The sequence below is a fragment of the Arvicanthis niloticus genome, chromosome 11 (genome assembly GCF_011762505.2).
Source record: "Arvicanthis niloticus isolate mArvNil1 chromosome 11, mArvNil1.pat.X, whole genome shotgun sequence".
Classification (NCBI taxonomy): Eukaryota; Metazoa; Chordata; class Mammalia; order Rodentia; family Muridae; genus Arvicanthis; species Arvicanthis niloticus.
This window is the reverse complement of record NC_047668.1, coordinates 1,111,754-1,228,119: the sequence shown is the minus strand read 5'-3', so window position 1 is coordinate 1,228,119 and position 116,366 is coordinate 1,111,754. Positions and strand designations below refer to the sequence as shown.

The following is a 116,366-nucleotide window of genomic DNA, read 5'->3' as shown; positions in this document are numbered from 1 at the left end:
GATAGTGGACTAAACCTCTGAACTGTAAGCCAGCCCCAGTTAAATAAATGTTTTCCTTTGTAAGAGCTACTATGGTCATGGTGTCTCTTCACAGCAACAAAACCCTAACTGAGACAATGAGGAAAATCTTTTTTTTTTTTTTTTACACTTATTTATTTATTGAAGTGGGGATAAGGGTAGCAGGCACAACACCAAATAAATACAATTTTCAATTTTAAATAATAGTCAATTGAAAGTTAGCATTAATCTAAACTTCTCATTTAATCTATTGGAACACAACAGAACCAAGCTATGTATTAACGTAAGACTTCTTTTTTACTTATTTTTTGTTTTTGAGGCAGGCTGTCTACATACATAACCCTGACTGGCCTTGAACTCACTATGTAGATCAGGTAGGGCTCAAATTCTGCCTCCCTAGTACTGGGATTCAAGAAGTACAAAGACTTTTTTTTTTAAATGAAAAATAACCTTGTTTCCAAAGTCAGAATTCAGAACAGCAATGACACTGTTTTGCATTTTTTGTGACTATACTTAATAAAAACCAGATAGGTTCTTTAGCTTGCTCTGCATTCAATACATTTTTAGAGTACATTATTGCACATGCTTGTGTGTGTGTGTGTGTGTGTGTGTGTGTGTGTGTGTGCCCTAGTTCTCTCCTTCTACCATATGGGTCCCAGTGATCAAACTCAGGTTGTCAGGGCTGGTAGTTTTCCATAATGGTCTCTGTATGCTGCAAAGATAAGCCTTTTTGATAAGGGGGGAGCTATGCTTGCCTTTGGGTATAAGGGTAAGTATTTAGAATGTGGTTAGGAATGACTCTTGTTTAGAAACATGGTCATGGTGGGTTTCTTCTAATATACTAAGCTTACTAGCCACAAGAAGTTGGCTAGGTTTCCAGTACCAAGCACAATTTTCCTCCTATTAACTTGGCCTTAAATCCCATTAAACAGCTGTTGGCTACCAATAAGATATGAATGTCACTACTGTGCTTTAAGGATATCTTGTCATCCCTGTCTTTGATGTGGTCTGTAGTCAGCATGGCTGAGCAGGACTCCCGAGTGCTTCCCTCCCTTAGTAGCTTGCCCAGCACCTTCTGGTACCATGAAGGCTTGTCCTTGGGGTTGGGGATTTAGCTCAGCAGTAGAGCTCTGAAAAAAAATAAATTAAGAAAGGAAGGAAGGAAGGAAGAAAGAAAGAAAGAAAGAAAGAAAGAAAGAAAGAAAGGAAGGAAGGAAGGGCGGGCCGGGCGGTGGTGGCGCACGCCTTTAATCCCAGCACTTGGGAGGCAGAGGCAGGTGGATTTCTGAGTTTGATGCCAGCCTGGTCTACAGAGTGAGTTCCAGGACAGCCAGGGCTACACAGAGAAACCCTGTCTCGGAAAAAGAAAAAAGAAAAAAGAAAAAAAGAAAAAAAAGAAAGGAAGGAAGGAAGGAAGGAAGGAAGGAAGGAAGGAAGGAGCTTGTCTTCAAGGAGGAGTCTTTGAGTCAGATCCAGCTTGAATCCTCTCAGTCCTGAAGGGCATAGAAAAAAATAGGCAGTACACTCCTGTAGGAACAGGACAGAAGACGTGGGTGAGAGGTGACAGACTCACACAATGAATCCCGAGAATCAGACTCAGGAGATCAGCATCAGGGTGCAGATCTGAGTTTATTGCCCATAAGCTTATAAATGTTCAAGCCAATCCCAAGGCCCTAAATCCTTGGCCAATCATATCTCACTACACCATCACTGTGCTCCAGTGAAAGCCCTGCCTAACGAGGTAACAGAGGTAACTCAGAAGTGGGGGCATGTTACCTGTTAGGGCTTCTGTGAAGATGGGGGAGGGTGGAGGAGAGAAGCCACTGCCCTGGCCTCAGTTCCTTTTTGCTGTCTCACCAGTGTTCTGCCATCTTAGATCTAACATCATGTACAGCATGATCAGGACTCTTCAAGCTGACGCAGGAACCTTGCTCTCCATCCCAGTTTTTCCTTCACAAGGTTGACTTCCACATCCCACACCCTCCCAGAGAGAGGTGTGGGAAAGGACTTTCTGACTAGGACTCAGGGATTTAGGCTACAAGCAGGTCCTCATAAGACTCATTTATTTATTTAATGTATGAGGTTTCAGATAAGCCAGAAGAGGGCATTGGATCCCATTATAGCTGATTGTTACCCACCATGTGCTTTCTGGGCGTCGAACTCAGGACCTCTGGAAGAGAAGTCAGTAGTCTTAACCACTGAGCCATCTCTCCCAGCAGGTCCTCATAAAACTAAAATGCTTCTGAACAGCTAAGGAAATAAAGAAGTGAAAGGGAGCCCAGAGGGAGGGACAGAGACATGCCAACTGTTTATCTGTCACTAGCATTCCTTCCTAGAGAGAGATGCAAAGCAATGTCTACGTTCCCAAGGTCCTAACCACAAATCAAGGCATGATTCTAACAAACATCCCTCTAGAGAACCGATGAGTTTTCTGGGTTTCATTACAGGGTCTAGTCGAGGGGTTACTGATGAGTGAACATTTGTCCCCCCAACCAGCCACACCTGAAAAGCCTACCGAGGAGGAATGAGGATTTCTGATCCCCCTTGGGAACCACAGACAGAGCCCCTGAAGTGTTCCCTAGTTTATTACACTGTAGCCCCTGCCCCAGGCCATGTGCAGAGTTGGCAGGTGGTAAGATGTATCTCATGCCTGGCTCCTCAGGGGGTGTAAACCATCAGTCAAGCAGCCCAAGTGGGATCATCTTTCATAAGGTAGGGTACAGTCGAACTCCCCCCAGGTGGCAGCTGCTTGGCTCTGAGGACTGTCACTCACATCTGACAGAGGGTTAATAGTCAGAATATATAAACTAGAGTAGCAAAGAATAAAGAAAACATCCCAATTAAGATGGGCTATAGATCTGAACAGAGAGTTTTCTTTATTTTTTTCTTTTATTAAGATTTATTCATTTTATTTATATGAGTACACTATAGCTGTCTTCAGATACACCGGAAGAGGGCATCGGATCCCATTACAGATGGTTGTGAGCCATCATGTGGTTGCTGGGAATTGAACTCGGGACCTCTGAATCAGAGCTCTTAACCACTGAGCTAATTCTCCAGCTCCAGAAATTTATTTATTTTTCTTCCTTCCTTCCTTCCTTCCTTTCTTTCTTTTTTTCTTTATTTCCTTTGGTTTTTCAAGACAGGGTTTCTCTGTGTAGCCCTGGCTGTCCTGGAACTCTGTAGACCAGGCTGGCCTCAAACTCAGAAATCCATCTGCCTCTGCCTCCCAAGTGCTGGGATTAAAGATGTGTGCCACCACTGCCTGGCACAGAGTTTTCAAAGAAGAAATAAAATACCCAAGAAATATCTCAAAAAGTGTTCATCATCCTTAGCAATGAGGGAAATGCAAATTAGAACAACTTTGAGATTTGATCTTTTAATCCAGACAGAGTGACTAAGATCAAGAAAATAATTGACAACAAAAATCGGTGAGGATGTGGGGGAGGGGAACCCATTCACTGTAGGTGGGAGTGCAAGTTGGTGCAGCTACTATGCAAATCACAGAGAATTCTTGAGAAGCTAAAAATGAATCTACCATACAAGCCAGCTAATAGCAGTGTGGTATACGCCCGAAGGACTTGGTATCCTATTCCACAGATGCTGGCTTGAATCGTTCATCCTCTGCTCTAATCACAAGAGCTGGGGAATGGGAACAGCTGAAATGCATTCATCTGCCAGGTGGATAATGAAATACACTATGGACCACTACTCAGCTGCAAAGAAAAAGGAAATCATCAACTTTGTAGGTGAATGGAGGGACCTAGAGAACAGTAGAACAAATGAAGGAACCCAGACCCAGAAAGCCAAATAACACATTTTCTTTCTCATTGTGGTGCCTAGCTCCGAACCTACAGGTGTGGGTGTATAACCTGGTGTAACCTGGTGAGACCATGGGAGAGCAGGGGGAAGAGCAGGACATGGGTGGTGTGAAGGGAGAAATGGGGAAATGGGAAGGGTGCGTTTGGAGGACAGTAAGGAGAGGGATGTTCTGAAACACCACAAGGATCATACATGCACCTAAATTTACATATAATACGTATATGCGTAGTTGAAGTTATTAAATCTAATTTAAAAAGTTATTTTGTATAGACCTAAAATTATACGTAACAAATATGTTTGTGTGTGTGTCTGTGTGAAGTAATGATGTTATAGTTATATCACTTGGGTGATAATGTCCCCCCAAGAATTATAAACAAAGCCCCCAGTGCCAGGCATGAAAAATCTTTTTTGAGTTGTTGCTTAGGAAACTTCAAAACATTCCCCAAACAATATAGGCTGTTGCTGTTGCCCTTGGTTGCCTTCAAGAACTCCTTATTGTGACATTATTTTACATTTTTTGTTTTTGTGTACCGTGTGTGGGTGCCACTGAGGCCAGAAGATATCAGGTCCCCTGGAACTGGTGTTACAGGAGATTGTGAGTCACCTGATGTAGGTGCTGGGAACAACTTAGGTCCCCTGGAAGAGCAGTAAAAGCTCTTAACCTCTGAGTCATCTCTCCCACCCCATTGAGCCTATTTTTGATGTTCTTTCTTTTGATAACATTTTCTCACACTAAACAATATGCTATATTATCTAATGACTCATTGTACAAGTTCACAAATGCTACTTTCATTTTGAAGGAGAAAAGTCCTTGTTTATAATAGACGTAATTGCAATGCACTTCAGAATGCTAACATTATATAAATACGTTGTTCCGGCAGCAACGTTGAATTGAAAATCTTCAGTATTCTACTTAAATTATCTTGATTTTTATTCTAAGCTCAAAAGCATATTGTTATAAACAGATTTGGCTCTGACATGAGGCAACTTCTCAGAATCTGAAAATATTCTTGAACATTGTCTTTGAGAAGAAATAAAATGTAAACACGAAGAAAGGAAACTTTATCTTCTTGGTTCTTATGGAGGGACAAAGAACTTTCCCCACTCGTGAGTGTGTGTGTGTGTGTGTTTGGTATACATATGCAGATGGGTGCACTTTTGTACACGTATGGGATGTGTACACCAGATGATATACGCATTTGCCTCAGTTGTTCTTCATTTATTTTTGAGACTGGGTCTCTCCTTGGAGTTCAGCAGCTCAGCCATGCTCTGAGGTTCTAAGGACCCGCCCGTCTTTTCCTCCTCAGTGCAGGGAGCGCAGGCATTCAGTCTTACAGGTCTTAGGGTCCAAATTCAACTTCCAAATTCAAGTCTAAGCACTTCTTTATGCTTGATCAACACTTCACCAACTAAACTTTCTCCTTGAGAGGTTTTTGTTTGTTTGTTTGTTTGTTTGTTTGTTTTTAATATATAATTCATAAGGTCACTCTGTAGTCCAGGCTGGCTTCAAACTCATGGCAGTCCTCCTGCCTCAACCTCTGGAGTGCTGGGGTTGAAAAGAATTATTTCTTCATTTGGAAATTTGATTTCTGTTTAGATAAATTTCAGTGACTTAGTTATACTTTCTTCATTTCTTCCAAAATTATGTCAGGTTACAAAAACTCATGTTAAAAATCTCTTAAATTTTATTTTTTAAACAAACGTTATTATTTAAAAAATCTTGCAAATAAATACATCACACACTGAAATTAACCAGACCGAAAGTCTGGGAAACTAAATGGACTTATACAGTTCAAATTGGCAGTCAAAATGGACTCTCCGAAGCTTTACACCAAACTTCACGCTTTCAGTCTTAAGTTTATTGTGTGCATTCCCCGTCCACCCAAACCAAGAAATCCGTGACAGAATGAGAACTGGCAAAGTCGCTTAATGTCTTCTTTCCTAACACATGTCCATTGCCTGCACTCAGCTTTCTTCCTCTGGGCAGTTCTTTTCTCTTTTCTTCCCTGAAAAAAAAAAAAGTTTATCTTCATTTTTCTTTAGAGCTAAGAAGTGTAAACAAAACAAAAACTGAGGTAGAGAGACAGATAGACTGTGTCTCAGCAGGCTGAGACTGCTTTGTTGGAACTTTGAGAGCCTTTCTGCAGGATGAAAGCTGAGAACATTCAGAGAGGCCGGGACACACACACAGATACACCGACAAACACATATAAACACACACGCACACACACACACACACACACACACACTGATAGCAGGAAGCTACAGCTTAATTTTGGTAGTTTGGCTGGGAGCAGGGTGGGTTCTATTTAGTTCCCCAGGCATGTTGCTTCTGAGATGGAGTGGAACAGTCAAGACTGGCTATTCTCTCTGGCTAGGGGCTGTTGCCCAGTACAGCCTGACTCCGTTCCTCATGACCTGAGACTGTCATCCAACAAAATAATATTCCACTTCTTATGTATACCAAATTTTCATTTTTCATTCATCTATCGATAGACAACTGGATTGATTCCAATTCTTTGCTGTAACGATTAACGCATAAATAGATATGGGGTGCAAACACAACTATGGTAAGATACAGCATTCTCTGGGTATATGCCCAGGAGGGAAATTGGTGGGTTATACAGTAATTCTATTTTTAAATTTTTTTTTTTTTGAGAAATATCCAAGCTGACTTCTACGATGGCTGTCTTAATTTGCATCTCCACCAACAGTGAACACAGGTTCCTTTCTCTCTACAGCCTCTCCAAAGTTTGTTATCAGATTGGCTGATGGTGGCCATTCTGGGTTGAGGCATCATCTCAAAGTAGTTTTCATTTGCATTTCCCTGATTCCTAGGTCAATGGAACACTTTTAAAAATAGTTACTGGCTGAGTGTATTTCTTTTTATTTTTAACTTGTCTATTTGTTGACTAGCAGTTTTGTTTCTGGTATTTAATTTCTGCCTTGTCCGTAAATTCTGGGTGAAGCGTAGCTGGTACAGACATTCCCCGTGCTGTGGGCTGTCTCTGCTCTGCTGACCGTTTTCTTTTCTGAGCAGAAACTTGATTTTCATGTAGACCCATGTGCGGACTCTTGGAGCTAGCTCCTGTGCTCTTGGTCCTCCATTTTAAAAAGGTTCTATATTCCCACTATCTTGAAGGGTGTCCCCTGTGTTTTCTTCTACAAGTTTCAGTGTTTCGGGTTTTAAATTAGGCCTTTGATCCATTTTGAATTGGTTTTTGTACAGGTGAAAGATAATGTTTACGGAGAAGCCCAGCTTTGACTGCACCGTTTGTTGAACAGGCTATCTTCTATCCAGGGCACATTGCTGCCTTCTCTGTCAGAAATTAAGTAGGCTTTGAAGTCTTATTTCCAGGGCCTCTATTCTGTCCCATTGTTCTGTCTGTCTGTCTTACATCAGTACCAGTCTGTCTCTGTCACTATAGTTCTACAGTATAATTTGAGGCTCAGTATTGTGACACTTCTAGTATTGTTCTTATACCTCAATATTTCTTTGGTTATTTGTGGTCTTTTGTGATTCCATATGAACTCTTGCATTAATTTTTCTAAATCCATGGGAAAAATATGGGAATTAAAGAGCTTTTACAATGTAATCTATTTTTTTTCCTATTTTACCTTTTATTGCTCTCAAAACCTGTAATCCATAAACACTATAACTAAACTTTGAAAACATTTTAAAACCATTTTATCCATTCAGCTATTTGTCTGAATGTACAGCAAGCAAATGAATGCTTTGTGTCCCTGGAGCTTAGAAGAGGGCAATGGTCCATGTAGAACTGGTGCTACAGCTGGTTGTAAACTGCTATGTGGGTGCTGGGAATTGAACTAGGGTCCTCTGGAAGAGCAGCCAGTGCTCTTAACCTCTGAGCCATCTCTCCAGCCCATTAATTAACGTTACTTTTTGTTTTGTAGCCAGCTTTACAGAAGACAACTTTTTAGTTTTACCTTTTACTGCTGGGGGTGTAGCAATCTCCAAACAGTTGGAAGAATGTGTTGCATGTTCAAGGCTCCAAGTTTTATCCTTGGCACTGGATAAAACAAGGGTGATGGCACACACTTGCAATCCTAACACTTGTGAGGTAGACGCAGGAGGATCAGAGGCTCAATGTCACCCTCAACTACATTGTTGGTTTGAAGCCAGCCTGGACTTATTTTCCTTTAAGTCTTTTCTCTCTTTCTCTCTTTCTCTCTTCCTCTCTTTCTTTCTTCCTTCCTTCCTTTCTTTCTTTCTTTTTTCTTTCTTTCTTTTTTAAATCACATGAGCCAGCCCGCATTAACCCTGTGTCTAACTTTCCTCTACCCCACCCACTCCTATCTGAAAGAGGAGGCACCCTGGGGCTGTTCTGGATGGGACTGACAAGGCTACAGAGCACCAAGGAAGTGCTCTATCTTCCTGACCAGCTTTTACAGTCTCCTGAGAAGAGGTTTGCATTCTTTGTACACAGGCCCTTCCTGAGCTTGCTGTAGCAGCTGTTCAGACTCTCCACTGATGCGTACGTCAGTTCCTTGGCCTGCACAGGTTGAGCCCTCCATCTCCAGTCTTCTGCCTGGACTGCAGCAGAAAGTCTCACTAGCTGCAACCTTGTGCTGGGTTTCCAGACTCTTATGTTTTATACTCTCCAAAATGGATTAAATGTAACAGCATCTTTTATTCGCCTGATGTAATTGTTGTCTACTTCCTTCTGCTAACCTAAGCCTAGTCCTGGAAGCTTCTAGCCTCCCTACAATCTAATCTAGGCCTAGAATGTCTTCAGGCTCTGAAATTCCTCTCTAAGCTAATTCAAACTCATTTCTCTTGGCTTCTCCTGATTGCTCTGCTTGGCCTCATAACTAACTTCGGCAATATGTTCTAATCTTCTGGCTCCTTCTCATTCTATGGCTTTCTGTCTTCACCTGTGCCTAACATGCTCTCTCTCTGCCACTTGTCTCTGTAAACTCTCCAGGTAAAGCTGCCTCCTCTCTCTCTGCACTGGCCCTTACATAGCTTCTGTTTCCTCTCCTTGTTGGGCACATCCTATTCTATCAAATCTTTCTCTGATCTGTCACTATGCCTGCTATTAAATTAGACATCACTTTCAAACATGGGTGCTTCCTTCAACTAACTTTACCTTCATCGTTTGGGATTAAAGTATGTGTGCTAAGGGCACAGCTGTATTCCAATCAGAGTAGCCATGTTGCTGGATTAAAATTCCTCTACAATGACCCAGGACTGTTTGTCACTATTGATAGTCTCAGGGAGGGACAGAATCTAGCCTCTTGTGGACCAGGGGCAGCAATGCCTCTGTGATGTAGGTCACCTTCATCCTGGCTTCTGTGGCAAGATCATCTGGGATGCTGACTGTTCTTGTTAACCGAAGTGTATCAATCAAGAACATGGATTCTGTGCTTAAAAGCTCATTCTGAAAAAGGCTCATTGTTACACTGGGGTCCCAAATTAATAAAGACTTTCTGCTGGCTTAAGTTCATGTCTGAGCAGTCCTCTCTAGTGGCTACCCCCACACCACCACCAAAATTATCTTGCAAACAATAATCATGGGGCAGTAAGATGTGTCTACTTGCAGCTCATCTGGGATAAGGGTGATTCTGTGGAGGAATATCCACTTGCATGCTCCCCACCCTAGGGCAAGGTGATCCCCACTGCTGGAAGATCAGTTGCTCACCACAAACCTCAGCTTCAGTGCAAAAAATTCAGTGCACATTACAGACAGATTTGCAGTGTGTGAGGTTGTGGCCAGCGATGAGAGATGTCTTCTGCCCGCCAGACATGAAACTGATGCTAGATTTTAATCTCCAGTGTCATCCAATACAATGTGTTTGGTAGAAACGCTGCTAGTCTCTTTTTGACAGTGTATACCCCGGGCAGCAGCAGGAAGGCTATTTTTTATCTGACTGTCTCTTGTAATGGCAAAAGAGAAAAGCTTTTTTTTTTTTTTTTTTTTTTCGTTTTTGTTCAGTGCATATTTTGCTCAGTGTATATTTAGCAGTCCCAAAACAAAGAGAGAAAGAATAGGTAAGATGAGCAGCACTGAGAGCCACCATTTAGATGAGGAACCTGAAGTGTTTTCCAGTCCAGCCTTATTTTACGGGCGAGGAATTGGGTTTAAATAACTCATAATTTTCATTTGGCCCAAATTGTGAGCCTGGGCTTTGTATTCCTTCCCCAAAGGTGGGTTGTTATGGCTTAGGAACTGTCCAGGCCTGGAGCACCCGGAGGCGGGAGGACGGAAGTGGGGAGGACTCAGAGGCGAGAGGGCCGGATTGGGAGGACTGCACAGCAGGAGGACAGCACAGCGGAGGGGCCGGACGACCGGAGGCTCGGCAGTGCAGGGGGCAGGAGCGCTTCCGGAGCGTGCGGACAGTGTCCGCTGCGGACGACTTCCGGCGGCGGCGTAAACAAGGCCCGGGCGGCCGGAGGCGGGGCGGGCTGCGAGTGCGAGCCGCCTCGGCCGCTCTCCCGCTCCGAGCCAGGTCCCGGCCGCAGCGCGGTCCCCGCGAGACCCGCAGCCGCCGTCGGCGCGCGCCCCAGCGCTCGGCCCGGAGGCGGAGGCGCAGCGCAGGAGAGGCGGGTCGTCAGCGCTGGCTGCGCGCCGCGGTCCACCGCTCCGCTTTCCTTTGTCTCCTGCCTGCGGGGCCGGAGCGGTCTCGGTGCCCAGCGGTGCAGCCTCAAGATGGCTGATGGCAACGAGGATGCTCGAGCGGAGGACCTGCCAGGCCCGGCCTTCGAGAACTACGAGGCCATGGAGCTGGCCTGCCCGGCGGAGCGCAGCGGCCACGTCGCCGTCAGCGATGGACGCCACATGTTCGTCTGGGGCGGGTACAAGGTCAGTAGGGCCGAGTGGGCTCGATCGCCGCCGCAGCTCTTGCTCATTCTGGAGAGCATCTTTCCGCCCTGCCTGGTGGACTCAGGGCTCCTGAGCTATTGTCACCGCTCTCTTGAATGTATGAGTCAGCCTGTCCCACGCACCCCCTCCGCGTTGTTGTCTTTGGAGTGATCAGAGCGAGGTTCTGTTAATGTGGGTTGGGTAGCGGGTGACTATGGTACGGAAAAGGGTGGAGGCGAGGGTGTGCTAGAATCACTCATACCTTTGGGCCAGGTCATCCGGAGCTGGGGCCAGTTAGCCGACAGACACTCTATTGTTTGTCCACTGTGTGAACCAAGGCCACAGGGGTCGCTTACTCAACCTCCTCGAAGGTGTAGCGGTGTCGTCAACACCCGTGCAGATGCCCACCAACCTATTGTTTGAACGCAGGGCCATTTTTCCTTAACTGGTTTCAGCTGAGAAAGGATTGCTCCTCAATAGGCCTTACTACGAATATTAAAGGAAAAAAATAACCAACGAATCCCCAGCAACGGATGTAATTGGAGTGCAGGTCTTTGGACTTTGTGACCAAGTATCTGTTTAGTCATTTGCACTGCTTGTTATACCGGGAGCTGGGGAATGCTGCTGTTATCTCCTTAAACCGCTGCTCACTGGTTCTCCTGTACTGGTTTTAGAATTCCACGATACATTGTAGTTCTTGGATTTCATTTGGTGCACTCATTTGATCCATTTGACCTAAAACTCTGAATACAATTTTAATGTTAAAATGACGCCTCCACCCCCCCCCCCGGGGAAATCCAGTTCTCTGCGCCTGTGCTGGGTTTGCTTATAGTACTGACAACCTGAGGATCATAGTTGGCCATTTTGAGACAACTGCCCCCTATACCTTCATTGGCTTAACCATTATTTTGCCAGCATGAATTAATGCATTCTGTTGTCCCTAGCTTCCAGGGACTAGATCTTTAGAGGTCGACGTTGAGAATTCTAGAGAGGTGGAGAGCAGGTGTGTAGTGATCATTATTAAAACGTTAATTCCAGGGTTGGAGCTATGACTCAGTGCTTAATAGCATTGGCTACATTTCTGAGTTGGGTTCTTAGCACCCACATGGCTGCTCACAACTGTAATTCCAGTCCCAGGAGATCTGATACCCCTCCTCTGGCCTTTCTGGGCATCGTACCCAGGGGGTGCACAGACAGGCATGCCGGCAAAACTTACATACTTAAAATAAACCTTTTCAAAATGTCAGTCCCCTTTGAGGAAGGTAGACCCCTTGGTCAATCACACTTTGGTCTAAAGTATGTTATTCATAATTCTGTTTGTGAAAGCTATCATTGAGCCATAGTGTCATGGAGTTTGGCCTTGGGTTCGTTCCTGATCCTGCTGTTTCCACACCCAAGTGTTGATGTGGGGATGAGACCCTTCTGTAGTGTACGGAGAAATTGTCAGAGTGGAGAATTCTGATGGTGGACTTATAAGGTCCTTCCAGCAGGAAGAGAAGGGAGAGCTACATGGACAGCTGCTCCATTACCAATCGATAGTCACCCATTTTCAGTGAAGACCAGTTTTTATTGTATTTGGTCAACGTGAGAAGTGGCCAGGAATGAAATAAGGCAGTCCTCACAGGAAAGGGAGATTCCTGGTCCCACCACTGCTTGCTGTATAACCCGAGGGAAATTATTTTTTCTTTACAATCTTGTAATAACTATTTTTTAGGATTAAATAAGGGAATTTGAGGATATCTGATAAACTTGGTCTTTGTTAGAGTTAATGCCTGAAGGAAATCACAGCTGCCACTGAAGACTCAATATTTGCGTTTGCAGCTCAGAATGAGTGGCTAAAAGGGCAGCTTGGGTAGAACACCATGTTAGCATGGGTGGGGCTGCAAGTCAGAGTCAGGGGACTGAGATCAGGGCCATGGTCTGCTCTGTTCAGGAATGAACAGAATATGGCATGATTTTAGGGCAGCAGCTCAAAACCAGTAGTTGTGACTCCTTTGGGGGAGGGGGCTGAATGACCCTTGCCTACGGGGCACTAGGGTGCCTAAGACCATTGGGAAGTAGTAATTTACAGTACACAACAGTAATAAGCATACTGTTTTCATAACAGTAGCAAAATTACGGTTACAAAGTAGCAACAAAAATAATTTTATGGTTAGGGGGCCACCACAACTTGAGGAACTGTGCTAAACAAAGGTGGCAGGGTTAGGAAGGCTGAGACCACTAAGTCCCCAGGGGGCCCTTGCACTATTTGCAGGGATGGTATCAAAAGTGGACTGCAGATCTGTCTGTACTAAGCTTGTTTTGTATGTGCCTAGGTCCTGGAGACTGCATTTAATATTAATAAGTATACAAAACTTAATTTTATATGACCAATATCATGAATAGTATCTCAAATAAGGTAGAAAAAGAACCCAGGCAATGCCTCTTTAAAAATCTCAGTTACTGGACAAGGAACAGGCAAGCCTGAGGAGCTGAGTGTGATCTTCACCACTGTAAAGGAGGAGGAGAGAAGTGGCTCCACAGAGCACCATGGCACATGTGCCATTCCGTGTCACATACACACCCCAACACACTAGTGCAAAATACAAAGAAAATGTCAGTTGTTTACATTTGTAATCTTTCTTATTCTTCGTAGAGTAACCAAGTGAGAGGCTTGTATGACTTTTATCTGCCCAGAGAAGAGCTATGGATCTACAACATGGAGACTGGCAGATGGTAACTGGACATTAACCTTCAAATAAGGTTGCAAAGGAAGTGGGAGGTGTCTTCTTTTCTGTATAGCTTTGACTGTCCTAGAACCTACTATGTAGTCCAGTCTGGCCTTGAACTCATAGAGATCCTCCTGCCTCTGTGTCTGCCTCCAGAGCACTGAGACTAAGCGTGTGCACCACAATGCCTGACTGAAAACCCATTCTAAGTAATTAAGGATGTTGTAGTTAAGGATACAAAGGTCGCTTTTCTGGAAACAGTGGTCTGGTTTAGATTAGCTGCTGAGCTTAGTACACACCAGATACTGTCATGATCCTAGAAGCCTCTAGTCAAGACCTGGTCAAAGTACCACAAGGTAGACGATATAGGGACTGATTTGGGAAGGTGCTACAGGTCTGGTTGGTATTTTATAAAAACAAGGTTTTTAGTTTGCCAAAATTGTTAGGTTTTGCGTGGTTTATTTTATCTGCTTAAAAGAAGTTTTGAGAAAAGTCTCTTTTAAAGTACTGTTTTCTGGATTGCATTAATAGGTGAGTGGCAAAAAGCTTGCACACCTGGTATGAGGCCCTAGGTTTGGTTTTTCAACAGGGGGAAAAAAAGATCTGTTTAAAAATAAAAATGAGGGGGGCTGGAGAGATGGCTCAGAGGTTAAGAGCACTGACTGCTCTTCCAGAGGTCCTGAGTTCAATTCCCAGCAACCACATGGTGACTCACAACCCTGTGTAATTGGATTTGATGCCCTCTTCTGGTGTGTCTGAAGACAGACAATAAATACAATAAGTGCCACCATAAATACAATAAACAAATTTAAAAAAAATAAAAATGAGGGAATGAAGAGATGGCTCAGTGTTTAAGAGGACTGACTGCTCTTCCAGAGGACCCAGGTTCTCAGTCTCCAGCACATACATGGTGGTTCATAACCATCTGTAACTCTAGTCACAGAGATCTGATGCCCTCTTCTGGCCTACAAGGGCAGCAGGTATGCATATATGCATATATATGCATATATATATATATATATATATATACACACACACACACAGAAAAAAATACCCATACCCATAAAATAAATAATAAAAAAATGAGCCTGGTGTAGTGGCATGTGCCTTTAATCCAAGCACTCGTATAGGCAGAGACAGATGGATCTGAGTTCTAAGCCAGCCTGGACTACATAGTGAGTTCCAGGACAGTCAGGGCTACAGAGAGAAACCCTGTCTTGGAAAATAACAAAACAAAAAGGAACTGGTACTATCTGAGAGGGTCTTCTGAGTCTTCTGCCTGTCTAGCAGTACAAGTTGAGGATATGTTACTAGATTCCGGGTTTTTCAAAATTTGGGCTAGCCGTTTGGGGTTGTATAAATGTGTTTCCCTGTTCATGAAAACTTTGCCCTGTAAAAGACTAGTCTTTACTGTCTTACTGTTGATCTTAAAGCCAGGATGGTTTACAGAAGGTCACAACGATTTTTGTAAACAGTAAATTAGTTAATATGGGCTATTTGCTAATCGGTTTTTAAAGGACTGGAAAATTCCCCAAAGAAGAATTTAACACATTTCTTAAGATTAAGAATTTACAAGTAAGCCTACTTCAAGCTAAGTAAAGATGAAAACGGTAGAACCTGATGATGTAGTCAGGACACTTGAGTGAACTATTAATACTGTAAATCTCTAAAACTGAGCATGAGGCACATTTGCTTAATTCTAGCACTTGAGGAGGAATCAGGCCGATCTCTGCGAGCTCTGGTGATGTAATAAAAATGTCTGTTGAGTTAATGAGCACCAGGGAGGGGAAGGCTCCGTTTGGCTCCTTGGCCAACTTAAAAACAGACGGGGCTGTGGAGCTGTGTGCGCGGGTAGAAGTGCTGTCCGTCAAGCCCAGGTTTGCAGGCCTCCAAATGTGTGCTGTGACACGCCTGTGCCCAAGCCACACAGAAACAAGTAAAACAAAGCCCTCCCTGCCGGTTAAGGACGCAAAGCAAAGCAAACAGTGAGAAAAGGCTTGTGGAGCCCGAGGGGCTTTCAGAGGCTTTCATTCCACCTGTAAGGCCGTCTTCCACGTCTGCACAGGTTAATAGGGAGGAAACTGATTCCTTGGGTTACCTTAGCACTAGGAGAGACCCTGGATATCATGAACCACCTCTTCCTTTCATCGTGGGCATATAAGTTAATAAATGTTGTATTTCCTGCCTCTGGGAAGCGTTGTCATCTAACCCTCCTCCTTGTAGGAAGAAAATCAACACTGAAGGTGATGTTCCCCCGTCTATGTCTGGGAGCTGTGCTGTGTGCGTGGACAGGGTGCTGTACTTGTTTGGAGGGCACCATTCCAGAGGCAATACAAACAAGGTCAGTGTGCTGAGGAGTGTGCTTCCAAGCAGCTCCTTCCTCATGTTCAACCCCAGATGTATAAAGTTGGCTCCTACTGTGTACGCTAGTTAAGAATGTACTTGATTGTGGTGTAAATGTGTGTTGTAGCAGCTTCTCTACTATTCTGTTTACTAGGCCTTTGTAAAAAATCAATGCCAGCAGCCTTTGTGTAATAACTTCCTAGGTGTATTTACTTGATGCTCTCAATTACTTGATCTCCTAACAACCCTGGGTGTTAGGTGAGTGTTAACTAGAAAGCATTTTCAAAGAATATTACAGACAAACAATTTGGAGTGAAGGGTAAAGGTAACCGTCACAGGGATAAATTAATATTGAATGAAGAAGGTAAATAGTAATACTCCTCTAATGTTGCCCCAAGGCACATGCTGCTTTGATTTGTCCTTGTTTTTTTTCCAAATAGGAAAAAAGATGTCAGTTCTTTTTGGGCCAGTAAAAGACAGATGAAACTTCAGAAAGGTCCATAGTCTACAGGTAGACTTCCATCTAACTCACTAGTTTTGCAACTTAGTGAACACTTTGTATGCAGAGGACAGAGTTGGGAAGGGACCCTAGGGATGAGTGGTGCAGGAGCTCACATTCTGGAAGAGACACCTCATGGAGCCTAAGTGACTGCAGGTTAACCTCCCTGTGCTGACATTGGATCTGCCTTTGAAAGTGTTTGTCCTTGGGTGTGGGAAGGGGTAGAACAGGTGCTTACTCAGTAAACAGAGCTCGAATTGAATAGGAGGTCAGTGTGGAGACCTGCAGGAACGATTATTTAAAATGTCAGGTGGCTTTGTGGTTTTGAGATCCACAGAAGGAGGAGCATTGTAGTGTCACTTGAGCTGCAGACCATCCTGTCTTCCTTAGACAAACAAATACAGATCCAAGAGGGGAGTAAGTGGATATACCCTGAAAAGGCTTAGGAGGAGTGAGGCTGGATTCCAAGGGTAGGTAACAGAATGATTACTAGTTACTGACTTGGCTAAAGTTTGGTTTGACCAGAAGGGAAGCAGGTGTCTCAAAAAGATGAGGGGTGTGTTCTGTTACCTGGATTCAAGTCCTTAAACCAGGATTTAACCTTTTTTTGTTTTTTTTTTTTTTTAATTTATTTTTATGTATATGAGTATTTTGCTTGTATGTGTCTTTTTGCACCATGTGTGTGCCTAGTGCCTGAGGGGCCAGAAGAAGGTATTAGGCCCCCTGGAACTGTAGTTACAGATTGCTGTGAGCTCCCATGTGGGTGCTGGGAATCAAACCCAGATCCTCTGGAAGAGCAGCCAAAGTATTGACTGATCTTTTAGCCTTTAGAATTAATTAGGCAGGAAGACGTGTTAAGTTGAATTTGAAGAGCCTAGGTTTTGGGGGGTTTTCTTTGGAACATGGTTCATTAATCAATTAAAACGCAGTAAAATTCAAAGCACTTATCTAACGTCAGGGCAGGATAGGGAGCTTGTGCCATGGTACATGTGAACACAGAAGTGTAGTTAATTAAGACAAAAGTAGCTGTACATTTTTAGTGTTGCTGATTTAAGAAATTTACATTCTGTTGTAAATTCATGATCCTACCCAGACCAGTGTGGCAGCCAGACAGCATCAGATTCAGCACCTTTATGATAAAATACAGTAAAATCAAATGCCAATACTGAGCTTTCTATGTAACAAAACTAACTGAAATCATTGCTTCTGACAGTTCTACATGCTGGATTCAAGGTCTGCAGACAGAGGGTTACAGTGGGAAAGAATCGATTGCCAAGGAATTCCTCCATCATCAAAGGACAAACTTGGTGTCTGGGTATATAAAAACAAGTACGTTCAAGCTATAGGTTTGGCTTTTGTGCAGAACGTAGCGACCCTGTAAGTTCCCTAGTCAGCATTATAAAAAAGCATGGAGCACATCACATACAGTCAGTTAATACTTGAGTCCATTTAACTTAGTAACAAAGCTAATTGTCATGTTAAGTATTATTATTTGAATAATTTCGTATACTCTACCCAACTCATTCCATGTATCAAGATTCAAAAAAATCTTGTTTCTAGTTTATAGATTCTTAAATCTTTAACTTTTTTGTTTTATATAAAACAGGTTAATATTTTTTGGAGGCTATGGATATTTACCTGAAGATAAAGTATTGGGAACTTTTGAATTTGATGAAACATCTTTTTGGGTAAGGAAAGTTTCAGAATTCCACGTGGCCTACTTGATATGTTGAAAAATGTGCTCTATTTTGTTTTTATCTGCTTTCTGAAATTTTTATTACATTTTGAAATTTTAATTTTGTATGTATGTATGAGTGCATACCTAGGTGCAGGTGACACAGTGTGCGTGCATGTCAGTCAGAGGACCACTTGGGGAAATTGGTTCTCTCCTTCCATTGATGTGGAGTCTAGGGATTCAGCTTAGGCCATGAGGCTTGGCAGCAAGTGTCTTACACCAGCTGAGTCATCTTGCCAGCCCAGAGAGAACTTTATATTCACTGGTAGTTTGTTCATTTTTTTGTTGATAAACTGGGCAAGTAAGGGTTGCATGATTTATTTGTATTTGCAAAATAACGTAGATTCTTTTCTGCAGAATTCAAGTCATCCAAGAGGCTGGAATGATCACGTCCATATTTTAGACACTGAGACGTTTGCCTGGAGCCAGCCCATCACCACTGTGAGTCACTGCAGAACGACGGCGGGTACTTAGACAAGGGCGTTCACCAGGGCAGGGAGGGTCTGAAACTGACAGTCCAGTCTTGTTTTCTGAAATGAGGCTGTCTGTAGCTTTGCTTTCCAAGGAGTACGAACCTCAGAAGTTTAACAGATACATAGTTTGCGTTGTACTTTGCTTTGCTAGTAATTAAATTGAGCTTTAAATGAAAAATTAAAGATGAGATTTTTTTCTTTTAAAGATACTATACAATGTGCCAGTCATTGTTTTGTTTGTTTTGTTTTTTTGTTTTTCGAGACAGGGTTTCTCTGTGTAGCCTTGGCTGTCCTGGAACTCACTCTGTAGACCAGGCTGGCCTCGAACTCAGAAATCTGCCTGCCTCTGCCTCCCAAGTGCTGAGATTAAAGGCGTGCGCCACCACCACCTATCGTGCCAGTCATTTTTAAACAACTTTCCTTACACACTGACTGGCTTGCTTGTTCAGTAAGAGTCTCAGAAATCTTAAAATACCCGTTGTGTTATGTGTAAATTGAGTTATTTCTAGCCCCATTAGCTTCCAAATGAATGAGACTCAAACTATGATTTATTTATTTAGCTTTGGCACAATTACTGGGGGAATACCCCTAATGTATTTTTTTCTAACATTAGACTGTTAATTCCCTAGCCGAGCTTCTGTGTCCTCAGGGTTCACTTCAGCCATATGCTCCTGGCCCATCATGTCTAATGGAGACCTTCTGTCTTCTTCCTCCCCCCCTCCCCTCCTCCTCTCCCCTCCCCTCCTCCTCTCCCCTCCCCTCCCTTCCCCTCCCCTTCCCCCTCCCCTCCCCTTCCTCCTCCCCTCCCCTTCCCCCTCCCCCCTCCATCTCGCTCCTTCTCTTTCTCTTTCTTTATGGTTCCTACCTACGACCCCAGCCCAGTGACTGAAACTGCCTCTCTTCTGTCCTCCCCAGTAATTAACTGCAGCCACTTTATTTTAACCAATAGTGGTAAATTGGGAACAAGGGTTATATAGCAGTACTGGGCATATGTAAGGATCTGCTTCTCAAGGGCAGCCAGATCTCTGGCCAGTCTTTAGCACTTGAATACATAGCAGCCCAGCCCAGCTCCAACTGGCCTTCATACTGTTGCTCTCTAGTGCCTGGCATATTCTTACTCTGTGATACTCAGAAAGCACTGCTATTTCCTCTCTTTTTAATGTTCACATTTGTGAAGCTGTTTCCCTTGTTAACAGGGTAAGGCTCCTTCACCTCGTGCTGCCCATGCGTGTGCAACTGTTGGAAACAAAGGCTTTGTGTTTGGTGGCAGATACCGGGTGAGTATAGAAACAGGTTTGGTGGCTCGATTTTGGGTGCTCCACATGGTAACTCTTACTCTCTCTTTTTCAGGATGCTAGAATGAATGATCTTCACTATCTTAATCTGGATACATGGGAGTGGAATGAATTGTAGGTATTACCTTAGCTATCTAAGACACACTGCAGATTCCCAACCCCGTTCTCTATTAGTATGTAAGTTTCTGTAGCTTTGGATTTAAGTAAACATGATTACTACGTCCTTAAGGAGGCATTTTATTTTTATTTCCAGTTTCCCTAACTACCTGGTACAGCATGTGTTCAGTGTTTGCTCAGAATATCTAAAGTTGATTCTGCCTTCAAAGAACATAGTTAAGTATAAAGTATGTAGTTAGTACTGAGAGAGGCTTCTCTTCCTGCCATGTGTCTGGATGTAAGATGTGTGTGGGTCCAAAGCTAACGTTGGGTCTTCAGACATTGTCTATTGTATCACTGAGAAGAATTCTCTCAACTGAACGGCAGCGCTCTCCACTATGGTTGCTCCTTGCTTGCTTGGAGGAGCTCATGTGGCTTTCTAAGAGCCACTGGGTGCCACTGCAGGTGGGCTCCATGTCCTCTTGTTACCTTAGTAGGTTCTGAGGATCTAAATGGCCCGCATGCTTTTATGGCAAACACTTTCCCTGCTGAGCCACCCCAGAGACTCTGGGAAGCCTTGTCACGTGTTCTTTGTCTGATAACCCATATATATTTTTAAAGAAGTCCTCAGCATTTCTCTCTGGTGTCTACTTTAAACAGATCTCATGTATAAGGTTGATTATGGTGCATGTGGAGGCTTAGTATAGTCTCAGGTATACTCAGTGCTGTCCACCTGTTTTATTTTAGGGTGCTTTTTTTTGTTCTTGTGATAGGATCTTACAACGCAGTACAAGTTAACACGGAACTTAGTATCTAGTGCTTTCCTCAAACCTATGGAAATCTACCTCAGTAACTTCCCAAGTACTGGGGGTTCTGAGTGTGGGTCTCTTTGTCCTTTTCCTTTTGAGACATGGTCTCTCCTGGCCTGTTATTTATTTGCCTAGTAGGCTAGGCCCGCACACTGTAGGGGCTCACCTCCCAGCGGTGAGACCAAACATGCGTCACACCTACCCCCAGCCCCTTTTAAATAATGTGTGGGTTCTGGGGGTAGAACTGGGTTCTCAAGTACTTTGTGGACTGAGTTATCCTCCAGACTCTAAACAGATACTATAACTCAGCTATTTATTATTTTTAGAATTCCACAAGGTGTATGCCCCGTTGGCAGATCCTGGCATTCACTGACACCAGTCTCTTCAGACCATCTTTTTCTCTTTGGAGGATTTACCACTGAAAAACAGCCACTAAGTAAGTCCTTTAAATATGTATACTACTCACTGAAATTCAATCCTAGCTGTATCCTTTCAGGATGATTTATTAATTTTGATCTGTAACACCTTATAATTGTACATATTATGTCCTAAATACACTTTACCTGAAAAAAAAAAAAAAAAAAAAAAAAAAAAAAAAAAAAAAAAAAAAAAAAAAAAAAAAAGACTTGGAGCAGGTAACCTCCCTGCTGAGACCTGCATGTGCAGTGCCTAACTTCTTAGTCACAGGGACTGGGAATAGGATGACTCACTGCAGTTCCTGCTAGCGTGTGTCCTTAAGTGCCACATACTTCATGGCCTTTTCTTTGGTTTAATCAGGTGATGCCTGGACTTACTGCATCAGTAAAAATGAATGGATTCAGTTTAATCATCCGTATGTTGAAAAACCAAGGTATGAGCTACATGGAAGGTATAATTTCTTGGGCTGGTAAGAACTGAGGATGCTTTGGCTGGATTTTATCTAACATTCTTAGAAAAGTCTTGGTGTTTATTAAGGTTTAACATCATACTCCAAAAAAGAAACCAACTAGCATTAACCAAGTATCTGAAGCTTGCTTTCCCATTATTTATATGGATAACACTGGTAATGCTTTAAAATTTTAACAATGTAGGGGGGGTGACAAACCAAGAATTGCTCATTATTTTGTAGCATTATTCAAGGAAGAATATGTCAAACTTCTCAAAGGCATGTAGGAGTAGGGGGCCAGGTAAGGAGGTGCATACCTGTAATCCCAGCCCTTAGAAGCTAGAAGCAGGAGGATCAGATCAAGGCCAGTTCTGGGCTACACAAGACACTAAAAAGTTGGTTTGGTTTTGTTTCTTCCTTTTTAAACAGATAAAGTCTCCTTAATCTTAAAAGAAATTGCTACAGGCAGGCACATTCTTAACGTTGGTATTTAAAGTGAATTTAAATATTCCAGCCTTAGTTTTTTTATCCAGGTCTCTAGCCCAAGTACACTCATGCTAAGACACTGGCAGAAACGACCTTTCCATACAACTTCCCAGCTTAGAGCACTTTGGAATTTTCAGTGTTTTCAGACACTGTGTAAGGCCAACTCACCTTGCCACTCTTTAGCCCCCATAAAATTTTTTTAATTGTTAACAAAGACCTAGATCGTTTGGTTAAAAGTACCTTACTATGGGGGCTTACAACCATCTGTAATTGAATCTGATTCCCTCTTCTGGTATGTCCGAAGACAGAGCACTCATATACATAAAATAAATCTTTAAAAAAAGAAAAAGAAAAAAAAAACTGCATTATGTTAGCCCTCACTGGCCTGGAACATATGTCAACCAGGTTGGCCTGGGATTCCCTGAGATCCTCCTGCCTTTGCCTCCAGAGTGCTGGGATTGAAGGTGTGCACCACCAAGGCCGGCCTTTTAAAAAAGCTGCTTTGCCATGTAATTGGATTTCTTACCATATTTGGTCTGAATTTCCTTGAAGTCTCTAGTCTGTCACCATCTCTAATGTGTTTAAAGCGATCGGTTACACTGAGCTCAGGATTTTGTTTTCCATGCAGATTATGGCATACAGCTTGTGCAAGCGATGAAGGAGAAGTAATTGTTTTTGGTGGTTGTGCCAACAATCTGCTGGTTCATCATAGAGCTGTAAGTACATCTTCAGTATTACTGAACATATTTTTTGAAAAATAACATTTTGTGTGTATAGGCATACATGAATGTGCCACAGGATGAAGACAATATAGTTAATTCTGTCCATTATGTGGGTCTTGGGGAATCTAATCCTTGGTAATGAGAAACATTTATCCAGTGATGTGAATGTTGCTGACCTATTGTATTTTTGCTTTTCTTTTTTGGCTTTTTCAGAGAGAGTTTCTCTCTGTAGCCCTGGCTCGCTTAGAACTCACTCTGTAGACCAGGCTGGCTTTGAACTCAGAGATCTGCCTGCCTCTGCCTCCTTTAGGCATGCATTCCCACCACTTGGCTTTTTTTTAAGATTGATTGATTGATTGATTAAATGTGAGTATGCTGTGGTTTTCTTCAGACACACCAGAAGAGGGCATCAGATCAAATTATAGATAGTTGTGAGCCACCATGTGGTTGCTGGGAACTGAACTCTGGAAGAGCAGTCAGTGCTCTTTAACCTCTGAGCCATCTCTCCAACTCAGCTTGTTTTAAAATTAAAAACAAAGAAAAAGCCTAAACCCCTTCATGTGATAGGTCTTTTGCTTTCATGTATGTCTCTGTACCATATGCATACAGTTCTCATGGAGACCAAAAGAGGGTATCAGATCCCCTAGAGTGAGGTTACAGGAGATTGTGAACAGCCCCAGCTGGGGCTGGAACTGAGCTCAGGTCCTTTGGAAGAGTGGCCCCTGCTCTTAACAGCTGAGCCATCTCTCTCCTGACCCTCTTTTCTGCATAACTTAGTCCTAAGCAGAAGACCCATGCGTGCTAGGGTAGCACTGCACTACTGAGCTGTAGTCCCAGCTCTTGCCGTTCTGCCGTTGCTTCCTGGAGCTGTAGTTACAGGAGTATACCACCAGCCTGCTTTCAGCACTTGCATTTTACCTGTTCCTTCATTTTTTTCAGGCACACAGTAATGAAGTACTTATATTTTCAGTTCAACCAAAATCTCTTGTACGGTAAGTTCTTACCAGGTATTTGGCACCAGGTATATGATTAAAGGCAATAATGAGTCTTCATTCAAGTTAATGTATTTAGTAAAATTATTTTCACTTTCCTTGTCTACTTTTAGGCTAAGCTTAGAAGCAGTCATTTGCTTTAAAGAGATGCTAGCCAACTCGTGGAGCTGCCTTCCAAAACACTTACTTCACAGTGTTAATCAGAGGTTTGGTAGTAACAACACTTCTGGATCATAAGGCTTTGTAGATAACACTTCTGGTCTACTTGCATGGAAAACAACCCTGTATTTGTCACACAGTGTCATCCTTTGTATAATTATATGCATTGTTGTAGTTTGCAGCTTTCTGGGTTTTATGTGCATGTGAATGGCCTAGAGAACCTATTTTTGTGTCTGAAGTTTACAATAAATGTATTTAACATCATTACCTGTCTAAAGTTAAAAAAAAATTACTGTGTTGGCTTTTTTAAAACGATTCATTTATTTCATGTATATGGAATGGTTTTTCCTGCATGCATGAGGGTGTTGGATTCCCTGGAACTGGAGTTACAGACAGTTGTAAGCTGCAAAGTGGGTGCTGGCAACTGAACCTGGGTCCTGTGGAAGAACAGCCAGTGCTCTTAACCGCTGAGCCATCTCTCCGGCCCCTGCATTGACCAAGAATGGGCATAACATTTCTTACATTTATCTTTTGATAATTTGGATGTAATGTATCTGTAGAAATGTGAAGATGCTCCATCTTTAGCCTTTAAGCTTATGTGTCCAAGGCTGAACTTGAATCAGTGTCCTCTAGCTTCCGCCTCTCAAGCACTAGGACTGAAAGTGAGCTGGCCCAGCTGGGTGTGTGTGCTGGCCCGGGCAGTGAGACTTAATGTACTGCTTCAACCTTAATGTCCTGGTGTTGTCCTGGGACATGTGGTCATGGTTACTAGCCAGTTAATTAAAAAGTGGCAGTTTATACCCCACGAAGGGGGAGATAATGTATGGCTTCATTCTCTATTCTAATAGGAGCCAGAATAATACTGGTCTAGCATTCTTTAGTGATAAGCCTAAAAAAAAAAAATATGTACTTTTGATTTTTCCCATCCAAGACAGGGTTTCTCTCTGTAGCCGTGGCTGTCCTGAGCTCAAACTCAGAGACATACCTGCCTCTGCCTCCACCTCCGCAATGCTGCCACCACCGCCCAGCAAGAAAATGCACTTCTGTTATTACAAGCCAGGACACTTGAGCCTGGTGGTGGTGATGGGTGCCTTTAATTCCAGCACTAGGGAGGCAGAAGCAGGCGTATCTCTTGAATTCAAGGCCAGTCTGGTCTACAGAGTGAGTTTCAGGACAACCAGAACTACAGAGAAACCCTGACTTGGGAACATCAAAACCACCATAGGATAGTTTTAACTATTTGAATAGCTGCTGGGGGAAAGGGGGTTGCGGGGAGAAAATGGCAAACAACTGAGAGACGTTACAAGGAAGAAATTAGGGAGGAAGGTGATATATATGAATGCACAGAAACTATTGTCATTTTCTCGTGGTTTTTTTTTTTTTTTTTTTTTTTTGCATTTGATGTAAAATTTGGCAAAGTGTTCAAGACACAAACCTTAAATGTTTAATTGCTCCACTAACCAAACAAAACCTCTTGTGACTGACTGTATTATGTATTAGATGTTATATACAGTAGACCACTACGTCAGTAGTTTATGCACTTGAGCTATTTCAGGGTCTTTACATCATGAAATGAAACCTCAAGAATTTCAATAAAATGTAGAACAATACAATTACAGATGTGTATCATTAAGTTTTCACAAATATTTTAGGAAATACTATCATAATATTTTATATATATAAAACTTGGGGGAAAAAAATCTTAAGTCCTTTTGGTGATATAGCAAGGCAGTATGTTCATTTGTAAAGTGGAAGTTCTATTAACATGTTGTCTGCATCTTTGAACTTCCAAAGGCTACAAAACTGGCTGTTGAGTATTGAGGATTTCATTCCAGCTATTTTCTTTTTACATGCAGAAGATTGGGTGCAGACACTTTCACTTTTCCAGGAATGTTTCTTGATAGATCTGTGTCCTAAAATAAACAAACAAACAAAAAAGTACTTAATATGATCATACCCTATTTAGGGTAATACGTGCACTCTACTGTCAGAAGAAAGGCACTTTCAACTTTTGCCAAGTGCACTACTTAGGTTCCCAGTGAGAGCACTTATCAAGAAAAGAGCTTGAAAAGAAAAGAGTCACAGAGCTGAAGGGAACTTTACCTTCACACTGCGGAATAAGTCTTTTTCTCTTGCTGTTGCTTCTTTGGAGTGCATGAAACTATTCAAGGCTGTCTTTGCAGCTGTAAGTAGAGCACAGAAGAATGTACTTCTGGTTCAGTCACTGAACTATTTAAATATGACAAAAACAAAAACCCTTAATTACCTTTTCCCTTTTTCTGAACTCCAGGAGTAAGTTTCACTTTGTATCTTAAAAAAAAAAAAAAAAAAAAAAAAGATATCATTACAAGTTACATGGAGACCAAAGATTCCTAAAGCTACTTGGCAGTGATTATGAATTCGACAATAGTGACTTACTTATAGTTTGTCATGATGGTGTAAGGGGCACATATTGGAATAGCAAACATTAGTACATCTTCTGGATGTGGCTGCCCTGTCAAAGAGTCAAATAGATTTTCCTAGAGAAAAATAAAAAAAGTTATAAAAGTAATTTATGCCAAACTTTAAAAGTGCAGTAGATGCTGGGGGAGGGGTGTTATTGAGTAGCAGAGCCCTTCCCTAACTGCAAATTCTGTTCAGCTCACACCATCATAAAGGCAAGATCTGAAACAACAAATTAGTATCTGAATACATGTTTAGCCTTTTCTGACAGACATACGATCTGACAAAAGTACTCAAATTCTACTTACAGTTCCAGAGAACTGAAGAGTAATGTTTCAATACATATTCTTTACAACTTATAACAATGGGGATAGTTTTCAACATACCATTTAATTTGCTTTAGAGAGGGAGGAAGACAAGTTGGACTTGCAACTAAGCTGCGCAGGAGAGCTACTGTGGATTAAAATGACACACAGAACTAATAACTACGAGGAGCTTAAGTCCATTGTAAGGAAACAACAGCTCACACTTGGGCCAGACCAGTGATTTTTCTTTTTGGTGTGTGGAAGCCTCTATTAACCTCTAACTAATTTAACAGTCTTTCACTGAACCTAGAGCTCAGGGACTGGGCAGCAAGCTCCAGAGCGCTTGTTTCCACTTCCTCCATGCCAGGACTGCAGGTACATGCTGTCCTGCTTGGTTTTTCATGTGGGTGCTGGGGACTGAGTTCAGGTCCTTATGCGTCCAAGGGGAGCACATTATAGGCTGGGCTATCTTGTAAGACAAGATAGAATCGCATTGTGTAGCTCTTGATGTCCTTGGAATGATTCTGTAGACCAAGCTGGCATTAATTCAGAGATCCATCTGCCTCTGCCTCCCATGTATGGGGATTAAAGGCGTGCACTACCAACTTTGGCTAAATCAGGGATTTTGCATTCTCCTATATGAGACTGGTGCATAAAAGTTTTGGCTTTCAGAAAGAAAGGAGTGACGTCTAGTGGGTTAGGCAGCAGGTATTGTCAGTCAGTTCACAGTAGGTTAGACAGGCCTTGCAATAAAAGATCACACTTTCCAAAATGTTAGCAGTGCCAAAGTCGACAAGTCTACTTCTTCTACTTGGGGTGTGTGTGTGTGTACACAAGCACATGCATACCAGAAGAGGATACCAAGTCTAAAGCTACAGCTACTACTGGGTTTGAGTGGCCTGGCATAGAGAGCAGGAGGTGCTCTGTTCTTAAGGAAACATTTCCTTAAGAACTCCTTAGACTAGTTCTCATTTGTAGGCTATCTATCTACAGGGGCAGAATGCTGATGACAGAGTGTCAGAACTGTCCTGATGGTGCTAATTATCCCCATGATAATAAGAGTATTGAAGCACAGAGGAAGGGGAGGGATAAAGAGTATTTTCAGGCTAGGTATGCTGGGGCACACCTTTAAACCCAGCTCTCAGGAGACAAATGGAGGCAAGTTCCAGGCTGGCCAAGGCTACACACTGAGACCCTAGCAAAACACCAGAACAACAGAACCAAAACAATATCTAGCACAGATGACACCCCATCCCAGACAGTGGCTGCAGAGCCTGCAGTTGTCTTTTCAGTTTTGAGTAGTATTAGATATATTGGGCAAAAATTACAATGAAATGTGATAGAAACCTTACTCAAATCCTACCTCATTCCCCTGCTGGTCCAGATCATGTTCTTCCTAGTTTCAAACACAAAAATTAAAGTCAGCTATAAAAGTCTTATCAATAAGCCACAAGCAGAAAAAAAAAGATATAAGGCTGTTGAATAACATAAACATTGAAGACTACAACTTAGGTCCCTCAAGACTCCAAAGTCGATTAGAGTATATGCATTTAATATTTTAGAAAGTATTGCCAATGAAAGAGAAAAATAGTGTTTAGCCAGTGACAAAGCCTTTTACTTAAGGTATATGCTGAAATAGTGTGAGTTGTAAAGACAACCTGAAATGACAACTAAGCTAAATGTTTGCAAAGAAAAAAGTAAATTCTTATAAAAAGGACTTCCAAAAGAGTTTTACCAGCAACTTTAAGATAACCTTCAAATATTGAGATAAACTTAATTCTGTGAATTTATGTTACATGCACAATACCTATTTGGAGACAAACTAGTCTCAACCTGTTTAAGCTTTAGGCTCTTTAGACTTTTAAGCTCTTTTAGGACTTTAGAGTGCACAATTTTTTAAATAATACATGTATATCTAGTAGTTCTGCAGGATAAAAGTCCAAGATCAGGACAGCAGTAGGTTTTGCCAAGATGTGCCTTGAAATGATCTTATGTGATAGCCACTGTAATCCAAGCACCTCAGAGGTAGAGGCAGGAGGACCTTACTCTACAAAGGCAAGTCTGTGCTACACAAGACTCTAAATAAAAACTGTCTTTGATGCCAGGCTTTCATCTGAGAGACTCCTTTAATCTCTTATAAGAGCATTAATTCCCTTCCTAAAAGTTCCAGTTCTTAATAGTATCACACTGGGATAGACCATAATCCATACCCACAAAACATTAATAATTCCTCTTAGGAATCTTCCCCCTCCACGACTTGCTACGTATCATAAGCTGGTTTTAAACGTGTATTCCTTCTGCTTTGGCCTTCCAAGTGCTGGAATTCTGGCTATATGCCACCATACCTGGTATGGGTATTTTTGAGCCTAAAGTTTATAGATAAAACTACAGATATGGCAATAGTATATATATAAAAACTTGAGAACCAAAATGAAATTTAGAACCATTAACACTGTTCAGCAGAGGGGGAAATAGTGACAAGAAATCCCTGTAAATACCTCATTAAACTGAACTTATAATTCAACTAAAAGCAAAGTCACATAGCTGACTGTGCTGGGATTCCAGCGATAACCACACCTGTCAGTCTCATTTGTTCCTTTGTTAGCTGTCCGTGCACAAAGACATACTTAACTGGCTTTTAAACAATGTGATAAAGCAATTAAATAACTACCTCAGCTGGAGAAAATTAACTTCTATAACTGAGACCTAACCCCTGACAAGTTATTTTTTAATATTATGTAACACAAAAAAGTTTATAATCCTATAGAAAAGCTTACAGAAATAAAAATTTATTTTCTACTCAAAATAAGCCTAATTCTTTCTTATTAAACTGAGTTTACACAGGAATCATGTAAATTCTCTTCTATACAACTTTTATTTCATGTGTACATATACTCTGCCCGTATACCTGTGGAGGTCAGAGGGCAATTGTGGATGTCATCTCCAGGAACACCATCCACTTTAAGAAAAGAACTCTTATTGGCTTGGAGCTTGCTGAGTGAGGTCTGCTCCAGGTGCCTCAGGCCCAGGATCACAAGCACATAAATTACACCAGTTCTAGGGCTAGAACTCAGGCTCTCTGGAGCACTTTATAGAAAGCCATCTCTTTAGACCCACACTAATTTTCCAAAAGCTTCTAAGAATTTTATTACTCCACATTTTTATGAAATGAATTGTAGTCTTTGAGGCTATGTTTCTACGATGAGAACTGTGGCATACATGGACCAGCCTTGTCAGCTCCAGGCCCTGGTCACCCCAGCTGGGGACACTTACCTTGTCATCATGTGGATCATCTACAGCTAAGTCTTGTAAGTCATGAGCTAAAACCTGAAGGGCTGGAGTTTCTTTAACAACATCTAGAACCCGATGTCCACCTCTGGGTTTCTGTGGGGGTTTTTTCACAGGTTCATCTTTTGCTTTTCCTTTCCTTCCTTTCTTCCCTTTTTCTTCTTTGTTTGAACCTGCAGACTTTCAATTCATCAGGGGAGAAAAAGTCAATGTGATTATTATTAGTACTAAGGTCTTTAAATAATTTTACTTTTATGTTGTGAATCTAAGCTTTTATTCTACTTATATTTGTGTATATGTTTCTGAGTGCAGGGGTACACATGCCGTAGCATACACGTGGAGCTGACATGCAGGAGTTAGGAACTGAGTTCAGGCTTGGTGAGAGTGTCTTTACCCACAGAGGCATCTCAGTAGCCCAAACACTGCTAAGGCTTTCCATGTTTCTCATAGCCTAGAAGCCACTAAAAGGTCAGAGAAATGATTTTAGATGTTACTCACTGCCAACAATTTCATAATAAGTTCACGATCTTCATCATCCTGGTCTTTGTATTTTTCCTTCATTTTTTTCATTTTACTCTGAAATCAGAAGATTTGAAAAGAAAATCAGCAGTAAAGACTATTTTTAAAATAAATGCCTCTTTCATTCTATCAAATGTGCTTTTGAACAAGGTGCCAAGCATTGTAAAGAACAATATGGAACACAGGAAGATGGGTATGCCATAGCCCTCATCCTTAAGGAATTTGCCACAATGGGACAGAAGACATAAATACAAGTAAGAGGAAAGCAACACAACCTTTTTTCTTAGAGAGTCTTTAAATAAAAGTCTGGCTCACTACCCTTCTCCTGCTGTCCATGAGCCTTCCCTTCTTGGGCCCCTGTGCAAGAATGGTAACAGGTATAGTAAATCCCTGAGCGGGTGAAGGGCTGGGACTGAGCAGGCTTGTCTAAGTGACTTCACAGGTGACCTGGGTTGTTGATGACACTGGCAGCCCTCTTGTCAGTCATGGCTCTCCTGTCTCCTGCTTCCCCCTGTCTGAAGCAAATGGTCCTGCCACAATGAGACATGAAAGCCACTTCACAACGACTGCCTTGTCCTTTTTTTTTTTTTTTTTTTTGGGGGGGGGGGGTGGTGTGTGTGTTCCAAAACGGGTTTATTGGCATGATGGATGGTGGATGGATCTGGATGCACAACCCCTTGTCCAACTTTCAAATCCCAGTCTAGCATCAGCAAAGAAGATGTGCTCTACCACTTCAGTGCTGTGGTACTTACGATCTCAGCTGTGGTTAGCATCAGCAAGTCTGTGGTATAGATGGAAGCCCTTTCCAGATGAACACCATCTGGAACACTCTGACCTTTCCAACTATTTTTCAGTCACAGAATTAAAAAAAAAATTCCTTGTACATATTCTATTTTACTTAAAAATTATTTTCTGTATATGGTGTTTCGCCTGCGTGTGTATCTGTGTACCACTTACATGCCTGGTGCCACACAGAGACCAGAAAAGCATACTGGATTTCCTGGAACTAAGGTAAGAGTTGTTAGCTGTGATGTAAGTGCTAGGACTGAAGCTGGGTCCTCTGAAGAGCAGTCAGCCCTTTCTATTTCACCTTTAAACTTTACAAAACCAAAAGGAGCCCCTCAGCTTCGCTTGTGAGCTATACTGAACTAACAGATCATGTAGACACAGGTTTCTTACCTTCTGCCCTCTTTTCATTGGCTGTCCAGCTGCCACGGGTTTGCCTGTGTTCTGGTAAGCTTCAGTGTGCACAGCACTTTCTTTTTCTTTGTCCTTTTCTTCCATCACTTCTAAATCCCCTGAATCACATGGAAGCTTTTTCTTTTTCATTTCTCTACATACAAATCAAGCAGAAATATCAAATTTTAAGAATGTCAAATGTGCCCTAAAGACTGTAAAAGGAAAAGGGAAGATGTATAGTGTGTGGCAGCCTCTCCTTAGCTTGATAATCACCAAAGCACTGTATATAGAGGCTCAAATAACCAGGGGAGAAAGACCTGAAAATCTTTCAAAGATGTTTCATTCTGTCATCCAGACCTTAGCTTATCCTTCCTCAGCCCCACATTCATTTAGTCAACTAACAACCCTGATGTGCAAGCGCTGGGATTTGCAGTATTCAATCAGCATGGCTTTGCCACATCTTGGACACTGGTTAGTGGAATAGATGTTCCAAATACAAACTAAGGAAGAAGAGTGTGTTCTGCTGCTCCGGCATCTTTCTATGTAAGTGCTACTGTCTTAGTCCAGGTCCTCACTGCCTCTCAGACTTCCTCTGCATCCTTTATAACCTGCCTGTCCCAGATTCCTCTGTTAATCAGCCCTGTTTCCTTATCTAAGCTGAGTTATGCAGCCTTACAGACAGCTCTGTACAAGGTCACTTTCAGACAAGGCCACCCACCTGTTTAGAGACAATCTCCAGACAAAGAGGCAGAGACAGGACGCCCCACTGAGAAATCGAGTCCCTCATTTTGTGCAGAGTTCAGACAGCCATCCTGTCATGGGGGACTAGGACCTTCATTGTAAAGTTCCCCAACACTCAGTCATTCCAGGTTCACTTATTTTTATTTTAAATTTCCTTCTAATCTAAACATCTATGATCGGATAACATATACATAAACTTTCTTTTTCTTTCACCTCAAGTCTACTTGTTATTTCTCCAAAGCATCATACATACATTTTACATCCAAACTCTTTGTCATCATTGTAATGTTAATTCTCCTTGGAGTCTTTCTTTTGCTCTCATGTACCTAACTGCTAAAATATCTAAGGTATATTTCTTTATGTGTGTGCATGCAGAGCCCAGAGGAAGATGTTGTGTGCTCTGTTGTATTAAACTCTATCTTATCCTCTTGAGAGAGGATCTCTCACTGAACAAAGAGTTTGCTGTGCCTTTTTGGTTTCTGTCCAGGCTGCCTGGCCAGCAAAAACCAAGTGCTGAGATGACAGCCATGTTCACTGCTGTGCTTCACTTTCTACATGGGTACTAGGAGTCTGGACTCAGGTCCCCATACTTAAACAACAAATACTTTATTTACCTGAGCTATCGTCCCAGTCTCTAGCCTTTTGTTTTATACAAAAATTTCCTAATTAATTTTAATTTATTTATTCTTATTACTATCTTAGAATTAAAGAGGGAGAAAAGGGCAAAAGCATGTAGAAGGGAAAAGGGAGATAAGATCAAGGGGGCTGGAGAGATGGCTCAGCAGTTAAGAACACTGACTAGTCTTCCAGAGGATCCAGGTTCAATTCCCAGCACCCATATGACAGTTCCCAACTGTCTATAATGCCAATCCAAGAGATGTGACACCCTCACACAGACAAACATGCAGGTAAAACACCAATGCACATAAAATAAAACTCATTAATTTTTACAACTACTGTAAATGAAGAATTAAAATTTTTTTTACAAGATCAGTGTTATTATCAGTCCTTTAATAATCATGTGGCAGGACTAGAGTGATAGCTCGGAGGTAAAGAGCACTGGCTGCCCTTCCAGAAAATCCATGTTCAATTCCTGGCATCGCCACAGTGGCTCAGAACCACCTATAACTCGAGTTCCAAAAGAGGTGATGCCTTCTTCTGGCCTCTGAGAACATCAAATACAAATGTGGTGTGTGTGTGTGTGTGTGTATATATATATATACATATATATATATGTGTGTATACACACACACACACAAATGTGGTATATATATATTCAGGATCTTGCCTGAATATCTATCTATCTATCTATCTATCCATCCATCCTATTCGTGGATACATAAAAATAAGACAAATCTTTTAATTCCTTTTTTTTTTTAATAAAAAAGAATATTTATTTTATGTGAATACACTGTAGCTGTCTTCAGACAGAGCAGAAGAGGACACTGGAACCCATTACAGATAGTTATAAGCTACCATGTGGTTGTGGGAACTGAACTCAGGACCTCTGGAAGAACAGTCAGTGCTCTTAACCACTGAGCCCATCTCTCCAGCCCCACAAAACAAATCTTTAGAAATTTTTTTTTTAAATAATCAAGTACTTTATGTGCTCTACAGTCATACTGTCCTTTAATTACTTTACATGTTTACGTAATAAAAGGTCTATCTTACTACTTATCTATCTCACCAATCACAAATGAGCCTTAAATAAAATAAATAAATAAATAAAACCCCCAACATTTTAGAGTTGGACATAAAGAATTTTGGTGGGGACTGAAGAAATGGCTCAGTGGTTAAGAGCACTGGCTGCTCTTCCAGAGGTCCTGACTTGAATTGCCAGCAACCATACGGTGGCTCACAACCATCTGTAATGGGATCTGATGCCCTCTTTTGGCATGCAGGTGTACAAGCAGAAAGAGTACTCACATATATTAAATAAATAAATCTTTAAAAAAAAAAATCTTGCCGGGCGGTGGTGGCCCACGCCTTTAATCCCAGCACTTGGGAGGCAGAGGCAGGCAGATTTCTGAGTTCCAGGCCAGCCTGGTCTACAGAGTGAGTTCCAGGACAGCCAGGGCTACACAGAGAAACCCTGTCTTGAAAAACCAAAAAAAAAATAAATAAATCTTGGTGATAGACAGGTGGTGGTGGCACACTCCTTTAATGAGTTTGAGGCCAGTCTGGTCTACAAAGCATGTTCCAGAACAGTCAGGGACATCACAGAGAACCTGTCTCAAAAAAAATTAAAAGTAAAAAACAGACAAACAAATAATCTTGGTGATTAAAGGGATATTCAAAATAGTCAAATATGTGTTAGCTAAGTGATTTTAAAGCTTAGATTTATTATCTCTTATTCTGTGTTTATGATGTGTAAACATATGCTATATGGCACACATGTGAGGTCAGGAGCTCTTCTGACTGTTACAGGAGCTGGGGAGTGAGCCTGGGTTACCAGCTCCTACAGCAAGCAATTTTACCACTGAGTCATCTCACCACCAGCTGTCAATTTTTAAACCATGTCTAGGTTATGTAACACCTTTACCTTCTTTCCTTGGCTGACAAATGTCTTCGGCTCTGTGATTTGCTGTCATTCTATTAAAACAAAAAGAAGGAACCATGAGAATACTATTTAAAAGAAAACTATTCAGAAAAACACTTTTTTTTTTTCAAAGCATAACTTCAAAAATAGCTTACTGAATTCAAAGATTCTTCTCTTGGAGCCAGTTTCTGTAGGGGCCTATGAAAACAAAAGACTTTACTAGCCTATAACAGCTGTTCAGTTGCCAAGTCTTAATACACCCTCCATCTTACTTATATCCTAGAAATCTTCAAATTTGGCAAAATACAACCAAAGCATCTTCCCATACTTGTATACACACTCTTCATAGGAGTTTTGGAGACCAGCTGTCCTTAACCCCCCTATGTAGCTGGGGTGAAATCTCTGTTGCTAGATGCTAGGCACTAATATCTCCACCATATTCCTGTGAAGGGAAATACATTTTCTAAGATAGAAATCAATGCTTAAACACAGAGTAGCTTGGCTAGGGAGATACCCTAAGACTTATTTTTGATCTGTCTGACATCTAAGCCAAGTTTTAGAACTGTAGTAATAGTCCATAAACAAACAAACCAACAAAAACAGAAAAGGGGATCTGAGTTCCAGACCAGCCTGGTCTACATACCAAGTTCCAGGCTAGCCAGAGCTAGAAATTGAAATACTGTCTCAAATAACAACAAAACCAAACAAGGACAATGCTCTATTTACTTGGTGGTAAGACAAGAAAGGCTAAAACATCAAATTTTTTTTTTTTGTTTAAAATGAGACTGTTGTTAAAACTATTTTCTTTTTGTTTAATTCTGATTTTTTTTTTCCCCTTTTATTTTTTGAGACAGGGTTTTCTTGGCTGTCCTCGAACTCTGTAGACCAGACTAGCCTCAAACTCAGAGATCCACCTTCCTCTACTGGAATTAAAGGTATGAGCCACTACGCCCAGCTTTAAAACTGATGTTTATGTATATATGTCTTACGTGGACATGTGCACTTAAGTGAAGGTAGGCCAGAAGTCGGCACTGGTTTCTTGGACATTGCACGTGGCACACGATGCTGCTGGGAGCCAGACTCAGGCTCCCTATGAGAGCACGATGCTTTCTTTTGAGCCTTCTCAGCCCCATTGCAGTGTTTTCAAATAAAGTGTATTTCAGCGGAGTCTTCTTTCCCATTATTTCCTGAGTTCCCCTGGTAACCCTCACTGTAGTCTCCTTCCTTTTCACGTTTGTGTGTCCGTCCATCTGCACCATCTATTTTTACCCTCTCTTGGTTGGTCTCCTTTCTAGAGTTGTAGGCTTTGCTCCACACCCATTTCTATACACGTTAGAGGTTAGGTTTTTGTTTTCCTGAGTTTGGAGCACTTTCCTTAATATTTTATTTTCCTGACAAGTTCGTAATTTCTTTCTGCAATGCTGAGGTTTAAACCTGGCTTTTAAGCACGTAAAACAAATTCTACCACTGAACCACATCCCTAGAACTGCTGTTTCTAGTTTGACCTACTTTTGGCTACTTTATGTACTTTTCTCCTTTGGTCCTAGGAATTTCTAGCAGGAGACCAATTAAATGCTGAAAAACCAAGACCACAAAGAAGGGAGAAGTCCCTGACTAACCCTGAGGGATACATGAAGAGTGAGTGAATGTACTGAGAGCAATCTCAGCACACTGTTTTATAAGGATTGCCTCAATATCATCTGCAGTCTATAAATAAAACCAAAAATTCCCTTTAAGTTTACCTTTGGGACTGAAGATGGGACAAGTCAATGGTAGTATCAGGATATTCGAAGGTCTCTTCCTCCTCTTCCTTCATTTCACCAACGGGCTCTTGATCTTTTCTAACTGCTTTGGCTTCTCCATCATCAGAGCTTAATTCATCTCTCCCACTGTGAACAGCAGTGTCCTCTTGATCAACCTGAGTCATGAGTTCTACTTCTCCAGGAGTTCCATGTAATTCCTCAGTCTCTTCTTCACTGCTGTCGCCCCCTTCTGTAGAATTCCCATAAGGAAAGTCAGTGTGCAACTCCCAATAGGGCTCTGTGATTCCAGTCATTCCTAGGTTCCCCAAAGGGGCATCAAAGAATCCCTGAGCGTTTCCACAATGCACTGAATCTATCCTGACAAAGGATAGCCCTTACATGACCTCCAAGATCATTTTATCACAAAATTTTTGGACATTGCAACTATTTCTGTAACAAACCTAAGCTGTCTGTCACTACTACTCCCAAAAGGCAAGACAATAAAAGTAGTTGTATAAGCTCTGCAACTTTATTAATTTGTAAATGTAAACCAATATACATTATACAACTAGCTTTATACTTAGGCAAAAGGAATACTAATATTAATAACTAGGTCCAATTGCCACTTTCAAGAACTGTCATGAAATTAAATAATATATATCACTTTATGACAGGGACATGGCATGCATCAATCAATAGACGCTAACAACACAGCAGTTTTAAATTATGTAACACAACATAGTTCCAAAAAGAAATGACCCTAGAAGAAAGAAAGAATGAACTTTAGCAATCATAGTATCTCTGTACTTAAATACATTACAAAAATCAACCAAGACTGGGCACACTGGCTTATACTTGTAATATCAGTATTTGAAAACTGAGTCAGGATGAATCAAAAGCCTGGCCTGAACCAAAATTTTCATGTGAGAAATTATACTTCATATGAAATCATCTTCCTATCATTGCTAACTCCTAAATCCAAATGGAGATGTTAATTCATATGTACCCAAGTTTACTTGTTACATATATTTATAAGCTACCCATTTAATGCTCAAATTTTACCAAAAGTACTTTGATAATAAATTTAAGTATTTTTAATTCATTAAAAATTTTTTCAACCCTTAGTATTAAAAAAAAAAAAGCATATTTCATATTTCCAGATATTGGTAGTACTTTGGGCTATGTTAAATTATGGATATCACAGAAGAGACTTAAGATTTAAAAATAAAACTAGTGAGTAAAAACCAAAAGCCATGGCTAGATATGATGGTGAATTTCTGTAATACTAGCTAGCCCCCAAGAGACAAAGACAGAAGGATTGATGCAAGTTCAATGGCAGCCTGATCCATAAGACAAGTCCCAGGCAGGCCAGAGTTACATAGTGGTATCTAGCTTGCCTCAAGAGAAAAACAGTCTTAAGCCTGGCTGGGAAGATAAAAATTTAATTAGTAAAGTGCTTGCCTTTCAGGCACAAGGATCTGAGCTGAATCCACAGAAAGCCTGTGGGGAGAAGTCAACAACACTCCAGGTGTGGTGGTGTGCACCTGTAATCCTAATACATCGGGGAGGAGAGAGGCTCCTCTGGCCAGCCAGCCTGGCCTAATCAGCAAACTCCAGACCAGTGAGTATCAAACCCAATCTCCAGAGGGAAGCAGACAGTGCCTGAGAACACCTGTTACCATCCTCTGGCTTCCATACACATGAGCACATGAACACACACAAATCACAAGCCAATTTATTATAACACATCAACTACCTAGTTGTTCCATTTCTTCTGACATGAGTTCACTCGTGCAGCTTGTTAGTGTTTCCATGTCTTCATCCTGCACTCTGACTTTTCGTTCACCTCGATGTCTCCAGACACAAGACTCATCTACCTAGAGAAAAAGTCCTTCCTCACTGCTGGTACTTTAGGAAGGGTATAAAAGGAAGCCTAAAGAAAGTAAAGAGTACCTTAAAAAGGAAGCTGAACCCCATCATTAGGTATGAAGGAGGAAGAAAATTCTTTTTTCCTAAAAAGATAATACACGTTAATGATTATAAAAACCTGTTTTCTCCAGTTTTAGGTCTGAAAATATGCTACGCCTATTTTACCCTGTACCATAACATGAACATTTACAAAATTTAATATTATGTATAGGAATAATTATCAAGAAAAAGTATGAATGCTTGCTTCCAACTTTGGGTTTGTCAGAACCATAATAATCTATTTTCTATTTTAAGAAGGTCAGGCTATAATTCTTATTATAACTAAACTATGTGAAATACACTCTCATTAATAAATGCTGAATTTGCCATGCCAAGGCAAAAATTCCCTTATTTCATAACAAAATTTATATGTGCAATTACAGCAAACCACTTCTACCCTTTAGACTAAAGAGTCTTTAAAATGGCTCTTGCCTCCATCATCCAACTTAGGGTATTTATTATGTTAAGCTGTTACCTCTTATCATGAAGCTTCCTGTTGTTAAATATTCTCCCGTTGGTGCTGTTTTAGATACCTGAGGAACAATAATGCATTATATTCTTATCTTAAAAAAACAAAAAAACAAAAAACAAAAACAAAAAACCCTAAGAGAGGCTCTCAGATATTACAGGTTGACCTTGAACTTGCTATATAACCAAGGATGACCTTGAACTTTTAATCTGTCCGTTTCTTGAGTACCAGGATTAGAACAGTGCCCTACCATGTATGCCAAGAAGGTGCTCTACCCAAATGAGCTACATCTTCAGGCTCTTAAGATACTTTCAAAGTGATTTTTTTCTACCCATTCAAGCAAGCAACTCTTTTTGATAGTAAAATAGCTTTTCTTTTCCTTAAAGAGATTTTGAAACATTTTTCTTTTCCAAGATAGGTCTCTCTGTAGCCCTAGCTCTCCTTGACTTTAGAGATCAGGGACTAAAGGTTCTCTGCCACCACCTCCCAGCTTTGAAGATTTTAAATAATGTCTATGTATGTGTGGTTGTGTGTGATCATGTGCACGTGAGTGTAGGTGTCTACTGCGTTTAGAAGAGGGTGTTGGGTTCCCTAGAGCTGGACTTACAGGTAGTTGTAATCAGGGTGCTAGAAATAAAACTTGGGTTCTCTAGAAAAGCAGTACATACTCTTCAACACTTGAGCCTTCTCCTCAGCCCCAAATTTTAGTAACTTAATATGCATAAGTGAGTGTGTGTGTGTATACACTCCTATGCATGCTGTGGAGATCAGAGGACAGCTCCCAAGGAGTTGGTTCCCTCTCCCACTATTTAGATCTCAGGGACTGAATTCAGGTCATTAGGCTTGATGACAAGGGCTTTTATGAGCTATATCCCCAGCCACTAAAACAGCTTTTCCTAGGAAATAAAGATAATAGAACTTTAAAAAAATATAGTTGATAAAACAAAGAAAAGCTTATGCCAAAGATTTTACACATTTGTAATTACTCTAAATTTTAGAGTATCTTTTTAGTTCTAAACAGAAAACCACTTTAATTAATAGTAGAGGTATAAAGTATTACCTCTCAAATATTATTAATTTCCTAAAACCACATCACAGAATAACAAATAATATAAATAACATAAAATGAAACAAATCTCAAGGATGATAATGAAATTGATTTTTTTTAGAATTAATGCATCATTATTAGCTATAATTCTTGAAAATGTGGACCTACTTGCAGTGGGAAGTCAAATACAAAATGAATTAATTATCAAAGAGCACTAACAGCTGGACTTGGTGGCACAGCCTATAGTCCCAGGGGCCTGGACGACAGGTAAGAGAACTGAGAGTTCAAGTCCTGTGTGGGGTATAAAGTGAGTTCAATACCAGCTAGAAAAACTTACATCTCACAACAACAACAATGGGCCAAGGGCACTTGCTCAGAATGCAAGTCTCTAAGTGCAATCTCCAGTATGACAAAAACAAGACAGCATTAAACATAAAGAAGGGCTGTGGGACCGTGAAAGGATGGCTTGGTTTCTGGTAGGATATTGGCTAGAGGTAGCCGGAGACCCAACAGGTGTCCATGCCTGTGAGGGACGGCATATATTTCACTATACTCTTGACACTCGAAGTCTAAGACCTCCATTTGATCAGCACCTTTCAGTTACATAGGGCAACGCCCCTACCAATCCCTCCACAGGTAATGGGCATGACTACAGGCCTCAGCCTCAAGAGATTTCCATATTAATGAGTTACCTGAAAGCCAGAGGGTGTAGCCAATTAAGTATTCCTTTCCAGACCCTCCTCCTTACAAAGGATATAAGGCCTGCCCTGGGGGTTCTGGGGTACACCCAGATTCATCTGCTTTCTGGCCATGACAATAAACCCTTTAAAACCATGGACTTCCTCGTGTCTTTGGGGCCATGCTGTGGAGGAGGTCTCAGAGTATGAGCTGCCGCCTAATCTTCCTAATCTCTATTCTAGCCACAGAGGCCTTGATTCAAGCAAGCTAGCTGAGACCCAGCTGAGCGAATGCAGTAACCAAGAGTCTTCTTCCCGCAGAGCTTCCTTCTCTCCCTTCGATCCCCTAGCGTCTCTGTTCTGTCCGGGAGCCCACGAAAGGAGACCACCGGCCTCCGGGTTCACTTGGGAGCCCTGCCCCTGTGGAACTTCAGACTGAGATCTCGCTACACCCAGGCGGAGGCCCAAGCAGCTTCCGCCCAGTGCCAGGTAGAGGGAACTCAGTCAAATTCCGAGAGCTTCTCCCCAAGCCGCCCAGGGCGGAAGACACACGGGAACCACGCCCACACGCAAGCTAACCACCCCACAAAGGGCAATTACTAAAACCAAGTGAATACATAAAACACAAATTATGCCTGTTTTCTGGAAAGGTGAAAGAGAATTCAGAAACTTCTAACCATGATGAATAGGAAAAAGGTTTTTAGTTCAACATTTCCGTCACCAGTAGATCATTCTCTACCTGCACAACTCCATAGGCCATCCTCGTCACTAGTAGATCATTCTCTACCCAGCACAACTCCATAGGCCGTCCTCGTCACTAGTAGATCTTTCTCTACCTGCACAACTCCATAGGCCATCCTCGTCACTAGTAGATCCTTCTCTACCCGCACAACTCCATAGGCCATCCTCGTCACTAGTAGATCCTTCTCTACCCAGCACAACTCCATAGGCCATCCTCGTCACTAGCAGATCCTTCTCTACCCAGCACAATTCCATAGGCCATCCTCGTCACTAGTAGATCATTCTCTACCCAGCACAACTCCATAGGCCATCCTCGTCACTAGTAGATCCTTCTCTACCCGCACAACTCCATAGGCCATCCTTGTCACTAGTAGATCCTTCTCTACCCAGCACAACTCCATAGGCCGTCCTCATCACTAGTAGATCCTTCTCTACCCAGCACAACTCCATAGGCCATCCTCGTCACTAGCAGATCCTTCTCTACCCGCACAACTCCATAGGCCATCCTCGTCACTAGTAGATCCTTCTCTACCCAGCACAACTCCATAGGCCGTCCTCGTCACTAGTAGATCCTTCTCTACCCAGCACAACTCCATAGGCCATCCTCGTCACTAGTAGATCATTCTCTACCCAGCACAACTCCATAGGCCATCCTCGTCACTAGTAGATCCTTCTCTACCCAGCACAACTCCATAGGCCGTCCTCGTCACTAGTAGATCATTCTCTACCCAGCACAACTCCATAGGCCATCCTCGTCACTATTAGATCATTCTCTACCCAGCACAACTCCATAGGCCATCCTCGTCACTAGTAGATCACTCTCTACCCGCACGACTCCATAGGCTCCTCGTCATTTGCCTCTTTATTCAAATCTTACCAATACCTGTTATTTTACTCAACATGGTAGCTCCTCTGACTCTATTCCATTGTCTGCTTTAATTTTTGGCCGTGGTACATATACAAAGGCCAAAGCATATAATCCCAGCACTCAGGAGGCAGAGGTAGACGGATCTCTGAGTTTGAGGCTACCCTGGTCTACAAAGTGAGTCCAAAAACAGCCAAGGATACATAGAAAAAACAACGACAAAAACTGTCTTGTCTTTTTCCTCACAGCACTTCCCACCTAGTATGCACACATTCTATCTACAGCTTAAACATGAGCCTTATCAACGCAGGTTCTTTGCCTACCTTCCCCCCCACCCCCCTCCCTTTTGAGACAGGGTTTCTCTGTGTAGCCCTGGCTGTCCTGGAACTCACTCTGTAGACCAGGCTGGCCTCAAACTCAGAGATCCGCCTGCCTCTGCCTTCCAAGTGCTGGGATTAAAGGTGTGGGCCACCACCGCCCGGCTTTGCCTACCTTCTATATCCTAGCCATTTATAATGAGGTATAGATAGCTCTTAAGTTCAAGAAAATGGACCACAGCCCTTATTACCTGATGATGGTACACCCACCAAGCACTAGTGATAACACGGGCATCCCAAGCAGCACTGTAGCAAAGTGCCATTGTGCCTGCTTCCGTCAAAGTCCGTGGAGGGATGGGTTCTCCTGTAATAGCAATGGCATGTTTCAATACCAAAGTATAGGTTGTTTACAGAGCAAGATGTCAAAGTTATACCTAGTGTAACTTTGAATAACAAAGATAGTGTAACAATGATACCACATTTCATTTCAAGATTCTATGTACCTATCTACCTACCTGCTGTTAGTGTTAGACAAAACCAAATTTTTAAAATTTTATTTTTTATACTTCTTTGTGTGTTCTCATGTACACATGAGATAATGCAGTGTGACTATTACTGCATATATAATTTCAAAGTGCTTCTATCACGACCCCCTCAAAGCAACCTTCTATGCATTAGTAACTATGTATTAACTCCTACTTCCTTTCCAAACTTGGCTACCTGCAATCACTAAGATACTCTCTGTCCCTATTTGACAAGTTCAGATAAATAGACTTATATGTAGCCTTTTGTGTTTAGTCTGGAATTTAAAGTGGTTCTCTGGCTTTGAGTTCTGAGATTGTAGGTATGATCTGCCACACCTGGCTTCTTTTTTCTTTTCTCTTTATTTTCCTTTAATATTTTACAGATTTTTCTCTATAGGCTTCTCTATATTAGCAAGTTTATAACTAATTTTATGATATAATAAATTAAAAGCCAGGTTTTCATGCATGTTAGAAAAGTACTGTACCAACCAGCCATAACTCCTATTTCTTTCTCTGTAGACAAGATCTTCAGCTCAGGCAGCTGTATAAACTGCTGTATAGTTGACGACCAAGTTGAATCTCTGATCCTTTCACCTCTACTTCTTGAATGCTAGGATTACACGCTTGTACCATCATGCCTGGTGTGTGCGGCTCTGGAGATCAATGCCTGCTAGACAAGCACTCTTCTGAGCACACCCCTTATTGTATTCTTTTAGTGTTATTATATCAATTCATTCATTGCTAGTTATGGTGGTTTCAATGAGAAGCTCCCTATAAATTTTAGGCAGTTGAATACTTGGTTCCCAGTGGGTGACTGCTTGGGAGGAATTTTGGGGATGGGGGTATAACCTTGTTGAAGGAGTGTGTTACTGGGGATGGCTTAAGGTTTCAAAAGAATCCTGTCATCCCTAATATAATCTCTCTGACCTGTTTGTACATCTGGATGTAAGTTTTCAGCTGCTGCTCCAGCAACCTGCCACCACTGTTGGCAGCCTGTCTCTTCATCAAAAACTCTTAGTCCTCTGAAAACAGGCCTAGTTCAACTTTCTAATAAGTTGCTTTGATTACAATGTTTTTTCACAATAATAGAGGTGTAACTAAGATAAAAGTATATAGAAATACCATGTATTTCCTTCCCCCCCGTTTTTTTTTTTTTTTTTTTGGAGGGGGGGAATACAGGGCATCACATGGTCCAGGCTGCTAAGAATAACCTGGAATATGAGTCTACTGTCTCTACTTCACAACTGTGCCATAACACTTAGTCACAACTTATGCTATGTGGACACTGTTGCTTATTAATTGTGATTCTAAAAGTCTTGTAATTTCCTTAGATTTTTTTAAAAAAAAGGGTAAGCACAAGGGTGGATGGGCCTAGTGGCAAACACCTTTAATATCAGCACTCAGGAGGCAGAGGCAAGTGGATCTCTGAGAATTTGAGGCTGGCCTGGTCTCCATGGTGACTTCCAGGCCAGCCAGAGCTATACAGAGACCCTGTCTCCAAAAACAAAAAACAAACAAAAACAAAAAACAAACACACACACTCACATCCACACAGACACATGCCCACACCAAATAACAACACACACACACACAAAATATTTTTTACTTCTTGTCAATTATAGCATCTTGAATTTCATTTTATTACCATCTTAGTTTGGGTTTCTATTTCAATTGCTGTGATAAAATGCTACAGCCAAAAAGGGCAACTCTGAGGAGTAAAGGGTTTATTTGGTTTGCATATCTAGTACATTGAGGGAAGCCAAGAAAGAAACTCAAACCAGGTAGAAAACTGAAGGCAGAGCTGATGCAGAGGCCATGAAGTGCTGCTTGCTGGCTTGCTCATCATGGCTTATTCAGCCTGCTTTCTTATAGCATCAAGGGCTACCAGACCAGGGTTATCTTGTCCCTATCCACAGCAGGCTGGGCCCTCCTACATCAAATGACTTAAAGACCAAAGATCTCACTACATAATCTAGGCTGGACTGAATTTTGGTTATCCTTCTGCCTCAGGCTCCAGAATGCTGAGATTACATATGTGCATTTTTTGAGTCTAGGATTTTCTTTTTTCTTTTCTTTCCTTTTTTTTTTTTTTTTTTTGGTTTTGTTTTTTGTTGTTTGTTTTCCATACAGGGTCTCTCTGCTCTGTGTAGCCTTAGGTGTCCTGAAACTTTCTCTGTAGACCAGGCTGGCCTCGAACTCACAGATATCTAACTGCCTTTCCCTCCCTAGTACTGTATTAAACATGTGCACCATTACTACCCAGCTGGGGTTTTCTTTATGAAGTGTTTTTATTACCTAATTCAGTCTCTTTATTTGTTATGGATTTATTTCAATTTTCTATTTCTTCTATCATATAATCTATACTGAGAATGTTCTCTGTATACTTGTTAGGCAGTGTTCTAGAGATACTGTTAGGTTTTGTTATTGTGTGTTCAAGTTTTCTATTTCCTTGTTAATTTACTGTTTTAATTATTTCAGTGTTAACATTTCAAAATATTATTGTATATACTTGTATCTACCCAATTCCATTGCTGTCTGTTTTACCCTCATATATTACAGGACACAACTGCTGGACACATATGTTATGACTCTTACATTCATGCAATATCCTTGTATCATTACATCTGTTTTTTTCCCCATTACATCTTTTTTTCATCTCTCTTTTGTTGTTGGCAGTACTGGAGGCTGACTACTAATTCTTGATTATCAGTTACATTAAGAACACTTTCAGGGGTTGGAGAGATGGCAGGGCAGTTAAGAGCCCTAACTGCTCTTCCAAAGGTCCTGAGTTCAATTCCCAGCAACCACATGGTGGCTCACAGCTGTCTGTAATGGTATTAGATGCCCTTTTCTGGTGTGTCTGAAGACAGCTACAGTGCACCCATAAACATAAAATAAAGAATTCTTAAAAAAAAAAAAAAAAAAAAAAAAAAAAAAAAAAAAGAATGCTTTCTGGAGGTCAGAGAGATAGCTCAGCAATGAAGAATGCACACTGTACTGGCAGAGGACTTGAGGTCAATCCCAGAATCCAATCCCTGACTCTATTTCCAGAGGATTCAAACACTTTCTTCTTTTCTTCTGGACTCTCATTGGGCACTGCATGGATTACATGTGCACATTCCTAAAGATACATGCATGCAAAAATGAAATCTATTAAAAAAGAAAATTACAAACAATGGAAATATATTACCTGTTGGATTCTTAATCACACAGCTGGTAGCTCCATGAAGGTCAGCATGCACATAAATGTCTCCTTAAATAAAACAAACATGAAAGAATGATACTTTAAGTCCTATTTCTTTTTTTGTTTTGTTTTATTTGGCTTTCTTCTTCTTTTTTTTTTACTTTAATATTTTATGCACATGAATGTTCTACCTGCATATATGTAAGTGAAGCACCTGTATGCAGTGCCCACAGAAGGAACAAAAAGGCACTAGCCCCTTAGAACTCTGGTTACAGGTGGTTGTGAACCATCATATAATTGCTGGGAACTTCACTCAGGTCAGTTGCAAGAGACACAAGTACTCTTAACTGCTGAGCCATCTCTCCAGCCTGCTGCTTTTCTTTTTCTTTTATGCTACTTAGGTTTATTCTGGAACTTCTGAGATCAAGTGGTCCTCTAGAGTTAGCCTCTTTAGCAGCTGCAACTATAGGCATGCACTATACACACAGCTTGAAGTCCTATTTATAAACTGAAAAAATGGTCACAAATTTTAGCAATGAAACACCAACCTTTAAAAAATGTGATCCACCATGACTCAGAGAACTGGAAACTATTTTGTAAATACAGCAGAAGATCAAAGGTCCAACAAAACAGATTAGCTTGGCAATACTACTTTTGCAATACCCACTTAACAAAAAGTGGCAAAGACTTCAACAAAATATAAGCCATAAAGTGTTAAATCTCTAATTAATTGTCAAACTAGAGTATAAGATAAAAACCAGTGTCTATTAGTGAAACAACTGAAAAGTCGTTGAAGAGAAAATTTCACACAATTTTAATCTCACCTGGTGTTAAGTATCTTTTCACAATAATCTCATTCTGCTGCTGATCCCGACCACCTATAATTAGATAGTTCTCTGAACTAATGAACCACAGAAATTTCTCAAACCTACAGAAAGAAAACAAATTAACATTTTCTTTGGTTAAAAAAAAAAAAAGCCTGAATTCATACCATATTCAAAACAAAATATAACAAAGCAGGAAGTTGTCATGCCTGTATAGAATAAGATATCAGCAATCCAATGGCATAATTACCATTCAAGCACCAGGCAAGTTTTACTAAAAACATGTAATATAGTTTTTACAACAGTCTTTGAAGAAATTAAATTCTGTCAGGGCATAGTGGCACTTGCCTGTACTGGGGAGGCAGAAGTAAGAGAATCTCTGTGAGTTCCAGGCCACCCAGTGATACAATGAGACCCTTGTCTCTGTTAGGGGGAGGGGCAGAAGAGGCAATGATGAAGAAAAAGAGAAGGAGGAACTAAATTCTATAAAAAAAAGTTACCTCACTAGGTATGATGATACCTATGATACATGCCTATGTTCCTAGCACTGAGAAGATGAGGTTCAAGGCCAGCCACAGCTATATATGAATTTAAGGCTAGTCTAGGCTATATTACCCTATCTGAAAAACAACAACCCACAAACCACATTCTCCCTCATCACCCCCCTCTCTCTTTGAGACAGGGTTTCTCTGAGTAGCCATGCCTGTCCTGGAACTCATTCTGTAGACCAAGCTGTCCTCAAACTCAGAGATCCACCTTGCCTCTGTCTAAGTGCCACGTGCCACCAACTGCCCAGATCTATTTATTTCTTTTAAAAAACTATTAAATTATATGTCTATTTGCATATGAATATGTACACATAAAAGCAGGTGCCCACAGAGTCCCAAAGAGGGTGTGTTGAAGCCTGTGGAGCTAGAGTTACAGAAGATTCTAAACTGCCCAATGTAGGTGCTTGAGAACTTTACTCCAGTCCTCTGGAGAGTAATACATAGTTCTTAACCACTAAGGCATCTATCTCTCCAGCCCCCAAATTATTTTACTTTATATAGGTAGCATTCTTAAACTTAAGGATGGCAAAACAATGAATTACTATACAAATCAAAGTGCAAAGTATCAAATGCTCTAAGATTCAGCTTTCTTTCATCAGAATACCAAATAGGTCTGGACCACTGGTAAAGCAAGAAATTATTCAAGGTGGAATGGTGCATACCTATAATTCCAGCACCTGGAAGGATGAGCCAAGAGAATCAAAGTTCAAGGCCTACTTGGGCTATCTAGGGAGATCCTGTCTCATTCCCTATGACATCCCTCTCCCCTCCAAAAGAGTACTATTATAGCTTTCTCAAAAGACAAAGTAACTGGGGTTTTCATTAATTAGTTTATTATCACGATAGAACAAATAACAGGATGAAGGAATTGCTTAGTGGTTAAGAGCATTTGCTACTCTTCCAGAGGACCTGGGTTTGATTCTCAATCAACATGGCAGCTCACGAGTGAGTTGTAACAACTCCAGTCCAAGGAATCTGACACCCTCTACTGGCCACAAGTAGAGCACAGCCATTCATAGACATTAAACAATACACTTATAAGATAAAATTAAAATTAAATAAAAGAAGCTATTACAGTGTGTGTTTATATGACATTTAGAAAATGACAGACAATATAGATAAAAATAAGGATCTGGTATATGTAACAGAAATATCTTTACATGATTACATCTATAACATTTAAAACTTTAAAATATGACATACAGTCATCAAGGAATACTCTATTATATCCCTCAAAATATAATAGGAAAGGACTTTATTTTCTGATTATTTTTTACTTATTTGGTGCTGGAGACAGAACTCAAGTTAATCTTGACTTATTTATAAACAAATATCTAGGAACTTGGATGTACTAGTCAAATACTCTATCACTGAACAACATCACTTGCCCTTTTTTGTTTTGGAGACAGAATCTTAATTAAGTAGCTCAGGCTAGCTTTGAACTCATGATCATCCTGCCTGAACTTCATGAATGCCAGGATTATAGAACTATGACACCAGGCCTGGTTTCCAGTATTTTCTGTTTGTATGTTTTTAACATTGCCAGAGATACAACCCATGGACTCAGCTGTGCTAGGAAAGTGCTTTAGCTAATGAGTTACATCCATGCCCTTAATCTGATTTTGTTGTTGTTGTTAGTTGTAGTGTTTTGAGACTGAGTTTCCTATGTATCCTTGGCTCTCCTGGAACTCACTATGTTATCCAGGCAGGCCTCAAACTCACAGAGATATATCTCTGCATCCTCGGCACTGGCATTAAGCCCCTAATCTAATTTTTGATTGGGAAGAACATACTGGTTCAAAAAATATTAAAGGTTTACAAAAAGCATGGTGCACCCTTTAGTTTCTCATCACTGACTAACAGGGAGGCACTGTGATTAGCTCCTATACATAGAACTTCAGTTTCTTTATGCACAAAGAAGCTAAAACATTCATTCTAGCCTTGCTATTTTTTAGGCATAGTATACAGTGTTCTGTAGCTCTTTCTCTTTTCACATAAAGATATTTTCCTCCTTGCTGAGTGAGTTTAATTCTTTATTAAATTCCCCAACTAACAAAAAACAGCTTTCTAGAAATATAAGGACAAACAGTGAATAGGAGAGATAAAAATATCAGCCTAGTAAAAGAATATATACCTGAGGAAGAATATATATCTAAGAAGCTAATCTTACTTATAAACTTGAGTGAATTCAGAGTCACCCAGGAAACAAACCTCTGAGTGTATCCAAGAGGGTGTTTCCAGAAGGGTTTAACTAAAGATGAAAGACCCACCCCAAACATGAGTGGCACAATCTCACAGGCTGGGATTCTGCACTAATAAAAGGAGAAAGTGAGATGAACACTTGCATTAACCTCTCTCTGCTTCCTGACTATAGATACAACATGACTAGCTGCCCCCTGCCTCTGCCACCATGCCTTCCTTGCCATGCTCCCTCCCCAGCACATAGTTTGAGGTCTATATCTTATAAACCCATAATAAACCCTTTCTAAATTGCTTTTTCTTGGTATTTTGTCATAACAATGAGAAAAACTACTAATACAGAAGTCAGTAAAAAAAAAAAAAAAAAAAAGCAATATACGAAGTGCAATAAGGAAGGCACATAGGACAGATGGGGCAAATAGCAAGATGAATATGTATAAGCTCCAAATAACATGTGATACAAATGCACTAACTGCCCTTGTATATGGAAAACTATCAGACCAGAAAACAAAAGCAGAGAGAGAGAGAAAGACAGAGAGAGAGAGAGAGAGAGAGAGAGAGAGAGAGAGAGAGAGAATATATATGTGTAAAACACAGGTTATAAAAAGACTGAAATAAAGAGTGGAAAAGATGCAGCATGCATACACTAATGAAAAGAAGCCTAATTAGATGACAGCTCCACATTTCTATTGACTATACCCTCAAAGAACGCAAAAGTGGCAGAAAAGGGAAAATGGACAAATCAACAATTTACAAGCTTTCTGAGGAAGAAAGCACTGCTAGAGAATCTAAATAATCAAATTCTACAAAGAAAACTAGGCATGGTGGGTGATGGAAGTCTGTAATCTGCAGCATCTGGGAGGCTATGTCAGAAAACTGCAACTGGGCAGCCTGGCCTACACAGTGAATTCAAGATCAACCATAGATAAATAGATAAGATAGATAGACAGACAGACAGACAGACAGACTGACTGACTGACAGACTTTGTGTTCAAACAAACGAGCCTTGAACTTAAGATCCTTTTGACTCAGCTTTCAAAAGTTTGTGCTATCACATTTTATTTATGTTTCATTTTTGAATTTGGATTGTAAAAGGATTTGTTTACACAGAGAAACCCAATCTATATAAATATTATATGTAATATAAAGGAAAACATATATTATAGTTAGAAAATCTCCAAGAGTAAGCATGTGGCCTAATCTGTGAAGGCCTGGGTTTAAGTCTAGCACCAAAATATAAATAAAACTAAATAAAAATAGATCTCTGACATATCCAAAAAGGTAATACTAATGGCATTCTAATGTATTTAAATATAGTTGAAAGTTTGACATTGAATTTATGATTTAAAAAAAAAGGCAAGTTTAACATTTTTAAAGGTGTGTTTATAAGACAGCCTTGTTGTGTAGCAAGACTAGCGTTAAAGTCAATTCCTCTGCCTCAGCCTCTCACGTGCTAGGATTGCAGAGGTGTGCTTCCTTGCACAGTTGTGAGGGCTGGAGACTGATGTAGAACACAGCACATGCTAAGCAACCAGTCTACCACTTAAGCTACACTGCCACCTATGGACTGGGTTTGTTTTTTAAGGTGACATGTCTCATATTGCCCAGGTTGATCCCAAACACCGAGGCTCAAGCAGTCTTCCAGCCTCAGCCTTTTATGTAGTTAGCATCCAGTTGTATGCCACTGCACTAGCAAGCGGCATCTACCTCCCACCCCATAGCTGAGTTATATGGCTGGAGTTACAGGTGGTTGTAAACTGTCAAACATAGGTGCTGGAAACTGAATTTAAGTTTTTTGTCAGAGTAATACATGCTCTTAAACACTGAGCCATTTCTCCAGCCCTGGGTAATTTTTTTTTAACTCAAAGGAAGGCAAAATGACAACAGAAAACCCAAGCAAGAAAGGAAGACATGGCTCAGCTGTGACTACAACCAAGTATCAATCCATAAAAATGTTAAGTTGATCATCAACCTTGACAAAATTATGTCTGTATGTAACATGACACAGGTGGAGAGAAACTGCAATTCTCATCTTCCATAAAGAGAGGTCAATAAAAGATTCTAGAACAACAAAAACCGCTGGGCAGTAGTGGTGCACACCTTTAATCCCAGTGCTTCGGAGGCAGAGGCAGGCAGATTTCTGAGTTCGAGGCCAGCCTGGTTTACAGAGTGAGTTCCAGGACAGCCAGGGCTACGCAGAGAAACCCTGTCTCAAAAAACCAAAAAAAAAAAAAAAAAAAAAAAAAAAAAAAAACAAACAAACAAAAAAACAAAAAAACAAAAAACAAAAAAAAAAACCATAAAGTAGTAATACAAGAATATAAATATTAGCCCTGAAAGAGGTAAAAGTAAAAGCAGGTGCTACAGAGATGGCTTAGTGGGTAAAAGTACTTGCCAACAAACTTGAGTTCAATGCCTAGAACCCATATGGTGAAGGGAGAGAAACAACTGCTGTCCTCTGACCTCCCCTCGCTATATGCTCCATGACAGATTTCCCCATTCACACACCCACACAGCACACAATAAATGAATGAATAAGTAACAAAGAGGAAGAGCTAGAACTAAAGAGTAGTCTCATTGGGTAACAGTGGGATACAGATGACGAATGACAGGACTACTGGTTTCACAGCTAGCTCTGTATAACACAATGTATGCCTGACATTCTAAATGATATACGTAATTCCAATAAAAAGAAAAACTAAACATAAAAAAGAGCAGAACACTTACCAATACACTTTTCTTGCTTTTTGGATAGAAGTAACTGTTTGTACTTCTTTTAAGGTTTGCTTTGTTTTCTTCTCGGCTGATTTGAATGCCTATATAAAAAAAATTGAAATAATTTTTAGATGTATTTATTATATATTTTATATTTATTTATATTTATTTATATATTATTATATATTATTTATATATTATCATTATATTATTATTTATATATTATATTTATATGTATTTACTATATATTTTATACTTATTATATATTTTAGGTGTATTTACATAACACCAATGTACACAATAGCATAACAAATTGCTTTACACAGCTTTTACTATATTGCCCAGGCTGGCTCTAACTCATAGAGATCATTCTGTCTTAGCCTCATGGATTATACATGCCACCATACCCAGCTTAATAAATACTTTTAAGGGCCTATGAGATGGCTCAGTGAGTAAAGGCACTTACTGCCACGCCTGACGACCCGAGTTTGATCCCCAGCACCCACAAGTTGCCCTCTAATCTCCATATATGTACTATGTACAAAAATCTTAATGGAAGAAAATATTTTATGTCATAAAGTGATTTGATTTATACACACAAATATATGTATAATAAAAAATAAAAGAAGTAAAGAAGTAAAATAAATTAAATATTGTATTTTTTATTTATTATATGCAATCTTTTAAAACCTACAAATTAAGAACTTAACTGTTGATGGGAATGGTAGTGTACCCCTATAATCTCAGCACCTGAGAGGCAGAGGCAAGATCTTGTGTTTGAGGCTGGCTATAAAACAAGTATGAGGCCAGCCTGCATCCTAGAGATTAGATCAAGGAGGTTACTCATTTAATAGATAGTAAAGTATCTACTTTGTTTCAAACAATATTCTAGAGCATTGGTTCTCAACTTGTTGATTGCAACCACTTTGAGAATTGAACAACACTTTCAAAGGGGTTGCATACCAAATATCCTGCATAGCAGATATTTAAAATACAATTATATTATATTATCATAATAGCAAATTATAGTTCTGAAGTGGCACGGTTGAGAGGTCACCACAACATAAGGAACTGTATTAAAGGGTTGCAGCATTAGGAAGGTTGAGAACCACTGCTCTAGATGCTAGAACACAACAATGAACAAATGCACACACATACTCACAACAGTAAATGACAGATCTGGATATGGGGAAAGAGGCAAGTGCAGGATAGCAGAAGACAGTAAATACAAGAAATATGCACATTTAAAGCAAAATTAAAACTAAGAGATTTCTGAATTAGAAAACCCCACTTAAACAGAAAAAGCCATTAAAGCTGCCCAAAACAAGGAGCATCATTCTGTCATGCTACATCATCATTCTGTCATATTACCTTCTCAGCAGCTTCAACAGTCCTCTGTGTCTTTTTCGCAGCATATCTCTTATGATCATAGTATCTAGAAAAATAAACTTATCTTAAATATTAAGTGAAATCTATTTTTAGTTTTTAATTTTACAGTCTTAAATCATATAGAACCAAGTTGTATAGAGCACAAACTTACTTTTTAACAAAAGAAAAATATACATAAGTTCCGTAGCAGTTTCCTCCATACTGAACCCCAACCTTTGAGGAGGGTGTTGCTAAGAGACCCAGGAAGTGAACATACTTCACATGTCTGAGAAAGCTGTAGCCTGTAAGATTCAAGGTCTCCCTCCAGCTAGAGAACCAGTAAACAGCTGTTTGAGAAGTAGACTGACAACTGAATTGCAAGAAATCTCTTGGACTTGTTGATGTGCCTCCAACAGCACAGGCCTCCAGATATAGCGCTCCTGAAGCATCACCCATGTTGAGGTGGGCTTTCAGAGATGTGCTTGCTTCTGCATGATCCTTGCTCCAGTAAGTCAGCCCTCACTCATACACCAGTTAGTAACACCAGTAAAAACTCACTGGATCATTAGGATAGACTTTAGTGCAGGGCTGGAGAGATGGCTCAGCGGTTAAGAGCACTCACTGACTCACTGACTGATCTTCCAAAGATAAGAACATATGAACATTTCCAAGAATAAAAATAATTATTTTCAAAGCCCAACCAAATAAAAGGCAAAGATAAAGCAGTCTCATCACTGGACTGGAGAGATGGCTCAGTAGTTTAGAGCACTGACTGCCCTTCCAGAGGACCTGGGTTCAATTCCCAGCAACCACATGGTGGCTCACAACCATCTGTAATGGGATCTGATGCCTTCTTCTGGTGTGTTTGATGACAGTTATAGTGTACTCATATAAATAAAATAAATCTTTAAAAAAAAAAAAAAAAGACTTTAGTACAATCGTTACTTTGGTTTGTTAGGGTTTCTTTCTAGGGGTGTGGGCATGTGTGTGTGCATGTATGTGTGTTTTATTTCCCCAGAAAAAGTCTCTCATACAACAGACAAAATAATGACTATAGTTAATCTCCTACTGATTTACTGTACATACACTATCAAGAGTTTACAATAGGGGCTGGAGATATGACTCAAGCATTAAGAGCACAAGGTGCTTTTCCAGACGACCCAGGCTTTGCTCCTGTCACCACACTGATGCTCACAACCACCTGTAACTCCAGTTCCAAGGGATCTGATGCCCTTTTCTGGCTTCCTCAGGCACCAGGCACACAATGGTACACATAATACATGCAGGCAAAATATTCATAAATAGACTTACTGGTTAAATGCTTACTTTTTGGCATTGGCATAGGCTGACAGGCTGAGATCTACATCGACAAGCAGCGGCTTGTTCTTCTGAGGCTTCTGCAACTGCTTGTTCTTTTGCTTTTTTTTTTTCCCTTTTGGTGCTTCAGCATCACTGCTCTCAATGCTGGCGTCACCATCTTCCTCCTCTGATAACAAGTATGGATTTCTATTAAAAATATTCAATAGTATTTCACTAATGTCGATAATATATATCACTTTTCATTTCAAAATTTCTTCAATAAAATTAGAAATGATTTCATTGTATATTTTCTATTTCTGTGAATTCCCAAAGAAAAAATTAAGAAGAATGCAATGAACAATTAAGATTAAAAACAAGCACTAACTGGTAAGATGCACACTTACCGCAGCAGCATCGTAACATGGTTTGTTTGCAGTTTTAGCTCTTTGATTGCACTTGCAACAGGGTCTCCTTGAGCTTGTGCTTCTTTCACAATCACTCCGATTTCTGTCCAGTCTATCTGGTTGGCTAATGCACTTCTGACTACCTGAATGGCTCTGTCAACTATCTGCAGGTTCATCTCTATGAGCTCCCCTTTCAGTTTGTCAATTTCCTTAAGAAACAAAAAATGAACTTACTATAATGCCAGCTGAGATTGTCATATTCTGGAGAGCATTGGAAAAGCTAAACATCAATACCTGAGCCTGCTGAAGAGCTTCTAATCTGTTCTCGTGATCCTTTCGGACATTATCTAATTTCTTCAGTGCTTGTTTTTCCTTATAGTAACAAAACAGATTTTTCAAAAGTTAGATTTCTTTCAATGCACAGCACTTCCGCCCCTCAATTCCTAAAGCTTACTGAGTTAGTGGTTCTACTCTGCCAAAGTTGTCACATAGGCAACTTAAAAAGTTCCCCCAAAGTTCACTCCCTGAAGTCTTACCCTCTTGAAGATGTCATGCAGATATATTATCTCCATCTACTTCCTTCCACTCCCTATATAGAATGTGTGCTTTAGTTACAAGTAAATTATATATCGAGTATGACCCCAATTCCCTTGGCATTATTCAAACAGGCAGAATTCAAGATTTCCTATGACATACTAGAAACATTTTTCTCTTTTAAGTGGTATTAGGGATAAAACCAAGGCCTCAGCATACAAAGAAAGCATTCTACCACTGAGGTACATCAGTGGCCCCAAACAAAAAAATGTTTTAATTTATTTTAATTACATGTATGTGAATGTGTACTAGATTGCAGGTGCCCATGGAGGCCAAAGAGGATACTGGATCCCTGGTGGCAGAGTCAGAGGTGATTCTGATCAGCTCAATACTGGTACTAAAATCTAAACTTTGATTCTCTGCAAGAGTAGAATGTGCTCTTAACACCTTAGCTCTCTCCACATCTCCATAAATTCTTTTGTAAAATATGTATTTAGAGATTTTATTCTTGGGGCTAGAGAGTTGGCTCAGTGGTTAAGAGCACTTTTTCTTGCAAAGGCTCCAGGTTCACCAACATCCACATGTACCTAAGGTGCACTGCTTCCTTAGGTACCATACATACATGTGGCACATAGACATACACGCAGGCAAAAGCACTAATACACACAAAATACCTGGTATTTTATTCTCAATTATGTGTGCATGTGCGTGGATTTCTTTATGTGAATGCAGTGCCTGCAACATCCAGATAGGGTTAAAACTCCCTAGAACTGGTGTCACAGGCAGTTATGAGCCTCTAAGTGTGGGTGACACGAACCAAACTTGGATCCTCTGGAAAAGCTTTATGCATCCTTACCCACGGAGCCATCTCTCTAGCCTCCCGATAATTTCTTTATAAGTACAAACTAGGGGCTGGAAAGATGACTCAGTGATTAAAAGCACTTGCTGTTCTTACAGAGGATTCAGGTGACTCAATCATCTGTAACTTCAGTTCCAGGGAATCTGCCACCCTCTTCCGAACCCCATGGGCACCAGGCACACATATGGTATACATACATATGTATAGGCAAAACATATAAAATAAATACATCTAAATACAACTTTTTAAAAGTACAAATTATTGTTTTACTGACATTCTGTTCTCTCAGCATTTTATTCCAGGATTTTTCTGAATATCTTTCACTCACATAGTACAAGGATTCAGTGAGGTTATCTGACCTCTTATATAGCATTTTATCAGACATAATTTATACTTCAGAGTTGGATTTGTTGTTTGGGAGAGGATCTCATACAATAGCTCAGGCGGGCCTCAAATTCACTAGCCCCACTTCTGATCCTCCTGACTCCACTTCTCACCAGCAAGGATTACAGGCATACACCACCACATGGGACTTAACTACTGATCTGAGAACTATTTTTAATGTTTTATAGCATTGCCAATTAAAAGATTTAATTTGTAAGAGTGGTAACTATTTAAGAACTCACATAGATTACCACAAAAAGTTACTGGTATAGTCTGAGTGTCCCTAATCCTAAGTGTTTAGAACAAGAACTATTTCAGATTATAAAGCTGTTTCAGGTTTTGGAATACCTGTATACACATAACCAGCTGTACAGTGTGGTGGATAGCCCTAGCCTCTTGTTGTCATGATAATTCCACTCCTGGGAGGGGCTACGAAGGAGGAGTGAATCTTGTAAACCTTCTGTCCAATCAAATTTGTTAAATAAAGGCGATAGCCAGTGATTGGGCAGTAGAAGAGGAGTGGGAGGAGCCAGAGGCAGGAAAGAGGAGAAGAGGAGAAGAGCTGTTGGAGGGGGCAGTTGGTGGAAGAAGAGAAGACGAAGAAGACCTTGACCTAGGAAACCGCAAGTTGTTAAGAGCTCTCTTAGCCGGGGGAATAGTGTAGTTTAATGGTAAATCTGCCCAATCTAGGCCTGCAGCATTCATTTGATATTTATTTACTTGTGTCTTTTCTTCTATGGACTTCCTATGGGCAAGAGACTTACCGCAACAAATTGGCGCCCAACTTATTATTTAGAATTCAACTAACTTGAGATAAAAGTGTATTGAAAGCTGAATCGGTCTGAGGACCTACAAAGAACAAAAAGTTACAAAGTACAAAAAAACTTCCCCAACTGCCAAGGTCAGGAGCAGCACTCAGCTTAAAGCTGGGCTTGCTTACTGCCCTGTGAAAAAAATTAAAAAGTGAAACAAAACTGATTGCAGAGAGACCAATAGGTCATAGTAAAGAGAATTAAAAAAAAAAAAAAAAAGGTGAATAGAAATGGATAAATAGATGTAAAAGGTTTTAAAGTTGCAAGAAGTAAACTGCAGGCTACTCTGAGTCAAGAGAGCCAAACAGATAAATAGTTAAAGGTTATAGTAATAAATTGTAAGGAGGGACTGGTGATCCTAGAACACACCTGCCTGCGAGGTAGTTTTCAGGTAGAAACAGTGAATTGAGGGCTCCAAACCAGATAATTTTTTAATATATATATAAAAAAAGAAACATATTTTGATACTTAAAGATGACAAAAACAATGGATATCTTTTGGGCTTTATATGATATTTCAAATGGTTTGACAGGAATCAACTTAGGGAACACTTTATTATTTATCAGTATTGAAATATTTATTTTTTTGATATACTATGTCTTCTCAAAAGACAAAGCTCTAGATAAAAAATTCTTTGCCTTGGAAAAGAGATTACAAGAAACAATAGAACTTTTGGTACAGGATAGAGATGAGATTTGTAAACAGATAGGAAATAATGAGGAATGGAAGCAGGGCTTAGAACAGAAGTTACAGGAACTAGAAAAGATGATCGAAGAGAGCATCCAACAGCTCACAGATCAGATGGAGAAACAGATAGAAAATAATGAAAATGGAAGCAGGGCTTAGAACAGAAGTTACAGGAACAAAAAGATGAAAATGAAGGTGGGAGACAGGAGATTAAAAGGATAATTGAACAGAAGATAGAGCAGTTAATAGATCAGATGGAGAAACAGATAGAAAATAATGAATTGAAGACACAAGAAATTATAGATCAGAATAAGAGACAGAAAGATGAAAATGAAACTGGGAGACAGGAGCTAGAAAAGATGATCAAACAGAGCATACAATAGCTCACAGATCAGATGGAGAAACAGATAGAAAATAATGAGGAATGGAAACAATTACAATATAAAGAAACATATGAAGCATGTATACAAACCTTAAGGGAGGAATTTAAATTTTCAGCTGAGGAAAATACTGAGGTTAAGACAGAAGTAAATAGAGAAAGTCAACCAAGAGTTATTAGAAAACACACCTTGGTCTATCCGGTTACTGTACAACAAAGACCTTCAAACGTTGTTTACCCACAGGGTTATGAGGAATTTGAATGGCAACCTGTGGATGTGTTAGATCTGAGAAAATTTAAGTGTCACTAATTTGGGTATGCACTCACCATTTGTTAAACAAATTCTGACTTCTTGGGCTACTAAAAATAGAATAATCCCCCAAGACTGGAAAGATATGGCAAGAGCTATATTAGAACCTGCAGCAAATTTACAATGGGTTGCATGGTGGAGAGATGAGGCGAGAGAGATAGCACGACAAAATATAGTCAGAGGAAGAGAGATTTCCATAGACCAACTGCTTGGTGAAGGTCGTTTTGCTGAACTAGAGGTGCAGGCTGTATATGATGAAGAAACTCTGGCATTGTGTAGATTGTCAGTCTTAAATGCCTGGGACAAAGTTGCAGAATCCGGGAAGAGACTTGAACCATTTACTCAAGTCATACAAGGGCCAAAAGAAACCTTCCCTGACTTTTTACAAAAGCTAACCTCAGCTGTGGAAAGGCGTATATCAGATTCAGTAGCAAGAAAGGCAATAATTGAGTCTTTAACCTTTGAAAATGAAACTGCTGAGTGCAAGGAAATAATCAGACCACTGAGGGCAAGGTCAGCATCAATAGATGAATGGATTAGATACACAGCTGATGTTGGATATCACTCAGCTGATATGATGGTAATAGGAAAAACTGCAACTAGAAACCTAGAGATGACCCAAGATTTCAAATGTTTTAATTGTGGTAAATGGGGTCATCTCAGAAACGACTACAGGACAAATCAAAATGATACAAAATGGGGGCCTAGGCCTTCTGGAATATGTCAAAGATGTGGCAAAGGCCGACATCTGACCAGGGAATGTAGAGCAACAACAGACAAATGGGGCAATACCCTGTCAAAAAACTTTCAGGGGGGCCTCTCGCAGGCCCCAATGCCAGAAAGGGAGAACTCTCTTCCTCAGGACAATTAAATGTCACTGCTTCAAAAACAGATGTTCTGAGACTAGTTATGACTGAGAAGGGCACACAAACTGGAGAGATACACGACCTCAAGGACATGCTGGACACAAAGGATTGGATGGTCAATATTCTCCAGAAAAAGATAGAAAATCTTCAGGATCAACTAAGAGATAAAGAGAAAAAGATGAAGCTTGAAAGATGGAGAGATACACAACCTCAAGGACATGCTGGACATGAAGGAGCGGATGGTCAATGTTCTCCAGAAGAAGATAGAAAATCTTCAGGATCAACTAAGAGATAAAGAGAAGCAGATGAGCAGCTTGAAAGAGCAAGTCAAGTCTCTGCAGGTGGACACGACTAACATGGACACAGCTCTGACAATGCTGAAGGAGGCTCTTGCAGACAAAGAGCGGACAATTGAATGTTTAAAGGAGCAGCGGGACAGAGATGAGCGAGAGAAACAAGAGGAGATTGAAACCTACAAAAAAGATCTTAAAGACTTGAAAGAAAAAGTCAGCCTATTGCAAGGAGACCTCTCAGAGAAGGAGACTTCTCTCTTGGATCTTAAAGAGCGTGCTTCTTCCCTGGTTTCCTCAGGACTAAAAAAGGACTCATGGCTCAAGACCTTAGAAATTGCTCTTGAGCAGAAGAAGGAAGAGTGCCTAAAAATGGAGAGATCTAATCGAACTTTAAAGGAGATGCTTAATAGGCAAAAGAAATCAATAAGAACCCCCAAAGATGGATTACATATTGCTTTATTAAACTTAAAATTTTTGAATATTAATGAACAAAACACCACAGTCGCTGAGAAACATTGGATGGTGGATAAAACTACTGAACTAAATCAATCTGTTTATATTAAGGATATTTTGAAGTCAGAATGGAAAGTAAGAAATGTATTATGCTGGGGGAGAGGTTATGCTTATATTTCCACAGGAAAAGAAAAGCTGTGGGTTCCTTCCAAGTTGATAAAGATCAGAAATGACAAAGGGAGACCCCCTGAAGCACTAGTCAACACAGAAGAAAAGGGAGACCAACTCAACCAACCAAATGGGTGATGTATATATGGTGTTATGTCTCTTATATGGACTTAACTGGCTGGGACTAAAATGTCAATACAAAGCCAAGAACATTTAATTGGGTAATAATTTCTCATGACTTAATACATGCCATCCTTTATGAGGGCATGTATATAAGTTATATATAGTTTGATTAAGTAATCAAACTAACCTGAAGAGGGCAGTGGCCTTTCTTTATTGATCTTCATTGACAAAGCTGTGTGCCCTACATGTTCCACGTGAATGTTTTTATAAAACCACCTGTTGCTTTTAAGTTTTATATGTTACAGGATGAAAGAAAAGAAACTCGGCCCTAGCATGATTTATACTCGGGGATGCTGAGTCTCTGGGACCTCCTATTCCAGCTTCGTGCTTGATTCTACTGCAACTACATCGAAGCTGCTTCCTTTAAGGACTTGCTTCCAGAACTTTTCCAGAACAGCTAGCTTGCCTGTCCAGCCTTTCTGACTGTAACAGTTATGGTGTCAGCTAAGCTATGAACTTTCTCAGTACACAGTGACTTCAAGGCAAATGATGCCAGCTAGCTCTCCTTTGACTAAGCCAATTTTCCTGTTTCCCTTTGGGCCCCCAAATGGGAATTCTTCGCTCCAATTCATCTGGAAGCAGACAAAAGGAGATCATCGCCCCAGTTCCTTATGTTGGGGTGGATGGTTCTGGTTACTTTGTAAATTATACATGTGTTGTAATTTAAGGAATACTTTACAAATGTAGCTTCAGACAGGAAGGGAATTAGAGAGCTAAATCTCAGGAATTAAGTGGGATTAATATTTTACTCTTATATAGGCATTGTACTTGTATAACTCATTTAGAAATACAAAGCTTAGACCCAGTTTTAAAAAAATTATATATATATATATATATATATATATATATATATATATATATATGCTATATCTTACATTGGTAAGAAATCTTTATGATAGTTACAAGGTTGAAATTATAATCTCTTACATTGATATGGAATTTATTTTGTACAAATTTAGGGTTTTCACTGATGTGAGTTTCTTATTAATACAAAAGTGGGATTAATATATTACTCTCATGTAGGCATTGTGCCTATATATCTTATTTAGAAATACAAAGTTTAGACCCAGTCCTTTTTAATCAAAAAAACAAAAACAAAAAAAAAAAGCACCTGATTTGAGATGGTTGGCTTGTGAGTCAGAGGCCTATGGTAATTGCATGGCTCATTGCTTACTGTTAGGATGTTTTCTAGATTTTAATTAGAAATAATGGAAAGGAATTAACAGACAACTGTTCAGATTGCCTTACATAGTTGATTTTCAAAAACGTCAGAAATCCATAGAATTGACGTTACAAACATTCTATCTGATCCTGACAGCTTCCCAGTCTTGGATTCTAAGAAGAAATTGAGCATCTTTGGAGTTACTCCAGTTGTGGTGTGACAGCCACTAGGCAAGAATTGCCTCTTTTCATCTACAGACGAAATATTGTGCAAAAAAGAAACACACTTGCGGAATAGTTGACTGATTATATCTGCCAAGACAGAGTAATCAGCCCTTAGTAATTCTGCATTACTAGGTCTGTCAAATGATCCTGGGCCAGAAGGCTGAAGACCAGATGCTCCAACGTTTTGAAATAAGGAACTGTCTAGATGTTCAGTGGTCTATTTAAATTGGTTGAGTTTTAGAAGCCACGCTTTGTGCTTCCCATATCTTTATTTAACTGAGTCATTCTGGATTTCTGATGGGGTTGAAGATTTATAATCTCACAGCCAACCCAGGCTATTTACTTTGAGAGGATGGTTTTCAGGTGCTATTCATTCTGAAGACAGGACATAAGCCAGGATCAGATCTAAGTTTTTTAATTGAGAGAGATGGCAAAGGTTCTATTTAGTTAACAAAAATGATGGACTGGGTGTTAGGTTTATCTTGTACTTTAACAATCACAACATGGTAATATAGTTAGTGTTCAATTAATATGTGAAAAGAAAAAAAATTTTTTTTATTGGACAAAAAGGGGGAAATGTGGTGGATAGCCCTAGCCTCTTATGGTAATTCCAATCCTGGGAGGGGCTGCAAAGGAGGAGTGAATCTTGTAAACCTTCTGTCCAATCAAATTTGTTAAATAAAGGCTATAGCCAGTGATTGGGCAGTAGAAGAGGAGTGGGAGGAGCCAGAGGCAGGAAAGAGGAGGAGAAGAGGAGAAGAGCTGTTGGAGGAGGCAGTTGGTGGAAGAAGAGAAGACGAAGAAGACCTTGACCTAGAAAACCGCAAGTTGTTAAGAGCTCTCTTAGCCGGGGGAATAGTGTAGTTTAATGGTAAATCTGCCCAATCTAGGCCTGCAGCATTCATTTGATATTTATTTACTTGTGTCTTTTCTTCTATGGACTTCCTATGGGCAAGAGATTTACTGCAACAGTATAGTCCAAATCTAAATATCTGAAACCCTTTGAATATCATTGTTCTAATGCATATTAAAAAATAAATATAGCTGTGTGTGTCTTCAGCACTTAAGTGGCAGAGGCCAAAGGATCTCCGAGTTGTAGGCCAGCCAAGGCTATGTAGAGAAACCATGTCCCCCCCCCAAAAAATTTTTAAATATAATAATAATGAGTATTCATGAACAACTGTTTCTAGCCAAAGTGCTGCCATGATGTAAGAGTCACATCATGCAATTTATTTAATTACATGCTTGGAAATTGTACTATTTTAAAGCAAAAGGGAAGAACATAGAAGCATTCACATTAACTTCAAATTCTGCACACATATTTTTATGCTTAACTTTTTAATAACAACTTTTGATTTTTTTTGAAATGACATCTTTTCCCCCTTTCCTCCAACCCCTTCGCTCTCTCTCAAACCCACAGCCTTTCTTTAACCATCATTTCTTTCTCTCTCTCTCCCAAGTATAAACAACTACAAGTATGCATATGATCTCAGGGCTGCCCACCTTGGATTGGACAACCAACTCAGTAGCTCCTCCCTCAGGAAGACCACTCCTCCATTTTCAGCATTCCACAGTTCCCAATAGCTCTTTGTTTAGGGCTGAAGCCCCCTGACTAGTATTTCTGAAAAATCCAATCTCTTCCCAAAGTGACGTTGATCAGTTTACAAAACAGATCCACATGCTCTAAGAACACAGTCAAATGTGCTCCAGAAATAGTGAGTGTAAAGTCCTCACTGGGGGTCAAAAAACAGGTCAGACAAGGACCAATCTCTAAAGCAGCTTAACAGAAACAGCACCAAGTTTTTGATAAAGAAACTTAGTACAGAAAATAGACTCTTCTTCCTCTGGCTCATGTAACTAACATGTGTCTCAGAACTTATAATGGCCAAGTATGAGAAGCTCTGGGATATTCTAATATACTGAGTCATACTAGGGTATGTAACAGACTAATGGTCCCACTAGATTTCATTTCCTTTAAAAGATCTGAAATTAGAATAATAGGGGTGAGGGTAGGGACAGAATGAAGGCATACTTCTCAATGAGACTCCCCTGAGCTTTTATCATAAACTAAGAGAAGGGCTAGTTATGGTGACATGCCTTCAATTCCAGATCTCCAAGTCTGAGGCCAACGTGGTCTAAATATTTTGTGTCAGGCTAGCCAGAATTGCAGTGAGTCCTTGTCTCAAAAACAAAACAACTGGGCTGGAGAGATGCTCAGTGGTTAAGAGCACTTCCTGCTCTTCCAGGGGACTAGAGTTCAGGTCTCAGCATCCATAGTTCATAACTATCTGTAACTCCAGTTCCAGGGGATGTGATCTGAAGGCTCCCATACAACGTCCCATACTTCTGGAAGACAACTGATTCTTAAATGAAAGCAATATCTACCCTCCAAACCACTCTGACTAGCTGGTTTAATATAAATGTTTTAAGTGATACTATACCTGTTGCAAAGCTTTTAAGTCAATTTTCTGACCTTCTATCTTGGAATAAAATTCATCCACGGCCTTATTTAAAAAAAAAAAAAAAAAAAAGAGAGAGAGAGAGAGAGAGAGAGAGAGAGAAACAATTGACTGTAAGGAAAACAAGCATGGTCTCTACCTTGCACACACACAGCATTAGCCTGTTTTATACCACAGGGCCCTCAATACCTGACCACATTTCCACTGACCTATTCTACAACTAACAATGTCAAGAATAAAACTAGGATTGAGTATTTAGTCTTACCTTTTTTTTTTTAAACATTTATTTATTTTATGTATGTGAGTACACTGTCAACTGTCTTCAGACACACCAGAAGAGTGCATGGATCCCATTACAGACGGTTGTGAGCCACCATGTGGTTGCTGGGAATTGAACTCAGGACCTCTGGAAGAGCAGATGGTGCTCTTAACCACTGAGCCATCTCTCCAGCCCTAGTCTTTATCTTTTAATAAAAACAGCAGTTATACCCATGAGTCTGCTGATTTTGAATCAATCCCCAGACTCACAGTGACTGCATAGCAAGAATATTTTCTGAGTTCTCTCTGTCCTTCCTTTTCTTTCTTTTGCAGTGTTGAAGATTAAATCCAGGACTTTGTGCATGCACTCACATTGGGCTATACCCCCAACTCCAAGACAACATAAACAATTCTTACAACGTATGTCATGCTAACTAGTAAAAAAAAAAAAAAAAAAAAAAAAAAAAAACAAAAAAAAAAAAACCACAGAACTAGAAAACTCACCTTGTCAAATGATTCAAATTCTATATACGGACATTGTAAATGTTGAGAAAACAAGAAAGGATGAAATTCCTCATACCTGTAAGGCATTTAAAGAATCACAATTAAGAATATTAATAATCATACAAAGCAAACTGGCTGGTGGCTATGTACTTACGTGAATATGTCTTCAGCTGGTTTATTTGCATCCAGGCTTGGTTTTACCTCTCTTTTCTGAATTATATATCCCTATAAAAACAAAAACAAACAAACAAAAAAATAGCATTAGACTATTTGAATATTTTTTCTAGCTGAACATTTTGAACACAGAAGACAAATATTGCCGGGCGGTGGTGGCGCACGCCTTTAAGCCCAGCACTTGGAAGGCAGAGGCAGGCAGATTTCTGAGTTCAAGGCCAGCCTGGTCTACAGAGTGAGTTCCAGGACAGCCAGGGATACACAGAGAAACCCTGTCTCAAAAAACCACAAAAAAAAAAAAAAAAAGAAAAGACAAATATTAAAGTACGAGGTAATGTTATGATTGTTTAGCTATGAGATGATTATAGCCCACCCATTTTGTTTTCAAGTATTAGCAAATTAAAGAATGCTTCTCTAAAATCAATTCAAGACAGAATGTTCTCCTCAGGTACAATTTTGCCTATAAATCCAGTACTGGGGAGGCTGCTGTGGAAAATGTTGAGCCCTGAGGCCATCCTGGGCTCCACAGCAAGACCTTGAGTCAAAGAAAAACCGGCTTGAGACAGTTCAGCTAAGACTGCTTACTGCTCCTCCAGAGGACCCAAGTTCAGTTCCTAGTACCTACACTAGGAGGCTTACAACCTCCTGTAACTCCAGTTGCAAGGGATCAACACCTTCTTTTGGCTTCCAAGGGCACCCACACATTGTGCATACACTCATATAAACATATATACATAAACCTAATTAAAAAGTCAAACTTTTTTTTTACACAAATTCCTCAACTACTGTTTCTTGTTTTTATAAAAGGTGGGGTCTTATGTATCCTGGCTGGCTTTGAACTTCTTATTCAGACCAAGGCTTCTGACTCTACTGCCTCCATCCACCTCTCAAGTGCTTAAGATTACAGATATGCACTCAAATGCCTGACTTGGACAGTACTAGGGTTCAAACCCAGGGCCTAGTGTACTCTAGGCAAGGCTAGTTTTATACTGAGTTCCAATGCAGTATTTTCTATAAAAAAATAAAGAATAGAAAAAAATTTCTAAGAAACAATACAAAATCAAAGAGATTATCCCAGAATTAGGTATACAGCCTAATGGTAGAGTATGAATGCATATGTAGAAGGGCTTGGATTCAAACCTCAAGCAAGAAAACAAAACAAAACTTACTGTAAGTATTTTATTTCTAAAAATCCAAAATAATACACGAAAGCTGTGAGATGGATCAATGAGTAAAAGTATTTGTCACTAAGTCTGGAAGCCTGAATTTGACCACTAGGACCTACACAGTCAATGGAAGCGATCAAGTACTGCAGGCTGTCTAACCTCTCAGATGCTATGGCAGGCCCCCAACCCCCAACAGATACATGCAAAACAACACACAGTATTTACACAGTGCTGCTACCTTTCCATTGAAGTTGGATGTTTTTTTCAAATAGTCTTCCGCCCTCTGTACACAAACCAGTATCTTTTCAATATCTAATGAAAGAAATAAAAACAAGGGGAAAAAGAATGGCAATTAAATTCAATAATACCATTAAATAACTATTTATCATATTAATATACAATACATATTATGTATTAACAATATCAACATTAATATATCAAATATATTAATATATAATATCATACTTACATTAATGCTGATGCCATATTAATTATAATATTAATGTACGTAACATAATATTAATAGTTATCATAATTATAACTAATTATGCTAATTACAATGATTACATTTTTCCCTTCTGGCCCATGTAACTAACGTGTTTCTCAGAACAGTTGTCTCATAATGGCCAAGTTTGAGAGGCTCTGGGTTGCTTCTCAAAATATATAATTATAATGAATTAAAAATATAGTATAATTAATTATATTTATATAGAATAATGCTATAAACAATAGAAATAACATAATATAGTCAACATAATATAATATTCATGTTTGTGAATTATTAATATATTAATAATTAAGCACATTAAAATATAGTATTTATTTATTGTTGAGGTAGGGTCTCACTATGCAGTCTTGGCTGGCTTGGAACTCACTATGTGAAACAAGGCTGGCCTTGAATTAATAGAGGACAACTTTCCTTTGTCTCCCAAGTGCCATAAATAAAGGCATGTGCCACCATGACTGGTTCAATATATTTATTAAAAATCAATATTAGAAAGGTAGCTGAATATGATGATACAGACCTGTAATCCTAGCACTAAGAAGACTGAGGCAGGATAATCATGAGTTCAAGACCAGCTTAGTCTATACAGTAAGATTCCATCTTAAACAAAAAGAACAAAAACAAAACAGCCAACCAACCATAAAACTGGGAATGTTGTCAGACTTCCAGGAAGAAGAAGACAACTAAACTCGTTATAAATTGTCCTCTGAACATACACACAAACACACTAAATAAAGTGTAATAATAATAATAAAAACAAAAAGCAGACCAGTGAGATGGCTCAATATGTAAAGGTGCTTGCTACACAAGCTTGGGGACATGAATGCAATCCCCAGAACACAACACATAAGTGGAGAAAAGAAGACTCCATACACACACTATGCACGGGACCTGCTTCCCCAACACATATCAGGCAGGCACCTGTAAACACACACACATATTAATTTTTAAAACTTAAAACAACCAGGAAAGTATTTATGAAATAATTCAAGTGCTTTAGAAAATAAGATAAAGTTGTTTCAGTTGTGTAATTGGTTTATGTACATAAGATTATGTTTTGGTCAGCTGATTACTAAATCATCCACCTTTCTTACAAAAAGATACACTTTACTCATAAACCTAATTTTGTAATCTCCATATATACTTATTTCTATTTTTTTTGTCTATTACTTCTGCAAAAAGTCACTGTTTTATTACTGTAGCCTCATGATACATTTTAATCTGTGAAAAGGTTATATAGCTAATATTAAGCAGTAAGAGTTTTATAATATCATTTTATAATAACAAAAATACCACCACCATCTGTTGTCACTGGAGACAAAGAGGATACATGGCATCTTGCCAATCCCAGATCAAAGTTTTGTAAGTCCATTCACTTCTAACTTTAACTTTAAAAACAAAAATTATTTCTAGAAAAGAAACAAGGTGCAAGAGGCTAGAGAGACGGCTCAGCAGTACAGGATGCTTTTTCAGAGGATACAAATTCAGTTCCCAGCACCCACATGGTGGCTCACATGGGTTGTAACTCCAGTCCCAGAGAATGTCTGGCCTCTCAGGACACCAGGCAAGCATGTACTGAACAGACAGATGAATAAGGAAGAAAAACACTCACATGCATTTAGAAAAGAAGAAAAGAAAGAGAGAAAGAAGAGCGAGGCAGGCTAGCACACATTTATAACCTACAGGAGGCTGAGGCAGGACAATTCAGAACTCATGACACTGGACTACAATGTAGGGGAAACCTTATTTCCAAAAAAAAAAAAAAAAAAAAAAAGATCAAAACAATAAATGAAGTGTTTGTCAGTAGAACATTTTTTAGCATCTGCAGAGCCTTAGGTCTGATTAATTTCCAGCACCATAAAACTTCAAAGAAAAAAAAAAAGGATCAAAGGAAAAGGGAAACAAATTAAAATGTACAAAATATAGACCATGCAGACATACCTTTGCTTTCAAGTTTTTCATCCACTTTAACATTGCCAGAAAATCCATTTTCTATAAGACAGTGCTCAATAAGAGCTGGCCCATAAGCTATATAAAAGTAAACAGTAATGTTGTTATTATTTTCCTATAAAACTTCACATTTAAAACACAGTATAAATTTATAGCTCAATATGAACAATCTACTTAATACAAGTAGCCACTGAAAATAATTTTACTTCATTTCAAATGGTATTAGAATTACGATCTGAAGTAATGAGAGGAGTCTGAAATCACAATAAGCAGAAGATTGGTACATGTTACAGGCATTTAACAAAACATATATAAGGTTAACTAGAAATTTAGAGGTCATGAGTTCAATTCCCAGCACCTACCTGGTAGTTCATAACCATCTATAATGGAATCTGACCCCCTCTTCTGGTGTGTAGTAGACAAAGCACCCGTATACGTAAAATATATAAATAAATCTTAGCAAACAAATGTAGATAAAACACCCATACACATAACATTGTATAGAAATAATAATTGTAAACAAAAGGAATTACTCAAAAGCATTCAGATTCAAACAGAAAAAGCAGCGTTATTTTCAAAGGAGGTATGACCCTGTATGCTAAAAATTCTTAAAGAACACACAGTCTTCTAGACTAAATATCTTTATCAGCTCTGAAAGATACAAAATTATAAATCAAATTTATATAAATATCAAAATATATAAATATCAATTGGGGAACCAGAGGGGATGGTTCAGTAATTAAGAGAACTTGCTAATTTTAGAGAGGACGTTGGTTTGGTTTCAGCAACAACACAGCAGCTCACAACCACTGTGACACCAGTTCCAGGGGACCTGACTCCTTCTTTTTACTTCTGTGGACACCAGACATACATGTGGTATGCATATATACATGCAGGTGCTCACATAACATAAATCTGCCAAGTAAATCAACTGTATTCTTATCAAAAAAAAATGAAATTAAGAAAACAATTCTATGAGCTAGTGAGATGGTTCAACAGATACAGGTTACCACAGCCAAGCCTAATGACCTGAATCCAATCCCCAAGGCCCACACTAACTCCTGCTATGTGGCCTTTTGATTGATATCTACTTGTATACCATGGCAAAAACGTGTCCACTCTGTACAAAACAAACTAAAATGTAATTTTTGTTTTGTTTTTTATTTTTGGAAACACGGTTTCACTATGTAGTCATGGTTGTCCTGGAACTCCCAATGTAGACCAAGTTAGCCTTAAACTCAGAGACCTGCCTGCCTGTCCTCCCAAGTGCTGGTATTAAAAGCATGAGCTACCATGTCTAGTAATACTTAAAACCTAACAACCACACACACCAAAAAACCAAACCAAACCAAAAAAATGGGCATTTAAGAATAAAAGTTATATATAAAAACTGTAATATTTTGAAATAAAAAAATTAAATAAATGGTGAGACTATCTATGCTCACAGAAGACTCAATATAATGAAGACTGCTACTCTCCCCACAGAATCAATGCAATCCTCATCAAGACCCTGGCAGGTGTTTGTTATAGAAAGCAATACCCCAACCCTAAATTGTACAATGAAATACAAAAGAATAGTCAAAGGCTTTGGGAGACAATAAGAAAGAGCTAAGAGTATTAAAACTATCTAATCTACCTAATCTCAAAAGCCATAGAAATCTGCCAAGGTAAACTGCAGCAGGAGGATCACCAAGGGTTTACGGTTGCCTGGGCTACATAACAAGTTCAAGGCTAGCTGAGCCATGCCTGGGTCAAAACAGAACAAAACACCATCAAACGGACAAAAGGATTTGGCAAAGCTGACAGGGAGAGGAAGAGAAGAATTAATATCTGGCAGGTGCTGTCAGCCTTCAGGCCAACAAATTTTGTAAAAATAAAATAATATAAATACAAACGCCGGGCAGTGGTGGCGCACACCTTTAATCCCAGCACTTGGGAGGCAGAGGCAGGTGGATTTCTGAGTTCGAGGCCAGCCTGGTCTACAGAGTGAGTTCCAGGACAGCCAGGGCTACACAGAGAAACCCTGTCTCGAAAAAAAACAAAATAAATACATACATACATACATACAAACAACTAAGCCAAGTGGTCATTAAACAAAATATTTGAAAAGAAGCAGCTGCTCTGAAGTCTACAGCACTGAGATATTAATAACATTCTACACTACTTTTATTTTTAAAAGGCTACTAATTATGTGTAATATGTATGTGTGATCATTAGTTTCTTTGCATCATACACATACAAGAGTCCATGGAGGCCAGAACAGTGTCAGATGCTCTAGAACTGGAGTTACAGCATGTTTGAGAGCCACCATGTTGGTGCTGGAACTGATCTAGATCCTTTGTATGAGCAGTTAGCACTCTTCATCCCTAAGCCATCTCTCCAGCCACTGCTTTTATTTTGTGAGAAAAGGTTTTCTCTATCCCAAGCTGGCCTGAGCTTACTATGCAACCAAGGGAAGACCTTAAACTTCTGATCTCCCTGCCGCCCAGGAGTAATGGCATTGTAAGTGTATGTCACCTGGCCTACGTTGATATAATGGTGGGGTTAATGCCAGGGCTTTGTGAATGCTAAGCAAGTACTCTACTAACTAAGCTGTTTTTAAATAAAATTTAACCAACATAAAAATGTTCAGCTTTTGGGACAATAAGGCTTAGTGATAGATATCTGCTCATCATCACAAAGCCCTGGGTTCAATCCCCAGCACCACAAAACAAGCAAAACTTCTTTAAGAAGAAAACCCTGGGGGTTGGAGAGATGGCTCAGAGGTTAAGAGCACTCGCTGCTCTTCCACAGGTCCTGAGTTCAATTCCCGGCAACCACATGGTGGTTCCTAACCATCTATAATGAGATCTAATGCCCGGTCTACAGACATACACACAAGCAGAATGCTGCATGCATGCATGTATGCATACATACACACACACACACACACACACACACAGATCTAAAAAAAAAAAAACCTATTTACTCAAAAGATCACTTTAAACTTGTTTTTTCTTTAATTAAATGCTTTATTTTTATTCATGGGTATTTGTTTATGTAAATGTATGCCTCATTTGTGTAGATACTCATGAAAGCCAGAAAAGGGTGTCAGATCCCCTGGAGCTGGAGTTATAGGTGGTTGTGAACCATTGGTCATTATGCTGTGAACCGAGTAGCTATCCAGCCCCTTGTTCAATTTTTTTGAAAAGAAAAAAAAAATAGAGATTTAAATACATTCATGGAACTGTTGTTCCACAAACATCTTAGCACAGTATGCCGGAGTACTCACGAAGTAATGGATTAAGAACTCTCTTCAGCAGTTCACCTCTGGGAGCACTAGCTATTACGTCAGTCAATCTGTGAACAAAATTGGCATACTTTTTATCTTGTATTTAATAAACCTTATGTCATCCATTTATTTCATCTTTACAAGAGCCTGAAACATAGCAGAAATTATTCTTGTAGGTATAAAAAACAAGTCTTAAAAATAATTTATACATGGGGTTAGAGATGGCCCTGAGGTTAAGAGCACTTGTTCTTACAGAGAACTAGAGTTCAGTTCCCTCCCAGCCGTCACCACAGGTACATCACAGCCATCTGTAACTCCAGTTCCAGAGGAACTAAAGCCTTCTTCTAGCCTCTGTGGCACTTATATGCGTGGACACACACACATACACAGATACAGGAAGAAATTTTTTATCTAGAGCTGAGTGTGGTGATGTATGTTTATACTAGTAAGGCTGAGGGACATAGAGTACTCTGAGTTCAAGGCCAGCCTGGGCTACACAGCAAGATTCTGTCTCAACACACACATGTGCAAACCCATAATTTAACCACAATCAAAAGGTTCTTGAAACCCAAGTCTTAAATCCAGGTTTTCTCAAAGAAATCAATATTTTTCAACAAAGTCATGAATTGTTTATCATCATTGTGACATGAAAGATAAATTTCTGTGTACATGCACATTCTATGTACATTTCTAAGTTACATGTGGTTTGTAAATCTACATGCCATATCTGAACACCTTCAACAGTTATACCTAATTAAGCATCTGCTAAGAACTCAAAGGATCCTGTGGCTCAGTGGCACCACAGGATTAACAATATCTGAGAACCTGTAAAAAATGTAACCCCTGGCCAGGCACGCCTTTAATCCCAGAACTTGGGAGGCAGAGGCAGGTGGATTTCTGACTTCGAGGCCAGCCTGGTCTACAGAGTGAGTTCCAGGACAGCCAGGGCTACACAGAGAAACCCTGTCTCGAAAAACAAAAAAAAAAAAAAAGAAAAAAGAAAAAAACAAAAACACACACACACAAAAAAAAGTACCCCTGGATCTACTGAATTAGCAAAGATACAACAGTTCAAACCCTCTCACTGATTCTCATGACTACTGAGCTTTGAGGACTAAGTGGACCACTAGGTAGCAAAGCCTCCCAGTTAGAAGCTGTAATTAACCATCACCTTATCCTTTCCCTTTTTCCTAAAGTAGAATATCTACCCCCAACTACATTCTGTCTAATACGTCTATCTTCTCACAGAACAGCCGAGTCAGGACTGAAACATTTTTACGTAACCCAAACCATAGCATAAAAAGACATGCACTTGAAGGCTGGGTGAGTCAGTGTGTACCTTTAATCCCAACAATCCAGAGGCAAAAGCAAGTGAATCTTTTTGAGTTCCAGAGAGAAGGAGGGAGAGGGGAGATGGGAGGAGAGGGGAGAGGAGTGGGGAGGGGAGGAAAGGGGAAGAGAAAGGAGAGGGGAGAGGGAAAAGAAGAGATTTGCTGACCACAAATAAAATTGCTATATTCACATTTATATACTTCAGTTTAGTATACAAGTAAACATTTTAATTGAATTTTTCCTAATGTGAAACATAACTTAGTCTATCTTTTAATAAGTGTGACATTAACTGTACAAATACTGTTACCTTTCCAAAGTCAACAAAGGTTCAGCAGCTCTGGCATGATCTATGGGATATCGTTCACGAACAGCAAACTTAACATCATCCGTTTCATCAGTTCGAAACCTTAGGATATTTAAAATTAGGTACTCATAATCTGTAAGAACAATGTTCCCCTGCAATAGAGTAAATAATTTAATTTAATTTATATTATTAATCCTTTTCAAATCAGATTTGAAACATCTTAAAAACTGAAAAAGATTTCTCATAAGACCTACTTATAGTTACAAATGAATTACAAAACAAATAGCACCAGTCACATCTAAATAAGAGTCCCTGGCCCAATCCAATTAATTAAATTCTGAGGACTCCCAGTTGGAAGCAGTCAAGAAACTAGAAAAACTTTACACTCTTTGTCCTGTTACTGCACAAATTACCTGTAGTACTTCACTATGAAAACCTAACAGTCTGGGTACCTTCAATAAGTCTGCCAAAGCCAAGCATTAGCACATGCGTACAATCCCAGCATTAGAATGTAGAGGTAGTAGGGGATTCAGGAGTTCAAGGTAATTGTTGGTTACACAGCAAGTTTGAGGCCAGCCTCAAGTACATGAGTCTCTGTCTCATAAACCAACAATGAAAGTTCAAAGTTTCAAAACATTCAGGTCAAGGGAACATGAAACACAAACACATGGAATTATGAAACAGTATAATATGTCTATAAAAAAACAGAAGTGTGATGTAGCCAGATGTGGTGGTACACAACTATAATCCCAACATTCAAGAGGCTAAAGCAGGAAGATTCCGAATTCCAGGCCAGCCAAAAGTACACAGGGAGCCCTGATTAGAGCAGCCTGGTGATTAAGAGCGCAAGAACACACGGTTATTGCGCAGGACCTGAGTTCAGTTCCCCACACCCATGGAAGGCAACTCACAACTGCCTCTTAAACCAATTGCAGGGAAATCTGAGGACATTTTGGCCTCTGTGAGCATTTGTGCACATACACATGGTTAAAAATAATTTTTTTTAAAAGACCCATTTAAAAAAATTTTAGGACACTGGAGAGATAGCTCAGCAGTTTAGAGCACTTGTTACTACTCTTCCGGGTCACCAGGGTTTAATTCCAACATGGTGGCTTATAACCATTTGTAATTCCAAGGAATTCAACATCTTCTGACCTCTGCAGCAACTAGGTACACATGTGGTGTACATTCATACAACCAGATAAAACATTCATATAAGGTAAAATAAAATGAAAATGTTTAAAAGAAAATTTAAAGCACTACTGTTATTTACTTTTATTTAATATTAAATTAAAATTTAAATAAATCAATAATCCCTCCTCTGCTAGGCTACTTTCTGATCTCAGGTTACTTTTCACAGGGTTGTTCCTCTGTATTATAACATGTTCCTATGTATGTAACTTTAAAATTTTTGTTTGTGTGTATGAGTTATATGCTGTGTGTGGTGGTGGAGGTGGCACATGAATGTGTCAAAGTGTGTGTCACAGGACAGGTTTATAGGGTTGGTTCTCTTTCCACTTTTACATGGATTACAGGTCTTCAGGCTTGTGTGGCAGTCACGTTTAGCTGCTGAGCCATCTCACCAGGCCAAATTTACTATAAACTTATAAACTCAGTTTCTTAAGATGTTTGTGAGCTGCAGTAAGCCTCTTTGTACAAAGCCTAATAAACCTGAGATTCACCATTCCTCAAAATTCCAGACATGAAAGCTAAAAGGTCAAACTCTGGTACACAGAATGGAAAGAGCAATCTTTAAAATATGTTCTTAAGCATCAACTGTCTCTCAGACAGCACTACAACTAAACAAGATTCCAGGTGTACACTCTCAAACATCAACCCTTAGTATTCACTCCAAATTCATCACTAATTGGACCTCTGGAACCTAGACAGTATGCATGCCTGCTTGCTCAGATCTTTCAGATGCAAACTACCTAAAATCAACAGGATAAACTGAAACAGAGAAGCCATGAATGAAGACTGTTTTCATAAACATTATGTAAGATGACATTAGTAAAAACTAAGTTAGTGTACAGCACACAAGAACTTCCCATTATCTCCAGCTTTTACAGCTGAGTCACGGTGGTTTTCACCCATTTAACTGGTACTGGGGACTGACCTGAGGTCTTTTTCGAAGGAAGCAAACACTCCCACTACTGATCACCTCTCCAGCTCCAGCTCTAAATTTACTTCTAAACAAAATGGTTACTTTATAAAAGACAAAAAGAATTTGGAAAAAAATGATTACTTACATTTTAAAAAATAATGAATATTCCAGAAGTCTATACTATGCATAAAAAATTTTTACACGATTGGATTTTTTTTTAAAGAGCAAAGTCTCACTTTATAGCCCCAGCTGGCCTTGAACTAAAGAGACCCAACTGCCTCTGCCTCCCACAGTGTGTACCACCATGGCCAACTGATCAGCACTTCATGAGGCTCAAGTGAAAGGCATTTTCTAATCACTCTTTAACATAAGCACTAGGTAGGCAGAGGCAAGCAGATCTCTGTGAGTTTAAGGCCAGCCTGGTCTAGAGAGTGAGTTCCAAGACATCAAGCAAGGAGTACACAGAGGAACTGTCTCAAAAAAAAAAAAAAAAAAAAAAAAGTTATGGGAAAAAAAGTAAATTTTTCTAAAAATAAAAAGGCTTTTAAAAAACTTTATTTAAAAAGAAAAAAAAACAAAACAAGAGGAGTTGTGGATGAATTGTGAGAGAGAAAGCAGGTCAATGGTATCAATGCTTTTGATCCCAGCACTAGGGAGGCAGAGGCAGGTGAATCTCTGAGTTTGAGGCCAGCCAGGTCTACAGAGTGAATTCCAGGACAGCCAGGACTACAGAAACAAACAAACACACACAACAAAGAGATAGACATGGATTATCGAAGATGCATGAGTATAACAACTCCTAACATCATCAATTAAAACAACACCATGTTATAGAACATGATGAGCTAAACATAAAAATGAGTGAAAAACAAATAGGGCACACAATTCTATTCCTTTACACCCCTCAATTTAACTTACCCTATCGTAGAGCTCAACAATTAAGTGATAAGCAGCTTCATCACTTCCAAACTGGAAATCCACAATTCTATCCATACCAAGCTGCTGTGCACTGACTAATCTCCGACTCTTCAAATGTTTTCGACACTAGCAAGAAACAGAAAAGGCACTTGTACAATAAAAGTAAATTCCTAAGCACTTGGTATTAATTTATGAAATTATCTTTATGCCATCAAGAATATTTAAATGGTAAATAAAGCAATATGGTCACAGAACAAAAGCTTATGATCAGAGAAAACTTAAAACTTGTCTACATTTTGTTTATTTGGGGCGTGTGTGGTAATACATGCATGCCACAGTATGCATGTAAATTCAGTAAATAGTTTCATGAATAGGTTCTCTCCATTCACCATGTGAACTCCAGGGTCCAAACTCAGGTAACTTTTGTCCACTGAGCCATCCTGCCAGTTCCCAGTGGGTGGGAAAATCCTTAAGCCTTTATTTTAGTAACTTCTAACTGAAACAGTTATTTTTGTATTCTATTTTTTAGACAATAGCAAATATGAGAACTAGAGCATCTATTGATTCATCATACTGCAAAAACCCTCACCATTTAAGTAGACAAATACACTTAAATCATAAGAGTGCCGAGAATTTGCTGTTATTGTTTACTATTTTTTTTTTAAAGCAAAATGTCACTCAGTAGCCCAGGCTAACCTTCCTACCTCAGTCCCCTGAACGTTGGTGTTACAGGTGTGAACTACCAATCCCAGCTCAACATTCTTTGAGAAGAGTGACAGACACAAAGTCCTACAATCCTAGCACACGAAGAAAGGTCATCCTAAACGTGAGGCCAGTCTGCTCTGTATCAAGTTCCAAGCCACACTCCTTTAGTTCTAGAACTTGGGAGGCAGAGGTTGGCCCATCTCTGAGTCTGAGGCCAGCATGGTCTACTGAGGGAGTTCTGGTACAGACAAGGATACACAGGCAAACTCTGTTTCAAACAACAACAAAAGAACAAGTTCCAGGACAGCAGACCAAGGCACATGGATGAGTCTGAGGCTATAAGTTGGATCTTACCCCTGACCCCTCATCTCACAGAACTGACTCCTCACAGGTTGTCTTCTGACATTCACTTGAGAGCCCCAAGTTGTGCCTGTCTGTTGTTTCCACCTACATCCACACCCACACACATTCATATATACACACAAAATAAATAGATAAATAAATGGAGTTTTAAAAATTAGCTCCAAACTTAATATTTACCTTCATGGCAAAACTAGATGGCATCATGTTCTTAGGCCACTCAAATTCTGTTGTGTGAATACGTATACCAGATTCAAGTAACAGCGTAGCTTTAAAATCAGGTCTGTTCAAGAGAAAGCCAAATTTTTCTTTAGGGAAGTTGCCAGAACTTATTCTTTGAATTTAAAAAAAAAACAAAACTTAAAATGCAGGTTATAAAAATAATAACAAAATGTCATATTTATTTACCAAAAGTAATCCTATAAAAAAAACCACTCTTACTTTTGAAGCCGAATAAGGTATGTCTTGTTATCCACATCATAGACGTTGTTTACTCTCATTCCTAGCAAGCTGCAAAAAAGAAACATGTACCAAATCATACTCTTGGTTGAAGCAAAACTTTCCGTCATTTATTGGGGTTTCAGAAGAGGAACCCTTCAGCTAGTATATCATTACCGCCTATGAAGGTTATCCTCAAATTAACTGTAGACTTCTAAGCACAAACGTGGCCTGTTGGGTCTCAGGAACACCAGACAACTGCCTTCATCTGACATGGCCCAGTGCTTGGGAATAAATCGAGTAAAATCTAATCTGATTTACTAGGAGCCGTGGGAGTAGCCGAGTCCCCGAAAATGCGACAAAGCTCACACAGCTGAATAGGATACAAGTCCAGAACACAGGTCCAAATCTGCCCATTTCAGCTGAAAGGCCCTGCTACCTCTCTTTGGGAAGAAGGATGGGAATTCTGAAGAAACCAGGCCGCCAGTCCGGAGCAATGACAATCACTCCCGTTCTACCAAGCGTTAGTTGCGGGACTCAGGCCACGCCGGCACGATCTCTCGGGACCAGCGCCAGGGAGAGGCAGCATGTGGGCACGGTCCCCGGGGGTCTCCCGAGGGCACCGGGCCCGACCTCGACCCCCCCTCCCCCCAGGCCTAGCGAATCCCGGAGGCACTGGGACGACCGTGAGGCTCTCCATCTCGCGACCGCCCGGTGCACAGCCTCCACTGCCTCTGCTCCTAGCACGAGCCTGTTCACTCCCACTACCTTACCTCGCATTCAGTTCCGCGAGCACCGCGCGGAGGTCAACCGTGCTGAAGCGGCTCTTCATGGCTAGGGCGCTCGCCGCTACCGCAGTCCTCTCGGTGGCTGACCCAACACAGAACCGGTACGCTTCTGCGCACGCGCGCTTGACTTATATCTACGGCAGCACAGACGACCCAATATTTCTTAAAGCGAAAGCGCGTCAAGTAACAACCAAAAATTAATTAATTATTTTTGTTAAATCAGAATCAATTCGTTTTTCACTGTGTTAAAACAACTCGACATAGCTACCTTCTTGAAACTGCGTTCTTTCCTTGAACACTGACCGGGTTAATCCCGTCCTCTTGTCCCCTTGTGTTTGGGGATTAAAGCCAGTCTCCACAGCCGCCCTGCAGTTTATAACCATTTTAAAGCGAGTAGAAGGAGAATTTCCCCAGGAAGGGATGGAAGAGCAAGAGTGCTTTTTAAACGCGAATTTGAGACCAGACAAAAACCCAACGGTTGGCTTTTCCTGACTGACAAACACATCGTTATAGGTTCCTAATTTTATGGGCACTGCTCTCCGAGGTAGTATCTGCCGCATACTGTAGAACTCTCATTCAAGTTGAATGTGGTGGGTGCTATACAGCCCGAGTTTCATAAATTCTTGGCACCTCAAATATTCAAGAATTTCGTTAAGTAAAGATGTCAGATAAAAATAAAGTGAGAGTTCCTATGGAAGAAGGAGAAAAATTACTTCTCCCACACATCCCAGCGTTCTCTGAACATCTTCTAGTTCCGCATGCTACCGATTCATAAATTATTCAGGGTTCAAATATATGCTAATTAATTCGTCTAAATTTTTCTTTTTAAAAGTTCTAGTGTTATTAATAAACCATTTTAAAACTAAGAACAAAAACTATTAGTTTTGGACAGTGGAGGTGTGAGTGTGTGTGTGTATGTGTGTGTGTGTGTGTGTGTGTGTGTGTGTGTGTGTGTGTGGTTGTAATGGTCATTTTTGAGTAAAGGTCTTGCTATGTAGCCCAGGATGCCTTAGAACTCTGAATTCTCTTGCCTCTACCTTTTCCATAGCTGAAATTACCAACACACTTAGCACCTTGAGCAATTTTTAAATCAGTGAAACATATATTTAAAAGTTTAAAGTCGTAAGCATTCACTATAAGTTCTTAGCATGGGTGACCAAGAAAGCAAAAGCAAGCAGGAAAAGTGTCAAATTAGTATATCTAAATACATAAAGATTTTTGTAATTATTATTCTGGGTTTTGTTTTTTTGGGTTTTGTTTGTTTGTTTGTTTGTTTGTTTGTTGAGACAGGGCATGCTATGTAGTCAAGGCTAGTCTAAACTCATCCTATAACCCAGGCTGTGCTCAGACTCCCTCTGAGCCCAGCCTCATTGGTATTGGAATTATAGGTACATAGTATCATGCCCAGATCATGAACCTTTAACACTGGCAAATGTCTTAATCTAGTTCCTATTGTTGTAACAAAATACAAAAGGTTAAACAAAGTACGAAGTTCACAGTTTTAGGAGCTGGAACTCTGAAACTGAGTAGCCACATCTATTTCATCTATTTTTAACAAGGGCGGCTGCTCAGGCTACATTCCTGCGTCATGATGGAAGCACATGGGAAAGGGAGGGGACAGTTACAAGGTAAGACCAAAGCAGCAGGGGATGCACATGCCAGGCTTCTTCTTCTTATAACAGTTTCTTCATAAGGGAAACTGGGTTCTCCCAAGAACAATATCATTTCTGATTTTTAAAGGCCCTCACTGCTACACTGGGCACCAAGCGTCCAGCGCTCAGAAGGAATCCTAACACAGCATTTTATAGTAAGCAGCAGTTTTTAGTCGATCCTAAATACAACTAAAAGGCTAAATGTTCAACCAAAATATATACAGAGACATGGACATGGGGGAATTGATAGAAAATTGTGACCACCGTGGTATATTTAAAATCAAAGTACAGCCATGTTACAGAAGAGAGCAACAGATGTGAATCTTTTCAGCTCTTATCAGTCTTCCTCTGAGTCAACCTTCCTAATGCTGCAACCATTTAATATAGTTTCTCATGTTGTTGGTGACCCCCAACTATAAAGTTACTTTTTGTTGCTACTTCATAACTATAATCTTGCTACTCTTATGAATTATAAATATCTGTGTTTTCTGATGGTCATAAGTGACTCCTGCAAAAGAGTAGTTCCAACCCTCAAAGAGGTCATGACCCACTAGTCTGGTCCTGGTCTCTCCACCGAAGAAACCACAGCCTCTAGCCCGAGCTCAGCATGTTTACTATTTAGAGTTGAACAGAAAGGTGGGGTTATTGCATATAGTTGAACAAACAGGTAGGTTTATGGTATACAGTTGGATAAGGAGACAGGTTTATGGTATACAGCTGGATACGGAGACAGGTTTAGCTCATTTCAGTAGGCACAGTCTCTGTAGGAGAGCAGTCTTCAGGTTGTAACATCCAGAGGGAGAAAGATACAGTGGGCATTTTCTGCCACACTGTCAACATCCACGCTTGAATTAGAGCAAGATTTTGCCATGCCTCCGAACCTCATCCTAGGTGGAAGGTTTCTGCCGTCTTAATGGGGATCTTAATGGGGTCCTTGGAGTCCTTGCCACGGCTTTGCCACTGTCAACAATATTCACTCAGGGCTTTCTCGACTCCCTATAATACAAATCTATTTTTTTTAGTGTTATGAAGGTCAGAAGTCCCAAAGAGGTCTGCAGCAGCTCCATCTATGTAGGAGGCATGGGTGGGATTGGGGCGACGGTGGGGTGGGGGCGAGGCGGGGTTTCTCAGGAAAATCCCTTGAATTGTCTCTCATAGACTCCAAAGCCATATTCTTTGACTGGTAATCCCAAATGGCTTCAACATATGATTCCACGACATATCTCTTTCCATAACCCTGACTCTTGTCTTTTTATAAGGACCCTTAGATTATATTTGACCTATTGGAATAACCTCTCTACCTCACAACCCCAAAGTTAGTGGAATCTGTGAAGTTGTTTTATCCCCTAAGATCTCCGTTTGGCTGTTTCCAGATGTTAGAAAACAGATCTTTTTTTCTTCTTTTCTTTTTCTTTTCTTTTTCTTTAGGGGGCAGAAATTATGCCACTACTCATGCTTAAGTCCTACAATCTGAGAAGTTCTTCTAGAGATCTTAGAAAAGACTCAGAGGGCAGGAACACCAAGGCTAAGGAGCAAGCTAGGTACTCTGATGAAGTGATTATAGGTATAGTTAAGCTATTTCAAACCAAATGCAGGGATCTGTTTAGAAGAGGGGAAAACAAAACAATAAAATGAGATATATCAAAAATTGTTTTGTCTCTATTTTTTTAGTTGGGAGGGTGTAAACTTGTTATTGTTTTGTTTTAAAAATATTCAGCATGTCTGTTGTGCCTACCTGATAAATATGTATGACTTTTAAAGTCCTTCTGTTGTTTTACAGTCATAAGGACAGAGTCCAGACCTTATAAATTTTAAGTGAGGAGGAGTAGTATGGTTTCCTCAGGTTTCTAAGGTTTTAAAGGTTGTTTTGTATTAGTTTCAATAAGACTTAACATAAATGGATACAGATGAATGCGTTTAAAAAAAAAGACATTATACAAAACTATCCATAACTCAGGAACATAAACATAGCTAAATTTATAATTCGTCACTAAACTGTACATTGAGCTCTGTAAGTTGTTAGAAAAAGTGCTTTTTGTCAGGCAGCTGTTTTCATCTATTGCTTTTAAACGAACTAGCAATCCCTGCTGGTTCCTTGGGCAATAACATCTTTTTGAAAATACGTTCTGACTATACTCCGGTAGGAGTCAGTAGTGAGGCGGCCAAAAGTCTCTGAATAGCTTGAGGAAACCTGTTGTTTTAGCCCCGAAGGAAAGATAAAATCGGAGATTAGAGTGGGAAGGGGGTGGGAGAAAGTGGGAATGAGAAAGATTTAAAATAAAAATAAAGAGATTTAAATAAAAATACGAGGGGATAGGCATATTTTTATTGTATTATGTTGACTAATTCCTTTAAACCCTAAAAACGTACTTTGTCTTTTCTTAATGTTTGAAAACAAAACAAACTAGTAATAATAATAATACTTTTTTTTTTTAAAGGGTCAAACAAAAGAGACGGGGTCTCGCTATGTTGCCCAGGCTGGAGTGCAGTGGCTATTCACAGGCGCGATCCCACTACTGATCAGCACGGGAGTTTTGACCTGCTCCGTTTCCGACCTGGGCCGGTTCACCCCTCCTTAGGCAACCTGGTGGTCCCCCGCTCCCGGGAGGTCACCATATTGATGCCGAACTTAGTGCGGACACCCGATCGGCATAGCGCACTACAGCCCAGAACTCCTGGACTCAAGCGATCCTCCTGTCTCAGCCTCCCGAGTAGCTGGGACTACAGGCGTGCGCCACCGCGCCCGGCGAAAGCTGAGGGCGGCGGGGAGATACTAGAGCTTCGGCGAGGCGTGACGTCACCGGAGGCAGGGCAAAGCCTTTACTTACACGCCCAGATACGCCCAGCGCGGGCGGTCTAGAGGCCGTTTGACGTCACCTGGGCCCGCCTTCTTCCGCTGAAGCCTGGAGCCTTGTGTTTTATTCCAAATCTTGTGCATTCTCTCAAAAACTGTCCTGTGCTTCCTTGCTCGTAGGTGTATGCGCCGCGAGAGGGGAAGGGAGATCCCCACATGGTTGCTCTGAATCGCGTTGCTTTCCAGGCCTGCAGCCTCTGCTACCTCTCTGCATTGGGAAATGCTGGTTACAAGCGAACCATCTGTTCTAAATACTGTATACCATACAGTGTATAGCATGATCGTTCGTGGCAGAGGTTAGGAGTCCGAAAAGATGTTGAGACTAGCTGGAAGGAACGAAACCTAAGATATCTGTCTGCCCTCACCTATTCCTGGTGTGTCCCCCCCCCCCCCCAACATTGTGGAGGAAAACTAGTCCGTCGGTAGAGAGGGGTGAACGTGGATTCCTTACAGTTGTGTTGTCTTGCTTTAGGACAAGCTTTGGTTAAGAAGGCACGTAAGGGGAGAGAGAATTTTTCCGACCATAAGCAGACCTTCTTTGAGTTTTTCCTGTTTCCCCCTCCTCTAAAATTAATCCCTAGACTTTCGAGAAGGGAAACCCGTGGCCTCTTCTTAACTCAGTCAAAAACAATGGTTCCCTTGACGACTCTTTCCAACATAAAACAAAAGCGAACACCTGAAGGAGGTCGGCAGTGATTTTGATTTAGAGCAATAAAAGACTCAGTGTAAACCAAAGAGCTTCTCTTAAGGAATAAAAACGAAGATGTGGCCAAAGGTTAGTTGTACCCAAAGTCTCTTACCCCATTATTATATATTTTTGTTTGATATTTTTATCCCAGTGGACCACGTTTCATGGTTTCTTACCATTTTGAGTTCTCACCAGTGGCACATAAATCACAAGTGGTGTGATTTGCAGTTCTTGTTGAAAAATAAAATAACTTCTGTCCAGGGTGCCACACTCTTGGAATCTCAGCACTCAATAGGCAACTTAGACGGTCAAGAATTCAAATCCTGCCACATGGCACTTGAGGTATAAAACGAGAGAGAGAGAGAGAGAGAGAGAGAGAGAGAGAGAGAGAGAGAGAGAGAGAGAGAGAGAGAGAGAGAGAGAGAGAGAGAGAGAGAGAGAGAGAGACAGACAGACAGAGAGAGAGAGAGAGAGAGACAGAGACAGAGACAGAGACAGAGAGACAGAGACAGAGAATGAATCCCTCTTCCTATCTCTTCTTTTGCATCTCTTGGCACTAGAGGGCGCCAAAGAGGACTAGCCACATCCCTCCCCGCCCTCGCCTAGCCTAGCGTGCAAGCCAGTATGAGACTTGGTGATCAGATCCAGGACATGGGACAGCCCTAGGAAGAAAGAAACTAGAGTCTAAGGATGAGTAGCGTTGAGCCACTCTGCCGGCTCAGGGTTTTCTACCTCCGGACAGTCATAATACACTTGTGCCTCGTTTAAATCACTGTATTTGGGAGCCTCTGCATGGCCATAGTATGTTCTAACTCCTATGGTTCTCAACCTTCCTAACAGTGCCACTTTTTAATACAGTTCCTTGAGTTATGGTGATCCACCAACCATTAAATTATTTTCTTGCTACTTCATAAATGTAATTTTGCTACTGTTATGAATTATGAATATCTGATAGGCAGAACATCTGATATGCAACCCACAGGTTTGGAACTACCACACTGAATGAGGGACATTCACAGGAAAAAAACACCCAGATAACTAGAACTCAGAAAAGTGACAAACCAAAAGAACTCCAGTGTATACAGGACACCTGGTGTCATGACCCTTAAAATGTAAGTAGCAATTTTTCTAGTTTCTCCTACAATTTCTATTCATATAGTCTCTATATCCATACCAACTTTATTACTTTATTACCAACTTTAGTGGGGAGCTGGGCAGTGGTGGCACATACCTTTAATCCCGGCACATGGGCGGTAAAGGCAGGCGGATTTCTGAGTTTTCTGAGACCTAGGCCAGCCTGTTCTACAGAGTGAGTTCCAGGACAACCAAGGCTATACAGAGAAACCCTGTCTCAAAAAACAAAGCAAAACAAAACAAAAAAAAACCTCTTGTAAATGACACTTATTTTCTGCCTTTCTCATTTGTCACTATCCTTTAGTATCAGTAAATATTTAATTGTATTCATCATATGGTTGTGTGAGCTAAATCACTGTCAGCACCCACATTTAGCTTGTATTATGAATTAGTGATCGACACAATAGTTAGGGCTGTTTAGTGGATTCTGTATAAGCCAAGTAGTGTTTTGAGTTTAAGAAAGTTTTTGAGGTGTTGCCCAAGTTGGACTGGAATCCCAAATTAGAGCAACCCTGCCTCAGGCTCCTCACTGACATCAGGGACACCAGTTGTTTGCTTCTTACTGCAAAACAAACAAGGTAGTGTCAGATTTTCCTTTTGAGTGTGTGAAATAGGGTGTCACTATGTCCCAGGAACTTCCTATTAAGCCGGCCTCGAACTCCTAGGTAATCTCTTGAAATGTAACCTGTATTATGTGGAATCTGAGCCCTGAACATTGTTGTAGATAACACCCTCGTTGCAAACGGAATGTAAACCTGTCTATAAAGCACACCTTAGGACTCATGATGTTTCTTAATTAGTCCTATGAAGACATTAAACCAGGAAGAGCAAGGGGTCAGACAGAAAAGCTCTTCAGGGTCTTGGTTTTGAGACAAAAGCAGCCACCAGGGAAGCAGAGGACCAGAGGAAGCTGGACGCGGAAAGGATGTTGGAAGACGGCCGCCAGGCTGCTGGAGAGGGCGCAGAGTTTATAGAGGAGGTTGCCACAGAAAGGTTCGAAAGAAGTGTTTACAACACCAACTCAAGGCAGAAGCTTGCTTGGCGGGAAAACCAGCAACGGAGAGTCCGGAGCACTGCACGAGGGAGGGCGGGGCCGACAGACAGAGGAAGGTTGGGGCTCGTAGCGGAAGGGCGGGCCGGGAGGGGCGAGATGGGGCCCCTGATGAGCGCAAAGAAAACCAGTTACCGAAAGTGAGCTCCGTGAGCCCTTGAACCGGTTGTCCCGGAGCTGTGTCCACACCAAGCCCTCGCTTCCCCATCGTGAACAGACTTTTCTGAGGTTCGCCATAATGGGGTCGCCAGATACTGCATACAGAATATTTATTAAGATAGCTTTTATTTGCATTTTAGGGACGTGTATGTTGCAATCTGATCTTCCCTCTATTACATTTAATAATTGAGCCACGAAGTAACTCGAATTACACTTTGATATAGTCCATGTTTTCTTAATGGCAGCACCTTGATTGAAGGAGGAACCTTTAATGAGATTAATATTTTTTTCAAAACAAAAACTAGGCTGGGAATGTAACCTAACTGACATAGTGCTTGCCCAACTTTTGGGAAACCCTGGCTTCATGGATCAGATCCCCCACACCTCAGAATCTGATCATTGTAGCGCATGCCTGTAACCCTATCACCTGAGAGTTGGAGTTAGTAGGATCAAAAGTTCAAGTCCAGCCTCCAGTAAGTAAAGAATTCTGTGTACATTTGAGATGAGAAACCATCTCAAAAACAAAAAATATCAAAAACGAATTTCTTGTGTCAGAATACATACAAAGGCTAAAAATTACTTAACAAGTGTCATATTTAGTAGGCCTATTTTCTTCTGTTTGAATATATTTGACTTGCATCTGTCAACCATGCATAAATGTTTTGACATCTTAGAAGGTAGCAGAATTCCATTTCGGCATCGCTATTTATTACGATTCTGATCGGATTTCCCCAATATTTAACAGAATGTATTGAGAATACCCATTCTGCTGCTTTACAGTGGTGTGGCAGAGGCTCCTTGCTATTTATTTTGAAAATTGTTCCAATGCTTCTTTTAAGTCTACTAATGTTGGAAAGATTCTTCTCTTGAAGAATCCTTAGAAATGTTCCTAAGCCTGATGTCACATTCAGTCAAAATACTTATCATATCAATGTGCCTTTCCTGAATTTCTATTCTCAAGTCTAATTATTTGCCACAGTTAATGTATTTGAACAGGCTAATTTTTTTTTCTTTCTTTTTTTTTTTTTGGTTTTTTTGAGACAGGGTTTCTCTGTGTAGTCCTGGCTGTCCTGGAACTCACTCTGTAGACCAGGCTGGCCTCGAACTCAGAAATCCACCTGCCTCTGCCTCCCAAGTGCTGAGATTAAAGGCGTGCGCCACCACCACCCGGCTTGGCTAATTTTTTAAAACAATTTTTTACTTGTAAATCCAAAGGCTAAGTATAGCAGAGTTGTAAACATGGTGTGCTATTTACTCCAATTAACATGAATGCTACCGTTTAATCCTTGAAGAGCCTAGGTTTGATAGGAAATCCAGTTCTTCAAATTGTACAAGCTTTCATTTACTACCCTGAGAAATCAAGATAACACTCTTTGTCTGAAACATTCTGTTTACTCATCCAACAAGTACATACTGAGCCTCTGCTGTCTTCTAGTGTTCCAAAGTATTAATTTGGGGGGATAAAAGTAAGCATTGAAGTTAAAACTGTAAGCAAGGAATAATTTATTCAACATGTTACAGGCAGTCTAACCATTGTACAAATTAATAATGTCTGTTTACCTTGAATCCCAGGGAAAGGGCATCATTTCTGAGTAAGGACTGAAAATGTGTATAATCTTGTATGGTGTTTGGTCTTGATCATGAGTAACACAAAAATCCAAGGACCTTCCTTCTCAGGAGGTTTTAGGGCGTAGGACCTGCCTGGAGACTTCCTTCTCTCAAGAACTGTTATGAGAATATTGAAACTGCAAATAGCCTTCCAAGACTCAAATGGCAGCCAACTTTCACTTCTGCCCTTGTGAAGGGGGAAATTTCAAGCTTTTGTGTGTGAGGTTGGTTAGTCAACTTGTTAATATTTCGTTTCAGTTTTATGATGTGATTATTGAGTATACAGAGTCAAGGTTAGTGCTAAGGGGTGCTTCGTAAATACTGTATATTATCACAATTCACATGGTCAGTAATTAAGAATCAACTTGTTAATATTTCGTTTCAGTTTTATGATGTGATTATTGAGTATACAGAGTCAAGGTTAGTGCTAAGGGGTGCTTCGTAAATACTGTATATTATCACAATTCACATGGTCAGTAATTAAGAATGTTGCATTACACTGTGGCTTTTGTTTCACTTTTTATGACCACAAGGATTCACTCTTTCCTTGAGGTTGCATTTAGGGCCACTGCACTCTGCAAGCAGTTCTGTTTGTTTGTGGAGTACACAGAAGGCACAGGCTGCAACTGACCTCAGCCCCACTCCACTCAACAGTGGCAAAGCTCTGATTCATTTTGTGTTACAGTTTATTCTCAAAGAGGAGCATAGATAGATAGATATAATATATACTTACATTTTTCTGACTTATAATTTATTATTGGAGACTAATATTAATGCTTTATATGTTAATACAAAGGAAGTAATTTATCTCCTTTGATTTAAAGGTGTATTAATAATAGTTAGGAGAAGTGACAGATGCTTATAATTTCATTTCTTGGAAAGTGGAGGCAGACTAGCTATCAAGAGTTCAAGGTCATCCTTAGCTACAAATGGAGTTCAAGGACTGCCTAAGCTACATGCATCCATATGTCAAAAAACCAGGCATGCAGTTGGTTCATAAAGTAGACATCTGCTACCAGCTGGACAAGCTACCTCTACATAAAGTTTTTTTTAAAAAACTCTAGAAAAATAATTCTGGTTTTTTAAAAAAAGCAAAACCCAAAACACAGTAAGATGCAACTCCAAACCCACTGTGATAACAATAATAGAAACCAAAGTCTTGGTGAGTGCATGCTGTCATGAATATAGTTGGTATTCAAGAATTGTATACTTGAAAATAATTAAAATGGCCACACTTACATTTTGTGTTGGGAATATTTGCTTGGGGCTTTTTCCTATTGTGTTTCATGGGTCTGTTTGTCCATCCCCCAACAACACTATGCAGTCTCAACTGTAATAGATATATAGTAATATTGACAATGGGTATTTTGTCCTTTGCACTTTTTTAAAAAAGGTTATTTAGCTAGTGTGGCACTTTAGCCTTTCTGTATGAGAAGTTTTCTTGTTTTTGTTTGTTTGTTCTTTGAGGGTAGGTCCTACTATGTAGGCAAAGCTAGCCCAGAGCTTATTATGTAGCCTGGATGGGCCTCAAACTCCCAAGTTCTGGGTCTACGGGCATGCACAGTCATGCTCAGCTTCCCATGTATGCTTTATAATAATCTTTCCTACATCTTAAAAAAAAATAATGTCAGGACAGTTGGATGTATTCCCTGTATTCAGTGTAAAGAAATCTGAGACACAAGGATCAGTTGAAGGCTCTCCTGGGCTACATAAGTCCGGGCTTACCCTGGGATATATAGCAAGATCCTGTCTCAAACAAAGAAACAAACAAAAATTGGATAGACAAACACTAAAAAATTTCTCACCAGCATTTTTACTTTGAGACAGAATCTCATTATGCAGCCCCAGTTGCTGCCCTGGAACTCTATGTAGAGCAGGCTGGCCTTGAACACACTTTTTTTTTTTTTTTTTTTTTTTTTTTTTTTTTTTTTTTGAGACAGGGTTTCTCTGTGCAAGCCTGGTTGTCCTGGAGCTCACTCTGTAGACCACGCTGGCCTCGAACTCAAAAATCCACCTGTCTCTGCCTCCCAAGTGCTGGGATTAAAGGCAGGCCCCACCACTGCCCAGCGAACTCACTCTCAAAGACCTGCTTGCCTCTGTCTCCCAGCTGCTGGGTTTATAATGTGTGTCAATACATTCAGTCAGATTTTTTTTTTTTTTTTTTGAGAGAGAGAGAGGGTTTTATGTGCTCAGACTGGCCTTGAAATCACTTTGTAACTAATGATGACCTTGAAATCCTGATCATCCTGCCGTTGACTCTCAAATACTGGGATTACAAATATGTACCAGGATGTGTACAAATGTGCCCCACTTGGGAAGTGTTAGGGGTTGAACTCATGGTTTCACGAACATATCTTCCATATTTTTGCTGAGGTTTTTTGTTTGTTTGTTTGTTTGTTTGCCAAAATAGGAACAGCCCCATATTGTGCTTAGCTAAGCTGTTGTTAAATCAGTTATAGTGTAACGTTTACCTAGGATTTTACAACCATTTCCACACTCATAAATCTTGGCTGCTGTGTTCAAAACTGATCTCAGAGTAGAAGCTACAGCAGGTAAACACATATTGATGGTTCAAAGGTCTGAGCAGCATCAAAGCTGCCCCTGTGTTTGTTCTTGGTACATACACCATGTGTACTTACAAAGCAAAACCTCAAAAGGATGTGGAACAGAGAGTCTCAGGCGTTTGTTTGTGGGTGGTATTTCCCCTTCTGTCCTGAAGCTGTTCACCAGCGCCTGCCCTGAGTTTCCAAGCTCTCCTCTCAATGCCGGGCGGTCTTCATTCCCCTTTCTTCATCCTTCTTGCTCACTTTATTACCTTACTTATTCTCACTTTACTTTAGTCTAAGTTTTAAAAGAGTAAAATTGCTATTTTATCCATTCTTTGTTGAGATTTGGAGGGTTAGCTCCCCCCCCCCATTGTATAAATGGAATGCTCTTCTTCTAACTAGGACTCCTTTGAAAAGATGACCTTTAACCTACAAGTTAGGCAGATAAAGTGCAAAATTCTATGCTAGAGGCAAAAGCGCAACAGAGGGTGCTAATCTTGTGAGATACTTTAAATTACTGACTGTTTAGTACCATTGTGATATCACTAACTAGAAGCTAGTTTGCATATATATCGATATATATATGCATATACATATATATCTATATATCTATATCTATATCTATATATCTCAAAATGCAGCCACTAGGTTACTGTATTGGGTACACATCCAAGGAGCTGATAATACAGACCCCACGACTGTCATCACAAATGCAGCATGCAGTGTTGTCTTAGTACTATTAAAGTTTGGAATATTCAGTGATTAACTGAATTAGAGCAGCTTCAATGACTGAGCCTCTCTGTTTTTAAAAAAATAACTCAAGACTATCAACATTGTAAAGTCTTCATCAGTTTCTGCTGAAATAATAGACTAGTTTCAGCTTAAGATTATTCTTCTGATATTAAAAAATCAAAATTTTTTTCCCCTAAGACAGGGTTTCTCTATGTATTCCTGGCTGTCCTGGAACTCACTCTTTAGACCAGGCTGGCCTTGAACTCACAGAGATCCACCCACCTGCCTCTGCCTCCTGAGTGCTGGGATTAAAGGCATGTGCCACCATTGCTGGGCTCAAAAAAAAAAAAAAGTGAAATTTCTGATTAAGGCAGGATTTCACCTTGTGTAGCTTTGGCTGGTCTGGAACTCACTATGTAGGTTAAGCTGGCCTTGAACTCACGGAGGTTCATCTTTGAGTGCTTTGGAGTGCTGAAAGCAAAGGCATTCACATCCAGCTAAAACTCTGGAACCTCGAATCTCTCAAATTTCAAATCCTGGAACACCACACCAATTAGTTAATTGGTTGAGTACAGCTAACTCACACAAATCCTATGGAACACCAAGGCAGGAGAGCGGATTTATTTGCTCATCTTCATCTTTCCTTACTCTTAACTTGGGAATAGGTCCAAATAGGAGAGGTTAAATTGTTGTCCTATATCAACGTGAGCTTCAACCACAGTCTGCTACTTTTTGCCCAAGATCCATGTCATGGAAGTTAGCCAGTTTTTGCCCTGAACATCTTCAGTAACTAGCTTAAATTTTCTAAATGAAACTTCATCATTCTGTAGACCCTCAAGGCTCACTTCAAACATGGGACCCTTGAGGCTGTCGGATACAGTTTTGGTTACTTGAGTCCCTTGTGACCGTCATTTCCCCCATGTTTTTAATACTAGCTGGAGCTTTCACGTCACACCAGTCTTAGAAAGTGGATCCACCTCTCACCACACGCTTGCTCTTGCCGACTACCATGGTACTCCTTAGAGAGCCAAAGGGATGGATGTACATTGCCATTGTCCAGTTTTCTGTTGAGTCTGTGTTTGCTGCCTTTGTTTTCATTAAAACACCTTCTGAGTTGGTGCTCCACAATGCTGTTGCACTAAGGCAGGGGATGCCAAGTCAGACACCTGTTTGGGTGAACCTCCCTGCCTCAGTTTCCCTAGTGCTGGGATTATAGGCATCTAGTCTCTGAGCTTTCTTTACTTTTGTTTTGGAGCCTTCATCTGCGTAAAACAAAGGAGTAAAACAGTACCAGCTGAGAAATATATTTTGTTTCATAAACACAAATATTATTGGGAGGAGGATGCAGGAGGATTGCTATAAATTCAAGGCCAGCCTGGGCAATTGTGGAGATTCTATAGATCAGCATAGTCTGCTAGCTTACCACATTCTATCGCAGTTTAGGGCTCAGGGTTCAATCCCCAGTTCTGCAAGAATAAAAATGTCAACAAGAGTTAACAAAATGTATACATACAAATGTTAGTTTGTTCATAAAATATTTCACTGAATGGAAATATATTCAAAATCAAAAAGGATTTGATTTTTTTTTCCTGACACAGAGTAATACAATGTAGCCTTGGCTGGAACTCTTTATCTGGACCAAGCTGGCCTTGAACTCACATAGATCTGCCTCCATGGTGTGATTAAAGGGATGTGCTGCCATGTCTGGCTGAGTTGGTTTTGTTTTTTGTTTTTTTATTGTTTTTGAGACACTGTAGCTGAGATTGGCTTTAAACTTGCAGTAATTCTCCTGCCTCACCCTCCCAAGTACTGAATTTTAAGTGTTAGCCACTGCTCCTGGCTTTAAATTTTACTTGAAAATTGTTTCCAATATTCTAGGCACAGAAGAACAAGTACCACTTCATCTCACTCTTGTAATATAAAAAGTTGACTTCATAGAAATGGAGAGTAGAATGGTCATCACCAGCAACTACAGAACGTAGGAGGGATCTGGGTGGGATCTGGGTGGGAAAGCTACTGCTGATGCTTTATTAAATGGATCTGACCCACCTATCAAATTGCCTTCTGAATAAATGTTTGCACATAGTCTAGTGCTGCTGCCAGCACTGGGCGGCAGTGACTGCAGAGCTTCATGACTGTTGAGTGCCAAGCCATAAACAGTACATCTATATTATCTCTTCCAAGGCTCAGGGAAAAATCATGGAAGAATATAAGAGCCTGGGGAGGGAGGGGGAGTGACAGGGGGAAGGGGGAGTGGGAGTGCAGGAGCCAGAGAGGGAGAGAGAGGGGGGTAACCTGGACTTCCAGGCATTCCTGAACTCACAACAGCCATGATTACCTACCTGAGATTGGGCCTGTAATTTCTTTGTCATGGAAGTGGGGAGGAGCTCATGTGTCTCTCCTCTCCCCATTTTATATGCAGCTAACAGGGAAAGGGGAAGGAGAGGCATGCTGTAAGTGGTGGAGCTACTGGTAAGGTATAGCCATGTTCCTGTAAACAACACTAACGAAATCACTGTCACAAAAATTTAAAAGAAAAAAAAAAGGCATGAAAGTAGAAGGGGGCCCAGTTGACGAGAAAGTCAGTGAAAAGGGATTAAGAGAAGGTAACAGAGGGTGAGTATAACTGAAAAAGATTATGTACACACTTGAAAAGGTCAAAATGAAATGGATTATTATGTACAATTAATACAATAGAAAAGTCAAATGAAAATTATTCCCCAGAAGGAGTCAAGAAAATAAAATGTTTCATCTGTGGCATGGTTTAATAGTTGACTAAATTATTACCATTTGTGTTTTGAATCTTTTTTTTTTTTTTTTTTTGAGACAGGATTTCACTATGTAACCTTGACTTGGTCTGGAACTCGATATGTAGAGCGGGTTGGCCTCAAACTCAGAGATATCCATCAGTCTCTGCCTCCCCAGTGCTGGGGTTAAAGGCATACACCACCTTGAATGTTTCTAAATTACATTGGGCTTTGTGTGTGTGTGTCTATCACACTTCGTGCTAGTGGGGTTCAGAGGACAACTTGTAGGAGTAAGATCTCCTGCCTCCATATGGGTCTCAAGGATTGAATTCAAGTCAGGGTGGGTGGCAAGTGCTTTAATCACTGAGCTGTATCAACCGGCCCCCAAAATGACCTATTTAAAAAAAAAAAAAGAAGCATGGTATACATAATTCTTACTATAAGCGACTATCTTCTGACCATTGCTATTTGTTTTGTACTATAATTATTATTTAATCATTTATTATTGGGGCTGGGGAGATGACTTAGTGGATAAAAGGCACTTGCTTTGTAAGCGTTAAGTACCAGAGTTCCAATCTTCAGTCAGCACCTAAGTAAAAAGCCTGCTGTGGTTTCTAGTACCTGTTGCTCCATTTGATCACACCTGTAATAGCCCACCCCTTGTCCTGGGAGGTGGAGGCTGGAGAATAACAGTGAATGTCAGGCCAATACTTGTTAAATAGAGTGACACACACTCTAACCTAGACTGACCTACAATTTAAGGTCACCCTCGACCCTCTGCCTCAGCCTCATTAGTTCTGGGATAGGAGTGAGCCATCATGTCCGGCTGATGACTTCAATTTTTAAAAATTATAAAATAATAACAGTTTATTATCATATGCTGTTGTAGCAATTTCTTTGAACTTTCCAGTTTTTTCTCCTTATGTCTTTTTTTTGCCTTTATTTTTATTTGAAATTTCACCTTAACCTTAACACTATCCATTTAAGACAAAAAAGGTTTACTGGGCCAGCAAGATGGCTTAGTAGGTAAAAGTGCTGGCTGCCAAGCTTGAGGACTTGAGTTTGATACTTGGGACCTACAAAGGGGAGAACTGGCTCTGGCAAGTTGTCCTCTGACCTCTCTCTCTGTGCATACGCACACTAAATGAAAAAAGTATTTGAAAATAAAAACAAAACCCAAATCGTTTCCTTATTGTGCATGGAGATCAGAAGTCAATTTAAGGGAGTTGGTTCTCTCCTTCCTGGGGAATGAAGGCGGGTCCGCCCTCTCGGTGGCAGGCTTTACCCACATAGCCATCTCGTCGGCCCTCACGGTCTATTTCCTAAGAAATGCGGGTGGTTCGGACGAGACTTACAAAGAGAACGAGTTTAAACTTTCAAAGGCAGGGCTTAGGGGCAACCCCAACACGAATGAAAAAGTGCGGGCTACTTTGAGGGAGATTCTATGGAACACTGGCCTCCCACGTGTCTTTCAGGAAACTGAAGGAAGTCGGGAGGCTACGGGGTAAAAAGGAGACCCGGGTGCGGAAGGCTGGGGCGAGCGGGAGGGACTTCGCACAGGGGGTCGGCGAGCAAGCCTGGGGAGGCGTGGGTGGGGGCGTTGGTCCCGAGGGCAGACGAAGCCCACCCTCAGTGGATTTGCGCCCCGCTTTTGAGTGGCGGAGAAGAAAAACCGCGGAGACCCTTGTAGAGCGACAGGTGGGCGAACGGCCAGCCCCACGCCAGCAGGTTCCGCGAGGCGCCTGCGTGAGCCCCCCGAGCCGCCGTAGCCCCGCCCCCCGGCGCGTGGCGCCCGTGACGTTAGGCGCGCGGGCCACTCTCCTTTCAGAGGTCGCGCTCTTCCGAACGGGCGGCCGGCGGTGCGCATGCGCAGTCGGGAGGGGAAGTGAGGCGGTTTCCTCGGCGCCTTTTCCGGCAGCGGCGGCAGCAGAGCTGGGAGGAGGAGGTGGAGGCCGGAGGGAACCCGCGCTTGGGGCGGCGGCTGGAGGTAACCTCAAGGGCCGAGCCCGAAAGCCGGGCCGCGTCGGTCTCAGCACCCTCGGAGTCCCGGCGGTAACTCCCTTCTCCCTCTCTGTGTCCCTGCAGGCAGCACCGAGTTCCCGCGAGGATCCATGACCTGACGGGGCGCGGAGCCGCGCTCTTCGTCGGGTGCCCAGGGTCGGTGTCGAGCCCGGTGCTCGCAGGCCGGCCGGAGGGCCGCAGTTTGACCGGCCGCGTGCTGAGGCGGCGGAGGAGCTGTCGGCGGCGCTCGCGCGGCGCCTGCGGGGGGAAGGGCAGTTCCGGGCCGGCCGCGCCTCGCCTCAGCAGGGCGGCGGCTCTCCCGGCGCAGACGCAGGGCCCCGGCGGCGGGCGATGCCCGAGTGAGCGCGGGCCGGGCCCCTGCCCCTAGCAGGCAGCTTCGCGCAGGCCGCAGGGCGTCCTCGCGGCGGGGCGGCTACGTCTCGGGCTCGCGGCGGCGGCGGCTTTGTAGGCTGAGGGGACCCGGGACACCTGAATGCCCCCGGCCCCGGCTCTTCCGACGCGATGGGGAAGGTGCTATCCAAGATCTTCGGGAACAAGGAAATGCGGATCCTCATGCTGGGCCTGGACGCAGCCGGCAAGACAACGATCCTGTACAAGTTGAAGCTGGGCCAGTCGGTGACCACCATTCCCACAGTGGGCTTCAACGTGGAGACGGTGACTTACAAAAACGTCAAGTTCAACGTGTGGGATGTGGGCGGCCAGGACAAGATCCGGCCGCTCTGGCGGCATTACTACACCGGGACCCAGGGTCTGATCTTCGTGGTAGACTGCGCCGACCGCGACCGCATCGACGAGGCCCGCCAGGAGCTGCACCGCATTATCAATGACCGGGAGATGAGGGACGCCATAATCCTCATCTTCGCCAACAAGCAGGACCTGCCTGATGCCATGAAACCCCACGAGATCCAGGAGAAACTGGGCCTGACCCGGATTCGGGACAGGAACTGGTATGTGCAGCCCTCCTGTGCCACCTCCGGGGACGGACTCTATGAGGGGCTCACATGGTTAACCTCTAACTACAAATCCTAATGAGCGTCCTCCACCCATCCCCCGGAAGGAGAGAAATCAAAAACCCATTCATAGGATTATCGCCACCATCATCACCTCTTTCAATTGCCACTCTCTTTTGAATCTGAACTCTGGAGTTACAGTTCTACAGTTTAGTGGGGTCGGGGTTTTCTTTGTTTCCTTTTTTTTTCTTTTTTTCCCTTTTGGCTTTGCATTAGGATGCTCTGATCAGACATTTGACACGAATACAGTGCTAGATGCTCTTGTGACTTCCAGCAAATGGGGTGGGGTAATAGCAACTCTTGGTAAAGTCCTTTATAATAATGGTTTGATTTTTTATTTTTCGAGAGAATCTCCTCCCTGCCCCCATGTATGCTTTTTTCCTTTTTGCCCAGTTTCTTATCACTTGCTGTAGATGGCTTATTTTGCATTCATGCAGACTGTGTTCCAAGTCTGTTTCATCTAGTAAACTGAAAATTATTGCTTAATCAAACTGCCGTTTGTCTTTTATATTTAAGGCCTTCCCCCTTCCTTGTTAGCCCTAACTTAGCAGTTTCAAATGTGACCTTTTATAGCCAAGACCAGTATGGTGAACTAAGCCCACAGTGGCAGAGTAATGAGTAATAGCAGTGTAATGTTCCAGTTGCACATCAGTGTGTCAGACAGGTAATGTAAAGACTCCCTTGAAGTGTCAGCCACTAACAGGCATGAGTAGGAGTGAAACTCAAGCTCTCTTTACCATAGCTAACTTTGCCGCATAAAACAAGCATAACCTGTAAAGGGTGCAGGTCTTTTTCACTGCAAAGTTAGCAACTTTGCTGTTTCCCTCTTCTTACCTTTAAAAATACTCTTTCCAGAAAATGGAGCAATAATGGTATATGCCACACACAGATGAAATATTTGTAGATATTTTAAAGTGACTTTTGGGCAAAACTGGAATGTTACCTTGTTTCATATGTCTTAAGACCAGTAGTTTTAAAATTACTAAACATTTACTTTGCTCACTAATAAAACATTTAAAAAGTCAAATTACATGCACCTTTAACCTAGCTGGAAAAAAAAAACACATTCCTGTTTTCACATTACAGCAGCTGATTAGACGGAAGATATGTGACATTTTTTAAATAGATGAGTGATGTACATCTCCATTAAGACACTGGAAAAGATGTTTTATTTTAAAAAGGTATTTAGTTTTGCTTGATTGTAGGATTTACTCATGCAGATATCCTGTTGGTTCTGTAGTATAATATCTCCTTTAAGGAAGGAAATGTGCTGAATGAATGGCATAGATTGGATGACAAAGGGGAAGTAAAGAACCTGGAGAGAAAGAACCTACAGATGACAATGAATGTAAATTAACTTTTAAGGGTAAGCATTGTGCTCGCTGGTCATATCCAGATCTTAAGATGAGCTGCTTAGGACCAGTAACTAGATTGAGACCACTATAGTAACTTTTTGAACCAAATGTTAATGTTGATTCTGAATTGTGGAGCAGCATCTGGTTCTTCAGTAGCCTTAAGGATTAATTTAGTGATCCTCAAGGAGTTAAACTTAGGGAATTTGGGAAATGTAGACTGCACGGGCAGTATACTGGAAAAGGTGGAATGGTTTTGTTTATGAGGGTGTCTGAAAATTAAAATCAAGCCGGATATCATGGTAAAGTTGGACAGTATTGGTCCTTCACGTTTTGGCCATATTGTATAATGGAGCTTTTACCAAAGATGTAGGAGAAGCAGAAGGCTATACAAAAATGAGCTGTAAGTAAAGCATTTAACTTAAATGAGAAAAGGTGCTATGTTGTAGGCTCCTATTGGTGCAGAGGGATTGTTGATTCAAATGCAACAAAAGCCTGAAGTTCTCAGTTTCACATTCATAGAAGTATCTCTAGAAATGAGGCTGATTCACATTTAAGAACATTTTAGTTGCTTTTTAAAGTTCCCAAAGCTCCACCGTAAATGTAATTCTTAGTGTTTTAAATGATTACATTTTAAGGTACATAAATATGGTTATACAAATATCAATGCTATAGTAACATCCTGAAACAAAATAAGCACAAAGGTATAAATGCCTAAACTGGAGGAAACTTGAAACCCTCATGTTGATTCTTAAATGTAGTGTTCTAACTTGTGACAGACAGATTGGTAGACAGCCATTTTTTTGTGTCTTAAAATAATTGGGGGCATAGTTAAAATTTTATACAAGTGATTGCTGTTACTGAATGTTGCAGGTGAGATGGGTTATTTTTAGCTTATTTGAAATGTCTAAAGAGGTGGGAGGGGGAAGACACATTTGAAATTTGAAAAACCCTAAACCTTTTGGAAAGAAAGTGTAATTTTTCACTTACATTTCTTTAGACTATAAGAGGTTTATGAATGATGTAGTTAAGTTGAACCATAACCATTGGTGATTATGAAGCAAAAATTAGAGCCTGCAGAAAAAGTTATAATGGAAGGATTAAAAAAAAATCCTAAAGATTTTGTTTAATTGCATCAATTTCTGTATTTGTGTGAATTTATAAACATGCAGTAAGTTTTGAATGAGGTTAATCTTGTCTAATATAAGTAACTGAGTCTGTAGACTGTGATCCCCTCCCCCAGCTAAAAGAGTGCAGTACTTGGAAATTGTTCTTTATGGTTGTAGTGTTTCTGAAGCACTAACATGCAGAAAATAAAGGAATTACACAGTGCAGTTTCTTGCTTATATTACTTGGAGTAGATAAGCGGGATGTATTGGTATCTTGGGCCATGTTATTTTCCAGGGATATATGGTAAAAAGTGAATTTGAGACTCATCTGACTCTCATAATAAAAGATTAAACCCCCCCCCAATAGTGCCTGTTTAAGGTGTTCCCTGTTTTATTTTCACCAAACTTTTGACAACTGAGGGTACAGTAGCAGTTGAAGATATTTAGGTTTCCCTCACTCTTGTGAAGACAGGCAAGTAAGTGCTCCATCACACACTGGATCCCTGACCCTTTTACTTTACTTTTTGAGATAGAGACTTGATGGTTGTTCCAGAGGTGTACTTTGAACTTGTGATCCTTGCTTCATCCTGCAGAAGTTGGGTTACAAGCCTGTGCTACCATCTCCACCTCTGGCTTCAGGAGTCACTTGTCAATTTTTCTCCCCTAAATTATAGTTTTAGCATTTTGAAAGTATAGAATTGAGTTTGGAAGGAATTGGCTTTTTCTTTTTTAGTTGTCTTAATTGTAGAGTTGGGTTTTAAAGTTTTCTTTAGAGATCATAGTTGCTTGTTTGATGATAAGGGCAGAATTATAGTCGTATAAACGGTAAAATTGTAGATGAATAGCTTAAAATGAATTTTAAAGTATTCTTGTAAGCATTCCCTATACTAATCAACTAATCAAGGGGTTGATTCTATAATGTGCTGTGATTATATATATAATGATTTAGATTGCACATCAAGGCTTGGGAGATGGAGGGATCACAAATTTGAGGTCAGCCTGGTTTATAAGCTGTTTAGCTGACCAATGAGGCTCATATTGATAGTAGTATATCCGAGATCAGTTTTTCATTGCTAAGAGTAGTAGAAACTATTTCTAATGGTATGTAATGCTTTAAATAGAAATTGAGTCACTGTAATCTGAAGTGATACTTTTTCACATTCCATTACTCATTATCTTACTCTGTGTATGTGTGTACAGGCATGTACACATACACATGACTCGTAGTCAGATAAATCTTGTCTCTTAACAGCTAATAATTTTTATAAAACAACATAGAGCAAAGTATTTTTCAAATCCGACTAATCACTGAGCATGCCATATTTGGAGCCTAGCTGTCAATAGAATCTAAAGTTTTGTTTGTTTAATCAAGTGGTGGACAATAGGAGAAATGATAGTATTTAGAAATAATGAAATAGTAGTGAAATAATGTGAGGAGCTGTTAAAAAAAAAAAAAAAAAAAAAAGCAAAGTTAACTTGCTTTGCCAAACTTTAAAGCTGCCAAACTAGTTGAACTGGCGGGGAATACTTTCAGATAAGATCAAAGAAAGTAGAACTGGTCTGTAGAGGGACTTAGAAATTATAATTGAAATTTGCTTATTATCTTAGCTAAAATAATGGTATGCTTCAAGAGAGACTAAGAACTAAGCTTGCTTTGTGGGATGGTGAGACGTACTTTAGCTTTTGTTACTTTTAGATAGAGTCTTAATATGTAGTCCAGATTAGTTTAGAATTTGTAATCCTGACTCAGACATGCCTGGTAAAAGTACTTTAACATGTATTTATTTATTTAGTTAGTTTTTTTTAAACTTTGGCCGGGCAGTGGTGGCGCACGCCTTTAATCCCAGCATTTGGGAGGCAGAGGCAGGCAGATTTCTGAGTTTGAGGCCAGCCTGGTCTACAGAGTGATTTCCAGGACAGCCAGGGTTACACAGAGAAACCCTGTCTCGAAAAACCAAAAAAAAAAATAAAATAAATTAAATAAATAAATAAATAAATAAATAAATAAATAAAAATAAACTTTTTGACTGGCCTTGAACTCAGAGATCCCCTGCCTCTGCCTCTGGAGTTCTGGGACTAAATGTGTGGCCCACCACTTCAGAACTAATGCTTTAACTTTTAATACCTCCCTTTATTTAAAATATCTTATGGCTACTCAAAACAACTTTAAATTACTTGTTAAGTTTGTCTTTGAGCATATTTTTAAACCTGTTGGATTATTTCCCATAAAGTACACACTTCCTTTGTGGTATCTGTTGTGTAATTTTGAGGGTAGATTTATTTATTGAGAGCCTAATTTTCCTGGAACTGTTTTCCTGTAGTACAAAAACCCAAATGTCTGCTTTCATGGACTTATATGAGTGGGTGGGCAGTGGTGGTGCATGCCTTTAATCCCAGCACTTGGGAGGCAGAGGCAAACAGATTTCTGAGTTTGAGGCCAGCTTGGTCTACAGGGTGAGTTCCAGGACAGCCAGGGTTACACAGAGAAACCCTGTCTTGAAAAACCAAAAAATAAATAAAATAAAAATAAAAGAAATGAGTGGGTGGGTAGAGAACAAAGATCAGATGGTAAGTATAAATATTGGTGATACACTGTTGCACAGTATGTTATATAGAGAGGAGGAGGTAAGGACAAGTTCAAAAGGCTTCAAGGTTTTGAAGGAAGAAAATAGTGTAATTGGTACTGTAACAAAAAGATACAGTGTAAAAGCTGGGCTGGGAAACTTAGAATCAAGGGCAAATCTAGTTGTGGCCTGTTTTTACAGAGATTGTGCTAAGAATAGTTCTTATGTTTTCAAAGGAGTTTTAAAGATGATAAGAAAAATGTGCTGGGAGTATAGCTTAGTGGCCAAGCGTTTGCCTAGCATTTGCAAGGCCCTGGGTATGATCCATATCAGTGGAGGAAAAAGTTTGTAAGAAATAGTGTGACACGGGGACAGTGTACCGCCTGAAAACCCTTTATGGGAAATGCTGACTCCGTGGCTAAAGCCAAAATTTACCAATACTATAAAGCATGTAGAGAAATCCAACACTGCAAAGAAGCCTACTGTTAGGCAAATGAGTTGAATCAAAATTTTGAGAAACTGTGGCTTATATAAGTTACCACATTTATGTACTTAATAATCCCTGAGACTTGTTTGTGACTTCTGGGATTACAGGCTAACATGGAGTTTTTTATGGTTTTGCTTGTTGCTACTGTGTAGTCCAAATTGACCTCAGATTCATAGTGTTCCTCTTGTCTCGGCCTCCCAAGTGTCGAGAACACAAGTGTACACCACCACAGCCTGCTTTCTTAACATGTAAATGTGTGAAACCAGCGGTTTCGGTTCTGTTTCTTGAGAAATTTGTGAATTATTTAAGATATTTATTTATTTATTTATTCGAGACAGTGTTTCTCTGTGTAGTCCTGGCTGTCCTGGAACTCACTCTGTAGACCAAGGTGGCCTTCAATTCAGAGATCCACCTGCCTCTGCCTCCCAAGTACTGATTAAAGTATAGTTTTCAATGTGTAAGTCTTGCCACCTCTTGTTAAATTTATTCCTCTATAATTTATTTTTATTGATGCTTTTATGAAAGAATTGTTTTTCTTTCTTTCTTTCTTTTTTTTTTTTTTTTGGTTTTTCGAGACAGGGTTTCTCTGTGTAGCCCTGGCTGTCCTGGAACTCACTCTGTAGACCAGGCTGATCTCGAACTCAGAAATCCGCCTGCCTCTGCCTCCCAAGTGCTGGGATTAAAGGTGTGCGCCACCACCACCGGCTTAAGATATTTATTTTTATGGTGCTTAATTTTTGAACACATGGGAACGGATGAGCTGTGATGGCAGGCCACCCTTTACACCTGGTGTGCCTGGTGATGGCAGATGATAGTGTAAGCTGTTGTTAGGTCCCTGGGACCTAGTGGAGTCACCTGTAACCTAACATTCCTCTTGTTTGTTTGTTTGTTTGTTTAATTAAAAATTAGGAACTAGGAAGTGGTGATGGTGGGGCAGGAATGAGGGTGTTGTGTTTTTTATACTACTTCCTGATGATTGGGGGTGATGTCATTTTTGGGAACCCTAAGAAAACTGGGATGTTGGTCAAGTCCTGGGAGACCTGGTTGTTTGACTGCACTTTAGGCTGTGGGACCATCTGGAGGTAGGAGTGTGCAGGCCCAGTTGAAGCAGTCTGTCAGGCTGGGCCAGAGCACCTGTGGATAACTGCTTTGAAGTGTTGGATTTCCCTGTATGCTTATAGCATTTGAATATATATATTACAAGCATAAGATAAGTAGGTTAGAAAAATTTTTTTCTTGGGTATACTTCTAAATAGCCTAGATTAGTTTGAAATAGATTCAGATAGCACCATTCAATTGTGGCCTCTATTTGCATATATATATATACTTTTCAAGAGGAAAAGTTTTATTGGCATGGCAACTAATATATTTGGTTTCTCCTGTATTACCCTGTTCCATACAAACTAGGAAAAATAGTTGACTCCATATGTGGATTTCTCGTGCCTGTAAAGTTGTTCTATACTAATATAACAGAATGTGGGGACTAAAGAATTATACTTAGAGAAATTATAGAAGTAAGATGTTTTTAGTTTTGTCTTTCAGACAGGGTCTCACATAGTTTTGCCTAGGCTGGCCTTGACCACAATCAATAATCCTCTTGCCTCAAAGTGCCAGAGTTACAGATATAAACTACCATACCCGGCTGGAAGCAGCATCTATGAAGGACATTTACAAATGAGCACGTAGTGTTTTAAGTCACATTTTAAAAATTATATGTACATATGTACATGTTCTCACGAGCACACGAGTGCCCAGGCCTATGTGTCAGGGAACAACTTGTGTGAGTCGGTTTTTCCCTTCCACCATGTGGGACCCAAGGATAAAACTAGCACTCAGGAGGCAGAGGCAGAGGATCTCTGAGTTCTAGGCCACTGTGGTCTATAGAATGATTTCCAGAACAGCCAGGACTACACAGAGAAACCCTGTCTCAACAAACGAGAAACAAGAAACAAGAAAATCAAATAAAACAAAAAAAAACCCAAACGGTTCCTCGGTTTGGTGACATGGACCTTTATTCTAGCTGAGCGATTTTTCCAGCCTCCACAAGTGAACTAAAAGTGAAAATGTGTGACTTAGAGACTATGTGAAAATGAGTAAGTTTTCTATTACAGCTGAGACTGTACATGAGAGGAAAATAAAGTCAACTCTTTAAAATTATAGAAGCCAGGATTTGGGTCTTTAAAGTTTATTACATGATAAGTCCGCTGGGGATACAGCTCGCTAGCAGGGTTCTTGCCTAGCATGGGTCAGCCCCTGGGTTTGATCCCCAGCATTGAGAAAAAGCTCATGAATAAGTTCTTTGTTGTATTTGGACCTAACGGGATCAAGATGAAGAAGCATTCTAACACTTAGAGCATTGCTGAGTGTCTGCCACACGTATGACACTGTTGTAAGCATCTTCAGTATCCTCCGGACAGCCCTGGGAGACAAGGCTCTGATTTTATAGCTGAAGAAACAGGCATAAAGAGGTTCATGGTCGTAACAAGCAGGCCTGAGGCTTGGATTCAGGTAGTCTGTCCCTTAGATGACACAGTGATTATTAATTTTCTTAATATTTTTAGTATTTAAAAATATTGCTTGCTTTGAATAGTTTCTCTTAATTTTCTAATTGGTCATTTTGAGTCCCTGTAGACTGATATTAGAATCAACTTGAGAGACTTCTGTAAAAACGTTGAGCCCTTGTGGTTCATATATTGTAACCATTTAGGAGCATAAGCTAGGATTGTTGCTGCTTCCAATGCAACTGGGGCTAAAGACTCGGTTTCATGTAGCAAATAAGGGAGCCAGCATGGTGATGCACGCCTTTAAGCCCAGCATTTAGGAGGCAGAGGCAGGTGGATCTCTGAGTTCCAGTCTAGCCTGGTCTACAGATCAAGTTCAGGTCAGCTAGGTCTGCACAAAAGAAGCCTGTCTGGCAAAAAAGAAAAAAGAAAAGATGAAGGTGCTGGTAGGCTCGTCAGTGGGTAAATGTACTTGCCACCAAACCTTAAGAAGTTAGACCTCAGGACCCACATGGTGGAAGGGGAGTCTGATTTGGGTACTGAAGATTTTGTATAAATGAAACAATGAATCAAGACAACTCAGTGGGAGAATCCTTACCATTCATAAGGACCTGGGCTCTATCCCAAGTACCAGGAAATGAATGAATAACAACAACAAAATTATCTCACTAACAGTTATTTTTTACAAAAATCTTCATAATCCAGATGTATTACTTTACATTTAAAGCAAGTCTCAATATGAACTAGCCACATTCCTCCAGTACAGAAACCTGAAGTTAGTGGCTGGCATACAGGACAGTTAGTACCTTTTGGACCTGAGAGACCAGTGGTTAAGGAGCATGTACTTCTGGAGGACCTGGGTTTGGTTCCTTGCACCCATATTTGAGTGGCTTAAACACCCATATTGTGTGGCTTATACACCCATATTTGAGTGGTTTACACACCCATATTGAGTGGCTTACACATCTGTATTGTGTGGTCTGTGACTAACTCCAGCTCCAGGGGATCCCACACTTCTGGACTTAATGGGCTCCTGCATTCATATGCACATATATACAGAAGAGTCACACACATGTGCAAACACATTTTAAAATAGTCTTTTTTTTTTTTAAGGTGATTGTTTTTTTCTAATTCTATCCTTAAACCTTTATAAGGATAAACATGTTCAAGATGAGAAAATTTAGGAGTGATGAATTTTGAACAGCACAGACTATGGCCTGTGAAACAAAATAGGTCCACTGCTTGTTTTTTTTTTTTTTTTTTTTTTTTTTTTTTTTTTTTTAAATAAGAATTTATCAAAACATACCTGCAGGCATTCATTTGTGTATTATATGTGGCCCCTCTACATTTTTTGCGTTACATTTTATTTTGTGTATATGTGTCCAGAGCACATGCAAGGTCAAAGAACAACTTTTGGAAATAAGTTCTCTCCTTCCACCTTGTGGGTCCCAGAAACCAAACTTCGTACATCAGGCTTGGCGCAAGCACTTTGCCCACTGAACCATCCCACCACTCCCGAAGGAACCATTTAGAATTCATACTAGAGTCACTAGGAATTTCCTTAACCACTTCTTTAATGACATAGTAAGAAACAGTGAAAGAGAAGGCAGTGAGCTACTAACAGATGTCCCCAAAGCTGCGGGTGACAGGTATTAAGGTGGTGACTAGAGGACACATGGGGGAAAGTCATTGAGACACTTTAATGTGCCAGAGTCCTTTGATTCTCACACCGTCGGGATCATGAATTTCTCTAAAGTAGTTTCTGTGAGGTATGGGGAAATTGGAAGATCCGGGAGCCATTTGGAAAATGCTGCTTTCGTTCCTTGTCCTTTTCCTTTGGTTTTTGTTTTTGCATTTTCATCGTTTATGTCTCCTGGAGATGTTTATGGTGGCTACACCTAAGTGATTCTAGTCCCACAACAATTATGCATGCAAACAATGACATCTCTTCTCAAAAATGTACAAAATAGGCCTGGCGTGGTGGCTGGCATATACCTTTAATTCCAGTGCTCAGGAGGCAGAGGCAAAAGGATCTCTGTGAGTTCAAGGCCAGTCTGGTTTTACAAAGCAAGTTTCAGGACAGCCAGGGCTGTTATACAGATAAATCCTGTCTTCAAACCAACCAACCAAACAAACAAAAAAGTACAAAAATAAGTTACAGGCTAGTAGCCTGAGACTAACACTGCAAATCATACAGTCAGTACTAGTTAACACTGGATTCCTATTTTCTTTAATACTTATCATTCACATAGTCGTGGAGTGAAATATAAAAGTTAATCATGCTGATTAACCTAATATTGCCAATTTAAAAAATTTTTTTCTACGTGTGTGTTTTGAGACAGGGTCTCACAATGTAGCCCTGGCTTGCCTGGAACTAGATATATTGACTTGGTTGACCTGGAATTCACAGAGACTCTCCTGTCTCTGCCTCTGCCATAGAACAGTGGGATTAAACTTGTGTGCTACCACACTCAGCCTTCTCTCTCTTTTACATTTTATATGAAGCTTCTTTATTTAGAAAAAAGTTCAGCAGTTAATTTATTTTACATGTATGAATGTCTTGCATATATATCTATGTACATATGAACACCAAATGTGTGTCTGGTGCACAAAGAAGTCAGAAGAGAGTATCTGAGGATTCAGAAACTTAGTTACAGGTAACAGTGAGCTTCTCAAGATTTGCAAACTGAGGTGTAATTCTTTGTTAGCCTCAGCTCTGAGCTGTAGAATATTTCAGTCCATATACAGGATCAGAAAATGGAGCATATAGTTAAATAATAGTAGAGTAATTACTATGTGCTTGCCAGTATGCAGTGGACTTTAAATATAACTTTCAGGACACACCAGCAAAGGAGGGGGTGTTATGTCCTGTTCTCTAGATAAGAGACTTACTGCACAAAAGTTTAAGCCATTTGTCCCTGATAACACAGCTTAGGGGACAGAGTCTACTCAGACTTAAGTCTTGTTGACTACAAAGCAGAAGACTTTAGATGAGGAGATTTCTCACAAACTGTAGGTATGTATATGGTTTTAAATATTAAATCTAGTAAGATATCATGGCTGTAATGCATCAGATCTGTCAGCCCATACCATCAGGTGCCTGTCTGAGCTGCTGAAGACAACATTTTGGAAAGGCAGGGACTTAGTTGAATTATATGAAGGAGGCTCTTCCCTCCAACAACAGGGATCTGGCAATGTTAAGTAACTAGCAGACATTACATGTCAGGTAGACCCCAGAGACTGGCTGAAGAGAAAGGGTTGAGGGTGGGGTCTGGTGAGGGGCAAGAGAACAAACTGTTGCTCTCTCCTCTCCAGCCTTGTGAGAGCAAGTAGCTCTCACAAGTCATCCTCATGGACCTTGCTTCTGTATATCATCGATCAAGAGACTTGTTTGTTTGCATGGCAAGTTGCTTTTGTAAAAAGAATATTTTCTATTTATCCTATTAATTTCATACCTGTATGTAATGTATCTTGATCATATCAAACCCAAATCTCCCCCATTCCTCCTATACTCCTCCAAGACTTCATCCACCTCATGTCCATTTCTTCATTTATTATTATTATTATTATTTTGTTTTTTCAAGACAGGTATTTTCTATATAACAGCCCCTGGTTGTCCTGGAACTTGCTTTGTAGACCAGGCTGGCCTTGAACTCACAGAGATCTGCCTGTTTCTACCTCCTGACTGTTAGAGATAAAAGGCATGTACCACTATGCCAGGCTTCTTTTCTTCTTTTAAATAACACGCTGAGTCCAATTAGTGATGCCTGCATGTTCATGGATGCAAGGCCATGATTCAGAGCATGGGGCAACCTACTGTTGACCATACCCCTAAAGAAAAATGACTCCTCCTCCCCCCAGCAGCCATCAATTGCCAATAGTTCCTCGGGTAAGAGTGATCTTGTGACCCCCAACTCTCCTGTCCACACTGGAATGCTGGCTATCTAGATCTCAAGTGGGTGTAGTTCAAGTCACCATAGCTACTGTGAGTTCACAATCCCATGGCCACAGCACGTCCAGAAGACAGCATCTCCTGGCACTCCTCATTTCTCTGCTTCTGGCTTTCTTTGTGCTCCAACCTACAGTGTTCTCTGAGCCTGGAAGGGAGCGTGTGATATAAATATCTGTATCTCTAGCATTTTGACCACTTGTAAGTGTCTGCATTAACTGCTGCCCACAGCAAATAAACTTCCCTGAGCAAGTCTGAGAGCAGCCCTGGTCTGTGGGTCTAAGCATAACTATTTCAAAGGCAGTTTGATATACCCAGTTAAGTAAACAGCCGTGGTAGTTTCCTCTTCCTGGGCAGGCAATAGGCTTTTGGTTAGGTTCACAATTCCATTTTAAAGAGTATTTATTTAAGCATATTTGTGTGTCTTAGTCGAGCATGGGTGTGTGTATCATGTTGCCTGTGTGAAGGTCAGGGCAACTTTGTGACCTTGTACCTTTTGAGGCTGGGTCCTTCTGGTTCCTGCTGTTGTACTGTGCATTCCAGAGTAGCTGGCCCTTTAGCTCCCAGAAGATTCTCCTATCTCTGCCTCCCATTTTCCTGAGTTCTCTCACTACATCTAGCCGCTACATCTAGCTTTTGTAGGAGTTCCCAGGGTTGGAGTCCTTTGGGCTTTCTTGGGCCAGTATCGATTGATTTTATCCACTGAGCCATCTCTCTGGGCTCAAAGTTGCTCTTTTTCAACAGCAGTCCTGGAAAACCTGATTTCAGAACCCTTAATGGCTTTGTCTTGTCTTTGCTTGGAGCAGGGCCAGATGCAGTCTCTCTCTGTTGTGCATTTGTCCAGAAGTCATGGGCATGCATTGTCACTTTCCATTCTACTTATGTTTCTCCTTTCATCATATTCTGCATTAAGTACACTCATGAACTTATTCATAAGGAACATTTACTATGCATAATATTTAAAGAACACATAGGGAAAAATAAAATGAAGTTCAGATTTAACTTTCAAAGGTTTATGTAGGGTAGAAGAAAAACCACACTTTTTAATGAAATCATCTTTGCAGCAAGGAAAAAAACATGAGTATTTTTAAGAGATAAAAAATCTTTAAAAATTTAAAATATCTTTTGGAAAAATTCATGTAACATGTTCTGAATTTGACCTACTATAAGTTAGATTATATAACAGGACTTTCATTTCAAAAAGTGTGCAAAGGCTTGTAGGAAGGCTTAGTTTACTTAGGAGCTAAGCAGACAGTAATACAGAGAAACTAACTCTAAAGTATCAGAGTCCACCGTACTTCACCCTGCCGCCCTGACTTCTGAGCTAAAATCTAAGGGGAAGGGAAGACAAGTCAGTCCCAGGAAATGAGTAAATGGCTGTGAACCATGACTTCTCCCAGAGGCTTTGACTTGAGTGCTGAGTGGTGAATTATCTGAGAAATCCTGCTTGCTATCAGTGGATTAAAAATTCATTTCTGGTTTACAAATCTTCTAATGCCAGGATTTATATATTGTCAAGAAATTTTGCTAAAAACATAGATATTAAAAGTAGTAAATACCTATATGCTTCCTGTTGAAAAAAATGTAATAATAATTAAAAGTGTGGGTGACAGTCAGTGTCTCTGTGTATATATATTTAGCTGTAGGTAACCCATAGTGATTCTTAATCTGCTATTCAAACAAGTTCTTTTGAGGTTAACATCTGATGACTCAGTTAAACACTGGTAGCTAGTGACACATCATATTTCTGTTTGTTACACTGCTGGTATTCCCCCACTCCCCCCCACCCCCGTCATATATTATTTCTTAGGCACTCTGAGATCACAGCTGAAATGAACACACAAATTATAGCTTAATTTTGAAATTTAGTGAGGTGTGTGTGTGTGTATGTGTGTGTCTGTGTGTGTATCTCTGTGTGTGTGTGTTTTTTCCTGAGGGCCTCCTGCTCACAAGACAGGAACTTTACCACTGAGTATATATCTAACATTTTAAAATGTAAATCAAGTCTATGAGTAAAGGTGTGTGTGTGTGTGTGTGTGTGTGTGTGTGTGTGTGTGTACGCAAATGTCACAAGCGCTCATCTCCACAGTGTGTGTGGAGATCAAGACAACTTTCAGGACCCACCATGACTTCTGTGGACTGAACTCATGTTCTCAGGCTTTCCCAGCAAGCACCGCCTGAGTCATCTCATAGCTGCTATATCCAACACTGAGGTGCAGAAGAAAACAGCAAGTGTCATGGCCCAGCAAGAACTTTTTAAAAATCCTTGACAATCTTGTGGGGCGAATCTAATGTATTTGAGAAACTTTTTGGAAAAAAAAAAAAAAGATTACCATTGGCAATCAGAATATAAAAATGAGACCAGTGGATATATTCTTGATCATTACATTTATTTATTTATTTATTTATTTATTTATTTATTTATTTATTTATATTTATTTGAGACAGAGTCTTGCTATGTATAAGCTGGCCTGGAACTTTTTGTTTGTTGTTCCTGTTGTTTTTGAGACAGGGTCTTATCATGAACTAAGGAAGCTACTTTCTCCTCAGTACTGGGATTATAGGTTTGTACCATCACACCCAGCTTTAAAAATATTTACTTACTTTTACAATATTTATTTATATAAAGACAAGGTCTCCCTGTAGCACAGGCTGACCTCGAATACACTAATATAGCTGAGGATGTTGATGATTCCCTGGTTCTCCTGCCTCCATGTTTGAATGCTGGGAGCATAGATTTTTGCTATACACACCCAAATTATGCAGTGCTAGACCTGCCTTCTGGGTAAGTACTCTATAAACTTTTTTTTTTTTTTTTTTTTTTTTTTTTTTTTGAGACATGGTTTCACTGTGCAGCCTTTGATGGCCTGGCACTCAGAGATGTCCACCTGCCTCAATATCCTGAGCTGGAATTAAAGCCATACACCACCAAGCCCAGCTCAAGAGTTATTTGTTTATTTATTTTTATTTATTTTTTTTTGGTTTTTCGAGACAGGGTTTCTCTGTATAGCCTTGGCTGTCCTGGAACTCACTCTGTAGTCCAGGCTGGCCTCGAACTCAGAAATCCACCTGCCTCTGCCTCCCAAGCGCTGGGATTAAAGGCGTGTGCCACCACTGCCGGCTGAAGATTTTTAAATCTTCATCATCCTCAAAACAGATTTAGCCAGGCTTGGTGGCACATGTCTTCACTCCCAGCACTCTGGAGATAGACACATATTTCTGTGTTTTGGGCCAGCTTGATCTACATAGTGAGTCTCTGTCTCAAAAACACAAAACAAAACAAAACAAAATCAGGTTTATTTAGCTTTATTTTATGAGTACGAATGCCTTGCTTGTGTGAATGAATGCACATCTCATGCATTGCCTGGTGCCTATGGAGGTAGAGAGGGCATCTGATCCTCTGGAACTGGAGCATCCGGTGATAGGAACCACCATCCAAGTGCTGGGAACCAGAGCTGAGTCCTCTGCTGGAAAAGCCGAAGGGTGCTCATAACCACTGACTCATCTCCCTAGTGCAAGATCTATTTTTAAAGAGCAAGATTGGAAACCTCATGTCCTGGGTGCAGTTCTTTAATTTCAGCACTCGGGAGGCAGAGGCAGGCTGAGCTGTGAGTTTGAAACCAGCCTGGTCTACAGAAACTGGTATGGTCAGTTCATACCCAAATAGCCTTTCATTCACACTTCAGTTTGAAAATAATCTTTCCATTAAACCTCCAATTCAGGAATTATGTCACTCAACACCCTAATCCTTTAGGAGCTGGCAGAATATTATGAAGACGTGTCAGTAGAGTTCCATGAGTATCTACAAGGGAAGTGAGCATGTGACCTGGAAGAGGACAGTCATTTATTATGAATTTATTATAAGTTTCTCTTGTAGAAGCTGTATTTTCTTTTTCTTTTTTAAATTAACTTATTTATCTTATGTATGAGTACACTGTCACTGTCTTCAGACAGACCAGAAGAGGGCATCAGATTTCATTACAGATGGTTGTGAGCCACAAGGTGGTTGCTGGGAATTGAACTCAGGACCTCTGAAAGAACAGTTAGCACTCTTAACTGCTGAACCATCTCTCCTGCCCCAAGGAACTGTATTTTCTTAAGTGATTTGTTTGTTTGTTTGTTTTGAGACAGGGTCTATCTACTAATCTCACTGTGTAGGCCTGGCTAGCCTGGAGCTCACCAAGTAGACCAGGCTGGCTTTGAACTCACAGGAAGCCACCTGCCTTTGCCTCCCGAGGGCTGAGATAAAAGGCATGCATTATCAAGCCCAGTATGTTTTTCTTTACTACTGCTTGGACTTCTCGAAGTACTTGAAATTAACAGCAGTTCTAGAGCCTGGGCTCAGTCCCGGAACGCAGCAGCACCTAATTCCAAGAGACTTTAGGCAACAGTTGCATGGGTTGTTACTCTATTAACTTTTTAAAAAATCTGAAATTGAAATTTAACAGTGTTCTGTTATCTTAGGACTTACTACAGGAAATAAAATCAGCAAAGCCATGCAAAGTGTCTAGACCAATGCTGATGCTTGTGTACTCAATAAATGTTAATCTTTGTGTTTAGCACTCTCTCATTTGACAAATGATGGGAAACTCAGGTTAAATAATTTGCATGATCATTCTATACCAAAAAAAGTAGTTAATCTGGATTGGAAAATGCTGCAGCCAGTTTAGGAAGAAGTTTGGCATTTCTTTGGAATGCTGTCACGGAGTTACTATATATAATCCAGTAATTAAGTTTACCCACTGGCTGGGATGGGATTTAGCAGCAGTGTAGCTATCAGGACGTGGGAATCACTAGGACTCAGAGGATGCTTACTTAGCATGGGAGGGTTATCTGGCCAAATCAGCACAGAAGGTAGCACTGTGCTCTGCTCTGATAAGTTGTTCATCTGTTTTTAGAGGGAAAGTACACAGTGAATTTACTAAAACTAGAATTCAGCACTGCCCATTTTCTAGTTTTAGCAAAGTAGGAAAAAATGCTTATAACAATGTAAACATATTACAGTTGAAGAACTGAAATCTTTTGGGGGCTTTTTGGATCTTTAAGTTTTTATTTTGTTTGTTTTGTTTTGGTTTTGCTTAGTATCTGGCTTGCCTGCTACTATGTAGCCTAGGCTGGCCTTGGAATCTTGGCAATTTTCCTGGATGAGCCAGTCTCCCAAATGCTGAAATTACAGGTGTGTGGCACCACAACCACCTAGAAACTTTGTTTAATGGCAGCTGTGTGCTGTAACTGTGGGCTGAGCTACATAGAATAGCTAGGAGAAGATAGCTGCTCCGGGAGCCCGACCCATTTAGGCAGAGAACAATGTTAAGGAGCATTGGAAAGTGAGGGTGGGGCTTAGGCTGGTTGTAACAACAGGGTAGCCCAGAAGGGTTTGGGATAGGGAGATGAGATTCAAAGGAGAGTGTGAGAACCACTCTAGCTGGCAATCCGGGTTATAAGTAGATGCACAGGGAAGCAAGAAAACCAGGAGCAGCTGTGGCCATGCAGCTGTGAGCGTGCAGCTGTGAAATGCCAGTCAGTGTAGCATAGCTAATTCCAACAGCAACCAGCTTGACCTACAATACAATAAATTCGTTCATATGGCAGTGTGATGTTCAGTGGAATATTCTGGTATATGTATATAATGCTAGAAGATGGTGTGTTTGGGGGTTGAATTTTGGAGGAAAATGTGAATTTTTAGGTAAAATTACACCTTTTATTTTACCTTCCCTGAGCAATCCTATTTCCTTACAACACTCAAGCTGTCTTTGGTGATGGCATTACCCACCATATTTTTTAAAAATCCTTATTTTATTTGTATGAATACACTGTAGCTGTCTTCAGATACACCAGAAGAAGGCATCCGATCCCATTACAGATGGTTGTGGCCACCATGTGGTTGCTGGGAATTGAAC

The 116,366-nt window shown here is 40.4% G+C and overlaps 3 protein-coding genes across 3 annotated transcripts; 2 read left to right on the top strand and 1 right to left on the bottom strand.

Moving 5' to 3' along the window:
- The first annotated feature begins 10,186 nt into the window (after positions 1-10,186).
- Positions 10,187-24,110, top strand: Klhdc2 (kelch domain containing 2). The gene is made up of 13 exons (XM_034513757.2): positions 10,187-10,664; positions 13,300-13,379; positions 15,596-15,713; positions 17,428-17,543; positions 17,821-17,902; positions 18,307-18,390; positions 19,619-19,699; positions 19,773-19,831; positions 20,949-21,058; positions 21,400-21,472; positions 22,602-22,689; positions 23,635-23,687; positions 23,801-24,110. Exons 1-13 carry the CDS (start codon positions 10,512-10,514, stop codon positions 23,922-23,924), a joined length of 1,221 nt encoding a protein of 406 aa, XP_034369648.1. The 5' UTR covers positions 10,187-10,511; the 3' UTR covers positions 23,925-24,110.
- Positions 24,111-25,267: 1,157 nt separating this feature from the next.
- Nemf (nuclear export mediator factor) lies at positions 25,268-80,414 on the bottom strand. The gene is made up of 33 exons (XM_034513756.2): positions 80,287-80,414; positions 79,517-79,585; positions 79,256-79,358; positions 78,011-78,136; positions 74,992-75,140; positions 73,353-73,420; positions 70,073-70,159; positions 67,865-67,938; positions 66,441-66,511; positions 66,287-66,362; positions 65,507-65,569; positions 56,046-56,123; positions 55,752-55,960; positions 55,375-55,554; positions 54,052-54,115; positions 52,693-52,781; positions 47,219-47,322; positions 46,401-46,463; positions 42,938-43,050; positions 39,045-39,102; positions 38,555-38,613; positions 38,358-38,478; positions 36,602-36,851; positions 35,015-35,057; positions 34,863-34,912; positions 31,580-31,733; positions 30,380-30,457; positions 29,867-30,061; positions 27,957-27,989; positions 26,265-26,365; positions 26,113-26,156; positions 25,950-26,029; positions 25,268-25,759 (listed from the first exon to the last, which is right to left on the bottom strand). The coding sequence occupies exons 1-33, from the start codon at positions 80,343-80,345 to the stop codon at positions 25,682-25,684; spliced, it is 3,189 nt and encodes a 1,062-aa protein (XP_034369647.1). The 5' UTR covers positions 80,346-80,414; the 3' UTR covers positions 25,268-25,681.
- Positions 80,415-97,812: 17,398 nt separating this feature from the next.
- On the top strand, positions 97,813-101,190 carry Arf6 (ARF GTPase 6). The gene has a single exon (XM_034514093.2). It carries the CDS (start codon positions 97,996-97,998, stop codon positions 98,521-98,523), a length of 528 nt encoding a protein of 175 aa, XP_034369984.1. The 5' UTR covers positions 97,813-97,995; the 3' UTR covers positions 98,524-101,190.
- Positions 101,191-116,366: the final 15,176 nt, after the last annotated feature.

Bases quoted from the DNA above. Each gene is read 5' to 3' on its own strand.
- Arf6 (XM_034514093.2), top strand. From the start codon at position 97,996: ATGGGGAAGGTGCTATCCAAGATCTTCGGGAACAAGGAAATGCGGATC.
- Nemf (XM_034513756.2), bottom strand. From the start codon at position 80,345: ATGAAGAGCCGCTTCAGCACGGTTGACCTCCGCGCGGTGCTCGCGGAA. The intron at 55,961-56,045 runs GTATTGATGTTT...TTGTTTCTTAAG, and splicing joins AAGCTCTTCAGCAGGCTCAG to GAAATTGACAAACTGAAAGG. The intron at 54,116-55,374 runs GTAAGCATTTAA...TTATTTTTCTAG, and splicing joins GCCTATGCCAATGCCAAAAA to ATACTATGATCATAAGAGAT.
- Klhdc2 (XM_034513757.2), top strand. From the start codon at position 10,512: ATGGCTGATGGCAACGAGGATGCTCGAGCGGAGGACCTGCCAGGCCCG. The intron at 15,714-17,427 runs GTCAGTGTGCTG...TGCTTCTGACAG, and splicing joins CCAGAGGCAATACAAACAAG to TTCTACATGCTGGATTCAAG. The intron at 19,832-20,948 runs GTAGGTATTACC...TATTATTTTTAG, and splicing joins ACATGGGAGTGGAATGAATT to AATTCCACAAGGTGTATGCC.